The sequence below is a fragment of the Coregonus clupeaformis genome, chromosome 1 (assembly GCF_020615455.1).
Source record: "Coregonus clupeaformis isolate EN_2021a chromosome 1, ASM2061545v1, whole genome shotgun sequence".
NCBI classification, from domain to species: Eukaryota; Metazoa; Chordata; class Actinopteri; order Salmoniformes; family Salmonidae; genus Coregonus; species Coregonus clupeaformis.
Window position 1 is genome coordinate 50550890 of NC_059192.1, and position 111638 is coordinate 50662527.

Consider the following 111638-nt stretch of genomic DNA (forward strand, 5'->3'; position numbering starts at 1 on the left):
AATAGAACATCTTTGGAGGGAGCTGAAAGTCCGTATTGCCCAGCGACAGCCCCAAAACCTGAAGGATCTGGAGAAGGTCTGTATGGAGGAGTGGGCCAAAATCCCTGCTGCAGTGTGTGCAAACCTGGTCAAGACCTACAGGAAACGTATGATCTCTGTAATTGCAAAACAAAGGTTTCTATACCAAATATTAAGTTCTGCTTTTCTGATGTATCAAATACTTATGTCATGCAATAAAATGCAAATTAATTACTTAAAATCATACAATGTGATTTTCTAGATTTTTGTTTTAGATTCCATCTCTCACAGTTGAAGTGTACCTATGATAGAAATTACAGACCTCTACATGCTTTGTAAGTAGGAAAACCTGCAAATTCGGCAGTGTATCAAATACTTATTCTCCCACTGTATGTACAACACATACAGACACACACTTGGCTGGTAGCTGTCAGAAAGCATCAGCACTCAGGGCCCAGATGATGGCTGATGATGGAATCAGTGGGGCAGATGTTACAAACATTGCCTGGCGGAGCAGTCCGCACCACAGGCCTCCATCAGTAATTAAACCTAGATGGCTCGGTAATGGAAAAGGGCTAAATTTACCCCAGCGTCCATAAAGTTTCCTCTCCTCACACATATTGAGATTGGTGGAGGACACCAGAGGGGTTGGCCTGGGTATTATGTGATGGCAGGAAGGAGGTGGAAGGAAAGCGTGCACACTCTAGTCTCTACAATAGGACAGGGAAACACTTCTAAATCTAAATTGATATTACGAAAGCCAAGGAAAGTAAACCGTGCTATAACTCGATGTAGGTGAAGTATGGTCAAGGTGAGAGCTAAAAAGGAAGCAGATAGCTCAGTACGCTTTAGACTTTTCTAGGTTTTCAAATTAAATTCATTAAACCTTATCCAGGTTTACAATGATCTTACCAGTAATACTGAAATAATAAAATCACACTTTACTCTGAGCTACAACTGTGACCACACAAAACTACTAGTATGACTGATACCACCATTTTCTTTCTACAAACATTGCGAATACGATAGGTTATTCTAGAGCAGGCTTTGCAGCACTCTCCATTGGAAACTAGTGTTGTGCGTGTCTTTGTGTGAAACCACTACAGACAGCTGCAAATGGCTGTGAAAAACACTGTCAATAATATAATTTAAGAGCTTGAACCAACTCTCCGGGAAAAATGCTACTCTTGAGGGCAGGGCTGCTCACGATAACAGAGAGAGAGAGAGGGTCAAAGTAGTTAAATAGCATGAAAACCATGAATATCACATGTGCACACAGAGCCCAGTTCAGAGGAAAGTTGGGCCTCATCTCAGGCAATCATTCTTGGTAAAAAAATGCAAAGGAATATGCACAAGCGAGAGGGGGAGAGTGACCCTTTTTCAGATGGTATCGCCTTTAATCCTTAGCATGGAGTCCTTGGGACACAAGCTGGAAGAAGCCTGATGAAAACGGCCTAAATGCCACTTTGCATCTTCATCTCTAGGTTGCATATTAATGGCGAGCTGGCTACAGAACTCTGTCTGTAGAGGAGCCATTAGAGAGGGACACACGGGCTGGCCATACTGGGTCAATGTTGAACACTTACCTCAGCGGCTGTTAGAGGTTTTCCATTGGAAGAAATGTTGATGAAATTGTGTTGTAGCATGTCTTTGATTCATAGCTTTGACAAATGGCAACTGCCTTCAGCTATCACTTGCACCACTACACATACAGTGCGTTCAGAAAGTATTCAGACCCTTGACTTTTTTCCACATTTGTTACATTACAGCCTTAATCTGAAATTGATTATACACAATACCCCACTAATGACATGCTGAAAAAGCCCAGTTTAGACATTTTTGCAAATGTATAAAAAAAAAAAAACACCTTATCTACATAAGTATTCAGACCCTTTGCTATAGAGACTCAAATTGAGCTCAGTTGCATCCTGTTTCAATTGATCATCCTTGAGTTGTTTCTACAACTTGATTGGAGTCCACCTGTCGTGAAATTCAATTGATTGGACATGATTTGGAAAGGCACACACGCTGTCTATATAAGGTCCCACAGTTGACAATGCATGTCAGAGCAAAAACCAAGCAATGAGGTCGAAAGAATTGTCCGTAGAGCGCCAGGACAGGATTGTGTCGAGGGCGCAGATCTGGGGAAGGGTACCAAAAAAATGTCTGCAGCATTGAAGGACCCTCAAGAACACGGTGGCCTCCATCATTCTTAAACGGAATATGTTTCCAACCACGAAGACTCTTCCTGGAGCTGGCCACCCTGCCCAAACTCGAGCAATCGGGGATAAGGGGGCCTTGGTCAGGAAGGTGACCAAGAACCCGATGGTCACTGACAGAGCTCCAGAGTTCTTCTGTGGAGACGTGGAGAACCTTCCAGAAGGTCAACCATCTCTGTGCAGCACTCCACCAATCAGGCCTTTATGGTGAGAGTGACAGACGGAAGCCACTCCTCAGTAAAAGGCACACGACAACCCGCATGAGAGTTTTGCCAAAAGGCACCTAGAAGGACTCTGACCATGAGAAACAAGATTCTCTGGTCTGATGAAACCAAGATTGAACTCTTTGGCCTGAATGCCACAGCGTACGTCTGGGAGGAAACCTGGCACCATTCCTACGGTGAAGCATGGTGGTGGCAGCATCATGCTGTGGGGATTTTGTTCAGGAGCAGGGACTGTGAGACTAGTCAGGATCGAGGGAAAGATGAACGAGCAAAGTACAGATAGATCCTTGATGAAACCTGCTCCAGAGCGCTCAGGACCTCAGACTGGGGCGAGGTTCACCTTCCAAAAGGAAAACCACACAGCCAAGACAACGCAGGAGTGGCTTGGGACAAATCTCAATGTCCTTAGGTGGCTCCAGCCAGAGCCCGGACTTGAACCCGATCAAACATCTCTGGAGAGACCTGAAAACAGTTGTGCAGCGCGCTCCCATCCAACCTGACAGAGCTTGAGAGGATCTGCAGAGAAGAATGGGAGGAAACTCCCCAAATACAGGTGTGCCAAGCTTGTAGCGTCATACCTAAGAAGACTCAAGGCTGTAATCGCTGCGCCAAAGGTGCTTCAACAAAGTACTGAGTAAAGGGTCTGAATACTTATGTAAATGTAATATTTCAATTTTTTATTTTTAATACATTTGTCATTTCTAAAAACCTGTTTTTGCTTTGTCATTATGGGGTATTGTGTGTAGATTGATGAGGGGAAAAAACAATTTAATCAATTTTAGAATAAGGCTGTAACGTAACAAAATGTGGTAAAGGTCAACGGGTCTGAATACTTTCCGAATGCACTGTAGGCTACAGAGAAGAGGGGAAAAAACACTGAAGCCAAGGCGTGAAACTCAGACAACCTTAATACGGGAAAATGGAATGGTAGAGATAAAATTAGGTCTCACAAATTAATCTGGGTTAAAAATGATTTGAGATGTTCGTTGTCGCTCTCTTCAACACAAACATCAAGCACATAGCACGCACACACATACATCACGGCATGCTAGAAAGCATGGCTTACTGAGAGGATACTCAGTAAATAAGGATTATTGAGACATTTATTGGAAGCGATGTAGCGAAGGACAAATGTTAGTGGCATTGCCCCCTGCTGGACAGGATGGAAGCTGCTCCTTTAATTAAAATGAATATTAAAATCATAGTTCTGAGAAATTACCTCTTGAATGAAACTAAAATTAACTTTGAGCCAATGCAAATGCCAGTTATACACACAGAGAGAAGCAGCGTTGGGATGTGTGAGTGGTGGAGTCAGCAATAGCCTAGACTTGACATTTCAGTCTCAAATGGTGGGTTAGTCATTCGAACAACCTCCATGTGAAAATTGTAATATCACTGAAATGCTGCAATTAGTAAAGGTTTGCTCTAAGGCCTGATTTATTTGTTTTCTTTCAACATGTTACCAGGAAATTGACATCTCAGATTTGGGAAAATAAAACATTTGTATCAATAGATCAAGTCTTTCATGATTCTTCTCTAATGGCTATGGTCTCTATCATGTTAATATCTGTGAATAAAACTATATAAAACCAGTAAAAACAATAAATGTCACCATTAGGTATAGTTGTAATAGAGAAAATTAACGGTCACAAATGTACCTCATCTATAGGAGTTAAACACTATTGTCATAATGTGACAATTGATTGGGACCACAAAAATAACATGGAGCACCAATACGATACTATTTGTTATTCTTCTTAATGGAAAAGCTGAATCTCTGGCTCCCTAGTTGAACATGAGGGATCAAACGTGTCAGTAGCCTTCTGGCTCTTTGTCAGAAAAAAATAGGCATTCCACTCGGTGGTCTTTAAGAAAGATGACTGCTGTTTTACAAGGGTGGAGGGGAGGAACAGTATCTTAAAAGAAGCCCACCGTTTTTGATGGAGCTGCGCGCTCTTCTCTTTCCACTCATGGCTGCTCAGCTCAAAGTGTGCAGTGCACGTAGGTCTCTCTGTCATACGAGCCCAGGATAAAAAGCCTGAAGGAGAAATTATAAAAGAAAAAGCTAATATTAGACAGTACATCATTGCTGATTCTCCCTGTCTCCCTATGTATAGTCCATAGCCTACTGTATGTAAACCTATTGAGGCCACTGTAGACAAACCAAATTCTTTGGGCTGGGACAAGCATTTTCAGATGCTACTAGGACGCATCAGAGACCCCTGACCAATGGTTATAAGGATACTGAAGCAAATAAACACTGTCAAGGCTATTGCTGCCCCCTGGTGTAGTGATGAAAATACACAAGAAAAGCATAAACTACTGTAGTATAGCAGTAGTACCTGTGCATTTGAAGTGTTGTGCTATTTACACTCCCCTACGTATTTATTTTGGACGTTGAAGCTAAAACGTTTAATTTGTCTCTATACTCCAGCATTTTAGATTTGAGATAAAATGTTTCATATGAGGTGACAGTACATAATTTGTTTGAGGGTATTTTCATACATATCTGTTTCACAGCACTTCATGTACAGTTGAAGTCGGAAGTTTACATACACCTTAGCCAAATACATTTAAACTCAGTTTTTCACAATTCCTGACATTTAATCCTAGTAAAAATTCCCTTTCTTAGGTCAGTTAGGATCACCACTTTATTTTAAGAATGTGAAATGTCTTGGGTCAAACGTTTCGGGTAGCCTTCCACAAGCTTCCCACAATAAGTTGGGTGAATCTTGGCCCATTCCTCCTGACAGAGCTGGTGTAACTGAGTCAGGTTTGTAGACCTCCTTGCTCGCACATGCTTTTTCAGTTCTGCCCACACATTTTCAATAGGATTGAGGTCAGGGCTTTGTGATGGCCACACAATTTTCCTTCCTCATGATGCCATCTATTTTGTGAAGTGCACCAGTCCCTCCTGCAGCAAAAGCACCCCCACAACATGATGCTGCCACCCCGTGCTTCACGGTTGGGATGGTGTTCTTCGGCTTGCAAGGGACCCCCTTTTTCCTCCAAACAACGATGTGTAAAATGGCCAAACAGCTCTATTTTTTGTTTCATCAGACCAGAGGACATTTCTCCAAAAAAGTACAATCTTTATCCCCATGTGCAGTTGCAAACCGTAATCTGGCTTTTTTTATGGCGGTTTTGGAGCAGTGGCTTCTTCCTTGCTGAGCTGCCTTTCAGGTTATGTCGATATAGGACTCGTTTTACTGTGGATATAGATACTTTTGTACCTTTTTCCTCCAGCATTTTCACAAGGTCCTTTGCTGTTGTTCTGGGATTGATTTGCACTTTTTGCACCAAAGTACTTTAATCTCTAGGAGACAGAACGCGTCTCCTTCCTGAGCGTTATGACGGCTGCGTGGTCCCATGGTGTTTATACTTGCATACTATTGTTTGTAGAGATGAACGTGGTACCTTCAGGCATTTGGAAATTGCTCCCAAGGATGAACCATACTTATGGAGGTCTACAACTTTTTTTCTGAGGTCTTGGCTGATTTCTTTTGATTTTCCAATTATGTCAAGCAAAGAGGCACTGAGTTTGAAGGTAGGCCTTGAAATACATCCACAGGTACACCTCCAATTGACTCAAATGATGTCAATTAGCCTATCAGACGCTTCTAAAGCCATGACATAATTTTCTGTAATTTTCCAAGCTGTTTAAAGGCACAGTCAACTAAGTTTATGTATACTTCTGACTTCAACTGTATCCTAGTACCCCAATTTGAAGGTGTCACAAGTATTTCTACCAATTCACTATATGTGTATTAAAGTAGTCAGAATTGTAGTATTGCTCATATTCTAGCACACACTGACTACATCAAGCTTGTGACTCTCCATAAACTTGTGGATGCATTTGCAGTTTGTTTTAGTTGTGTTTCAGATTATGATGTGCCCAATAACAAATGAATGGTAAATAATGTATTGTGTCATTTTGGGTCTACTTTTTATTGTAAATAAGAATAGAAAGTGTTTCTGAACACGTCTACATTAATGTCATGCTTCCATCCTGAATACTGATGAGAAAGTTGGACGCACAAAGATCATACTAGCATTTTTATTTTTTATTTTTTTTGGGGGGGGGTATAATATTTATGCCTGTAACTGTCGCTCTTCATTATTTAAGATTCATTCATGATTATCCGTAATCAGGTAGCATCCACATTAATGTGTTCAGAAGCATATTCTATTCTTATTTACAATAAAAGTGACTTCAAAAGACATTACATTATTTTCCATTCATTTCTATTTAGGCACAACATAATCTGAAACACAACCAAAATAAACTGCAAATGCAGCCAACAAGTTTTTAGTCACAAGCTTGATGTAGTCAGTCGTTTAGCTAGAATATGGGACCAAATACTACACTTGACTACTTAAGACACCTTCAAATAGGGGGACTAGATACATAGTGCTTTCCTTACTAAACGGTAAAACAGATATATAAAAATACCCTCAAATAAAAAACGTGACATTCTCTACTGTTGCTCAAAATGAAACATTTTATCTCAAACCAAAATGCTGGAGTATATAGCCAAATTAAACGTTTTGCTTCACTGTCCAAATCAATACTTAGGGAGTCTTATTGTATATGGTGGGATTATTTTCTACAATATACAGTATGTGAGACCTATTTGAAATTGATCGTTTCAAAATACAGTGGGGAAAAAAAAGTATTTAGTCAGCCACCAATTGTGCAAGTTCTCCCACTTAAAAAGATGAGAGAGGCCTGTAATTTTCATCAGTAGGTACACGTCAACTATGACAGATAAAATTGAGAAAAAAATTCCAGAAAATCCCATTGTAGGATTTTTTAATGAATTTATTCTGCAAATTAGTGGTGGAAAAATAAGTATTTGGTCACCTACAAACAAGCAAGATTTCTGGCTCTCACAGACCTGTAACTTCTTCTTTAAGAGGCTCCTCTGTCCTCCACTCGTTTCCTGTAATGGCACCTGTTTGAACTTGTTATCAGTATAAAAGACACCTGTCCACAACCTCAAACAGTCACACTCCAAACTTCACAATGGCCAAGACCAAAGAGAGCTGTCAAAGGACACCAAAAACAAAATTGTGAGACCTGCACCAGGCTGGGGAAGACTGAATCTGCAATAGGTAAGCAGCTTGGTTTGAAGAAATCAACTGTGGGAGCAATTATTAGGAAATGGAAGACATACAAGACCACTGATAATCTCCCCTCGATCTGGGGCTCCACGCAAGATCTCACCCCGTGGGGTCAAAATGATCACAAGAACGGTGAGCAAAATCCCAGAACCACACGGGGGGGACCTAGTGAATGACCTGCAGAGAGCTGGGACCAAAGTAACAAAGCAACCATCAGTAACACACTACGCCGCCAGGGACTCAAATCCTGCAGTGCGAGACGTGTCCCCTGCTTAAGTCAGTACATGTCCAGGCCCGTCTGAAGTGCATTTGGATGATCCAGAAGAGGATTGGGAGAATGTCATATGGTCAGATGAAACCAAAATATAACTTTTTGGTAAAAACTCAACTCTCGTGTGTTTGGAGGACAAAGAATGCTGAGTTGCATCCAAAGAACACCATACTCTACTGTGAAGCATGGGGGTTGAAACATCATGCTTTGGGGCTGTTTTTCTGCAAAGGGACCAGGACGACTGATCCGTGTAAAGGAAAGAATGAATGGGGCCATGTATTGTGAGATTTTGAGTGAAACCCTCCTTCCATCAGCAAGGGCATTGAAGATGAAACGTGGCTGGGTCTTTCAGCATGACAATGATCCCAAACACACCGCCCGGGCAACGAAGGAGTGGCTTCGTGAAGAAGCATTTCAGGTCCTGAGTGGCCTAGCCAGTCTCCAGACTCTCAACCCCATAGAAAATCTTTGGAGGGAGTTGAAAGTCTGTGTTGCCCAGCGACAGCCCCCAAAACATCACTGCTCTAGAGGAGATCTGCATGGAGGAATGGGCCAAAATACCAGCAACAGTGTGTGTGAAAACCTTGTGAAGACTTACAGAAAACGTTTGACCTGTGTCATTGCCAACAAAGGGTATATAACAAAGTATTGAGAAACTTTTGTTATTGACCAAAATACTTATTTTCCACCATCATATGCCAATAAATTCATTAAAAATCCTACAATGTGATTTTCTGGATTTTTTTCTCATTTTGTCTGTCATAGTTGACGGTACCTATGATGAAAAATTACAGGCCTCTCATCTTTTTAAGTGGGAGAACATACACAATTGGTGGCTGACTAAATACTTTTTTTCCCCACTGTATTTATTTTTACTTAATTTGAAGGTCATAAAAATACAACTGACAAGTGTTTAAAAAAGCAAATAAAGAAACGGTAGTAACCTTTTTTTATTTGCCTCAATTAGACCACTGGATATAGCCATTACTTAAATCAATATAGTCCCCAATTACTGTATAAAACAAGCTCTATATTTATACAGGCTAATGGATGTGAGGATAATGGATTCTGGATGAACAATATACTGACTGTATGTCTCCATCTGGTGGTGGTAGAGAGCATATTTTACACAGACTTGATAAACCTAATCCTGCCAATGACTGATTATAAATCATTCAAGCTCCTTTCTAAATTTGGGTAAAAATAATAGTTTCTATAAAAAAATATATATATATATATATATATACATACATACATACACACACACACACAAACACACACACACACACAGTTGAAGTCGGAAGTTTACATACACTTAGGTGGGAGTCATTAAATATTGTTATTAAACCACTCCACAAATTTCTTGTTAACAAACTATAGTTTTGGCAAGTCGGTTAGGACATCTACTTTGTGCATGACACAAGTAATTTTTCCAACAATTGTTTACAGACAGATTATTTCACTTATAATTCACTGTAGCACAATTCCAGTGGGTCACTAGGTTGACTGTGCCTTTAAACAGCCTGGAAAATTCCAGAAAATGAGGTCATGGCTTTAGAAGCTTCTGATAGGCTAATTGACATCATTTGAGTCAATTGGAGGTGTACCTGTGGATGTATTTCAAGGCCTACCTTCAAACTCAGTGCCTCTTTGCTTGACATCATGGGAAAATCAAAAGAAATCAGCCAAGACCTCAGAAATTTTTTTGTAGACCTCCACAAGTCTGGTTCATCCTTGGGAGCAATTTCGAAAACGCCTGAAGGTACCACGTTCATCTGTACAAACAATAGTACGCAAGTAAACACCATGGGACCACGCAGCCGTCATAACGCTCAGGAAGGAGACGCGTTCGGTCTCCTAGAGATGAATGTACTTTGGTGTGAAAAGTGCAAATCAATCCCAGAACAACAGCAAAGGACCTTGTGAAGATGCTGAAGGAACCAGGTACAAAAGTATCTATATCCACAGTAAAAAAAAGTCCTATATCGACATAACCTGAAAGACCGCTCAGCAAGGAAGAAGCCACTGCTCCAAAACCACCATAAAAAAGCCAGACTACGGTTTGCAACTGCACATGGGGACAAAGATCGTACTTTTTGGAGAAATGTCCTCTGGTCTGATGAAACAAAAATAGAACTGTTTGGCCATAATGACCATCGTTATGTTTGGAGGAAAAAGGGGGTTCTTGCTAGCCGAAGAACACCATCCCAACCGTGAAGCACGTGGTGGCAGCATCATGCTCTGGGGGTGCTTTGCTGCAGGAGGGACTGGTGCACTTCACAAAATTGATGGCATAATGAGGAAGGAAAGTTATGTGGATATATTGAAGCAACATCTCAAGACATCAGTCAAGAAGTTAAAGCTTGGTCGCAAATGGGTCTTCCAAATGGACAATGACCCCAAGCATACTTCCAAAGTTGTGGCAATCACAGAGGTCAGACATTTCTTGTAGTTGGCCACCAGGTTTGCACACATCTCAGGAGGGATTTTGTTCCACTCCTCTTTGCAGATCTTCTCCAAGTCATTAAGGTTTCGAGTCTGACGTTTGGTAACTCGAACCTTCAGCTCCCTCCACAGATTTTCTATGGGATTAAGGTCTGGAGACTGGCTAGGCCACTCCAGGACCTTAATGTGCTTCTTCTTGAGCCACTCCTTTGTTGCCTTGGCCGTGTGTTTTGGATCATTGTCATGCTGTAATACCCATCCACAAACCATTTTTCAATGCCCTGGCTGAGGGAAGGAGGTTCTCACCCAAGATTTGACGGTACATGGCCCCGTCCATCGTCCCTTTGATGCAGTGAAGTTGTCCTGTCCCCTTAGCAGAAAAACACCCCCAAAGCATAATGTTTCCACCTCCATGTTTGATGGTGGGGATGGTGTTCTTGGGGTCATAGGCAGCATTCCTCCTCCTTCAAACACGGCGAGTTGAGTTGATGCCAAAGAGCTCCATTATGGTCTTATCTGACCACAACACTTTCACCCAGTTCTCCTCTGAATAATTCAGATGTTCATTGGCAAACTTCAGACTGGCCTGTATATGTGCTTTCTTGAGCAGGGGGACCTTGCGGGCGCTGCAGGATTTCAGTCATTCACGGCGCAGTGTGTTACCAATTGTTTTCTTGGTTACTATTGTCCCAGCTGCCTTGAGATCATTGACAAGATCCTCCCGTGTAGCTCTAGGCTGATTCCTCACTGTTCTCATGATCATTGCAACTCCACAAGGTGAGATCTTGCATGGAGACCCATGCCGAGGGAGATTGACAGGTTTTTTGTGTTTCTTCCATTTGCAAATAATCGCACCAACTGTTGTCACCTTCTCACCAAGCTGCTTGGCGATGGTCTTGTAGCCCATTCCAGCCTTGTGTAGGTCTACAATCTTGTCCCTGACATCCTTGGAGAGCTCTTTGTTCTTGGCCATGGTGGAGAGTTTGGAATCTGATTGATTGATTGCTTCTGTGGACAGGTGTCTTTTTATACAGGTAAAATGCTGAGATTAGGAGCACTCCCTTTAAGAGTGTGCTCCTAATCTCAGCTCGTTACCTGTATAAAAGACACCTGGGAGCCAGAAATCTTTCTGATTGAGCGGGGGTCAAATATGTATTTCCCTCATTAAAATGCAAATCAATTTATAACATTTTTTACATGTGTTTTTCTGGATTTTTTGTTGGTATTCTGTCTCTCACTGTTCAAATAAACCTACCATTAAAATTATAGACAGATCATTTCTTTGTCCGTGGGCAAACGTACAAAATCAGCAGGGGATCAACTACTTTTTTCCCCTCACTGTATGTATGTATGTATGTATGTATGTATGTATGTATGTATGTATGTATGTATGTATGTATGTATGTATGTATGTATGTATGTATGTATGTATGTATATATATATATATGTATATATATATATATATATATATATATATACATACACACACACACATATTTATATATATATATATATATACACACACAGTGGGGAGAACAAGTATTTGATACACTGCCGATTTTGCAGGTTTTCCTACTTACAAAGCATGTAGAGGTCTGTAATTTTGATCATAGGTACACTTCAACTGTGAGAGACGGAATCTAAAACAAAAATCCAGAAAATCACATTGTATGATTTAAGTAATTAATTTGCATTTTATTGCATGACATAAGTATTTGATCACCTACCAACCAGTAAGAATTCCGGCTCTCACAGACCTGTTAGTTTTTCTTTAAGAAGCCCTCCTGTTCTCCACTCATTACCTGTATTAACTGCACCTGTTTGAACTCGTTACCTGTATAAAAGACACCTGTACACACACTCAATCAAACAGACTCCAAACTCTCCACAATGGCCAAGACCAGAGAACTGTGTAAGGACATCAGGGATAAAATTGTAGACCTGCACAGGGCTGGGATGGGCTACAGGACAATAGGCAAGCAGCTTGGTTAGAAGGCAACAACTGTTGGCAAAATTATTAGAAAATGGAAGAAGTTCAAGATGACGTAGATGATATACAGTGGGGGGGAAAAGTATTTAGTCAGCCACCAATTGTGCAAGTTCTCCCACTTAAAAAGATGAGAGAGGCCTGTAATTTTTATCATAGGTACACGTCAACTATGACAGACAAATTGAGAAGAAAAAAATCCTGGAAATCACATTGTAGGATTTTTTATGAATTTATTTGCAAATTATGGTGGAAAATAAGTATTTGGTCACCTACAAAAAAGCAAGATTTCTGGCTCTCACAGACCTGTAACTTCTTCTTTAAGGGGCTCCTCTGTCCTCCACTCGTTACCTGTATTAATGGCACCTGTTTGAACTTGTTATCAGTATAAAAGACACCTGTCCACAACCTCAAACAGTCACACTCCAAACTGCACTATGGCCAAGACCAAAGAGCTGTCAAAGGACACCAGAAACAAAATGGTAGACCTGCACCAGGCTGGGAAGACTGAATCTGCAATAGGTAAGCAGCTTGGTTTGAAGAAATCAACTGTGGGAGCAATTATTAGGAAATGGAAGAGATACAAGACCACTGATAATCTCCCTCGATCTGGGGCTCCACGCAAGATCTCACCCCGTGGGGTCAAAATGATCACAAGAACGGTGAGCAAAAATCCCAGAACCACACGTGGGGGACCTAGTGAATGACCTGCAGAGAGCTGGGACCAAAGTAACAAAGCCTACCATCAGTAACACACTACGCCGCCAGGGACTCAAATCCTGCAGTGCCAGACGTGTCCCCCTGCTTAAGCCAGTACATGTCCAGGCCCGTCTGAAGTTTGCTAGAGTGCATTTGGATGATCCAGAAGAGGATTGGGAGAATGTCATATGGTCAGATGAAACCAAAATATAACTTTTTGGTAACTCAACTCGTCGTGTTTGGAGGACAAAGAATGCTGAGTTGCATCCGAAGAACACCATACCTACTGTGAAGCATGGGCGTGGAAACATCATGCTTTGGGGCCTTTTTTCTGCAAAGGGACCAGGACGACTGATCCGTGTAAAGGAGAGAATGGGGCCTCCTTCCATCAGCAAGGGCATTGAAGATGAAACGTGGCTGGGTCTTTCAGCATGACAATGATCCCAAACACACCGCCCGGGCAACGAAGGAGTGGCTTCGTAAGAAGCATTTCAAGGTCCTGGAGTGGCCTAGCCAGTCTCCAGATCTCAACCCCATAGAAAATCTTTGGAGGGAGTTGAAAGTCTGTGTTGCCCAGCGACAGCCCCAAAACATCACTGCTCTAGAGGAGATCTGCATGGAGGAATGGGCCAAAATACCAGCAACAGTGTGTGAAAACCTTGTGAAGACTTACAGAAAACGTTTGTCCTGTGTCATTGCCAACAAAGGGTATATAACAAAGTATTGAGAAACTTTTGTTATTGACCAAATACTTATTTTCCACCATAATTTGCTAATAAATTCATAAAAAATCCTACAATGTGATTTTCTGGATTTTTTTCTCATTTTGTCTGTCATAGTTGACGTGTACCATGATGAAAATTACAGGCCTCTCTCATCTTTTAAGTGGGAGAACTTGCACAATTGGTGGCTGACTAAATTATTTTTTCCCACTGTATGTATCTGTATGTATATGTATATGTATATGTAAAAAATATATATATATATATATATATATATATATATATATATATATATATATATATATATATATATATATATATATATATATATATATACACACAGTGAGGGAAAAAAGTATTTGATCCCCTGCTGATTTTGTACGTTTGCCCACTGATAAAGAAATGATCAGTCTATAATTTTATGGTAGGTTTATTTGAACAGTGAGAGACAGAATAACAACAAATAAATCCAGAAAAACGCATGTCAAAAAATGTTATAAATTGATTTGCATTTTAATGAGGGAAATAAGTATTTAACCCCTCTCAATCAGAAAGATTTCTGGCTCCCAGGTGTCTTTTATACAGGTAACGAGCTGAGATTAGGAGCACACTCTTAAAGGGAGTGCTCTCCCCTAATCTCATCTTGTTACCTATATAAAAGACACCTGTCCACAAAGCAATCAATCAATCAGATTCCAAACCTCTCCACCATGGCCAAGACCAAAGAAGCTCTCCAAGGATGTCAGGGACAAAATTGTAGACCTACACAAGGCTGGAATGGGCTACAAGACCATCGCCAAGCAGCTTGGTGAGAAGGTGACAACAGTTGGTGCGATTATTCGCAAATAGAAGAAACACAAAATAACTGTCAATCTCCCTCGGCCTGGGGCTCCATGCAAGATCTGACCTCGTGGAGTGACAATGATCATGAGAACGGTGAGGAATCAGCCCCAGAACTACACGGGGAGGATCTTGTCAATGATCTCAAGGCAGCTGGGACCATAGTCACCAAGAAAACAATTGGTAACACACTACGCCGTGAAGGACTGAAATCCGCAGCGCCCGCAAGGTCCCCCTGCTCAAGAAAGCACATATACATGCCCGTCTGAAGTTTGCCAATGAACATCTGAATGATCCAGAGGAGAACTGGGTGAAAGTGTTGTGGTCAGATGAGACCAAAAATCGAGCTCTTTGGCATCAATTCAACTCGCCGTGTTTGGAGGAGGAGGAATGCTGCCTATGACCCCAAGAACACCATCCCCACCGTCAAACATGGAGGTGGGAAACATTATGCTTTGGGGGTGTTTTTCTGCTAAGGGGACAAGACAACTTCACCGCATCAAAGGGACAATGGACGGGGCCAGTGACCGTCAAATCTTGGGTAGAGAACCTCCTTTCCTTAGCCAGGGTATTGAAAATGGGTCGTGGATGGGTATTCCAGCATGCCAATGACCCAAAACACATGGCCAAGGCAACAAAGGAGTGGCTCAAGAAGCACATTAAGGTCCTGGAGTGGCCTAGCCAGTCTCCAGACCTTAATCACATAGAAAATCTGTGGAGGGAGCTAAAGGTTCGAGTTGCCAAACGTCAGCCTCGAAACCTTAATGACTTGGAGAAGATCTGCAAAGTGGGACAAAATCCCTCCTGCAAACCTGGTGGCCAACTACAAGAAACGTCTGACCTCTGTGATTGCCAACAAGGGTTTTGCCACCAAGTACTAAGTCATGTTTTGCAGAGGGGTCAAATACTTATTTCCCTCATTAAAATGCAAATCAATGTATAACATTTTTGACATTAGTTTTTCTGGATTTTTGTTGTTGTTATTCTGTCTCTCACTGTTCAAATAAACCTACCATTAAATTTATAGACTGAAAATGTCTTTGTCAATGGGCAAACGTACAAAATCAGCAGGGGATCAAATACTTTTTTCCCCTCACTGTATATACACATACACAGTGGGGAGAACGAGTATTTGATACACTGCCAATTTTGCAGGTTTTCCTACTTACAAAGCATGTAGAGGTCTGTAATTTTTATCATAAGTACACTTCAACTGTGAGAGACAGAATCTAAAACAAAAATCCAGAAAATCACATTGTATGATTTAAGTAATTAATTTGCATTTTATTGCATGACATAAGTATTTGATACATCAGAAAAGCAGAACATAATATTTGGTACAGAAACCTTTGTTTGCAATTACAGAGATCATACGTTTCCTGTAGGTCTTGACCAGGTTTGCACACACTGCAGCAGGGATTATGGCCCACTCCTCCATAAAGACCTTCTCCAGATCCTTCAGGTTTCGGGGCTGTCGCTGGGCAATACGGACTTTCAGCTCCCTCCAAAGATTTTCTATTGGGTTCAGGTCTGGAGACTGGCTAGGCCACTCCAGAACCTTGAGATGCTTCTTACGGAGCCACTCCTTAGTTGCCCTGGCTGTGTGTTTCGGGTCGTTGTAATGCTGGAAGACCCAGCCACGACCCATCTTCAATAATGCTCTTACTGAGGGGGAAGGAGGTTGTTGGCCAAGATCTCACGACATGGCCCCATCCATCCTCCCCTCAATACGGTGCAGATCGTCTGTCCCCTTTGCAGAAAAGCATCCCCAAAGAATGATGTTTCCCACCTCCATACTCCACGGTTGGGATGGTGTTCTTGGGGTTGTACGCATCCCTTCTTCTTCCTCCAAACACGGCGAGTGGAGTTTAGACCAAAAAGCTCAATTTTTGTCTCATCAGACCACATGACCTTCTCCCATTCCTCCTCTGGATCATCCAGATGGTCATTGGCAAACTTCAGACGGGCCTGGACATGCGCTGGCTTGAGCAGGGGGACCTTGCGTGCGCTGCAGGATTTTAATCCATGACGACGTAGTGTTACTAATGGTTTTGTTTGAGACTGTGATCCCAGCTCTCTTCAGGTCATTGACCAGGTCTTGCCGTGTAGCTCTGGGCTGATCCCTCACCTTCCTCATGATCATTGATGCCCCACGAGGTGAGATCTTGCATGGAGCCCCAGACCGAGGGTGATTGACCGTCATCTTGAACTTCTTCCATTTTCTAATAATTGCGCCAACAGTTGTTGCCTTCTCACCAAGCTGCTTGCCTATTGTCCTGTAGCCCATCCCAGCCTTGTGCAGGTCTACAATTTTATCCCTGATGTCCTTACACATCTCTCTGGTCTTGGCCATTGTGGAGAGGTTGGAGTCTGTTTGATTGCGTGTGTGGACAGGTGTCTTTTATACAGGTAACGAGTTCAAACAGGTGCAGTTAATACAGGTAATGAGTGGAGAACAGGAGAGCTTCTTAAAGAAAAATGAACAGGTCTGTGAGAGCCGGAATTCTTACTGGTTGGTAGGTGGTCAAATACTTATGTCATGCAATAAAATGCAAATTAATTACTTAAAAATCATACAATGTGATTTTCTGGATTTTTGTTTTAGATTCAGTCTCTCACAGTTGAAGTGTACCTATGATAAAAAGTACAGACCTCTACATGCTTTGTAAGTAGGAAAACCTGCAAAATCGGCAGTGTATCAAATACTTGTTCTCCCCACTGTATGTATGTATGTATGTATGTATGTATGTATGTATGTATGTATGTATGTATGTATGTATGTATGTATGTATGTATGTATGTATGTATGTATGTATGTATGTATGTATGTATGTATGTATGTATGTATATAGTGCCTAGTGAAAGCCTACACATCCCTTGCACAGTCTTCACATTTTGATGCCTTACAATTACATTAAAAAAAATTGATTAACTTGGATTTTATTTCTACAGATCAACACAATCTACTCCACATTTTCAAAGTGAAAGAAAATTATAGAAAATGTTCCAAATTAAAGGTAGACTCAGAAAGGAAACAGCATAGCGGGACAATTTCCACAACAACTAAGAGCGTTGAAGCGCGAGGTTAAACTTTTCTGCTGTTTTGGTGCCCTGGCTACCACGCTCTAATAGCGTGAAAAGAAACCGTGCACATGCGTAGATACTGTGTGAGAGCAAAGTCTTACATCTCGCTCATGTCAATATCTGCAGTGCTGCTCATGGCAACGTCATTTCGCTGAGTTTACCTTTAAGGGCCTTGTTGCAATCAGAATGGATGATTTGGAGTGGATTGTTTAACACCAGCTTTCTTCTTCTCACTTTGTGAATGCAAAGTTGTTGATTCTCTGTATTTTCAAGTATTGTGGTGGCAGCATCATGTTATGGGTATCCTTGTCACAGGCAGGGACTGGGGAGTTGGTCAGGATTTAAATAAATATTAAAAGGAGCAAGCCCAGGTAAAAAGTTTGAGGAAAACCCACCGCAGTCTTCTGAATACCTAACCCTGGGATAGAGTTTTATTTTTCAGCGGGAGAATTACACACATTTTAACACCGAAGACACACCAGAATGGCTTTCCAATAGGTGTTGAGTGTGCCTGAATGGTCCAGTCTTAGTCCTGACTTAAATCTTCTTGTAAATCAGAGACAATGTTTGAATATTGCTGTCCATCAATGATTCCCAACCAAATTGACTGAGGTTGAGCAATTCTGACAAAAACTATGGATATAGTTGCCGTAAGAGTTGTGCAAAGTTGGCAGAATCTTATTCAAAATGAGTCACAAGTGAATGACTGCCAAAGCTGCTTCCACCAAGTATTAACTCTGGGGTGTGAAAATATACGCAGTCAAGACATTCACTTTGTATTAATTAAAAATAAATAAAATATAACTTTGAAATCCCTTTTTAGATTTAACTTTAGACTTTCACTAACAATGTATTTTGGATGCATGGTAGGCAAGAGAAAGCAAGCATGGTATCATCACAATTGAAGAGGTTTCTCACTGTCTGTTGGCAGTAACCAACAGACGGAAAGTAACCAATCAAAACTAAGATGAGAACATAAAGAACATGATACACAGTTTAAAGAGCTCCTGTTGCAATGTGCAATCTATCAAATATTCATCTGAACCAGTTCACTGTTCATTTCAGGCCTATGTAGAATATTATGATATTCCTCTGAATATCAACAACCTTTTATTCCTTAAAAATGCATTGCCTATTCCCCAAAAACGAAGACCTTCTCGCAGTTTGGTTGCATTTGGCTCCATCCCAATGGAATTCTGCAGAGACAAACCCAATATTGGGCACGGTAAGTTGAAGTGGATGGTTGACATTGTCAGACGTATCTGGCTGGCCCAGTGAGGTAAGAGGGTATCCATTTGCAGCAGCTGTGAGGACAGGAGTGCCAGCCAGCCAGCCAAAGTGTTGGCCTGGCCTCATAATGGGCAGGGACTGTGCATTATTAATGAGGAGCCTTTTCTGGATGTCCTACCATCTGCAGCCACTCCACAACAATACCAGACCTGGCATGTTTACATTTTCATTGGCCCAGAGTAGGGCTGTGGCGGTCATGACATTTTGTCAGCCGGTTATGGTCATGCAAAAGTCTGCCGGTCTCACGATAATTGACCTCTAACAAACACGTTTAGCATCTCAAGGCCTCCACGCATAAAAGCTGCATACAAGCCGCTGACGTGTGCCTTAGCAACATCTTCATTTAAAAAAGTACAATAAATTAATGTAATATACACCCTCACAATAAATCCATTATTTATTTTAGTCAGGTCTAAAGAAACAGTATGATGAAAATGTATTACAGATGAACAGAATATGAGTTGGCCTGCTGTATGTTATCTGGCTATGCTCCATGCCATAGGCTGTAGGCTTGTTCATTTAGCCTACAGACATGCTTATAAGTCCAATGCCATTATTTTATATTATATGATTTTATAGTAAGAGGAATATAACTGAACTTTGAAATTGAATAAAATAGAAAGGATATTTTTCCCATTCCGGAGCGAGTGCGCATATGAAGTGGCTATGTTGAGAATAAAAGTGATCATTTGAAACAGGTCTTACACACTAGATGTAGAGATATTTGGCAACTTTAGTTGTGAATGATTAAAACCTTAGAAATCAAAACTTATATGGGCTGCAAGATGCGACTATAGGCTATTGATGATTTGAGAAAGTCGCAAAAAATAAACGTGCACTCTGTTCCTTGCCTTAGGCTGCACAGCTGTTCTCTCAAGTCAACATATTTCACCCATAAAACTATTCTCAATTTAATCTGGTCTTTACTAATATGTACAATTATTTTCGATTTAGAATGGCCCATTATCAAATGGGCAGGAAGAGGGGCAGGGAAAAAAGACATGTCATCCGTATGCACTCGAATAGCGAATGGTGGCTGCGCACTTTCCTGCCGGTCCGTCTTTCAATGATGCTGGGTAGGCTACTTAGGTTTTATAGCGGAGCATGTGCTTAATATGAGCAGCTGAGAAATAAATATAAGAACACTTATTTCACTCCACTCATCAACCACTGTTTGAAGAGCATGCTTTCGCTGCCCGACAGGTGATATTCAGCCCAAACTCTGTATGCCATGGGCTCTCCATCCCTGTTCCTGCAGCTACCCAGTGCTTCATTTGGGAAACCAAGTGAAATCTGTTTGGAAACTTCGATATTAACGTTTCCGCAACTAAACATATTTCACTAAACTTCTGCTCAAAAGGAATAAAGGAGAAAGAAGAGGAGATGAAAACGCACAGTGGTGAGATATTCTGTATAGCTAAAGGTAATGTGTCACCAAATTAATGGTGAAAATATAACAAATCTCTATTACTAGGCTATTCAAAATCAAATACAAATTCACTAAAATTGTAGGCTACCTCTGTAAGCCACCCTGCACATTCAATGAACCAACATCATCACCTAGGGCTATTCGTTCTCTCCCAGATTGTGGATAAACATTTTGGAACGTAGCATATGGTAACCGGTATGAATAATAATACAGTCCACACTCAAAGGCGATTACTAAAATGTGTTTAATTTTAGAGAATAAGCTAGACCAATTATGTACCAAAGACATTTTAAATCAGTTTAGTTTTTTTGTTTTTCTGCCATGTGTAATATGCGGTACGTTATATATTGTATAATGGCACAATCATAATTGTAATTCAGGTTTTTATTTCATGCTTGGGCTCATAAGCCTATGCGGATAAATAAGCTCTAATATGCGTATGGCTGTTTTGAATTAATCATCACCTTAGAAAGCTCTGTGCATTTCATTGTTAGGCTGTGAAACAACATCCACGACGACCATGTTTAACACTCAGTTTCAACCTGCTGTTGAATTTCTTTCTTCAAATTGATCATCACAGTGAGGTGAGTTTTTAAAGCACAATACAGTTTTGATGATAAGTGTTTGATGTGGTTTTCGATTGCATTTATGTCAGAGTGATTAGAGGAACAATAGAGCCCTGAGTACCAGGCCATTAGGCCATTGATGGTCGTTAGCAAGTTGGGTACTACTAAAGCATGTCCAGAGTGCATAAGAGGAGATTACCGTGACTCAACGGTCACGTGGAATTTTACTGAGTTCATGACTCATGACTGTCGGTGAGGCGGTAATACAGTCACCGCAACAGCCCTAGCACAGTGCAGAAGTGGGCGTGTTTTAGGAAGGGAGAGGAGACTAGTGAAGGGATATATCACCTACCCCGAGAGAAAGGTCTGCTTTTTAAGTGCGTCATCTAACTGTGGTAGGCATCCTCTGTAGCTCAGCTGGTAGAGCACGGCGCTTGTAACGCCAAGGTAGTGGGTTCGATCCCCGGGACAACCCATACACACAACAAAAAAAAATGTATGCACGCATGACTGTAAGTCGCTTTGGATAAAAGCGTCTGCTAAATGGCATATTATTATTATTATTATTATTGTCACCCAAACGGATTACGTTAGTTTGAGCAGGCGGGAACTAAATTACCTGGTAAATGTGTAGCCTTGCTGGTTAAGTTGATTAGTGCTGCATTTCCTTTGTGTGGCCAGAGAATAAAAGGCCTTGAGCCTTTATGAAGAGCAGGCTTGGACACCTAGCACAGATACTAGTGACAAATGCAATGTCTAGATATAGTCCAGACATCTTAGGTCCTTTAAACACAGACGTAATACAAGTGGTTTAGATATAGCTTAACCTGCCAAGTAGCTCAAACTAGGCTGGAATATACACGGTGGGTGGCCTACCTAATGATTCTACTGAACTACTAATAATGATAAATAGCATTTCATTCTTATGGTCCCATAGGCCTGTTAAGATCATAACACTGTGCTCTGTACAGTAACTACATATAATACAGGAAGGGTTGACTTAGTGTGTGTATAATTATATTATTTAATATCTTCTCTGATAAAAGGGGGGATTGCTGTAATGCATAGGGAAATACCCCTCCCTCCCATATTACCAAGAATGAGTCATCCTACCTGCTGCAATCAATGAGGGTGACCCTAAGCCGACCCTCAACCAATCCTGAGTCCTGAACAGAGAGGTCCAAGTCACAGGCGGAGGATCCAATGGGAGGTTGCACTTGGAATGGGAAGAAGGGTTTGTATCTGGAAAAACACAAAGATAGACAATGATGAAATTAGACAATTATTATACATTTGTTGTATACTGCTAGCAATTTCAGTGTGACTATAACTGCTGAGGGATTCTACACTTGAAAACACTTGGGGCCTAAATGAAAACAAAAGTCGGATTTTAGCAGTGTTTGACCATCTAAGCATTGGCCTCTGGCTTTTCCATTGGGGGTACAAACGAACTGAGAGAACTTGTGATCACTTCCCTCAAATCATAAACACAAATCATACAGCAAGTTGATTCAGTGAGTTAGCATTGCTTTAAACACTTCTGCTGAGTTCTGCTTTTCCGCTCACCATGCTGTTGGAAAAGTTGAGAAACAAAGCGCAGAGGACATCCGGTGGTAACTCACTAACGTCTACATTTCAGATGATAATCTGCTGTTAGCCCACAGCAACAGATTAACAATCGTTTAGCATTTCTGCTTTGTCATCATCTTCAGGATTGTCTCTCTTGAGTGACTCAAATACAGGCTCAGTGATAAAGCTAGAGATAGAGACAACCAACTGACTAAAACACATGCTAAAGCTGCTATTGATGGCTTCTTCACGACACCTACACATAAACAAAGCCACACAGTTTAGGACTACAGATATAAAAGGCACAAAATAAAAAAATACACTGAATCAATATGTGTGTAATAATTGAGTGTGTATGTGTGTAATAAATAATGTGTAATAATAATAATAATAATAATAATAATAATATAATAAATGTTACACTGTGATGACAGGAATAATTACACAGTAATAAGGGCACTGTAATGTGTGTAACCAGACATTACATTATTACACAGACTTCCTTGCTCAGAGGATAAATGGGTTGGAAAAAGGAATGAAGAAGACAGTGAGAAGAAGAGATGAAGTAGAAATAGAGAAATAAGGAGAACATTTAAATGTAGGGAAATAAAGGAGAGATTGAGAGGATTTTGAGATGAAAAATGAAGGAGGGATGGATGATATCGAGATGAAGATGGTGAGATGAGAGGAAAAGTTGGGGAAAGATGGAGAACAGATACAGTGGCTTGCGAAAGTATTCACCCCCCTTGGCATTTTTCCTATTTTGTTGCGTTACAACCTGGAATTAAAATTGATTTTGGGGGGGTTTGTATCATTTCATTTACACAACATGCCTACCACTTTGAAGATGCAAAATATTTTTTATTGTGAAACAAACAAGAAATAAGACTAAAAAAGTCAATACTTTGTAGAGCCACCTTTTGCTGCAATTACAGCTGCAAGTCTCTTGGGGTATGTCTCTATAAGCTTGGCACATCTAGCCACTGGGATTTTTGCCCATTCAAGGCAAAACTGCTCCAGCTCCTACAAGTTGGATGGGTTCTGCTGGTGTACAGCAATCTTTATGTCATACCACCGATTCTCAATTGGATTGAGGTCTGGGCTTTGACTAGGCCATTCCAAGACATTTAAATGTTTCCCTTTAAACCACTCAAGTGTTGCTTTAGCAGTATGCTTAGGGTCATTGTCCTGCTGGAAGGTGAACATCCGTCCCAGTCTCAAATCTCTGTAACACAAACAAGTTTCCCTCAAGAATTTCCCTGTATTTAGTGCCATCCATCATTCCTTCAAGTCTGACCAGTTTCCCAGTCCCTGCCGATGAAAAACATCCCCACAGCATGATGCTGCCACCACCATGCTTCACTGTGGGGATGGTGTTCTCGGGTTGATGAGAGGTGTTGGGTTTGCGCCAGACATAGCGTTTTCCTTGATGCCCAAAAACCTCAATTTTAGTCTCATCTGACCAGAGTACCTTCTTCCATATGTTTGGGGAGTCTCCCACATGCCTTTTGCCAAACACCAAACATGTTTGCTTATTTTTTTCTTTAAGAAATTGCTTTTTTCTGGCCACTCTTCCATAATGCCCAGCTCTGTGGAGTGTACAGCTTAATGTGGTCCTATGGACAGATACTCCAATCTCCGCTGTGGAGCTTTGCAGCTCCTTCAGGGTTATCTTTGGTCTCTTTGTTGCCTCTCTGATTAATGCCATCCTTGCCTGGTCCGTGAGTTTTGGTGGGCGGCCCTCTCTTGGCAGGTTTGTTGTGGTGCCATATTCTTTCCATTTTTTAAATAATGGATTTAATGGTGCTCCGTGGGATGTTCAAAGTTTGATATTTTTTTATAACCCAACCCTGATCTGTACTTCTCCACAACTTTGTCCCTAACCTGTTTGGAGAGCTCCTTGGTCTTCATGGTGCCGCTTGCTTGGTGGTGCCCCTTGCTTAGTGGTGTTGCTGACTCTGGGGCCTTTCAGAACAGGTGTATATATAATGAGATCAGGTGACACTTAGATTGCACACAGGTGGACTTTATTTAACTAATTACAGTGGGGAGAACAAGTATTTGATACACTGACGATTTTGCAGGTTTTCCTACTTACAAAGCATGTAGCGGTCTGTAATTTTTATCATAGGTACACTTCAACTGTGAGAGACGGAATCTAAAACAAACATCCAGAAAATCACATTGTATGATTTTTAAGTAATTAATTTGCATTTTATTGCATGACATAAGTACTTCATCACCTACCAACCAGTATGAATTCCGGCTCTCACAGACCTGTTAGTTTTTCTTTAAGAAGCCCTCCTGTTCTCCACTCATTACCTGTATTAACTGCACCTGTTTGAACTCGTTACCTGTATAAAAGACACCTGTCCACACACTCAATCAAACAGACTCCAACCTCTCCACAATGGCCAAGATCAGAGAGCTGTGTAAGGACATCAGGGATAAAATTGTAGACCTGCACAAGGCTGGGATGGGCTACAGGACAATAGGCAAGCAGCTTGGTGAGAAGGCAACAACTGTTGGCACAATTATTAGAAAATGGAAGAAGTTCAAAATGACGGTCAGTCACCCTCGGTCTGGGGCTCCATGGAAGATCTCACCTCGTGGGGCATTAATGATCATGAGGAAGGTGAGGGATCAGCCCAGAACTACACAGCAGGACCTGGTCAATGACCTGAAGAGAGCTGGGACCACAGTCTCAAAGAAAACCATTAGTAGCACACCACGCCGTCATGGATTAAAATCCTGCAGCGCACGCAAGGTCCCCTTGCTCAAGCCAGTGCATGTCCAGGCCCGTCTGAAGTTTGCCAATGACCATCTGGATGATCCAGAGGAGGAATGGGAGAAGGTCATGTGGTCTGATGAGACAGAAATATAGCTTTTTGGTCTAAACTCCACTCGCCGTGTTTGGAGGAAGAAGAAGGATGAGTACAACCCCAAGAACACCATCCCAACCATGAAGCATGGAGGTGGAAACATCATTCTTTGGGGATGCTTTTCTGCAAAGGGGACAGGATGACTGCACCGTATTGAGGGGAGGATGGATGGGGCCATGTATCGCGAGATCTTGGCGAACAACCTCCTTCCCTCAGTAAGAGCATTGAAGATGGGTCGTGGCTGGGTCTTCCAGCATGACAACGACCCCAAAACACACAGCCAGGGCAACTAAGGAGTGGCTCCGTAAGAAGCATCTCGAAGGTCCTGGAGTGGCCAGCCAGTCTCCAGACCTGAACCCAATAGAAAATCTTTGGAGGGAGCTGAAAGTCCGAATTGCCCAGCGACAGCCCCCGAAACCTGAAGGATCTGGAGAAGGTCTGTATGGAGGAGTGGGCCAAAATCCCTGCTGCAGTGTGTGCAAACCTGGTCAAGACCTACAGGAAACGTGATGATCTCTGTAATTGCAAACAAAGGTTTCTGTACCAAATATTAAGTTCTGCTTTTCTGATGTATCAAATACTTATGTCATGCAATAAAATGCAAATTAATTACTTAAAAATCATACAATGTGATTTTCTGGATTTTTGATTTTAGATTCCGTCTCTCACAGTTGAAGTGTACCTATGATAAAAATTACAGACCTCTACATGCTTTGTAAGTAGGAAAACCTGCAAAATCGGCAGTGTATCAAATACTTGTTCTCCCCACTGTATGTGACTTCTGAAGGTAATTGGTTGCACCAGATCTTATTTAGGGGCTTCATAGCAAAGGGGGTGAATACATATGCACGCACCACTTTTCCGTTATTTATTTTTTCGAATTTTTTGAAACAAGTTATTTTTTAAATTTCACTTAACCAATTTGGACTAATTTGGACTATTTTGTCCATTACATGAAATCCAAATAAAAATCAATTTAAATTACAGGTTGTAATGCAACAAAATAAGAAAAACGCCAAGGGGGATGAATACTTTTGCAAGGCACTGTAGATGAGAAATGTTGGAGATGCTATAGGAGCGTCTACAGGAGCCCCACCGTTCCAGTTGGCAGGCAGGAAAGGCAGGAGGAAATCCCTGCCCTGCTGGGATCAGATTATCTAACAAACCCTGGTTGTTTCTCCACTGCAGGAAGATTGACCTCAACCAATGCAGGGCTGAGAAAGACATTCTCCCTCGCTCGCCCTAGCTCACACTCTTATACTCACACACTGACCCACTCTCTGAATATGATGTCCTCCTGCCTCTTTTGCTCGCTCACCCTCTCTCCCTGACCATACACACACACACACAAACACAAAATGTTTGGTGCCAGCATTGTGCCTTCCTCTATTGGGTGTGGTCATTGGCTAAAAGCAGCAGTAAGGCCAACGGTTAAACCATAAAGAAGGGGCTCATTATAATTACGTAATAAAAAGCATGAGCTGGCACGCACCCAAAAAAGTTCGTAGAGGTGCTGACTAACGGTGAGTAAACTGTAGGCTTTACTCAACTGTGCCTTCTACCCTGAAGGCACAGTGACGCAGAAACGTTGGTGGTTTACCCAATAAATTACTGGGAGCTTGTATATAGAGTGTGCAACTCTTTTTACTCATTGTAATTAAGATCATAATGTTGTTAGGGACCACACATATGCCATTATTTTTGGCCGCTGATACTATGTCTAGCCTGAAGCCCCTGGCATTCTAAACCAGAGAAGATTTTGTGTAACTGTTCATAATAATCTAACATGCAAGATGTGAGATAGATAGCCTAACCATAAAAATTGATTGAATAGCAATAAGTTTAACTCATTCTAGGTCTGTGAGCCTAACCTATCTCCAAAGATGACATTTGTTTTCAAGATGAAGTGTTTTTAAATTGATTCATCTCTACAACAGCTACCACTGTGATCGTTTCTTACCTAGCATTTTCCAAATTCAATATCTTGAAATCCCATTTATCTTCTGTTGACATTAGGGCTGACGCCATTTAGTTGACTGGTCGATAGGCTGTTGGTCGACTAAGATTATTTTAGTCGGAAAGTATTCAGACCCTTTGACTTTTTCCACATTTTGTTACGTTACAGCCATATTCTGAAATGGATTAACTAAAAACAATTCCTCAGCAATCTACACACAACACCCCATAATGACAAAGCGAACACAGGTTTTTAGGCATTTTTGCAAATGTATTAAAATAAAAAAACAGAAATACCTTATTTACATAAGTATTCGGACCCTTTGCTATGAGACTCGAAATTGAGCTCAGGTGCATCCTGTTTCCATTGATCATCCTTGAGATGTTTCTACAACTTAATTGGAGTCCACCTGTGGTAAATTCAATTGATTGGACATGATTTGGAAAGGCACACACCTGTCTATATAAAGGTCCCACAGTTGACAGTGCATTTCAGAACAAAAACCAAGCCATGAGGTCGAAGGAGTTGCCCTTGGAGCTCAGAGACAGGATTGTGTCGAGGCACAGCTCTGGGGAAGGATACCAAAAGATTTCTGCAGCATTGAAGGTCCCCAAGAACACAGTGGTCTCCATCATTCTTACATAGAAGAAGTTGTGAACCACCACGACTCTTCCTAGAGCTGGCCGCCCGGCCAAACTGAGCAATCGGGGAAGAAGGGCCTTGGTCAGGGAGGTGACCAAGAACTCGATGGTCACTCTGACAGAGCTCCAGAGTTCTTCTGTGGAGATGGTTGTCTTTCTGGAAGGTTCTCCCATTTCTGCAGCACTCCACCAATTAGGCCTTTATGGTAGAGTGGTCAGACGGAAGCCACTCCTCAGTAAAAGGCACATGACAGCCCGCTTGGAGTTTGCCAAAAGGCACCTAAAGATTCTCAGACCATGAGAAACAAGATTCTCTGGTCTGATGAAACCAAGATTGAACTCTTTGGCCTGAATGCCAAGCGTCACATCTGGAGGAAACCTGGTACCATCCCTACGGTGAAGCATGGTGGTGGCAGCATCATGCTGTGGGAATGTTTTTAAAACGGCAGGGACTGGGAGACTAGTCAGGATCGAGGCAAAGATGAACGGAGCAAAGTACAGAGAGATCCTTGATGAAAACCTGCTTTAGAGTGCTCTGGATGTCAGACTGGAGCGAAGGTTAATCTTCCAACAGGACAACGACCCTAAGCACACAGCCAAGACAACGCAGGAGTGGCTTCAGGACAAGTCTCTGAATGTCCTTGAGTAGCCCAGCCAGAGCCCGGACTTGAACCCGATCGAACATCTCTGGAGAGACCTGAAAACAGTTGTGCAGCGACGCTCCCCATCCAACCTGACAGAGCTTGAGAGGATCTGCAGAGAAGAATGGGAGAAACTCCCCAAATACAGGTGTGCCAAGCTTGTAGCATCCTACCCAAGAATACTCAAAGCTGTAATCGCTGCCAAAGGTGCTTCAACAAGGTACTGAGTTGATGATGGAAAAAAACACAATTTAAATTAATTTTAGAATAAGGCTGTAACCTAACAAAATGTGGAAAAGGTCAAGGGGTCTGAATACTTTCTGAAGGCATTGTGTATAAAAAGAAACTATGGCACACGAGACACCTGTTTGATTCACGCCTGTCTGAGTTGACTAATCCATTGTGGCGGCCGTGGGGATGGCACACCAGTATCACAAGTAGTACATATACCGTTAATTCCCATTATAGTTTGTTTGGTTATGGTAATTTCTGTTAATGCATTGAATAGTTTATTATTACAGTCCTACTGTTGTCATTGTAGGAGTGGACACGTTGTTTGCAGAGCGCACACCCTAGGCTACACTTGTGAGAAAAAAGTTTTGGTTTACTTCATTCCATTTACGAGTTGTCAATTTATTATTTTGTTTGGAGCACTCCTGTCAATCTTGAGTAAGGACGCACCTGATTACACATATAGAAGTAGGACTAGGCTACCTGGCCGGCGCGCAAATGTGGGCCTATAAGTGTGCCCATTTGGGGGATCTAATACTATTTTCTGATAGTCTTAACTCACCATCACTGTGGAGATTCTCAAATAAAAAAAATATTTGCCTCAAGCAGCAAGTAAACAAAATCTGTTTTTACATCCATTGAGAATGACAATAGTTCCTGAATTTAGCCTATTTGAAAAATATTTCCAGCTCTCTCCTTTCAATTATCACTCAGCATGAAAGGGGAAGAAATGTCATGCTCTGATCTGATGGAAACGTCATAAGATACTTTTTTGGCCATGTAGTGTATGTGGACACTTGCTTGTCGAACATGTCATTCTAAAATCATGGGCATTAATATGGAGTTGGTCCCTCCTTGCTGTTATAATAGCCTCCACTCTTCTAGGAAGGCTTTCCACTCGATGTTGGAACATTGCTGCGGGGATTGCTTCCATTCAGCCACAAGAGCATTAGTGAGGTCGGGCATGATGTTGGCCGATTAGGCCTGGCTCGCAGTCTGCGTTCCAAATCATCCCATAGGTGTCCGATGGGGTTGAGGTCAGGGCTCTGTTCAGGCCAGCAACGATCTCAACAAAACATTTCTGTATGGACCTCGCTTTGTGCACGGGGGCATTGTCATGCTGAAACAGGAAAGGTCCTTCCCCAAACTGTTGCCACAAAGTTGGAAGCACAGAATAGTCTAGAATATCATTGTATGCTGTAGCGTTGAGTTACCTTTAATGGAACTAAAGGGCCTAACCCGAACCATGAAAAACAGCCCCAGACCATTATTCCTCCTCCACCAAACTTTACAGTTGGCACTATGCATTTGGGCAAGTAGCGTTCTCCTGGCATCCGCCAAACACAGATTCCTCCGTCGGACTACTAGATGGAGAAGCGTGATTCATCACTCCAGAGAACGCGTTTCCCCAGCTCCAGAGTCCAATGGCGGCGAGCTTTGCACCACTCCAGCCGACGCTTGGCATTGCGCATGGTGATCTTAGGCTTGTGTGTTTCTGCTCGGCCATGGAAACCCATTTCATGAAGCTCCCAACTAACATTTCTTGTGCTGACGTTGCTTCCAGAGGCAGTTTGGAACTCAGCGGTGAGTGTTGCAACCGAGGACAGCCGATTTTTACGCATTGCGTGCTTCAGCACCCGGCGGTCCCGTTCTGTGAACGTGTGTGGCCTACCACTTCGCGGCTGAGCCTTTGTTGCTCCTAGACCAGGGGTGTCAAACGTCCGGCCCACGGGCCGGATCAGGCCCGCAAACGGGTTTAATCCGGCTCGCGAGATGATTTTGTAAAGTATAAAAATGAGCTGCAATTTTTCAATAAAATAAACTGCTGTTCCAATTGTGTCCACTGGATGGCGCAATAGCAATTGTGTTAAGCAAGCAAACTGTTTATACCGGGGCAGAGCAAATAGGTCAAGCAAGTGCAGCCAGTCCGGATGAGCTACTTTGTTTTGCCCGCGATATTTATTACGGCTTCTACTTTTAACATTATGTGCTTTGGCACCCTCATTGCCCCAATATGTCTCTGTCAAAAAGAGAAAAGTGGACGAGAGTGTTCCAAGAAAAATTGTCATCCTTCTATTTATTCACGGAATTGAATGGGAAAGCTGTATGTTTGGTGTGTTCACAGCATGTTGCAGTGCTGAAAGAATATAACCTTCGTGCCGCTACTATGTGAGTCTTCATGCCGACAAATATGACAACTTTCAAGGACAGCGGAGAAGAGAGAAGGTGAATGAACTGTTGGCGGGTCTGAAGAAACAGCAGTCTGTGTTTACTCACAGCCGAGACATCAGTGGCGCTGCAGGGAAAGCTAGCTACCTCATTGCTAATGAAATCGCAGTGGCTTCAAAACCATTTAGTGAGGGTGAATTTGTAAAAACATGCATGATGAAGGCAGCGGAGATTGTGTGCCCTGAAAAGCACCAGGCTTTTGCAAATATCAGCCTGACAAGAAACACAGTTGCAGACAGGATTTCCGATCTTTCAGTGGATTTGGACAGCCAGTTGAAGCAAAAAGTAAAGTCATTTATTGCGTTTTCGGTTGCAATTGATGAAAGCACGGACATTACAGATGTTGCACAACTGGCCATTTTCATCCGCAGAGTTGATGACACATTGACCGTCACCGAGGAGTTCGTGGAGTTGGTGCCGATGACAGATACAACGACAGCAGCTGATATTTTCACTGCACTCGTCAGCGCGCTGGACAGGGTCGGAGTGGACTGGTCCCGCGCTGTCAGCCTGGCTACAGATGGTGCGCCCTCAATGATCAGGAAAAAAGCAGGCGTTGTGACAAAGTTCAGAGAGAAAGTGCAATCTGCAAATGGAGGACGTGATTTTTGGACTTTTCACTGTATTTTGCACCAGGAGGCTTTGTGTTGCAAGTCATTAAAGATGGATAACGTCATGAAGGTGGTCATCCAAACTGTTAATTTAATCCGATCCAGAAGCCTGATTCAAACGTCAGTTTGACAGCCTTCTCAGAGAGAAAGACCACATCTATGGCCTGCCATACCACACTGAGGTAAGATGGTTAAGCCGAGGTGCTGTGCTGAGGCGTTTCTTTGATTTATGAGAAGAAATTGAACAGTTCATGGAAGAAAAGGGCAAACCAGTGTTAGAATTTCATTCCGCAGAATGGATGCAGGACCTTGCATTTATGGTGGATGTTACAGAGCACCTGAATAACTTGAACAAACAGCTGCAAGGGTGCAACAAAGTTGCCACGCAGTATTATGACAGCATACGTTCTTTCAAGTTGAAGCTGTCATTGTGGGAGACGCAACTCGCCGGTGGTGATGCAGCTCACTTCCCCTGTCTGAAAAATGTGTGCGCGACCCAACATGTGGCAGACATGAAGTGGTTCAAAGATAAAATAACGGGACTGTTAAGGGAGTTTGAGCAACGCTTTCAGATTTTTGGTGTACTGGAGAAAGACTTCAACGTTTTTTGTTCGCCATTAACCGTGAATCCCTCTGATCTGCCCGTCAGCATCCAACTTGAAATAATATACTTGTAGTGTGACTCGGATTTGAAGGGCAAATTTGCCGCAGCTGGCTTGGACACATTTTATCAGAATCTCTTGCCAGGTTACCCCAACTTGACAGCCCTCGCTGCAAAACGGTTGTGCATGTTTGGAACCACATATCTTTGTGAGCAAGTTCTCTGTAATGAGCATAAATAAAACAAAGCTGCGCTCAAGGCTCACGCACAAGCACTTGAATCACATCCTGAAGTTGGCTGCCACTCAGGATGTGACGCCTGATATTGATGCGCTGGTGAAAGCTAAAAGATGCCAGGTATCAGGAGTCAAATAAACTATGCAACCCCACTTAAAGTGCTGCATGAGACACCCTGATATAGTTCTGTGATATACTTCTGTGAATCACTGAGGCATTGTGTGTTTGTGTGTTGTTTGTCCTCAGAATTTCAAATAACTTGAGGTGTTTTATGATGAATAGTGATGTTGTGCTTTTGGACACACTGTCCTCAGGCTCCAGCTTTATGTTTATATGTTTTTATGTTAATGTGCTATTGTTTTTAATTGATTTTTTATTTTATTTGTATATTTAACCTATTCTTGACTCTGTGGTTCTTGCACTTGTTTGGGGAACAGGATTTCATTATTTGTATCTACATTTCTGCCTGAGAAATGACACCCTGATTTAGTTCTGTGATCTGTGAAACTGTTCTGTGAATCACTGAGGCATTGTGTGTTTGTGTGTTCTTTTTCTTTAGAATTTTCAAATAAACTTGAGGTGTTTTATGATTAATAGTGATGTTGTGCTTGTACTATTTTGGACACACTGTCCTCAGGCTCCAGCTTTATGTTTTATGTTGATAGTATTAAAACAAAGAAAACAATCTGAAGTTGTTGTTTTTAAGTTATATATACCATGATTTTACCGGTCCGGCCCACTTGGGAATAGATTTTCCTCCATGTGGCCCCTGAGCTAAAATGAGTTTGACACCCCTGTCCTAGACGTTTCCATTTCACAATAACAGCACTTACAGTTGACCGAGGCAGCTCTAGCAGGGCAGAAATTTGTCGAACTTACTTGTTTGAAAGGTGGCATATCCTATGCCGGTGCCACGTTTAAAGTCACTGAGCCCTTCAGTAAGGCCATTCTACTGCCAATGTTTCCTATGGAGATTGCATGGCTGTGTGTTTGATTTTATACACCTGTCAGCAACAGGTGTGGCTGAAATATCCGAATCCACTAATTTGAAGAGGTGTCCACATACCTTTGTATATATAGTGTAGGTCTACCTGATTACTCATTTTCCCTTGCGCAAAATAGCCTACAGCTGTGTCGGTCTGTCCGGAGCTCACTGGCCCTGGAAACTCTGAGGGTCCAGAATATTATATACAATTTTGCAATTTTGCTAGCACAAGCTTCGGGCCGGACCAAGTTAATACAATAATTGACACAATGTTTCAAGTTCCATGCGTAGCCAATGTGATTTATAGGATATTTATTTTTATCAGGATATTTTCTACCTGCGGGCTGCAATGTTTTTATTTATTGGCTTTATGTTGGCAATAGAAGTTATTTTTAGATTTGTATCATTTTCATTTAGATATAATTTTGATTAACCACATGACATACATTTTGAGATATGAAGACTTTATTATAAATGAATAAATGAACTGGCATGCAGATCAGTAGAAATGATATGATAACTTGGCACTCCAAATTGAAAAGGTTGCCGAACGCTGGTGTAGCTTATTACCGGCAACTTCAGGAGCGTAACGGCAGAATCTGCGAAGGCCAGCAGCAGCAGGCAGCGATAGGAGAACAGGTTTTTTTCTTCTGGTTAGGCTATATTGATTTCTGTGTCTTAATTTTTTTTAATCGCAGTGCTTAAAGCATCAGACAAGCTCAGTAGCCTACATATAGTTGATTTAATCAAACATAGGGCTTGCCTATATATGGAAAAATACACGTAAAAAAATGTCAACCAATCGATTCGTCTAAAGAACAGATGACTCTTGGTCGAGCAAGATTTTTTTTACTCGGGGACAGCCCTAGTTGACATACATATCAGCTTCTCTGTCATGCTTCAACAGGTTGTCCAGAGAGGTAAGACAACAAGATGTAAGAGAATGGTACCATATTCAGCAAGCAGCATCCCAGCCCTGTCTGTAGCCTCCAGGTTATTTGGGTACTGAACAAAAAAAGAACCATTAAATCAGTGTGGTTCTGAATAAGCCTCTGTGTTTTCAGGGCTCGGTTCCATTAGGCTCCTTTGTAGTTGTCAGCACACTGTCTCCAAGGCATTTCCACAGCGAGAAAATACAAGTCCAGAAGAGTGGAGAAGAATGTGACAGGTGAGACAAAGACATTCTGCAGGACTTAGCCAGCCAACTCCAGGGCAGTCTGTTTTAATCAGCAACATTCAAATCATGCTAAACTCCAATATGAGCAATGTTGGCTAAGCATGTGAGAAAGACTGAACAACACTTCATTAAACATTAAGTTTGATGAGAACTAGGCTATGATCTATAAAGGTAACTTCTTAAAAAGGACATTACACCTCAGAATCATAGTTTGTCAGATGTTTGGTGAGTGAATAATTATACTGTACTTTGTGCAACCTAATGTTCAAATCAGCAGCAAACCCTGTTCCAAAACCACAAAGGCCTACATTCTAAATCACATTGAACATTCCATCTATACTCCGAGACGATATTCACGTAATAAGGACTTCCCCTTGACCACGTCCACAAATTGGGGAAAACAATCATTCTTTCCCATTGACCCCAATTGTAAAAAAGCCAACTTCGTTGTCGATTTTTGGTTATGCTGATATACTAAAACATGCAGAAAAGTTGCCGTGTTGTTCAATGTACATGTAAACAGGTAAAAACACCCGACATTCAGTTCACAATGCTCCCACGTAGGGAAATAGAGCCTGCGAGAAGAGCCCTGTGGCTTTAGGCTATTCGGCATGGGAGAGTGGGAAATGTGGGGACCCGGTGTCCCAGTAGGTTACACGTAGCCATGTGTGTGAAAAACATTTAATCACAGTTAAGACATTTAACTTGTTTAGTATAGTTTGTTTGTTTGTTTGTTTGTTTGTTTGTTTGTAACTCCACTCACTACTTGTAGCTGTATAGTCCATTTGTTTGTGTTGTTGGTCTTGGCTAGCTTAATTTTCCAGTCAGTAGCTAGCTAGCACTCACATGGCTGCTAGCACCGTTGCGAAAAAAGGTGATGAGGGAAGTCGTAAAATATTATGTTTTCCTAAGTGAGAACGCTTGGGAGCAGGCAAATGTTGAAAAGTAATCCTTAGACATGTTGTACTTTTCTTAAATGTAGTTTTGTAATTGACTAAAACAACCACACCACAAGAAAATTGTGTTTTTGCTGTGAGCCAAATGGGGTAAACTAGGTCAAGTTGATCAAGTCATTTCAGATATGTGAGGCTAGCCTCACAATATCTCTCAATATTGGCTACCATTAATTGGATATTTGAGTGATATAAAATAAAAGTGAACTACAGGCTACCAGACAAGTATGGTTTAGGTTAATTTCCCATCCTTTGTGGGCTCTGCCTGTAAAGCAGCAGAAGGGCGCATTTGCCGATGTACTGTTAGCTGATAATGTTTACTTTGCAAGCTACCGGTAGAAACTTTGTACAGTTGGCTAAACATAGTGCTAAGTAGACCTAATGTACTTTTTTCTCCAACCAACGTAGGCCTGCCTAGCAAAGTCGGCTAACATTATCCCCTTTTCAACATTGATTTTAAGTGTTTAATCAAGATTGCTGCTGACAGACATGATAGGCTTGATTGATTGACCACGTAAAATTGGCTAGCTAGCTAATAACAGATCACGTCAATATAGCTAGTTAACAAGCTAACTTTCAGGGGATAAACTAGATGGCGATATCCAAATATTGTTTGATTTGCTTGGGGATGACAGTAGTCCAACTGACCACTTTACTAGGACGAGGACTTGCCGATGTCAAGCTTGTTCCAAAAGTTCAAGTTAAATGACACGTTGATTGCTTAGCTAACCAGCTAGCTACATGCGAAATGGATCTGGCTACCCTCACATATCTAAAAATACATGATCAATTGATGTTTACTGATCATGAAAAGCATGCAGTTACTTGCTGTATAACTCTGATGGAGCCAAATGTGGAATAATCGGAATTGTGTAGTTCTGACTATGCTATTCAAGAGGTGACGATATTAAAACCAAATAGTTATAACATTTAACTATCCCTTGAAAACGACACGGAGTTGTCAATGGTTTTAGCGAAGTTGGGGTCTCCTTGCCCCCTAGCAGCCAAATCGAACACTCCGCATCTTATTTTATTGTGACTTTTTATTGATAATGACCGATTGCACAGACAGTGCAGGTCAGCGTGGGAGGCGCAGCTCAGCTTTGTTACATTAGAGGGGCACTGATTAGAAGGACATCGCAGATTATTAGGCATGAGGGCTTGACAGCACTGTTCCACTAAAAATACATCTTAATTGGAAAATAAGTTTGTATTTTGCCTCAGTGCAAGTACAAGCGAGCCGACGTGGCCTATCACTTTCCAGACACCATTAGCAGCATCAAACAGCCTCCATATAAAATGCATAGGGCACATCCCTACCCCTTTGGCTTACCTGCATCTTGCATTAAGTCTCTTTATATTTATCCATTAGGCAGTCAAACACTGTACCCTGTCACAAAGAAAACACTAGCTAATTACTGAGATGATAACATGCATACTACAATGTAATATCATGAAATCAAACATGATTGTTGCTATAGATCTAGTCTATTATTTGATATTATCAATAATGCTTTCTTGTATCGAGGGATCTAAAGATTGCCTTATTCCTGGTTGTTGGGCTTTAGAGCCTTTAATAATTAAGTAGGACCAAAGTATGTTTCAATCACAATGGATGTTAAAGTAAAAATTAAATATCTTGTTTTGAGATGGACATACAATACAGTCCTTGAATAAGTTGGACAAAATATTCCTTGCATTCTGTGCTTGGCATCTCCCATTTCCAATAGACCCGATCCGCTTATGGTAAGTCAAAAACGTTGTGCTATTCCACGCCAGCATAGGCCAAAAATATTTTGGGTATCTCAGATTGTTCAGCACAATTCTCACATAGTAACTTCATTGCGAGGAAGAATGTTTGACACGCTTTTTGCATTTGTCTCAGTTTTTTGGGGGGAAAAATCATGAAAGTGGCCATTTTCAAATGTAAAAAGCTTCCTACCAGTGAAGTTTCTACGTGAGAATTGCCATAATCTGAAACCCAAAATATTTTCACACTACGCTGGCATGGAATCGCCCCTTTGTGAACAATGCTCTGGCCAGACATTCCTTTCAGTAAGGAAATGTGTCTATTTAATCAGAAAGCTTAGCTCTTTTTTCTGTGAAAAGGGTTTCTGCACTGCACACACAAGGAAAAGAGAAGGAATGTGATGTACTGTAGTCATCTGGATGCAATAGTATTGGTATCTTTCTTGAATATTCATGAAAGTGCATACAGGCTAACATAACTCTCAAAAGATGCGTATTTGTACAAGCCAATAAACATGTAACATGCAAATGAAAAGGACAGTCTTTACATAAATGCTGTTGGGAGCAATAAAAAACTAACATATACAGTGGGGGAAAAAAGTATTTAGTCAGCCACCAATTGTGCAAGTTCTCCCACTTAAAAAGATGAGAGAGGCCTGTAATTTTCATCATAGGTACACGTCAACTATGACAGACAAATTGAGGGGAAAAAATCCAGAAAATCACATTGTAGGATTTTTAATGAATTTATTTGCAAATTATGGTGGAAAATAAGTATTTGGTCACCTACAAACAAGCAAGATTTCTGGCTCTCACAGACCTGTAACTTCTTCTTTAAGAGGCTCCTCTGTCCTCCACTCGTTACCTGTATTAATGGCACCTGTTTGAACTTGTTATCAGTATAAAAGACACCTGTCCACAACCTCAAACAGTCACACTCCAAACTCCACTATGGCCAAGACCAAAGAGCTGTCAAAGGACACCAGAAACAAAATTGTAGACCTGCACCAGGCTGGGAAGACTGAATCTGAAATAGGTAAGCAGCTTGGTTTGAAGAAATCAACTGTGGGAGCAATTATTAGGAAATGGAAGAGATACAAGACCACTGATAATCTCCCTCGATCTGGCGCTCCACGCAAGATCTCACCCTGTGGGGTCAAAATGATCACAAGAACGGTGAGCAAAAATCCCAGAACCACACGGGGGGGACCTAGTGAATGACCTGCAGAGAGCTGGGACCAAAGTAACAAAGCCTACCATCAGTAACACACTACGCCGCCAGGGACTCAAATCCTGCAGTGCCAGACGTGTCCCCCTGCTTAAGCCAGTACATGTCCAGGCCCGTCTGAAGTTTGCTAGAGTGCATTTGGATGATCCAGAAGAGGATTGGGAGAATGTCATATGGTCAGATGAAACCAAAATAGAACTTTTTGGTAAAAACTCAACTTGTCGTGTTTGGAGGACAAAGAATGCTGATTTGCATCCAAAGAACACCATACCTACTGTGAAGCATGGGGGTGGAAATATCATGCTTTGGGTCTGTTTTTCTGCAAAGGGACCAGGACGACTGATCCGTGTAAAGGAAAGAATGAATGGGGCCATGTATCGTGAGATTTTGAGTGAAAACCTCCTTCCATCAGCAAGGGCATTGAAGATGAAACGTGGCTGGGTCTTTCAGCATGACAATGATCCCAAACACACCGCCCGGGCAACGAAGGAGTGGCTTCGTAAGAAGCATTTCAAGGTCCTGGAGTGGCCTAGCCAGTCTCCAGATCTCAACCCCATAGAAAATCTTTGGAGGGAGTTGAAAGTCCGTGTAGCCCAGCGACAGCCCCAAATCATCACTGCTCTAGAGGAGATCTGCATGGAGGAATGGGCCAAAATACCAGCAACAGTGTGTGAAAACGTTTGACCTGTGTCATTACCAACAAAGGGTATATAACAAAGTATTGAGAAACTTTTGTTATTGACCAAATACTTATTTTCCACCATAATTTGCAAATAAATTCATTAAAATTCCTACAATGTGATTTTCTGGATTTTTTTCCCTCATTTTGTCTGTCATAGTTGACGTGTACCTATGATGAAAATTACAGGCCTCTCTCATCTTTTTAAGTGGGAGAACTTGCACAATTGGTGGCTGACTAAATACTTTTTTTCCCCACTGTACATGTAGCTCTCTGCTGGGCTCAAAGCATTTAAAAAGGCTACATTAGACTATGGCCTCCATGCTATACATGAAACCACAGATGAACTGTCTTAATTAGATACCACAAATCATGACGTCAAACCAGGCCTAGCTTAAGTAACCCTTCTCCAAAACCTGATAGGGACAGCCTAGGTGTTCTGTCAGCAGATTTGATTTGCGATTATGTACCAACTGATTCTAGACTACAGGAAATGGAGGGATGAGCACGCCCCCATCCACATCGATGAGGCTGTAGTGGAGCGGGTCGAGAGCCGCAAGTTCCTTGGTGTCCACGTCAGTAAGGAATTAACATAGTCCACACACACCCACACAGTTGTGAAGAGGGCACAACAGCGCCTCTTCCCCCTCAGGAGGCTGGAAAGATTTGGCATGGGCCCTCAGATCCTCAAAAAGTTATACAGCTGAACCATTGAGAACATCTTGACTGGCTGCATCACCACTTGGTACGGTAACTGAAAGGCACCTGACCGCAAGGCCCTACAGAGGGGGTGAGTACGGCCCAGCACTTTTGTATTTGTATTTATTATGGATCCCAGCAGCTACTCTTCCTGGGGTCCAGCAAAATTAAGGCAGTTATACATTTTTAAAAAACATTACAATACATTCACAGATTTCCCAACACACTGTGTGCCCTCAGGCCCCTACTCCACCACTACCACATATCTACAATACAAAATCCATGTGTACGTGTGTGTATGCATGTGTCTATGTTTGTGTTGCTTCACAGTCCCCACTGTTCCATAAGGTGTATTTGTATCTGTTTTTTAAATCTAATTTTACTGCTAGCATCAGTTACTTGATGTGGAATAGAGTCCCATGTAGTCATGGCTCTATGTAGTATTGTGCGCCTCCCATAGTCTGTTCTGGACTTGGGGACTGTGACGAGACCTCGTGTGGCATGTCTTGTGGGGTTTGCATGGGTGTCCGAGCTGTGCGCCAGTAGTTCAAACAGACAGCTCGGTGCATTCAACATGTCAATACCTCTCACAAATTCAAGTAGTGATGAAGTCAATATCTCCTCCACTTTGAGCCAGGAGAGATTGACATGCATATTATTCATGTTAGCTCTCTGTGTACATCCAAGGGCCAGCCATGCTCTCCTGTTCTGTGCCAATTGCAATTTTCCTAAGTCCCTCTTTGTGGCAACTAGGGCCTGTAGGACCTGCCTTGTTGATAGTGCTGTTAAGAAGGTAGAGTTACGCTTTATTATGGACAGACTTCTCCCCATCTTAGCTACTGTTGTATCAACATGTTTTGACCATGACAGTTTACAATCCAGGGTTACTCCAAGCAGTTTAGTCATCTCTACTTGCTCAATTTCCACATTATTTTTTACAAGATTTAGTTGAGGTTTAGTGAATGATTTGTCCCAAATTCAATGCTTTTAGTTTTAGAAATATTTAGTACTAACTTATTCCTTGCCACCCACTCTGAAACTAACTGCAGCTCTTTGTTAAGTGTTGCAGTCATTTCAGTCGTTGTAGTAGCTGACGTGTATAGTGTTGAGTCATCCGCATACCATAGATACACTGGCTTTACTCAAAGACAGTGGCATGTCCTTAGTAAAGATTGAAAAAAGTAAGGGGCCTAGACAGCTGCCCTGGGGAATTCCTGATTCTACCTGGATTATGTTGGAGAGGCTTCCATTAAAGAACACCCTCTGTGTTCTGTTACACAGGTAACTCTTTATCCACAATATAGCAGGGGGTGTAAAGCCATAACACATACGTTTTTCCAGCAGCAGACTGATAGATAATGTCAAAAGCCGCACTGAAGTCTAACAAAACAGCCCCCACAATCTTTTCATCATTAATTTTTTTCAAACCAATCATCAGTCATTTGTGGAAGTGCTGTGCTTGTTGAATGTCCTTCCCTATAAGAGTGCTGAAAGCCTGCTGACAATTTGTTTACTGTAAAATAGCATTGTATCTGGTCAAACACCATTTTTTCCAAAAGTTTACTAAGGGTTGGCAACAGGTTGATTGGTTGGCTATTTGAGCCAGTAAAGGGGGCTTTACTATTCTTAGGTAGGGGAGTAACTTTTGCTTCCCTCCAGGCCTGGGGGCACACACTTTCTAGTAGGCTTAAATTGAAAATATGGCAAATAGGAGTGGCAATATCGTCTGCTATTATCCTCAGTGATTTTCCATCCAAGTTGTCAGACCCCGGTGGCTTGTCATTGTTGATAGACAACAATAATTTTGTCACCTCTTCCACACTCACTTTACAGAATTCAAAATTACAATGCTTGTCTTTCATAATTTGGTAAGATATACTTCGATGTGTAGTGTCAGCGTTTGTTGCTGGCATGTCAAAGTTTTCTAATCTTGCCAATGAAAAAATCATTAAAGTAGTTGGCAATATCAGTCAGTTTTGTGATGAATGCGTCATCTGATTAAATTAATGGTGGAGCCGAGTTTGCCTTTTTTCCCAAAATGTCATTGAAGGTGCTCCAAAGCGTTTTACTATCATTCTTTATGTCATTTATCTTTGTTTCATAGTGTAGTCACACGATTTCTCAATTTGCAATACGTTTGCCAATCAGTTGTGCAGCCAGACTTATTTGCCATTCCTTTTGCCTCATCCCATACGATTTTTCAATTCCTCATCAATCCACGGGGATTTAACCATTTTTACAATTATTTTCTTAATGAGTGCATGCTTATTAGTAATTTGAATAAGCAATTTCATAAATGTGTCAAGTGCAGCGTCTGTTTGCTCTTCATTACACACCATGGACCAACAAATATTATTTACATCAACAACATAGGAATCACTACAAAACATATTGTATGACCTATTATACACTATATTAGGCCCAGCCTTTGGAATTGTGGTTTTCCTAGATATGGCTACTATATTGTGATCACTACAACCGATGGATCTGGATAATGCTTTCAAGCAAATGTTTGCAGCATTAGTAAAGATGTGATCAATATATGTTGATGATTTCATTCCTGTGCTGTTTGTAACTACCCTGGTAGGTTGACTGATAACCTGAACCAGGTTGCAGGCACTGGTTACAGTTCAAAGCTTTTTCTTGAGTGGGCAGCTTGATGAAAGCCAGTCAATATTTAAAATCACCCAGAAAATATACCTCTGTTGATATCACATACATTATCAAGCATTTCACACGTTATCCAGATACTGACTGTTAGCACTTCGTCTAGAGTAGCTTCCCACAAGAATGGGCTTTAGGTGAGGCAGATGAACCTGTAGCCATATTACTTCAACAGTATTTAACATGAGATCCTCTCTAAGCTTTACAGGAATGTGGTTCTGAATATAAAAACAGCAACACTTCCACCATTGGCATTTCTGTCTTTTCTGTAAATGTTATAGCCTTGTATTGCTACCACTGTTTCAAAGTTATTATCTAAGTTTCAGAGATTGTCAGAATATGAATGTCATCTGTTACTAGCAAATTATTGATTTCATGAAACTTGTTTCTTATGCTACATTTTTAACGTGGGCGATTTAGAGCACTTCTGGGATGCTTGCTTGTTTTCATTGCTTTACTTGGAAGCTTAGCAGAAGTAGATATGCTCATGTTATTTATGTTACTGCAGGTTGAGCTGCACACAGTGGACTTCCTACTAGGGCACACCGCCTCAGTGCTAACAGTATAAATCTGGTTCATAGGCACATGATTACTGCATACAATTGCTGTAGGATCAGCAGAGGCATTCAGGGCAAGTACATCACTGGGGCAGAGCTCCCTGCCATCCAGGACTCAGATTTAAGCCGCATGTGGCAAGGACTACAGACCATCACAGACTACAAAGGCAAATCCAGCTGTGCGGTGCCCACCGAAGCCTCCCTCCCAGACGAGCTTAACATATTCTATGTTCGTTTCAAGGCAGACAATACCGAGCCATCCAGGAAGACTCTCGCTGCTCCGGACGACAAGGTGCTTTCACTGTCTGAAGCTGACGTGAGAAAAACTCTCAAAAGAGTCAATACTCACAAAGCCGCCGGCCCTGGACCCTTCCTCAGTGTGTGTGCTGACGTCTTCTCGCACATCTTCAATCTGTCCCTGTCCCAGGCTTTAGTCCGCACCTGCTTTAAGGAGACCACCATCGTCCCAGTGCCCAAGAAAAACAAGGTGACATGCCCAAATGACTATCGGCCCATCGCGTTCACCTCAACAATCATGAAGTGCTTTGAGAGGCTGGTCATGGCCCACAACAAGGCCAGCATGCCAGGCACACTGGACACATTCCAATTTGCCTACCGCTCCAACAGATCCACAGAAGATGCCATTTCCATCACTATTCACATGGCAGTAAAACATCTGGAATAGAAGAACATCTATGTGAGAATGCTGTTCATTGGCTACAGTTCAGCATTCAACACTATTGTTCTCTCCAAGCTCGACACCAAGCTCAGAGACTTGGGTCTGGACACCACCCTCTGCAACTGGATCCTGGACTTCCTGATGGGCAGACCACAGGCTGTGAGGTTTGGCAACAACATCTCCTCCACAGTGACTATTAACACAGGGGTCCCCCAGGGGTGTGCTGTACTCCCTGTTTACCCACAACTGCGTGGCTTTGCACAACACCAACTCCATCGTCAAGTTTGCTGACGACACCACGGTTGTAGGCCTGATAACCAACAGTGACGAGTCAGCCTATAGGGAGGAGGTAAGTGAACTGGCAACTCTCTCAATGTCAGCAAAACAAAGGAGTTGATTGTTGAATTCAGGAAGCAAAGGAGGGAACATGCCCCCATCCACATCAACGGGACAGCAGTAGAGAGTCACAAGTTTTAAGTTCCTCTGCGTCCAGATCACCGAGGACTTGTCATGGACCAACAACACCACCACCACTCTTGTCAAAAGCGCGCAACAGCGTCTCTACTTCCTAAGGCGGCTAAACGAATATGGCAAGCCGCCCCAGGTCCTTTGCAAATACTACCGCTGCACCATCGAGAGTGTCCTGACTGGTTGTATCACGGCCTGGTACGGGAATTGCTCCATCCACGACCACAAGGCCCTCCAGCGGGTGGTGAAGACAGCCCAGTACATCACTGGGACCATGCTCTCACCCATCCAGGATACTCGAAACAGTGCCTGAGGAAGGCACACAGCATCATCAAGGACCCCACACACACCAGCCACGAGCTGTTCTCTCTCTTACTATCAGGTAGACGTTATCGGAGCATGAGGTCTGATACTAACAGGCTCAGATACAGTTTCTATCTACAATCCATTAGACTGCTGAACACTTGAACTGGACTGACCACCTGCTCTGATTCTCCACACCTTAGCACACATCCACTCACTCATGCACACACCCACACAGACAGATACACACACACACACATCACAACTGCTGCTACCAGACTCTTATTATACTGCTCAATTTATACACTTGCCCCCATCCCCCCTTCCCCAATACGTGTGTAAACATTAGACTATAAATTGTACCTTCATGTATTATACTTATGCTAAAAAACAGTATATTCTACTGCCATTAACTTTGTTTGTATTCTTATCTTTTATTATTTCTTATTGTTGTTGCATTGTCGAGGAGGAACCTGCAAGTAAGCATTTTGTTGGACGATCTATACCATGCCTATCCCGTACATACAACTAATCAAAAACTTGAACTACACTGAACAAAACTCAACGCAACAATTTGAAAGACTTTACTGAGTTACAGTTCATATAAGGAAATCAGTCAATTTCACGACTGGGAATACAGATATGCAAAAAAAAAGTAGGGGCGTGGATCATTAAACCAGTCAGTATCTGGTGTGACCACCATTTGCCTCACGCAGCGCAACATTTCCTTCGCATAGAGTTAATCTGGTTGTTGATTGTGGCCTGTGGAATGTTGTCCCACTCCTCGTCAATGGCTGTGCGAAGTTGATGGATATTGGCAGGAACTGGAACACGCTGTCATACACGTCGATCTAGAGCATGACATGTAGGCCATGGAAGAACTGGGACATTTTCAGCTTCCAGGAATTGTGTACAGATCCTTGTGACATGGGGCTGTGCATTATCATGCTGAAACATTAGGTGATTGTGGCGGATGAATGGCACGACAATGGGCCTCAGGATCTCGTCGTGGTATCTCTGTGCATTCATATTGCCATTGATAAAATGCAATTGTGTTGGTTGTCTGTAGCTTATGCCTGTCCATACCATAAACCCACCGCCACAATAGGGCACTCTGTTCACAACGTTGACATCAGCAAGCCGCTCGCCCAGACAACGTCTGTCATCTGCCCGGTACAGTTGAAACCAGGATTCATCCATGAAGCGCACACTTCTCCAGCATGCCAGTGGCCATTGAAGGTGAGAATTTGCAAAATGAAGTCGGTTACGACGCTAAACTGAAGTCAGGTCAAGACCCTGGTGAGGACGACAAGCACACAGATGAGCTTCCCTGAGAAGGTTTCTGACAGTTTCTGCAGAAATTCTTTGGTTGTGCAAACCCACAGTTTCATCAGCTGTCCGGGTGGCTGGTCTCAGACGATCCCGCAGGTGAAGAAGCCTGATGTGGAGGCCCTGGGCTGGCGTGGTTACACTTGGTCTGCGGTTGTGAGGCCGGTTGGACGTACTGCCAAATTCTCTAAAATGACGTTGAAGGCGGCTTATGGTAGTGAAATTAACATTACATTCTCCGGCAACAGCTCTGGTGGACATTCCTGCAAGTCAGCATGCCAATTGCACCCTCCCTCAAAACTGCACATTTTAGAGTAGCCTTTTATTGTCCCCAGCACAAGATGCACCTGTGTAATGATCATGCTGTTTAATCAGCTTCTTGATATGCCACACCTGTCAGTTGGATGGATTATCTTGGCAATGGAAAAATGCTCACTAACAGGGATGTAAACAAATTTGTTCCCCAAATTGAGAGAAATAAGCTTTTTGTGCGTATGACACATTTCTGGGATCTTTCATTACAGCTCATGAAACATGGGACCAACCCTTTACGTGTTGCGTTTATATTTTTGTTCAGTTTTTAATCAACATTTTAAGCTAAATGTTCCCCAGTGGGCAAAACCTGGACCCTGAACAGCTTCTACCCCCAAGCCATATGACTTCTAAACAAGACTGCTAAATAGCTACCCGGACTACCTCCATTGATCATTTTTTGCACTAACTCTCTTGCACCGACTCTATGCACACACAGACTCTACCCACACACTCACACCACAACACACAGGACTCTACCCACACACACACTACATACACCCACACACATGCATACTGACACCACACACACTATGCGCTACTGCTATTGTCTATTATCTATCCTGTTGCCTAGTCACTTTAACCCTACCTATATGTACATAGCTACCTCAATTACCTCGTACCCCTGCACATCGACTTGGTACTGGTACTCCCTGTATATAGCCATGCTATTTTGACTCGTTATTGCTATTCGTTATTCATTGTGTATTTATTCCTTGTGTCACCATTTCTATTTTTGGTAACACTTTATTTGGATAGTCCATCTGTAGATGCTCTACAGACTATCCGTAACGTTTCAACAAACTATCTACTAACCCTTATCCTAACCCTAAACTTAACCCTTACCCTTATTCTAAACCTAACCCTAACTGTAATCTTAGCAAGCAGTTGCTTATCAACAGATAGCATGACCATGGAAAATCTGGACTATCCAAATAAAGTGACCCTATTTTTATAAAAACATTTATCTTATCTTTAAATCTGCATTGTTGGAAAAGGACCCATAAGTAAGCATTTCACAGTTTAAGAAGCATGTGACAAATCAAATTTCATTTGAACTGGCTGGGTTGCCCACTAAATATCTGCAAAACTCAGTTTAATCGTCCTGGTGTGATTGGTGAGGATTAAAGTCAGTCAGACTGATGTTTCAGGCAACAATCCTAAAATGACTGTATGAGGGATGCTAGGTGAGAAGGAAAGATAAGCAGAGGCGACCAGTAAAATGCAACAATCTGATGGAATAGCCAAACACATTGTGATTCTCCTAAATAATGTATGAAAACTACATTACCCAGCAAAGCAGACTGAAAATCCTTACTCTACCTAGGCTAAATTTTTTGTAAAGGTATCAGACTCAATATGAGAAGAAGCATATGTCTGTAAAAAGGGGTGATGGCCCATGTGGCAAAAGTAACAGCAATTATTTATGTTACGAAAATGGACTCAACACCACCTGTGCAACACCCCACTGCTCAATGCCCTAACAGGATCAGGGAGCACATGTGTGTCATCATAAACTTGTAGTGTGTGTGCTAAAGTGTGTAGCATAGCATTTTCTGCTACTTCACTCGGAATTGAACTGAAGTCATATGCATGCTCCTAAAATTATTACTGAACTCTGAAACAAATGTACTTTTTCCTGCTGTCGCCTTCCCTCAGCTACGAGGAAATTCTAGTACCATTTTTATGCCTGGTGCCCTAGCAACAGTGAAATCATAAGACGTTACCATATTTGGTATTTTATTAGGATCCCCACTTACGGATGCAAAAGCAGCAGCTACTCTTCCTCGTCCACACAAAACATGAAAACATGACATAATACAGAACATTAATAGACAAGAACAGTTCAAGGACAGAACTACATACATTATTTTTAAAGACACACGTAGCCTACATATCAATACATACACACAAACTATCTAGGTCAAATAGGGGAGAGGTGTTGTGCCGTGAGGTGTTGCTTTATCTGTTTTTTGAAACCAGGTTTGCTGTTTATTTGAGCAATATGAGATGGAACGAGTTCCATGCAATAATGGCTCTATATAATACTGTACGCTTTCTTGAATTTGTTCTGGATTTGGGGACTGTGAAAAGACCCCTGGTGGCATGTCTGATGGGGTAAGTGTGTGTGTCAGAGCTTTGTGTAAGTTGACTATGCAAACTATTTGGGATTTTCAACACATTGTTTCTTATAAAAAGAAGAAGTGATGCAGTCAGTCTCTCCTCAACTCTTAGAGAGACTGGCATGCATAGTATTTATATCAGCCCTCTGATTACAATGACATTTAAAAGTGCTTTCCTCTCCATCTTAAATAAGCATGCCCCATTAAAAAAATTCAGAACCAAGAACAGATATAGCCCCTGGTTCACCCCAGACATGACTGCCCTTGACCAGCACAAAAACATCCTGTGCCGTACTGCATTAGCATCGAACAGCCCCCGCGATATACCACTTTTCAGTGTGGTACATCGTCAGGAACCAGTCAGGAACCAATATACACAATCAGTTAGGAAAGCAAAGGCTAGCTTTTTCAAACAGAAATATGCATCTGTAGCACTAACTCCAAAAAGTTTTGGGACACTGTAAAGTCCATGGAGAATAAGAGCACCTCCTCCCAGCTGCCCACTGCACTGAGGCTAGGAAACACCGTCACCACCAATAAATCTACGATAATCGAGAATTTCAACAAGCATTTTTCTACGGCTGGCCATGCTTTCCACCTGGCTACCCCTACCCCGGCCACCAGCTCTGCACCCTCCGCTGCAACTTGCCCATGCAACTACAAATACCTAGGTGTCTGGTTAGACCGTAAACTCTCCTTCCAGACTCACATTAAGCATCTCTAATCCAAAGTTAAATCTAGAATCGACTTCTTATTTCGCAACAAAGCCTCCTTCACTCATGCTGCCAAACATGCCCTCGTAAAACTGACTATACTACCGATCCTTGACTTCAGCGATGTCATTTACAAAAAAGCTTCCAACACTCTCCTCAGCAAATTGGATGTAGTCTATCACAGTGCCATCCGTTTTGTCACCAAACCCCCATATACTACCCACCATTGTGACCTGTACGCTCTCGTTGGCTGGCCCTCACTACATATTCGTCGCCAAACCCACTGGCGCCAGGCCATCTATAAATCACTGCTAGGCAAATCCCTGCCTTATCTTAGATCATTGGTCACCATAGCAACACCCACCCGTAGTATGCGCTCCAGCAGGTATCTCTCACTGGTCATCCCCAAAGCCAACACCTCCTTTGGCCGCCATTGCTTCCAGTTCTCTGCTGCCAATGACTGGAACGAACTGCAAAAATCTCTGAAGCTGGAGACACTTATCTCCCTCACTAACTTTAAGCATCAGTTGTCAGAGCAGCTTACCGATCACTGCACCTGTACACAGCCCATCTGTAATTAGCCCACCCAACTACCTCATCCCCATATTGTTATTTACATTGTTAACTGCACCCCAGTATCTCTATTTGCACATCATCTTCTGCACATCTATCACTCCAGTGTTAATACTAAATTGTAATTATTTTGCACTATGGCCTATTTATTGCCTTACCTCCATAACGTACTACATTTGCACACACTGTATATAGATTTTCTATTGTGTTATTGACTGTACGTTTTGTTTATTCCATATGTAACTCTGCGTTGTTGTTGTTTTTAAATCGCACTGCTTTGCTTTATCTTGGCCAGGTCACAGTTGTAAATGAGAACTTGTTCTCAACTGGCCTACCTGGTTAAATAAAGGTTAAATAAAAATAATACAAATATTTTTTTAAAGAGCAAGACGTCCCGCTTTGTTTTGGCCCAGCTGCAGCTTAACTAGGTCTTTCCTTGCAGCACTGGACCACAGGACTGGACAATAACCAAGATTAGACAAAACTAGTGCCTGCAAAGTTGCAAGAGAGCATCTCTTTATTACAGACAGACCACTCCCCATCTTTACAACCATAGAATCTACAGTGGGGAAAAAAAGTATTTAGTCAGCCACCAATTGTGCAAGTTCTCCCACTTAAAAAGATGAGAGAGGCCTGTAATTTTCATCATAGGTACACGTCAACTATGACAGACAAAATGAGGAAAAAAAATCCAGAAAATCACATTGTAGGATTTTTAATGAATTTATTTGCAAATTATGGTGGAAAATAAGTATTTGGTCAATAAAAGTTTCTCAATACTTTGTTATATACCCTTTGTTGGCAATGACACAGGTCAAATGTTTTCTGTAAGTCTTCACAAGGTTTTCACACACTGTTGCTGGTATTTTGGCCCATTCCTCCATGCAGATCTCCTCTAGAGCAGTGATGTTATGGGGCTGTCGCTGGGCAACACAGACTTTCAACTCCCTCCAAAGATTTTTTATGGGGTTGAGATCTGGAGACTGGCTAGGCCACTCCAGGACCTTGAAATGCTTCTTACGAAGCCACTCCTTCGTTGCCCGGGCGGTGTGTTTGGGATCATTGTCATGCTGAAAGACCCAGCCACGTTTCAACTTCAATGCCCTTGCTGATGGAAGGAGGTTTTCACTCAAAATCTCACGATACATGGCCCCATTCATTCTTTCCTTTACACGGATCAGTCGTCCTGGTCCCTTTGCAGAAAAACAGCCCCAAAGCATGATGTTTCCACCCCCCATGCTTCACAGTAGGTATGGTGTTCTTTGGATGCAACTCAGCATTCTTTGTCCTCCAAACACGACGAGTTGAGTTTTTACCAAAAAGCTCTATTTTGGTTTCATCTGACCATATGACATTCTCCCAATCCTCTTCTGGATCATCCAAATGCACTCTAGCAAACTTCAGACGGGCCTGGACATGTACTGGCTTAAGCAGGGGGGACACGTCTGGCACTGCAGGATTTGAGTCCCTGGCGGCGTAGTGTGTTACTGATGGTAGGCTTTGTTACTTTGGTCCCAGCTCTCTGCAGGTCATTCACTAGGTCCCCCCGTGTGGTTCTGGGATTTTTGCTCACCGTTCTTGTGATCATTTTGACCCCACGGGGTGAGATCTTGCATGGAGCCCCAGATCGAGGGAGATTATCAGTGGTCTTGTATGTCTTCCATTTCCTAATAATTGCGCCCACAGTTGATTTCTTCAAACCAAGCTGCTTACCTATTGCAGATTCAGTCTTCCCAGCCTGGTGCAGGTCTACAATTTTGTTTCTGGTGTCCTTTGACAGCTCTTTGGTCTTGGCCATAGTGGAGTTTGGAGTGTGACTGTTTGAGGTTGTGGAGAGGTGTCTTTTATACTGATAACAAGTTCAAACAGGTGCCATTAATACAGGTAACGAGTGGAGGACAGAGGAGCCTCTTAAAGAAGAAGTTACAGGTCTGTGAGAGCCAGAAATCTTGCTTGTTTGTAGGTGACCAAATACTTATTTTCCACCACAATTTGCAAATAAATTCATTAAAAATCCTACAATGTAATTTTCTGGAAAAAAAATTGCTAAGAGCTGGCAGCAAGCTTATAGGTCTACTGTTAGAACCAGTAAAGGCCGCTTTACCATTCTTGGCCAGCGGAATTACTTTGGCTTCCCTCCAGACTTTCCTCTAGGCTCAGATTAAAGATATGACAGATAGGAGTGCCTATAGAGTCAGCTACCATCCTCAGTAGCTTTCCATCTAAATTGTCAATGCCAGGTTTGTCATTATTGATCGATAACAATCATTTTTCCACCTCTCCCACATTAACTTTACAAAATTCAAACTTGCAATGTTTTTCTTTCATTATTTTTTTTTTTTTTATGCATGAATACGATGGCTCACTGTTTATTGTTGGCATTTCCTGCCTAAGTTTGCCCACTTTGCCAATGAAGTAATCATTAAAATAATTGGCAACATCAAATGGTTTTGTGATGAATAAGCCATCTGATTCGATTAAAGATGGAGCTGAATTTGTCTTTCTACCCATAATTTCATTTAAAGTACTCCAAAGTTTTTTTCCATCATTCTTTATATCATTGATCTTGGCTTCATAATTCAGTTCCTTCTTTTTGTTGAGTTTCGTCACATAATTTCTCAATTTGCAGTAAGTCAACCAGTCAGATGTGCGGCCAGACTTATTAGCCACTCCTTTTGCCCCATCTCTTTCAACCATACAGTTTTTCAATCCCTTGTTATAACATCTTTGGTCTGACAGACGCTTACGTGACAACCAGAATGCATTGTATAATGTCAACAAACATGGCGCCACACATAGCCGGCAAATAGCTTAGCATTAGCTCATCATAATCAGTACAACATTCAAAAAAGTATTTTACACACATCATGTGTCCATTACAATCTATGCAAGAATCGGAATGCATGATTTGTCACCAGTACCAGAAAACATGTAAATAAAACAGTAAATACATTATGATCAATACATTCATACGCTGTGCTACAGCAGAAACGACAACACGATATACAGAAAATAAGCCACTTACTTTGATAGGAATGCACACATGTCCAAAGTCCAATTTGTAAGGAAAACAACCATGAAGGCAATGTGGGCGCCAGCCAGAAAATGTGCTGGGGGAAAACGTTTGTGCAAGGCCTGCTCTGACTAGGGATGTGCATTGTCTTCATACTTGATCTGGGGAAACACTAGGGAAGAGAGAAGTTGGTCCGGGCTCAGTAAAGCCTCAAACATAAATTGTCCGCAACATTGAAATTGGCTACTTCTTATGTGAATTAACGAGGAGGCGGAACACACCTCAATTCAAAATGTTAGAAAATAAAACTTGTTAGAAAATAATTTGAAAATTTGAAACATAGCATATAGATAATTAGCAGGCAGCGTGCCTTTGTTTTAGGGCAGCGTGGGTAACTGTCTTGTTGCGTAACAATTACATTTTGGAACAGTGAGAGCCTTCTGACATCACGCGCATGAAAAAAACTCACGCAAGGGCAACGGTTAGAGATATTTGGAACTCACGCGTGAAAAGGTTAATAGACAGTTAATAGACAGTGAGTTATCCATTACTACTGAAAACACTGCTACTCCTACTGCTCTCTCCTCGTCTGACCATGTGTTCTCGCATACCCCGAGAGCATCTGGTCAGCGGGGTGGTAGCACAGGAATCCTGATCTCTCCCAAATTGACATTCTCTCTATTTCCCCTGACCCATCTGTCTATCTCCTCATTTGAATTCCATGCTGTCACAGTCACTAGCACATTCAAGCTTAACATCCTTATCATTTATCGCCCTCCAGGTTCCCTTGGAGAGTTCATCAATGAGCTTGACGCCTTGATAAGTTCCTTTCCTGAGGATGGCTCACCCCTCACAGTTCTGGGTGACTTTAACCTCCCTACGTCTACCTTTGACTAATTTCTCTCTGCCTCCTTCTTTCCACTCCTCTCCTCTTTTGACCTCATCCTCTCACCGTCTCCCCCTACTCACAAGGCAGGCAATACGCTTGACCTCACCTTTACTAGATGCTGTTCTTCTACTAATCTCACTGCAACTCCCCTCCATGTCTCCGTCCACTACTTTGTATCCTTTTCTCTCTCGCTCTCCTCCAACACTACTCACTCTGCCTCTACTCAGATGGTAATGTGCCGTCGCAACCTTCGCTCTCTCTCTCCCGCTACTCTCTCCTCTTCCATCCTATCATCTCTTCCCTCTGCTCAATCCTTCTCCCTCCAATCTCCTGATTCTGCCTCCTCAACCCTCCTCTCCTCCCTTTCTGCATTCTTTGATTCTCTATGTCCCCTATCCTCCCGGCCGGCTCGGTCCTCCCCTCCTGCTCCGTGGCTTGACGACTCATTGCGAGCTCACAGAACAGGGCTCCGGGCAGCCGAGCGGAAATGGAGGAAAAATAGACTCCCTGTGGACCTGGCATCTTTTCACTCCCTCCTCTCTACATTTTCTTCCTGTTTCTGCTGCTAAAGCCACTTTCTACCACTCTAAATTCCAAGCATCTGCCTCTAACCCTAGGAAGCTCTTTGCCACCTTCTCCTCCCTGCTGAATCCTCCTCCCCCCTCTCTGTGGATGACTTCGTCAACCATTTTGAAAAGAAGGTTGATGACATCCGATCCTCATTTATTAAGTCAAATGACACCGCTGGTCCTGCTCACACTGCCCTACCCTATGCTTTGACTTCATTCTCCCCTCTCTCTCCAGATGAAATCTTGCGACTTGTGACGGCCGGCCGCCCAACAACCTGTCCGCTTGACCCTATCCCCTCCTCTCTTCTCCAGACCATTTCCGGAGACCTTCTCCCTTACCTCACCTCGCTCATCAACTCATCCTTGACCGCTGGCTATGTCCCTTCCGTCTTCAAGAGAGCGAGAGTTGCACCCCTTCTCAAAAAACCAACACTCGATCCCTCCGATGTCAACAACTACAGACCAGTATCCCTTCTTTCTTTTCTCTCCAAAACTCTTGAGCGTGCCGTCTTTAGCCAACTCTCTTGCTATCTCTCTCAGAATGACCTTCTTGATCCAAACCAGTCAGGTTTCAAGACTCGTCATTCAACTGAGACTGCTCTTCTCTGTGTCACGGAGGCTCTCCGCACTGCTAAAGCTAACTCTCTCTCCTCTGCTCTTGTCCTTCTAGACCGGTCTGCTGCCTTTGATACTGTGAACCATCAGATCCTCCTCTCCACCCTCTCCGAGTTGGGCATCTCCGGCGCGGCTCACTCTTGGATTGCGTCCTACCTGACAGGTCGCTCCTACCAATTGGCGTGGCGAGAATCTGTCTCCGCACCACGTGCTCTCACCACTGGTGTCCCCCAGGGCTCAGTTCTAGGCCCTCTCCTATTCTCGCTATACACCAAGTCACTTGGCTCTGTCATATCCTCACATGGCCTCTCCTATCATTGCTACGCAGACGACACACAACTAATATTCTCCTTTCCCCCTTCTGATAACCAGGTGGCGAATCGCATCTCTGCATGTCTGGCAGACATATCAGTGTGGATGACGGATCACCACCTCAAGCTGAACCTCGGCAAGACGGAGCTGCTCTTCCTCCCGGGGAAGGACTGCCTGTTCCATGATCTCGCTATCATGGTTGACAACTCTGTTGTGTCCTCCTCCCAGAGTGCAAAGAGCCTTGGCGTGATCCTGGACAACACCCTGTCGTTCTCCGCTAACATCAAGGCGGTGACCCGATCCTGTAGGTTCATGCTCTACAACATTCGGAGAATACGACCCTGCCTTACACAGGAAGCGGCACAGGTCCTAATCCAGGCACTTGTCATCTCCCGTCTGGGTTACTGCAACTCGCTGTTGGCTGGGCTCCCTGCCTGTGCCATTAAACCCCTACAACTCATCCAGAATGCCGCAGCCCGTCTGGTGTTCAACCTTCCCAAGTTCTCTCACGTCACCCCGCTCCTCCGCACACTCCACTGGCTTCCAGTTGAAGCTCACATCTGCTACAAGACCATGGTCCTTGCCTACGGAGCTGTGAGGGGAACGGCACCTCCGTACCTTCAGGCTCTGATCAGTCCCTACACCCAAACGAGGGCATTGCGTTCATCCACCTCTGGCCTGCGGAAGCACAATTCCCGCTCAGCCCAGTCAAAATTGTTCGCTGCTCTGGCACCCCAATGGTGGAACAAGCTCCCTCACGACGCCAGGACAGCGGAGTCACTCACCACCTTCCGGAGACACTTGAAACCCCACCTCTTTAAGGAATACCTGGGATAGGATAAAGTAATCCTTCTACCCCCCCCCCTTACCCCACCCCCAAAAAAAAAAAAAAAAAAACATATTGTAAAGTGGTTATCCCACTGGCTATAAGGTGAATGCACCAATTTGTAAGTCGCTCTGGATAAGAGCATCTGCTAAATGACGTAAATTTAAAAAAAAAAAAATGTCTGGCGTCTTGTAAAAAAAAAATCCACATTTCGAGCAAAGGAATCGATTCAGTTATTCATTATCAGGATGTCATGAACAACATCCATTGCAGTGGGCTTTGTGTGTATAACTACAGGGCTCCTTTTCAACACATTAGCAAACAAAACTTTCAAAAGTATTTTGATTAGAACCCTGACCTAGGGCTGGCACAATTACCGTATAACCGATGGTTATGGATGAAGACTAATGAAAATAACCGTCCATTTTTTTGTGGAATGAGCAACTGACTGAAGACGGGACGGCCGGGCATTCGTGCGGTTGTGTCCATTTCCGCGGTAACATGGACTCTTGACAACATGATTCAACTTTCTTGGTCCTTGCTGAAACAAGCAAGGTGTTGGTTTAAGGTTAGCAGTGTGGTTATGGTTTAGGGTTGAATTTTAAGAAGATAAATTGTAGAAAGGGGCAGGGTTCAGCCATAATTATGACTTTGTGGCTATGGAAGCTAATGATGACCCAGCGTGTTGGAGCAAAGGAGTCTTCGGTTGCCTAGGCAACACCCCCCACATTGCAGCTGCAGCACACATAGCACATGCAGTCAGGAGTAGAGAGGAGAAAACATACATAATTTTTGTGGCTGGCCAATTACCGTCATCCAAAATTCCATGACCTAGGGTGACCACATGTCCCGGATTGTGCAGGAAAGTCCTGCATTTTGGCCCTTCTGCCCACGTCCCGCAACCAAACAATTGTGTCCCGCATTTTATCAACAAATGAACACCACTAATTTACAAAAAAGGTTGATTTATCACATATTTCACTCAGACTTCCAATTCATTTGACGAAAATAGACATTCCAACCTGTATCTTTTGCAGTCACGTTGTGCTTATGACAAGATATATCATAAGGATGTGGTACTGATGTTAAACAATTCTCCAATCGTTGTTGAGATCTGATATTCTGCACAGCGCCATTGGCCTATCTCAACCAATCACATTTGTCAAATCCTTTTGGGCTAAATTTTATTTAAAACTTGGAGAAACTTGGACAGTTAACTACTTACAAAAAGCGTGCGTTTAACAAAGAGCTACAAAAGTATGTAAATTGCCGTATTAGACTGAAACATAAGGTAATTTCATCAAACTTGTGAGGCTGTCGATGCTCATTAGTTGCTCATTCAACATATTTGCTTCTCAATCCCGTTTTAAAAGTCTCATATTCCCTGAAACCAACCAGAAAATATTTTCAGAAAACAGCTAGACATGTGCATCGTTTTCTGCATCACCAAATTTGGCGTGAGACAAAAGAGTAGGCTAGGTGCACTTTAGTTAGCTCGCTGGGCGCAGCAGGAAGGGGATTTGTGTTTGATGGGGGGTGCTTCCCCCAAAAATTATTCATGTAGGCTACACTGTCCCGCAAAATACCGTTGTCCCTCATTTGGGTATTTTAAATGTGGTCACCCCACCTTGAGCACCAGTCACTAACACACACTTATGCAAGAGTATGCAATAGGTTGTTCTATTGACAGAGAGGTTGGACATAGGCGGAGATTGGTCCTTGCACACACGTTTTTCTGTATGACGTAAAAAAAGACAAGTGCATTATTGCACCAAAATGGTGGCTCTCTGGTTAGAGGCTGTAGTATTACTTACATTTTAGTCATTTTAGCAGACGCTCTTATCCAGAGCGACTTACAGTTAGTGAGTGCATACATTATTTTATTTTAATTTTTCATACTGGCCCCCCGTGGGAATCGAACCCACAACCCTGGCATTGCAAACGCCATGCTCTATCAACTGAGCTACATCCCTGCCGGCCATTCCCTCCCCTACCCTGGACGACGCTGGGCCAATTGTGCGCCGCCCCATGGGTCTCCCGGTCGCGGCCGGCTACGATAGAGCCTGGATTCGAACCAGGATGCCAGTGCCTTAGACCACTGCGCCACTCGGGAGGTTACTTCTAGCTTCATTGTTTTATAAACCTATTTTCTCCCTCTCTGGGATCCAATAGAACAGCTAAACAACAATGACAGCTCAATCAATGAAGTTTCTGACGTCCCAGGTTATCCAGAGTGGAGCTAAGAGGAGAAGTGGCTACCTACATGTAAAACTGTGCTGTGTCCAGCTGTGTCCCTCCCCCAGCATGTAGAGTCAAAGAGCACAGAGAGAGAGAGAGAGACAGAGAGAGACAGAGAGAGAGAAAGATAGAGGTTAAAGTGAAGGAATAACAGATGTCTGGAGAGCAATTATGTAAGAAACAACCCAGCTGACAGTGGATAAGTGAGGGATGGTGGGGATGGGGGGTGAGTTTGATGCCGTAATGGCTCCAACACCATGAGGCTTCACCCATTACTGATGATCCAGCACATCTCAAACTAAAATAATTTCAGGCAATCCAACAACCACCCAAAGTCATGACAATGAGAAAGGAATGACACACGGTAAACCCAAGCTTACAAAAAAATTATGCCAATCTGATCTGTCCTGTCCACTCTCAGATAAGGATGGGGACAGGGGTGAATGGCTTAGTGCATTTGACTCTGATCTGATCCACCAAGTGATTGGCCCCCTACCTGGCAGATCGGGAATGTGGTGAATGATGTGCCCAAGTCTAACACTGGTCCAGTGTCTAAGAATTCTTCTATTTTATGTTTAAATTCTCTGATCAAAAATGTCTTAAGAGCCTTAATACCATCTGAGGCTGAAATTCAGCATGGATCTGTCCACCACCCCCATCTATTATACTAAGAATACCTACCACTTGAACGTAACATTGGGTGTATTTGCAACGTATGTAAACAAGTAAGAACTCTCCAATCCACACCATGTGGGCTTGCAGAGGTTGCAGGATAATCAGGATTGCCTTAAGTGAAGATAGGAGCAAGTAAAAGGTTGAGTACTTAGCCATTTATCTCATGCTTTTTAACTGCAGCGTCTCCTATCTACTGAAAATTCCATTCAGAAACCAGGAAGACTCTGTCAGGTCTCACAAAGCTGTCAGGTTTGTAGAGTAGTGTACAGTAGAGAGAGAGGTCATAACTCCAATTCTCAACATAAATCTGGAACATAAAGAATGTTACCCTCTAAAACTTACTGCAGAGATAAATCTTTATTCTACGCTATAGAGGTGTCTCATTCCCCACCGTTTCAGTAACTGTATTCATATTGCTTTTGATCTGATTTGGCGTTGTAAAAGCCTGGATTACCTCCAGCCCCCCTCCCCTCCAGAGTCCTGCCATCTGTGACATTCAGCTAATCCTAATGTCCACTGCTCCATCCTCAAAGGCTTTTTAATATCACATCACCTCAGAACCCTCGCTTCCTCTGTCAGTCAGAGGCCTTATCATGGGCACCTCACACACATGCACCATTTTAGGCAACTCCTCCAGATTGGTGCATTTAGCCTACAATTAACAGTTAGCTCCCACACATGATCCGAACCGGATCTTTCACAAGAAGTGGCTATGCCATGCCAGTAGAGGTCTGTGGCCGCACAGAGGGACATTCATTAGCTACATTTAGTTGTTGTTCTAACAAAACAACCCAAACCATTGTTTGCCTGCTCTGCAGCCCACACAGTACATATGGTGGATAAAAGGAAAGTCTGTTCATTTTGTCAGACACAAGACAGCGTTTCATTGATTTTCAAGTGAAACAATGTGCCTTCTCACATTCTCTGGCATTTAAACAGCAATAAATGCCTGATTCCATTTATGCAATTAGGTGAGATTAACCTAAATCATTGAGAAATGCTGGTTTTGTAGGGACCGTTCGCTGCATTACTGTGTTAAAAATGATGATATCAAATAAAACATGTAAAAAGCAACAGCCAGGGGCCTCCCGAGTGGCGCAGCGGTCTAAGGCACTGCATCGCAGTGCTTGAGGTGTCACAGCCAGCCGTGACCGGGAGACCCATGAGGCGGCACACAATTGGCCCAGCGTCGTCCGGGTTAGGGGAGGGTTTGGCCGGCGGGGATTTCCTTGTCCCATCGCGCTCTAGCGACTCCTTGTGGCGGGCCGGGCGCCTGCAAGCTAACTTCGGTCGCCAGCTGGACAGTGTTTCCTCCACACATTGGTGCGGCTTCTGGGTTAAGCTAGAAGTATGTCAAGAAGCAGTGCGTCTTGGCAGGGTCGTGTTTCGGAGAACGCATGGCTCTCAAACTTCGCCTCTCCCGAGTCCGTAGGGGAGTTGCAGCGATGGGACAAGACTAACTACCAATTGGATATCACAAAATTGGGGAGATAACCAACAGCCAGGTAGAACAATGATAAACATTATTTGTAATGGACCAGAACATATTACAGTAGCATTACACAACCCTATAATGACAACTACGCATTCTGAAAAGGGCAATTCCACAGTAACACAGTGATGCGGAGACTCACTTTAAAATGTATGCCAATGATTGCAAAGTTAAACAAACCATACAACACCATGCACAAGGACGACTTTTAACAATTTCCACTGAATTTTACTAAAACACATTTCCTTGAAGATAGTGCTGAGCGATTAGTGCTTTTTGAGGACAGTTCAGTTTCGGTTCGATTATTTTTTTAAATATCAGGCATTTCGACTTCGATTATTTGGGTTGAATGCTGTAACAATACAGAATAAAACAATTAAAAGTCCCATGATGGTAGTGACTGGCCATTACTGCTTATCACTTATTAACATTGCTTTACTTTAATCAAATATTTCTGTTGTGTATATTACATTTGTTTTATTTCATTCCAAGTCAACACCTCATCTCTATAGAGCTGCTCCCTATGCTTTCTGACAAAAACACTATTTTGTAGTTCTTCAAAGCAAATAAAGGCATACTTTTAAGACTGCTGAATACCAACGATCAATCACTTAGATCATGTATTTTCAAGTAGAGATATCTCGCGAAGCAACAGCTGCTCTCTATATCCCCTCACGATCGTGCATTCTTCTGCCTCTTCTGTAGCAGGCATAAAAGAAGCACAGACCGGACAAGTAGATGTGCAATGGATTATGGTCATTGTAGTTAATTACCATGTTTTATGTGCTAAACTGTGTTGAATATTGGCCTGTTGGAAACTACAACTCCCTACTACATCGCAGTTTAGGCTTGATCTGATTTATCTCTAGAGAAACTGTGCAATGTATGCATTGAGCTCACAGAAAAAGAAAAAAAAATTGGAATTAAAATAATTGAAACAATGTCGGTCAATTAATTGTAAAAAAAATAAATAAAAAATAAACGGACTTTTCGGTTAATCGCTCAGCACTATAATAATAATAATAATAATAATAATAATAATAATAATAAGCCATTTAGCAGACGCTTTTATCCAAAGCGACTTAGTCATGCGTGCATACATTTTTGTGTATGGGTGGTCCCGGGGATCGAACCAACTACCTTGGCGTTACAAGCGCCGTGCTCTACCAGCTGAGCTACAGAGGACCACTACTTGAAGAACAGTGCAGATGCAAAGTTTGACTCTGATTTTTCACTTTAAAAATGTACACTACCGTTCAAACGTTTAGGGTCACTTAGAAATGTCCTTGTTTTCCATGAAAACATACATGAAATGAGTTTGAATAGGAAATATAGCAAAATGCAATTGACAAGGTTAGAAATAATGATTTTTTATATAAATAATTGTGTCATTCAAACTTTGCTTTCGTCAAAGAATCCTCCATTTGCAGCAATTACAGCCTTGCAGACCTTTGGCATTCTAGTTGTCAATTTGTTGAGGTAATCTGAAGAGATTTCACCCCATGCTTCCTGAAGCACCTCCCACAAGTTGGATTGATTTGATGGGCACTTCTTATGTACCATACAGTCAAGCTGCTCCCACAACAGCTCAATAGGATTGAGATCCGGTGACTGTGCTGGCCACTCCATCATAGACAGAATACCAGCTGACTGCTTCTTCCCTAAATAGTTATTGCATAGTTTGGAGCTGTGCTTTGGGTCATTGTCCTGTTGTAGGAGGAAATTGGCGCCAATCAAGCGCCGTCCACAGGGTATGGCATGGCGTTGCAAAATGGAGTGATAGCCTTCCTTCTTCAAGATCCCTTTTACCCTGTACAAATCTCCCACTTTACCACCACCAAAGCACCCCCAGACCATCACATTGCCTCCACCATGCTTGACAGATGGCATCCAGCACTCCTCCAGCATCTTTTTATTTGGCTAGCGTCACACAAATGTTCTTCTTTGTGATCCAAACACCTCAAACTTCGATTAGTCTGTCCATACCACTTTCTTCCAATCCTCCTCTGTCCAGTGTCTGTGTTCTTTTGCCCATCTTAATCTTTTCTTTTTATTGGCCAGTCTGAGATATGGCTTTTTCTTTGCAACTCTGCCTAGAAGGTCAACATCCCGGAGTCGCCTCTTCACTGACGTTGAGACTGGTGTTTTGCGGGTACTATTTAATGAAGCTGTTGAGGACCTGTGAGGCGTCTGTTTCTCAAACTAGACACTAATGTATTTGTCCTCTTGCTCAGTTGTGCACCGGGGCCTCCCAATCCTCTTTCTATTCTGGTTAGAGACAGTTTACGCTGTTCTGTGAAGGGAATAGTACACAGCGTTGTACGAGATCTTCAGTTTCTTGGCAATTTCTCGCATGGAATAGCCTTCATTTCTCAGAACAAGAATAGACTGACGAGTTTCAGAAGAAAGTTATTTGTTTCTGGCCATTTTGATCCTGTAATCGAACCCACAATTGCTGATGCTCCAGATACTCAACTAGTCTCAAGAAGGACAGTTTTATTGCTTCTTTAAATCAGCACAACAGTTTTCAGCTGTGCTAACATAATTGCAAAAGGGTTTTCTAATGATCAATTAGCCTTTTAAAATGATAAACTTGGATTAGCAAACACAACGTGCCATTGGAACACAGGACTGATGGTTGCTGATAATGGGCCTCAGTACGCCTATGTAGATATTCCATAAAAAATCAGCAGTTTCCAGCTACAATAGCCATTTACAACATTAACAATGTCTACACTGTATTTCTGATCAATTTGATGTAATTTCTTTCGAAAACAAGGACATTTCTAAGTGACCCCAAACTTTTGAACGGTAGTGTATGTCAAACAATAATAAATTATTGCAAAGTTCAACCAACCATACAACTCTATGCACAAGGACTACTTTTAACAATTTCCACAGAAGATTTAACAAAAACACATTTACTTGCAGAACAGTGCAGATGCAAAGTTTGGTAACAGACTTTGCAAGTTTGGCAACTGTTAGTGTGGATTTGCCCAAAAGCAAACAACTTTTTCTCACACGCAGAGACAACATCTTGGAATAAATCATAGTAGGCTAATAGCAAACTAAAAAAGTGATTTTGGCATGCTACATTCTAGCGAATCTCCAACGCACCTGCAAACAACCTACCCAGGATGTGTGAAGTGCATTTCACTTCAAAGGATAGAACAGGCAATAAGATAATATTTTGCTGGAATAGTGCTATTCTAACAATCAAAGCAAAGGAATGTGACAGGAATAATGTTAATCACGCTGTACAGGAGACTGAATGTATAGAGAAGTTTTGATGTTCCAATGCGGCAATCGCTGCAGTTCCAGCACACCAGTGTAACCCTTCCAAACAAAACACAGATAAGCCAGCTGCATGGGTCAGTGTGCCATGTAAGTGCAGTCACAGCATTTGTGATAAGCTGACGGAGCCAATAGAAGCACTTAGAAGAAGGTCAACCATAGCAACTTCTACAGGTGATAGGCTAAGGCCTACCTTTTCAGCATAATTCAATAGGTTAGTTTTCCGCATCTTTAAATAGCCTCGATTTATTCAACATTTAGGCCTAGTCTCGTTGAAAGGGAACACTTAACAAATTGCTCTTATACCTGAGAAGTTACACTGTACTCTGTAACAACATTACGGTAACATAATAGCCTAATTTAGTATGGAAATATATAATTAGTTCAACTTAAATTTAGGCTGTGACATACGTCTATAGAAAATCTGTAAACTTTCAGGCCTAGCTTAGTCTACATAGTTTTTTTACTTATGAGAATGCAACCAAATACAAGAGTGAAGGTGAACACTTCCAGTAAATAACCCATCTGCAAAATGGTGCCTGAATAAAGAGACTAAATAAATAGGAGAGGAGGTGAAAAGATGCTTCACATGCATTCATGTTACTAACAGGGAAGTACTAAAAAGCTTTAGTTTTTCAGTTTTACACAAGTGTTGGCTAAATGTTTAAGTGTCACTATTTCACACCAGGTTGTGATCATTTCAAAACTTTCTCAATGTAGTGACAGGAGGGCACTCCTCCGTCTCAAAAGGATGAACACTATCCTTTATCATTTCATAGGTCTGCAGCCATGATGTCCCTCAATGGCTTCCTTTGCAACAGGTGCCGTCCCATGTCTCAATACTTTATACTAATACTGACAGTGGGTATGCCATGGCTGGTTTGTTGTCATTAAACCTTTCAATAACATGGTGTCCCATTTTTTAAACTAAACATTTTTCTAAAAGGTTGCAGTAGGCTAAAAGGCCTAAACAGAGCCTTAAATTGAGCCAAATAGAAGGCTCTGGGCCTATGTATTATCACCAACTTGGGAGTCCAAATATGAATCTTACAGATCTTGGAACTATGGAAATAGAAGTGAGGCTGTTGGGGGCCACTTTCCATAGTCCTTAGGTTAGCTTGAAATGTTGATTATACACATTTTTGACCATCTCGGAAGGCCTACTGACTTGCATAGACCTAAACAAATATAAATGGTAGTTTCTGAGCAAGTTTTACCTGATTTTGTAATTTGGCAAGGTGTGTTTCTTCTTGATGACTCTTTTCAACTGGTTGACAATGATTGAGGTGAGCTGAGGCAAGGGCCTTCCCTCGAACTGTGACTTCACCTCGAAGTCTATCAATGGGTCCTCAAGGAACGTGAAGGACCAGTGCGTAAAAGGCACGCGAGTGAACTGCAGCTTCAGTCTTCCAACCACACGCGTCATCTTTACGAACAGGTAGGCTGACTTCCCAAAAACAAGGTCTACATCAATTGCTAGATGGAATCCCCCATTATATTCAAGGTCCACTTCGAAATTGAGTTCCTCGGGCATGCCGTCTTCATTTAAACGCACTGGATTAATAAGTTTGGCCGTTTTAAACACGGGCAAAGAATTACCCAAAGAGATATCCCTGAGACTGAGTCCCTCCAACAGCCGACCAGCTGTCTTGGTTTGTAATAGTTCCTCGAACTCCACCTTGATCTTTTTGGTCAACCAGTGCCTAACGACGGGAGTGTCGCGGAGTTCTCTGAATAGGAACAAAAAGATAGCATTTAGAAAATTGCACGTCTCCGGTTTGGAGGTGTGGATTGGCTCGCTTTGACAATGCGGTGGCGGTTGTTGTTTAGGGCTACTGCTTGTGACAGCCGCTTCCTGTTGCCTGGGAGAGATGGCCTCTTGCTGTTTGGATGCAGCAGATGCTGCGTTGTCTTGTTGTTGCTGGCCTGATTCGGCATGTTGGTTATTAAAGTAATCCTTCAAGGCGGGATCAGGCACTGCTTTTACATATTGCACTGTCCTGGCTATAGGCTCGGGGCTTCTCCGGTAAAGCAGTAAGAACTGTAATACCAATGTAATGAGTGCGCCAGATAATGCGGAAATGACTATCAAATAAATCATTTCGAGCAGTTGCCTCTTCCCGTTTCCGCGTTATAAAACAATCATATTCCGACGTTCAACCGTATTAACAAAGCAAGTTCCACCTGGTCGCTCACAAAGCTGCCATATCATCTGCCTTTTTCCTGGGGTTCAAGCTCCTTAGCTGATTGGGCGAACGTATTACGTAGTTGTGCGTAATGACGGATTTCACAAAAGTGTACACTTTCATACCAAAGATTATGGCTATTATCCCGCCTTCATGTGCTAGTCGGAACTAGGAAACTCGGAAATGTCCGACTTGGTAACTGATTGAACGCGGCAGGTGTATAACTACAACCAGTTAGCAAATCTGAAATTTCAGAGTTTGTCTAGCACTTGAACATGGCAATACTTGTCTCTCCGCCCTGACAACGCAAAGTGGCACAGAGGGCTGTCAAGCTCCCCAATATTCCTATCTTTGGATTGGTGGATACATCTCATTATTTGAACACATTTTTGAATATGCGATTAGGGTTGTTAACGTCAACCACCTGTATTCAATAATATGCTACGCTACTAGCCTCATGTCATGAATATGCATAGCCATCTCGCGACAACTCCGATATAAAGGTTTTTTCACAAAGTTGCCGGGATGTCACGTGTCCTACGTATATCCGTACACTCGTAACAACCTAACCATTACAACACGTATATTCGAACAAATAAACCTAATGTAGCAAATAAGCCATTACATTTTTGATTGACCAAATTCGACACGTTCTCCTTACAAAAACTCCTCGCTTGGTGAGCGAAAGAAACTAAACAACGTCACCTGCTGGAGAAGACAGATTTTCTAGGCAGAGTGGGGCCTCTCGCTTCGACTTTCCCTCTCTGACCATAAGCACCAACCGAGCCCAGGGAAACTGTTGGCGCTTTCAATGCCATGTTCAAAACAACTGGGAACTCGGAACTGGGATCTCGGAAACCTCAGACTTTAGCACATTCAAAACAACTGGGAACTCGGAACTGCGATCTCGGAAACCTCAGACTTTAGCAAGTTCAAAACAACTGGGAACTCTGAAAAAAAACGAGCTCCATCTGGGAACAATTTATTTGAATGGTCATCCAACGCGGAATTCCAACTCGGGAACAGGCCTCTTTCTAGTGCTCCGACTTTCCGACCTGAAAATCCTTGAGGTCATAATTTGACCTCGTATTTTTCAGATTTCCCAGTTGTTTTGAACGCAGCACAAGAACTCTGAAAAATATTAGATCAAATCATGACGTCAGTGATCTTCATTTCAGAAAATCTAAGCTCTAGATAGAGGCCTGAGTTTCCAAATTTGAATTTCGAGTTGGATGACTGTTCAAAACGACTTTCCCAGTCGGAGCTCGTTTTTTTCAGAGTTCCCAGTTGTCTTGAATGCACTGAAGTCGGAAGTTGGAGATTTCCGAGTTCCCAGTTGTTTTGAATGCGGCACAAGTTCCCAGTTGTTTTGAATGTGCCAGGAAGCTAAATTATGGGCAGTGTTTCAGTTCAGTGCTCAGACGTTGCTTGCATCAACCAATGCTATAAAATATGATGTGCTTAGCTGATACAGAAAATAAATATTCAGGCGTTGTTTGATCTGGCAACGCCTGGGCAGAGGAACATGCCCATTGGCTGTTTCAAAGTCACCTACCAGTTTTATGCAGTGAATCATATCTCACAAAGAATAATGCCAAATACAGTAATATCATTTTTGTAAATGGGAATTTCACCCTGGGGGAATCTGGGCTTGTTTTCATCGTGTCCGAGGCATTTCTAGGACAGTGAGATGTGTTTCAAACATAATTGCCCAGGAGGAAGGCAGGTCTGGGCTTCACGCACTGAATTATACACCCTATGATGGCTTCCGGTGTATCTACACGTTTTTGTGGGTGTAGATATGGTTGTCCTTGTTCGATAGAGCCATTGGACATCTTTCTGCGATGTTCCTATCTGCAGATTTATTGCTAAATATACAAGCAGACACATTTTTTCCAGTCTCTGAAAGACTACAACCACAGACATTTCTAAACCCAGAGACACAACATCGCGAGACTTCCGGCAACGCTTGTGAAGCAGACCTGTCCTGGGTTTGGGGTTTGAGAAGTCAATGAGAGAAGTGAAAAATTCTTCCTTAGTTATTCATTTTCTCGAAATCTAAAGGCACAACCTAGATTCAAGCCAATGTCTTAAGTAATTGAACATTTTGTTACTCCAACTTTGTGAAAGTGACAAACTGACACGTTTTTATTTTAGTCAATAACTACTTTATATTGAAGGAGTGCCTTTGATTTGATGGCCTGCACATGCACAGTTTGGCGCGAGACGACCGTTAGAACCGATTACGTGTTTTTGCGTATGGGCTTAGCTAGCCAATATCAATCGCCATGACATCGCCTACAAGTGTGATCTGGGATTTCTATTGGAGAAGCAGTTTTAGCCTATCTTCATACTGTACTGTCTTTGCTACAACTTGTGTTGGGCTGTGCTTTGTGCTCTAGCTAGCTAACTTTAGTTTATCTACTGAAATCCGTATGTGTATTGCTGGCTAACAAAGTACTGTGTTACAGTGGGGTGGAAATCAAATTCTTATCATCTGAAAATTCATCTTTACTTTTTTTTCATCGAAATTGCTCAATTTCAGACAGCCTACGCCTTCGCCCGAGCGGCAAATATATATATTTTTTAATTTTAGATTACTTTGACGTCTGTCCATTTAGAAGCCTGAGTCAGCTAGCTTTCTAGCCACTCTTTGCTAACGGTCCTTCTAGCTAGCTAGCTAAAGTGTCACGCTTGCAGGAGACAGGATTCTGAGGTAATTATTTTATAATCGCCTTCCCAATCACACTCACAGTGTTCTCAAGCTTTGAGTGAGGGTACCAGATGGATTCCTTCTGGTTTTTCTGGTTTTTAACCATTTGTTTCTCCTCAGGCCGAGGTGTCGTCACCTTCCAGGATAATACAGTGCATCAAGTGCATGTCGGAGAGGGACGGTCACGGAGAGTGCGCCCGATGCCTCGGAACATGTAGAGGTGGATCTTACGGACCCCTTCTTCTGTATCCACTACTCCGGCCTTCCTCTGCCTTCCCTCCGCCTATGGAGATCCTGGCTCAGATGAAGGGACTCAGAGTGAGGGTGACATAGAGGAGGAGGACAAGGAGGAGACGCCGGCTGCCCCTCCGATCTCTGACAAGGACCCTTACCACAAGGACTTAATGGAGGTCCTGGGCAGGGCCGTGACTAAGCTAGGCCCCTTCAAGGCTGTCATGCCCCGCAGTTCCCTGCCCCACGACCTCATCCCAACCTCGCGATCAATCCTTTCTGCCCTCAGCAGCAGCACGTTGCCCAGGCATACAGAGGGAAGAAACCGTGGCGGGCCTGATAGCCTTACTGGGAGGGACTTTGTGTTGTATCCTACAGTCAGAGAAATCCGCTCCATGCCTGGTAGCAACACGAAAGAGAAGACTAGCTACAAATTGCCCAATGCCAGCAAAAGCCGCCCGGTATATGTGCACATAAGACACAAACTTCCACACATCCCTCCAAAACACACTAAGCATCCGCCACTCGTTTTTACGAGCTTCATGGCCTTAGAGAAAGATTCCATGAGCCCAAGGCCAGACATAAGGCTGGGACAGTTAGGTTTCACCGAGACACACAGTTTAATTCCAGTCATGCAGCAGCCTCTGCCTGTGACTCAGCTAAACAGTCAAAATCAAAATCGTTAAACTGCACAGCAGCCTCTGCCTGTAGCCCAGTTAGATATTCTCAATCAAACGACAGCTCTGCCCTCTCTAATAGAATGAGCAGACCTGTCCAGCAGACTGAGTGTGTGGAAACACACATGCGCAGCTCCCCCTTGGGTACTGAATACAATTCGGAAGGGTTACATGTTGCAGTTCGCTCGCAGTCCGCAGGGGTTCACTGGTGTCACGCCCACGACAATTTCAGCTCAAGCGGCCCCTATTCTAGAACATGAAATAATCTCCCTTCAAGGAAAAGGAGCTATTCACCCAGTGAGGGAAGCATACATAAATACGGGTCATTATCAGAAATATTTTCTAGTGCCGAAAAAACAGAAGGTTGCATGAGACCGATGTAAGATTTGAGGGTGTTGAACAAATCATTACAAAAACTACCTTTTTGCATGTTAACACACCGCCGTCTATTCAAAGCAGTCAGACAGGCAGATTATTTCACCACGGTGGACCTGAAGGAAGCGTTCTTCCACAAACCTATTGTGGAAAGGCACAGGAAATGTCTAATGTTCTCATTTCAGAACAAAGAATACAAGTTTTCTGTCCTCCCATTCGGCCTAAGCTTAAACCCTTGCTGCTTCACCATTTGCGTGAATGCAGCTATCACCCCCAAATGATCACAGGGGATACGGATAATGTGCTATCAAGATGACTGGCTTATATGTGTCAAGTGTTTGTAGATGGAAGGAATATGTTATTGAAGAGTCTGTGAATGTAAAATGTTGCAACTGTGGTGGGGATCATATTTCAGAATTCCCAGAGTGCCCTGTTAGGGTGAAAGAGGTTGAGGTGTCAAGGATCAGGGCTGTACAGCAAATCTCCTATGTGTAGGCGGTGAAGAGCGTTGAAGGGGAAATAAGCCACAGTTCTGAAGAAAATATGGCGGTGGATGCACCATAACCAGTTGCCAATGTTATACGTCAATCAAGTGATCGGGATACACTTATTGTGAAGAAGGAGGGCCAGTTTGAAAGCCTCTATGGAGAACTGCACTGAACCGGGCGCAGACAGTGCTAGTGTACTGTAGCAGCCTGCAATGACCCCGTTGTGTGTACTGTGTGCTGTATAACACAGCCTTGAAGAGCAGTGGAAAGAGGAAAATGGAGTTAGAGAAAGTTGAAGATGGTCTTCCCACGTGGGGCCAGTATGAAAAATGTATGCACTCACTGTAAGTCGCTCTGGATAAGAGCGTCTGCTAAATGACTAAAATGTAAATGTAAGGTGTATTTTGTAGCATTTATAGCCACAGTTATTAATTGTACAGCACAAGTGTCCAAGAAGTCCAAGAAGTTGGACATCATTACATCTGCAGCCAATACGTTTTTGGGCCTCCAAGACTTAACGGCAGAAGCACTGCAAGGACTACTGTCGCCAGGAAATGTCCCGCAATTACAGGATCCTTCTGAGCCTGCGTAGGGACCTGATTAAAACAGAAAAGTAGGCTGATGTAGTTTAATTAACATTTTGTTACTGATAGTTTGTATGGAATTTTTATTTCTTTATTTTTTACCCCACGTTTTCCTTTTTGGATCCTTATTATCCACCTGTACAGTAGGTGGCAGAATGCACATACACTACCGGTCAAAGGTTTTAGAACACCTACTCATTCAAGGGTTTTTCTTTATTTTTACTATTTTCTACATTGTAGAATAATAGTGAAGACATCAAAACCATTATCCCAGAAACCCTAGACCCACTCCAATTTGCATACCGCCCCAACAGATCCACAGATGATGCAATCTCTATTGCACTCCACACTGCCCTTTCCCACCTGGACAAGAGGAACACCTATGTGAGAATGCTATTCATTGACTACAGCTCAGCATTCACCACCATAGTGCCCTCAAAGCTCATCACTAAGCTAAGGATCCTGGGACTAAACACCTCCCTCTGCAACTGGATCCTGGACTTCCTGACGGGCCACCCCCAGGTGGTAAGGGTAGGTAACAACACATCTGCCACGCTGATCCTCAACACAGGGGCCCCTCAGGGGTGCGTGCTCAGTCCCCTCCTGTACTCCCTGTTCACCCATGACTGCATGGCCAGGCACGACTCCAACACCATCATTAAGTTTTCCGACGACACAACAGTGGTAGGCCTGATCACCGACAATGATGAGACAGCCTTTAGGGAGGAGGTCAGAAACCTGGCCGTGTGGTGCCAGGATAACAACCTCTCCCTCAACGTGACCAAGACAAAGGAGATGATTGTGGACTACAGGAAAAAAAAGAGGACTGAGCACGCCCCCATTCTCATCGACGGGGCTGTAGTGGAACAGGTTGAGAGCTTCAAGTTCATTGGTGTCCACATCACCAACGAACTATCATGGTCCAAACACACCAAGACAGTCGTGAAGAGGGCACGACAAAGCCTATTCCCCCTCAGGAGACTGAAAAGATTCGGCATGGGTCCTCAGATCCTAAAAAAATTCTACAGCTGCACCATCGATAGCATCCTGACTGGTTGCATCACCGCCTGGTATGACAATTGCTTGGCCTCCGACCGCAAGGCACTACAGAGGGTAGTGTGTACGGCCCAGTACATCACTGGGGCCAAGCTTCCTGTCATCCAGGACCTCTATACCAGGCGGTGTCAGAGGAAGGCCCTCAAAATTGTCAAAGACTCCAGCCACCCTAGTCATAGACTGTTCTCTCTGCTACCGCACGGCAAGCGGTACCGGAGTGCCAAGTCTAGGTCCAAAAGACTTCTCAACAGCTTCTACCCCCAAGCCATAAGACTCCTGAACAGCTAATCATGGCTACCCGGACTATTTGCACTGCCCCCCCACCCCATCTTTTTACGCTGCTGATACTCTGTTAATTATTTATGCATAGTCACTTTAACTCTACCCACATGAACATATTACTTAAACTACCTCAACTAGCCGGTGCCCCCGCACATTGACTCTGCACCGGTACCTCGCTGTATATATAGCCTCCCTACTGTTATTTTATTTTACTTCTGCTCTTTTTTTCTCAACACTTTTTTGTTGTTGTTTTATTTTACTTTTTTATAAAAAAATTAATGCATTGTTGGTTAAGGGCTGTAAGTAAGCATTTCACTGTAATGTCTGCACCTGTTGTATTCGGCGCATGTGGCCAATAAAATTTGTTTTGATTTGATTTGATTTGAAACTATACAATAACATGTGGAAACATGTAACCAAAAAAGTGTTAAACAAACAAAATATATTTTATATTTGAGATTCTTCAAATAGCCACCCTTTGCCTTAATGACAGCTTTGCACACTCTTGGCATTCTCTCAACCAGCTTCACCTGGAATGCTTTTCCAACAGTCTTGAAGGAGTTCCCACATATGCTGAGCACTTGTTGCGGTCCGACTCATCCAAAACCATCTCAATTTGGTTGAGGTCGGGGGATTGTGGAGGCCAGGTCATCTGATGCAGCACTCTATCACTCTCCTTCTTGGTAAAATAGCCCTTACACAGCCTGGAGGTGTGATGGGTCATTGTCCTGTTGAAAAACAAATGATAGTCCCACTAAGCCCAAACCAGATGGGATGGTGTATTGCTGCAGAATGCTGTGGTAGCCATGCTGGTTAAGTGTGCCTTGAATTCTAAATAAATCACAGACAGTGTCACCAGCAAAGCACCCCCACACAATAACACCTCCTCCTCCATGCATTACGGTGGGAAATACATATGCAGAGATCATCCGTTCACCCACACCGCGTCTCACAAAGACTCTCCGGTTGGAACCAAAAAGCTCCAATTTGGACTCCACACCAAAGGACACATTTCCTCCGGTCTAATGGCCATTGCTCGTGTTTCTTGGCCCAAGCAAGTCTCTTCTTATTATTGGTGTCCTTTAGTAGTGGTATCTTTGCAGCAATTCGACCATGAATATCATGTCTACTCCCGTTGCTCCCCTCCGGCGCTCTGATTCGCCGGTCTACTGAGCCACCGGTCTAAGCGCAACACCTCGGCAACACCGGTATGGAAGCCTAACGCACCCTAATCACCTCCAGTGCACCTGCACCTCATCATCTCATCACCACCCCAATTTAGCCCTGGACTGTTCTGTATGATGTTGTGTGTGATTGTTTAGCTTCGTGTTCGTTTACTCTATCTTTGTTATTTCTCTTTCTCATTGTTAAGTAAACCTTGAACTTGTTAATTCCTGCATCTGCGACCTGCCTCTTCGTATACTCAGTACGCGTCACAATGAAGGCCTGATTCACACAGTCTTCTCTGAACAGTTAATGTTGAGATGTGTCTGTTACTTGAACTCTGTGAAGCATTTATTTGGGCTGCAATTTCTGAGGCTGGTAACTCTAATTAACTTATCCTCTGCAACAGAGTAACTCTGGGTCTTCCATTCCTGTGGCGGTCCTCATGAGTGCGTTTCATCATAGCGCTTGATGTTTTTTGTGACTGCACTTGAAAAATTTGACTGACCTTCATGTCTTAAAGTAATGATGGACTGTTGTTTCTCTTTGCTTATTTGAGGTGTTCTTGCGATAATATGGACTTGGTATTTTACCAAATAGGGTTATCTTCTGTATACCCCCAGCTATCTTCTGTGTACCCCCAACTGATTGGCTCAAACGCATTAAGAAGGAAAGAAACTCCACAAATTAACCTTTAAGAAGGCCCACCTGTTAATTGAAATGCATTCCAGGTGAATATCTCATGAAGCTGGTTGAGAGAATGCCAAGAGTGTGCAAAGCTGTCATCAAGGCAAAGGGTGGCTTTTTGAAGAATCTAAAATATATTTTGATTCCATGTGTTATTTCATAGTTTTGATGTCTTCACTATTATTCTACAATGTAAAAAAGAGTTTAAAAAAAAAGAACTGGTAGTGTATAATTGTTGTGAATGCCATTATACCAAAGAAGAAGAAGAAGTGCATGTCAGAGCAAAAACCAAGCCCTGAGGTCGAAAGAATTGTCCGTAGAGCTCAGAGACAGGATTGTGTCAAGGCACAGATCTGGGGAAGGGGTAGCAAAAAATGTCTGCAGCATTGAAGGTCCCCAAGAACACAGTGGCCTCCATCATTCTTAAATGGAAGAAGTTTTGAACCACCAAGACTCTTGTTAGATTACAGCCTCGAGTCTTCTTGGGTATGACGCTACAAGGTTGGTACACCTGTATTTGGGGGGTTTTCCCATTCTTCTCTGCAGATTCTCTCAAGCTCTGTCAGGTTGGATGGGGAGCGTCGCTGCACAGCTATTTTCAGGTCTTTCCAGAGATGTTAGATCGGGTTCAAATCCGGGCTCTGGCTGGGCCACTCAAGGACATTCAGAGACTTGTTTCCGAAGCCACTCCTGCGTTGTCTTGGCTGTGTGCTTAGGGACGTTGTCCTGTTGGAAGGTGAACCTTCGACCCAGTCTGATGTCCTGAGCGCTCTGGAGCAGGTTTTCATCAAGGACCTCTCTGCATTTTGCTCCATTCATCTTTCCCTTGATCCTGACTAGTGTCCAAGTCCCTGCCCCTGAAAAACATTCCCACAGCATGATGCTGCCACCACCATGCTTCACCGTAGGGATGGTGCCAGGTTTCCTCCAGACGTGACGCTTGGCATTCAGGCCAAAGAGTTCAATCTTGGTTTAATCAGACCAGAGAATCTTGTTTCTCATGGTCTGAGAGTCCTTTAGGTGCCTTTTGGCTAACTCCAAGTGGGCTGTCATGCCTTTAACTGAGGAGTGGCTTCCATCTGGCTACTCTACCATAAAGGCCTGATTGGTGGAGTGCTGCAGAGATGGTTGTCCTTCTGGAAGGTTCTCCCATCTCCACAGAGGAACTCTGGAGCTCTGTCTGAGTGACCATCGGGTTCTTGGTCACCTCCCTGACCCGATTGCTCAGTTTGGCCGGGTGGCCAGCTCTGGTTCCAATCTTCTTCCATTTGAGAATTATGGCGGCTTGGGGACCATCAATGTTGCAGACATTTTTTGGTACCTTTCCCCAGATCTGTGCCTTGACACAATCCTGTCTCTGAGCTCTACGGACAATTCCTTCGACCTCATGGCTTGGTTTTTGGTCTGACATGCACTGTCAACTGTGGGACCTTATATAGACAGGCGTGTGCCTTTCCAAATCATGTCCAATCAATTGAATTTACCCCAGGTGGACTCCAATCAAGTTGTAGAAACATCTCAATGGTAATGAATGGAAATAGGATGCACCTGAGCTCAATTTCGAGACTCACAGCAAATGGTCTGAATACTTATGTAAATAAGGTATTTCTGTTTTATATTTGTAAAACATTTGCAAACATTTCTAAAAACCTGTTTCCGCTTTGTCATTATGGGGTATTGTGTGTAGATTGAAGAGGACATTTATTTTTTACATCCATTTTAGAATAAGGCTGTAACGTAACAAAATGTGGAAAGGGGAATGGGTCTGAATACCTTCCGAATGCACTGTATTCCCTGAACTTTAGTACACTGATGATACTGTATTTTCTTACTGTATGTTTCTTTGTGGATGGCAATTTCATCATGACCACCAGTTTTTAGATACAGATTGTTACACCAGATAATGTGATTTAACCAAAGATGTATGGTATCCATTACTGGGAATTACAGGATAGGTACTGTTTGGTGTAGCACAGAGAATTTTCGACCAACCTTACCGATGCCGTCTTCGTCCTTGATTCGGGGAAACAGGAGTCTCATAAAATGTCTGTGTCCAGTTGCAGGGGGTCAGTTTGAATTTAGAAAATGCTCCTTTATTAAAATATATATTTTTGATGTAAGCCAACAATTTGTACACCGCCATCTTGTCTTTTTACATTTACGGAATTTAGCAGATGCTCTTATCCAGAGCGACTTACAAATTGGTGCATTCACCTTATAGCCAGTGGGATAACCACTTTACAATATGTTTTTTTTGGGGGGGGGTGGGGTGGGGTAAGGATTACTTTATCCTATCCCAGGTATTCCTTAAAGAGGTGGGGTTTCAAGCATCTCCGGAAGGTGGTGAGTGACTCCGCTGTCCTGGCGTCGTGAGGGAGCTTGTTCCACCATTGGGGTGCCAGAGCAGCGAACAGTTTTGACTGGGCTGAGCGGGAACTGTGATTCCACAGAGGTAGGGGGGCCAGCAGGCCAGAGGTGGATGAACGCAATGCCCTCGTTTGGGTGTAGGGACTGATCAGAGCCTGAAGGTACGGAGGTGCCGTTCCCCTCACAGCTCCGTAGGCAAGCACCATGGTCTTGTAGCAGATGCTAGCTTCAACTGGAAGCCAGTGGAGTGTGCGGAGGAGCGGGGTGACGTGAGAGAACTTGGGAAGGTTGAACACCAGACGGGCTGCGGCATTCTGGATGAGTTGTAGGGGTTTAATGGCACAGGCAGGGAGCCCAGCCAACAGCGAGTTGCAGTAATCCAGACGGGAGATGACAAGTGCCTGGATTAGGACCTGTGCCGCTTCCTGTGTAAGGCAGGGTCGTACTCTCCGAATGTTGTAGGGCATGAACCTACAGGATCGGGTCACCGCCTTGATGTTAGCGGAGAATGACAGGGTGTTGTCCAGGGTCACGCCAAGGCTCTTCGCACTCTGCGAGGAGGACACAACGGAGTTGTCAACCGTGATGGCGAGATCATGGAACGGGCAGTCCTTCCCCGGGAGGAAGAGCAGCTCCGTCTTGCCGAGGTTCAGCTTGAGGTGGTGATCCGTCATCCACACTGATATGTCTGCCAGACATGCAGAGATGCGATTCGCCACCTGGTTATCAGAAGGGGGAAAGGAGAAGATTAGTTGTGTGTCGTCTGCGTAGCAATGATAGGAGAGGCCATGTGAGGATATGACTGAGCCAAGTGACTTGGTGTATAGCGAGAATAGGAGAGGGCCTAGAACTGAGCCCTGGGGGACACCAGTGGTGAGAGCACGTGGTGCGGAGACAGATTCTCGCCACGCCACTTGGTAGGAGCGACCTGTCAGGTAGGACGCAATCCAAGAGTGAGCCGCGCCGGAGATGCCCAACTCGGAGAGGGTGGAGAGGAGGATCTGATGGTTCACAGTATCAAAGGCAGCAGACAGGTCTAGAAAGACAAGAGCAGAGGAGAGAGAGTTAGCTTTAGCAGTGCGGAGAGCCTCCGTGACACAGAGAAGAGCAGTCTCAGTTGAATGACCAGTCTTGAAACCTGACTGGTTTGGATCAAGAAGGTAATTCTGAGAGAGATAGCAAGAGAGTTGGCTAAAGACGGCACGCTCAAGAGTTTTGGAGAGAAAAGAAAGAAGGGATACTGGTCTGTAGTTGTTGACATCAGAGGGATCGAGTGTTGGTTTTTGAGTAGGGGGTGCAACTCTCGCTCTCTTGAAGACGGAAGGGACATAGCCAGCGGTCAAGGATGAGTTGATGAGCGAGGTGAGGTAAGGGAGAAGGTCACCGGAGATGGTCTGGAGAAGAGAGGAGGGGATAGGGTCAAGCGGGCAGGTTGTTGGGCGGCCGGCCGTCACAAGTTGCAAGATTTCATCTGGAGAGAGAGGGGAGAATGAAGTCAAAGCATAGGGTAGGGCAGTGTGAGCAGGACCAGCGGTGTCATTTGACTTAATAAATGAGGATCGGATGTCGTCAACCTTCTTTTCAAAATGGTTGAGAGAGAGCGAAGGTTGCGACGGCGCATTACCATCTGAGTAGAGGCAGAGTGAGTAGTGTTGGAGGAGAGCGAGAGAGAAAAGGATACAAAGTAGTGGTCGGAGACATGGAGGGGAGTTGCAGTGAGATTAGTAGAAGAACAGCATCTAGTAAAGGTGAGGTCAAGCGTATTGCCTGCCTTGTGAGTAGGGGGAGACGGTGAGAGGGTGAGGTCAAAAGAGGAGAGGAGTGGAAAGAAGGAGGCAGAGAGAAATTAGTCAAAGGTAGACGTAGGGAGGTTAAAGTCACCCAGAACTGTGAGGGGTGAGCCATCCTCAGGAAAGGAACTTATCAAGGCGTCAAGCTCATTGATGAACTCTCCAAGGGAACCTGGAGGGCGATAAATGACAAGGATGTTAAGCTTGAATGGGCTAGTGACTGTGACAGCATGGAATTCAAATGAGGAGATAGACAGATGGGTCAGGGGAAAAAGAGAGAATGTCCACTTGGGAGAGATGAGGATTCCTGTGCCACCACCCCGCTGACCAGATGCTCTCGGGTATGCGAGAACACATGGTCAGACGAGGAGAGAGCAGTAGGAGTAGCAGTGTTTTCAGTGGTAATCCATGTTTCCGTCAGCGCCAAGAAGTCGAGGGACTGGAGGGTAGCATAGGCTGAGATGAACTCTGCCTTGTTGGCTGCAGAACGGCAGTTCCAGAGGCTGCCGGAGACCTGGAACTCCACGTGGGTGGTGCGTGCAGGGACCACCAGGTTAGAGAGGCAGCAGCCACGCGGTGTGAGGCGTTTGTATAGCCTGTGCGGAGAGGAGAGAACAGGGATAGACGAGGCATAGTTGACAGGCTACAGAAAATGGCTACAATAATGCAAAGGAGATCGGAATGAAATGAACTAAACATCTGGGAAAGCGAGAGAGCGGGGCCTCTCTCACTTATGTTTCACTGAAACACCCAAATATAACTCTCCCAACTTCCACCTCAGAAACTATAATTGTTGTAAACTACAGCGGTTCAATGTTTTCTAGGAATAGACTAACTTAGTTTATTCAGCTAGCTAACTTGGTACAGTATTCTTCCGTGAAAACCGTCCAGGGCACCTAGTCATATGACGCCACAGACAACTAGCATGCCGGACTCCAACAACACGGTTTAGCACCAATACTCGGCCACAACAAACCACCAGTGTGTCAACACGCCAAGCAGATCATTTGTGTCTGTGTCTAACGTTGTGGGTTAGTCCCGACAGCTTGAGCGAGTCCGTCGTCAACTTATTCAGCCAGTTAGTTAGCTAGAATAGTTAGCATACTAGCTAGCCATTGCTTTCTGCCAACAAAGAAACCCCTTCTCCCACGGCACAAACACACAGAGAGAGCCAAGCTAACGTTAACTAGTCACCCATGTCCCGAATTCCCTTGAACGACTCTGGCTACCAGTATGTAAAAACAAAACACAAATGTAGGTTATAACTTACCCCTAGCAGCTACTGTTAGCTAGCCAAGTGCAAAGCTAGCCACTGAATTGACTCAGCCAGTTCGCGTCTGTTTGCTAGGTCGTTCCAGCTATTGTTTAGTAGCTATCCAGGTAGCAACAAGCTAGCTACATTTCAAGCACAGTAGCCACTTACTACCTGACGTTAACGCTTCAGACAATGAGGTTAGAAAAACAGCTAAATGGTAGGCATTATTGTATGTAATTATTGTAGGCAGCTAGCTGGCGTAATTACAGGTACTCTCAGGCGTGAAACAACTATCCACAGTTGCTAATAGTTACCAGTAGCTACCCGCTAGCTAGTCCAGGTAGTGGGTTAGCTAGCTTCGTGCTTCACCGGGCTCAGCCGAATACAATACTAACCTACAATAATTACATACAACAACCCACGATAACTACCTACAATACCTAACTACAATCTAAATACATAGTTTAAGCTTAACTCGACAAAGCCCAAACTATGTATATAAGCCATATAAGCCAAGCTTACCTCCCGCCAGAGAGAGACACAACCTCACCCGACGACCTTTACTCAGTACACTTTTTAAAGTCTTCTCTCATTAATCGAAACAGGTCTCGGTTATCATGCCATGCAGCACTTTGGGGTGGACACCCACCTGTCTCGATCAATGAGAGAAGACTTGAAATGAGATGTCTGCAAAAACCTTTGGGTAAATGACATTATCTGGTGTAACAATCTGTAGCTACAGTTCTCGGCACTTGTGTGTCTCTACACCTGAGAAACACTCGGACACACTGATTTTGACAAACAAAAATTTGTTGGACATCTGAATGTCTAGCATCTGTTCGATGCTACATATCCCTGTACAGCTCATATAAATATATTCTGTGAATCCATAAAGGCAGACAAATTTCAAAGATATTTTGATAGAAAATATCCATATTTATGGTGATTCTACATCAGGGCTCTACAACCCTTTTCCTGGAGAGCTACCGTCCTGTAGGTTTTCACTCAACCATAATCTAACACACCTGATTTTAATAATTAGCTGGTTGATAAGCTGAACCATGTTAGTTACAACTGGGGTTGGAGCGAAAACCTACAGGAGGGTAGCTCTCCAGGAACAGGGTTGGAGACCCCTGTTCTACATGGTCTTATGCTGAGCCACACTGGCTGCGTTTACAGAGGCAGCCCAATTCTGATATTTTTTCCACTAATTGGTCTTAATCACATATATTTTTCAGAACTGATCTGATTGGTCAAAAGAACAATTAGTGAAAAAAAGATCAGAATTGGGCCGACTGTGTAAACGCAGCCATAGTCCTTTATCCGGCTTCGGTACACTGGCAATGGTGTTCGCCATGGTGGGTTGGGGAAGCTGAGACTCTTTGACCTCATGGCGAATGGCCTTGTCCTGTCTGCGGTGAGTGGCCAGCTGGATAAGACTCTGCCGAAAGTGGTGTAGGGCTTCTTAACCACCAACTGTTTGGTCCTCTTGCAGAAGATTTGCTGGTACTGCACGTCTCCTGGAAAGACATGGTTGTGGTGTTAGCATTTTACACTTTTTTGGTAAAGGTATCAACCGAATGGGACCGGTTAGCGTATTGTTTAGGGACAATGAGGAGACATTGGGAGCTGCTTTTGAGAGGAAAGATCAGTCAAAAAAGTGAATGGGCTGGGGGGCCTAAAGAAGGTGTGAAAAGTCTTAGGATGGCAGTTCTTACACAGTATGAATAGTTGTGTATGGGAACCAAGCAGAACCAAAAAACCCTTACTCATCTCAAAGTACTGTCTGTAAACCTCCATTGACTTTGACAGATCATTCTTGTCAATAGTAGCCCTTTGCAGGGGATTTTTTGCCAACTTGCCTTCACCTTGTGCAGAGCTAGGGGTTGGAAGAGCATGTTGGTGGAATCAGATTCTGTACCACCTACAACAAAATACACAATTTAACCACCCCACTAATTGTATTGATGTCTATTAGACTGGCTAGCTTAGCATACATAACATGGACATTTCAATATTGTCAGCTTGTTGTTAGATAACTAGCATCACTAAATTGGCAGCAAGATTGCTAGCCAGCTGAGACTGGCTGGGAACCAACTAACCAACCATAGACGATTTATACACATTCATCATTGCTAACAACACACAAACAGAGAGTGAGTTAGCTATATCAACAATTCTATTTTTAGTAACTGAGTGTTATCCAGACAAGGGTGGAATAGATGGCTACCAGATTGAGCTACTCCTTTTGCTAACATTAGCTAGCTTACATTAGCTAACGTCAGTCAAAGATAGAATGGACAAACAAATATGTTTACTCTGCTGAAGGTAGCTACCAGTCTAGTAGTGACTACTAGCATGGCATAGGTGAAATTGATTGACAGTGTGTATACCAAAAAACATAGCTATATGATTTAGCTATGTCACGATCGTCAGAGTGAGTGGACCAAGGCGCAGCGTGATGAACGAACATACTACTTTATTTAATGAATGCACGAACAACAAAACAATAAACGATACCGTGACGTCCTATGTAAACCAAAAGGAACACACCGAAAGGAACAAGATCCCACAACTATTGTGGGAAAACAGCCTGTATAAATATGGCTCCCAATCAGAGACAACCAGCAACAGCTGACACTCGTTGCCTCTGATTGGGAACCACTCTGGCCAACACAGAAATACAACACATAGAATATCGACACAGAAACACAACACATAGAATATACACACCCTGGCTCAATATATAGAGTCCCAGAGCCAGGGTGTGACAAGCTAGGCTTTCAGAGTTCAAAACAGGACCGTAACATTATCTAGCTAGTTAACTTACCTAGCTAGTCCAGCTAGCGTCTTTCTTTTTCCATATAGCTATATTTTTTGAAATACACACTCAATCAATTTCACCTATACCATGCTAGTAGTCACTGAAAAATATTTCAGTCACTGATTAATAGCATTTGCCATATTTTTTATATGCCAGTGGCTAACCACTCCCCTTGAGCATTTTGCCTTTTATTGACAGTAGGAACTTCGAGGGGAACATCATTTTACTTCACATATGCTTTATTCACTTTGGGTGAGAACTATTTGCATACACTGAGTCAGACAACTTGTGATGTCTAATTTCTGATGGCCTTTTCCTTTTAGCATGTGAACAGTATGGGTGCTCAGAGCCACTGTTCTGGCCTTTTGTACCAGCCTTGGTGGAACGACAGGCAACAGCTGTAGGCTGACAGGGAATCATAGAGCCTGGTCGTCTGGCAGCACTTCGGAGTGCTGCTGCGCTGTTGGCCACTGGGCTGATGTGAGACTTCCCAAAGCAATGGATGGCTGACAAAAGCCTTGATGGATTGCCTTTAATTGCATTAAATTGCTTCGCCATTGCCACCAGCGCCTCACTAAAGTTGTCATCGATACTCAGCCTGTTGAGGTCATCCAGCATTCCAGCAACCAAGTCAGTTCATGATAATTCAGAGGATACAGTTGAAGTCGGAAGTTTACATACACTTAGGTTGGAGTCATTAAAACTTGTTTTTCAACCACTCCACACGTTTCTTATTAACAAACTATAGTTTTGGCAAGTCAGTTAGGACATCTACTTTGTGCATGACACAAGTAATTTTTCCAACAATTGTTTACAGACAGATTATTTCACTTATAATTCACTGTATCACAATTCCAGTGGGTCAGAAGTTTACATACACTAAGTTGACTGTGCATTTAAACAGCTTGGAAAATTCCTGAAAATCAATCAATCAATCAATCAATTTTATTTTATATAGCCCTTCTTACATCAGCTAATATCTCGAAGTGCTGTACAGAAACCCAGCCTAAAACCCCAAACAGCTAGTAATGCAGGTGTAGAAGCACGGTGGCTAGGAAAAACTCCCTAGAAAGGCGAAAACCTAGGAAGAAACCTAGAGAGGAACCAGGCTATGAGGGGTGGCCAGTCCTCTTCTGGCTGTGCCGGGTGACGATTATAACAGAACCATGCCAAGATGTTCAAAAATGTTCATAAGTGACAAGCATGGTCAAATAATAATCAGGAATAAATCTCAGTTGGCTTTTCATAGCCGATCATTAAGAGTTGAAAACAGCAGGTCTGGGACAGGTAGGGGGTTCCATAACCGCAGGCAGAACAGTTGAAACTGGAATAGCAGCAAGGCCAGGCGGACTGGGGACAGCAAGGAGTCACCACGGCCGGTAGTCCCGACGTATGGTCCTAGGGCTCAGGTCTCTCAGTTGGCTTTTCATAGCCGATCATTAAGAGTTGAAAACAGCAGGTCTGGGACAGGTAGGGGTTTCGTAACCGCAGGCAGAACAGTTGAAACTGGAATAGCAGCAAGGCCAGGCGGACTGGGGACAGCAAGGTGTCATCATGCCCGGTAGTCCTGACGTATGGTCCTAGGGCTCAGGTTCTCAGAGAGAAAGAGAGAACGAGAGAATTAGAGAGAGCATACTTAAATTCACACAGGACACTGGATAAGACAGGAGAAGTACTCCAGGTATAACCAACTAACCCCAGCCCCCGACACATAAACTACTGCAGCATAAATACTGGAGGCTGAGACAGGAGCGGTCCGGAGACACTGTGGCCCCATCCGAAGAAACCCCGGACAGGGCCAAACAGGAAGGATATAACCCCACCCACTCTGCCAAAGCACAGCCCCCGCACCACTAGAGGGATATCCTCAACCACCAACTTACAATCCTGAGACAAGGCCGAGTATAGCCCACAGAGGTCTCCACCACAGCACAAACCAAGGGGGGGGGGGCTTCTGATAGGCTAATTGACATCATTTGAGTCAATTGGAGGTGTGCCTGTGGATGTATTTCAAGGCCTACCTTCAAACTCAGTGCCTCTTTGCTTGACATCATGGGAAAATCTAAAGAAATCATCCAAGACCTCCGAAAAAAATTTGTAGACCTCCACAAGTCTGGTTCATCCTTGGGAGCAATTTCCAAACGCCTGAAGGTACCACGTTCATCTGTACAAACAATAGTACGCAAGTATAAACACCATGGGACCACGCAGCCGTCATACCACTCAGGAAGGAGACGCGTTCTGTCTCCTAGAGATGAACGTACTTTGGTGCGAAAAGTGCAAATCAATCCCAGAACAACAGCAAAGGACCTTGTGAAGATGCTGGAGGAAAAAGGTACAAAAGTATCTATATCCACAGTAAAACGAGTCCTATATCGAGATAACCTGAAAGGCCGCTCAGCAAGGAAGAAGCCACTGCTCCAAAACCACCATAAAAAAGCCAGATTACGGTTTGCAACTGCACATGGGGACAAAGATCGTACTTTTTGGAGAAATGTCCTCTGGTCTGATTAAACAAAAATAGAGCTGTTTGGCCATAATGACCATCGTTATGTTTGGAGGAAAAAGGGGGTCCCTTGCAAGCTGAAGAACACCATCGCAACCGTGAAGCACGGGGTGGCAGCATCATGCTGTGGGGGTGCTTTGCTGCAGGAGGGACTGGTGTACTTCACAAAATATATGGCATCATGAGGAAGGAAAAGTATGTGGCTATATTGAAGCAACATCTCAAGACATCAGTCAGGAAGTTAAAGCTTGGTCGCAAATTGGTCATCCAAATGGACAATGACCCCAAGCATACTTCCAAAGTTGTGGCAAAATGGCTTAAGGACAACAAAGTCAAGGTATTGGAGTGGCCATCACAAAGCCCTGACCTCAATCCTATTGAAAATGTGTGGGCAGAACTGAAAAAGCGTGTGCAAGCAAGGAGGCCTACAAACCTGACTCAGTTAAACCAGCTCTGTCAGGAGGAATGGGCCAAGATTCACCCAACTTATTGTGGGAAGCTTATGGAAGGCTACCCGAAACATTTGACCCAAGTTAAACAATTTAAAGGCAATGCTACCAAATACTAATTGAGTGTATGTAAACTTCTGACCCACTGGGAATGTGATGAAATAAATAAAAGCTGAAATAAATCATTCTCTCTACTATTATTTTGACATTTCACATTCTTAAAATAAAGTGGTGATCCTAACTGACCTAAGGAAGGGAATTTTTACTAGGATTAAATGTCAGGAATTGTGAAAAACTGAGTTTAAATGTATTTGGCTAAGGTGTATGTAAACTTCCGACTTCAACTGTATGTCTGTAAAATAAACAAACATATTTTTTTGTGCAATGTGAAAGTCTAGTAATTCATCCCATTGTTAGGGGACAGACAACTGAAATTACAGAAAATGTGTCACTGTCAAAATAATGTCAGTGCTGAATGTGAACTGTTTAGAAATACAATTCACTTACCCTCATCATTGTCACTGGACACAGGCTGTTGGTCAGGAGCACACTGTTTGTTCCTCCAAGCAGGTGGCCATGTCTGCAAGTTAACATGGAAACTACTAAGATACAACTACTAAGGTACAATACACAATGAAGGTTGTATATTTGGATGGTTCAACTGCACTCAATATGGATGACAACACCATATACCATTATTTGAAAACAACAGTGGAAAATGATAACCCAAACAGAATACAAGTTCCAGTCTAAATACTTTTCCTGTATTCATTCATGAAGTGCAGATGTACTGAACATTGATGTTTTAAGCTTCATACTTTTTACTGGTGAGCTTGGATCCCCAAGTTGTTGATTGGAATGAGCTGTAGGTAATAGTTAGAATCATGCTGGTAAATTATATGACAATCTAGTTCAGTGGTTGTAGTATGTCTGTGAAACAGTGTAAGTACTTGTTGAGTACAGGCATGTTACCTGTGTCTGACTTACCTCTTGGCTGATTTTTGTCCCTCAGGGGTTGCAGGAACTCCAGGGAAATGTTAGCTATAAACAGATATTCAAAGTACATACAATGAACACTGATGCATGTATTTATGTACACAGTACATTCATTTCATGTTGGGTTTTATAATGTTTTGTTGGCACTGTATTACCTCCTGATGTTATTTTAAAGTGCTCAGCCCGCATCTCAGGTGTTGTGGGAAGGAAGTTGCTGGAGAAGCATCCAAAGTTCTGCACCACTGCAGCCTGGTGCTTACATGGTGCTCCTGTATGGCCTACTGGGCAGGTACACAGCTCCACCTCCATATCAACTGTGTAGACAGTGCCTGGAGTGGTGCCCTTCACACTAGACTTCTTCTCTTCAATCTAGGATATTATATCAAAATGTATATAAGAAGATATCAATACAATTTGGTAAGATATGTATAAGGCCTGTGATAGTAATATGTTTTTATTTACCTGGTAGATGTCTGACTGTTGAAGATTGCTCTCCAAAGCAAGGAATCTAGACTTATGGAAAGCCTCCCAATGTCCAAGTGCCACATCTGTCACCTTGGCTTCATAGATATCTCCAAGCAGGATGTGAGGAGATCAAACAGCTGCGGCAGGTTGAAGGCTTTGGTCCTCTGGAGGATTTTGTCTTTCAGGACTCTCATGGCAGCTTCCACGTAGTTGTTGGTGTCATTCCCACGGGTAAGCATGTCCTCTCTGAAACTCAGGGCCCAACACTCGCTACGACCATAGAGTTTCTCCAGGTAAGCCAGGAATTTGCTGTACCTGCAATTGTTCAATGAACACACATAAAACAACTGACATGTATTGCCTCACTGTCAACATTTGTGCGGGTAAAACAATTCTGTTCTGTGAATACCAGTATTGAAGAGTTCACTTTCGGTACATCATGTGAGGAGGACAATTAAGGTCTTGTTCTTGTTATTCTACACTGAACACTGACATAACTTTACTCTACACCGACCTGACTGCAACTGGGTTGACAAGGGCCAGATGATGGAGTTGTTTCACCTTGTCCATATCCCTAGCATAAAGCATGTCCTTGATAATGCTAAAGAGGGCCTGCCTGTCCTTCATCTCATCTCAACGTCATGTTCTCTGCTCCACAGCCACCACCAGACTGCTTGGAGCAGGTGAAAAACACAGAGGAGGATGGTTGCCTCCGGGAAGGCCTGATGCTCCTCTCTCTGCCTTGCAGTCGTCGGATAGAAGAAGACGAGGCCCTGCCTGACCTCTGACCTCTCCCAGCAAATGCATCCTCCGCCAATATCTCCTTCAGGAGCTGAAGGCCCTCAAAAATGGTGGCCTCATCTTCTGAATGGGCGAAGATGATCCCAAGACGAAGACCACCTGCACATGTGTGCGTCAATAGTAAAAAATCAATGAAACATAGCTCCCCACTCTGTTTGAGCTGATGGACCCGCGTCATAAAGGGGGAGCATATGGCCATGAGAGGAGTTCCACCTGAAGATGTTGCTATCTTAGCACAGGTGTTGCTGCATTTTAGGATGTACTCCTCTCTCTGCCTCTCTAGTGCTGATATCATGGAAGGCCCACTCTGCTCTCCGTACTCTTTCCTAAAGACTTTCTGATACAATCTGTGCCAAATACATGGTGAAAATGTCAAATAAACCTATATTCTATATTCTCCCAAGATTTGCAATCTTACACTGTATATAATATGAAAATACACTGTTATAGCCACTTTCCTAAACACAGATAATATATGAGATGTATGTGGGTGAGACCAATGTATCTGAAACGTGTGTATCTTGCATGGCTTTAATAATTTCTCTAGGGAGCAGCATTTCTTACAAACTGGATCATTCCCTGTGAGTCCACAGCAACAACACTTACATTGGTCTCACTCACATATGCCTCATATAGTACTGTATATGTGTAAAAAAAAGTTACCACTGTCATAGCGTACACACAGGTCAATCTGAATTACCTTAAATATGTTTAAGAAAGAGAGAAGATGATGTTGGTGCTGGAAATAAGGCATACGTACCGGTAACAGAACTTCAGGTCTGGACAGAGAGCTCTATTTGCAGAGGCAAATATGTAATTCTCCCCATGTTCCATCTGCAGATCACCTTTTAGCACATCCAAAGCTGATGAAGGGGAGTGCCCAATCTCAAATAGCCTTGACAAGGTCTCTGTGGCTTTGGCCCCAACATCCCGGTGTTTAAGTGCATCAGCCTCAAAGAGATTGTGGTTGTGGACATTGGACACACGCACCATGGCTGGATACATAGGAAGATGTCTTCAGCTAAATCAAAGTTAGAGAACGATTAACCACAATGGGCAGGCTTGTATATGTAAATAAACCATTCACACACCTGCTCAGCTTCCCCTTTCTGGTGACACAGTGTGTCAAGGCGTGCTGAAGGTGGGTGTGGTGTATGAATCATGCGCAGGACGCAGAGGCTCAGTCCAAAGGCTTTAGTGCAATATACACTGCTCAAAAAAATAAAGGGAACACTTAAACAACACAATGTAACTCCAAGTCAATCACACTTCTGTGAAATCAAACTGTCCACTTAGGAAGCAACACTGATTGACAATACATTTCACATGCTGTTGTGCAAATGGAATAGACAACAGGTGGAAATTATAGGCAATTAGCAAGACACCCCCAATAAAGGACTGGTTTGCAGTTCCACTTTCTCAGTTCCTATGCTTCCTGGCTGATGTTTTGGTCACTTTTGAATGCTGGCGGTGCTTTCACTCTAGTGGTAGCATGAGACGGAGTCTACAACCCACACAAGTGGCTCAGGTAGTGCAGCTCATCCAGTATGGCACATCAATGCGAGCTGTGGCAAGAAGGTTTGCTGTGTCTGTCAGCGTAGTGTCCAGAGCATGGAGGCGCTACCAGGAGACAGGCCAGTACATCAGGAGACGTGGAGGAGGCCGTAGGAGGGCAACAACCCAGCAGCAGGACTGCTACCTCTGCCTTTGTGCAAGGAGGAGCAGGAGGAGCACTGCCAGAGCCCTGCAAAATTACCTCTAGCAGGCCGCAAATGTGCATGTGTCTGCTCAAACGGTCAGAAACAGACTCCATGAGGGTGGTATGAGGGCCCGACGTCCACAGGTGGGGGTTGTGCTTACAGCCCAACACCGTGCAGGACGTTTGGCATTTGCCAGAGAACACCAAGATTGGCAAATTCGCCACTGGCACCCTGTGCTCTTCACAGATGAAAGCATGTTCACACTGAGCACGTGACAGACGTGACAGAGTCTGGAGACGCCGTGGAGAACGTTCTGCTGCCTGCAACATCCTCCAGCATGACCAGTTTGGCGGTGGGTCAGTCATGGTGTGGGGTGGCATTTCTTTGGGGGGCCGCACAGCCCTCCATGTGCTCGCCAGAGGTAGCCTGACTGCCATTAGGTACCGAGATGAGATCCTCAGACCCCTTGTGAGACCATATGCTGGTGTGATTGGCGCTGGGTTCCTCCTAATGCAAGACAATGCTAGAGCTCATGTGGCTGGAGTTTGTCAGCAGTTCCTACAAGAGGAAGGCATTGATGCTATGGACTGGCCCGCCCGTTCCCCAGACCTGAATCCAATTGAGCACATCTGGGACATCATGTCTCGCTCCATCCACCAACGCCACGTTGCACCACAGACTGTCCAGGAGTTGGCGGATACTTTAGTCCAGATCTGAGAGGAGATCCCTCAGGAGACCATCCGCCACCTCATCAGGAGCATGCCCAGGCATTGTAGGGAGGTCATACAGGCACGTGGAGGCCACACACACTACTGAGCCTCATTTTGACTTGTTTTAAGGACATTACATCAAAGTTGGATCAGCCTGTAGTGTGGTTTTCCACTTTAATTTTGAGGGTGACTCCAAATCCAGACCTCCATGGGTTGATAAATTTGATTTCCATTGATAATTTTTGTGTGATTTTGTTGTCAGCACATTCAACTATGTAAAGAAAAAAATATTTTATAAGATTATTTCATTCATTCCGATCTAGGATGTGTTATTTCAGTGTTCCCTTTATTTTTTTGAGCAGTGTATATAAAAAGACAGAAGCACAATAAGCCCGAAGGCGAATACACGGCGCACACAGGCGACAAAACAAACGGCACACAAACATGTGCAAAATAACCTCTCCAAAACACTGGAGGGAAAATGTAGCTCCAAACACGAAACAGAAGCGCAATCACACACAACGACAAGCACACACAACGAGAACTAAATAGGACACTAACGAGGACTAACAAGACACAGGTGTACAACATCCAGACAAAACCAAACGAACATGAAACATAGATCGGTGGCAGCTAGTACTCGGGGACGACGACCGCCGAAGCCTGCCCGAACCAGGAGGAGGAGCAGCCTCGGCCGAAACCGTGACAGACCCCCCCTTGACGCGCGGCTCCAGCCGTGCGCCGACCCCGGCCTCGGGGGACGACCAGGAGGACGCGGAGCAGGGCGCGCGGGATGGTCCCGGTGGAACTCCGACAGGAGAGATGGGTCTAGGATGTCCCTCCGCGGCACCCAGCACCGCTCCTCCGGGCCGTACCCCTCCCACTCCACGAGATACTGGAGACCCCCATCCGGCGTCTAGAGTCCAAGATGGACCGAACGGTGTACGCCGGAGCCCCTCGATGTCCAGTGGGGGCGGAGGAGTCTCCCCTATCTCATTGTCCTGGAGTGGACCAGCTACCACCGGCCTGAGAAGAGACACATGGAACGAGGGGTTAATTTTCTTATACTCAACAGGTAGATGTAACCTATAACACACCTTGTTCAATCTTCTCAGGACTTTAAAGGGCCCCACAAACCGCCGACCCCGCTTCCGGCAGGACAGGCGGAGGGGTAGGTTTCTGGTAGAGAGCCAGACTCGATCTCCGGGTGCGTACACCGGCCCCTCACTGCGGTGGAGATCGGCGCTCGCCTTGTGACGAAGGACGGCCCGCTGCAGGTGGACGTGGGCAGCATTCCACGTCTCTTCCGAGCGCCTCATCCAATCATCCACCGCAGGGGCCTCGATCTGGCTCTGCTGCCAAGGTGCCAGAACCGGCTGGTAACCTAACACACATTGGAAGGGGGTTAGGTTAGTAGAGGAGTGGCGGAGAGAGTTCTGGGCCATCTCGGCCCAGGGAATGTACCGTGCCCACTCCTCCGGCCGGTCCTGGCAATACGACCTCAGAAACCTACCCACATCCTGGTTGACACGTTCTACCTGCCCGTTACTCTCCGGGTGGTACCCTGAGGTAAGGCTAACCGAGACCCCCAAAAGCTCCATGAACGCTCTCCAAACACGAGAGGTAAACTGGGGACCTCGATCAGACACTATATCCTCGGGTACCCCGTAATGCCGGAAGACGTGGGTAAATAGGGCCTCAGCGGTCTGTAGGGCAGTAGGAAGACCCGACATAGGGAGAAGACGACAGGCCTTAGAGAACCGGTCCACAACGACCAGGATGGTGGTATTCCCCTGAGAGAGGGGAAGGTCTGTCACAAAATCCACCGAGAGGTGGGACCATGGTCGTTGTGGAACGGGCAGGGGTTGTAACTTACCCCTGGGCAGATGTCGGGGCGCCTTACACTGGGCACACACCGAGCAGGAGGAGACATAAACCCTCACATCCCTAGCCAAAGTGGGCCACCAGTATTTAGTGCTAAGGCAATGCACCGTCCGGCCGATACCCGGATGTCCAGAGGAGGGTGACGTGTGAGCCCAGTAAATGAGTCGATCCCGAATCTCGAGCGGAACGTACTTCCGACCCTCAGGACACTGTGGAGGGCTGGGGTCGTGCACGCAACGCTCGCTCGATTTCGGCATCGACCTCCCACACCACCGGTGCCACAAGGCAAGACTCCGGTAGTATGGGAGTGGGCTCAACGGACCTCTCCTCCGTGTCATACCGCCGGGACAGCGCATCCGCCTTACCATTCTGGGACCCAGGGATGTACGTGATTTTAAATACGAACCTGGTGAGAAACATACTCCATCGAGCCTGGCGAGGGTTCAGTCTCCTCGCTGCCCGGATGTACTCCAGGTTCCGATGGTCAGTCAAAATGAGGAAAGGGTGTTGAGCCCCCTCAAGCCAATGCCTCCACACCTTAAGGGCTTGAACTACAGCTAACAGCTCCCTGTCCCCAACGTCATAGTTACGCTCCGCCGGGCTGAGCTTCTTTGAGTAAAAAGCACAGGGGCGGAGTTTAGGTGGCGTGCCGGACCGTTGAGAGAGAACGGCCCCTATACCAGCCTCAGATGCGTCTACCTCGACCTGAAAGGGTAATGCGGGATCCGGATGCGCCAGCACCGGAGCCGACGTAAACAGGTCCTTCAGTCTCCTAAAGGCCCTGTCCGCATCGGCTGACCACTGCAGGCGCACCGGACCCCCCTTCAGAAGGGACGTGATGGGAGCTGCCACCTGTCCAAAACCCCAGATAAACCTCCGGTAGTAATTCGCAAAGCCCAAAAACTGCTGCACCTCTTTTACAGTAGTTGGGGTTTGCCAATTACGCACAGCGGACACACGATCCACCTCCATTCTCACCCCTGACGCGGACAACCGATAACCCAAAAAGGAGACCGACTCCTGGAAAAACAGACATTTCTCTGCCTTGACATATAGGTCGTGCTCCAACAGCCTCCTCAATACACGACGCACCAGGGTTATATGCTCGGCTCGGGTAGACGAGTACACCAGAATGTCATCAATGTACACGACCACCCCTTGTCCCTGCATATCCCGGAAAATGTCATCTACGAAGGATTGGAAGACTGATGGAGCATTCATCAACCCATATGGCATGACGAGATATTCGAAATGACCTGACGTGGTACTAAACGCTGTCTTCCATTCGTCACCCTCCCTAATGTGCACCAAGTTATACGCGCTCCTGAGATCCAGTTTTGTGAAAAACCGCGCTCCATGCAATGACTCCGTCATGGTCGCAATCAGAGGGAGTGGATAACTGTATTTCACAGTAATCTGATTGAGACCACGGTAATCAATGCACGGGCGCAACCCTCCATCTCTCTTTTTCACAAAAAAGAAGCTCGAGGAGGCGGGAGAAGTGGAGGGCCGAATGTATCCCTGTCTCAAAGATTCGGCTATGTAAGTCTCCATAGCTTTTCTCTCCTCTTGAGACAAAGGATACACATGGCTCCGTGGGAGCGCTGCTCCTGCCTGGAGATCAATCGCACAATCCCCCTGTCTATGAGGAGGCAACTGCGTCGCCCTAGATTTGCTAAACACGAGAGCTAAATCCCCATATTCAGGCGGAATGTGCAGTGCGGGCACTTGGTTTGGACTTTCCACCGAAGTCGCCCCCACGGAAACACCCAGACATCGCCCCTCGCACTGAGCAGACCACCCATCGAGAGCCCTCTGTTGCCACGAAATAGCAGGGTTATGGGTGCTTAACCAGGGAATCCCCAGCACCACTGGGTACGCAGGAGAGTCGATCAGATACAGCTGTATAGTCTCCTCATGACCCCCTGCGCACACATCCGAAGTGGCGCTGTGATCTCCCTGATCAACCCCGACCCCAACGGGCGGCTATCTAAGGCATGAACGGGAAAAGGTTTGTCAACAGGTAGGAGAGGGATCCCTAACTCAAAACAAAACTTCCGATCAACAAAATTCCCAGCTGCGCCTGAATCTACTAGCGCCTTATGCTGGGAATGAGGTGCAACCTGTGGAAAACAAACAGGTATACAAAAGTGCGCAACAGAAAGCTCTGGGTAAGTGGGACGTCTACTCACCTGGGAGGCCCCCCCAGTGCATGGCCTGTTGTCTTCTCCCCCGGAGAACCCTCCCCAGCACCTGGCCGCAGTGTGCCCTCCACGACCGCACTTGGTGCAGGAGACAGGCCCCCTCGGGCTCCTCCTCCTCCGTTCTCTAGCGCCGGCACCCCCGAGCTCCATAGGGCTCGGCTCGGAGGTGCCGGAGCAGGGTGTCCAGACAGATGGACATATCGACCAACTGGTCGAAGGTAAGATGGGTATCCCTGCAGGCCAACTCACGTTGAACGTCCTCTCGTAGGCTACATCGAAAATGGTCGATGAGAGCCCGTTCATTCCACCCTGCATCCGCCGCTAGAGTCCGGTACTCTAGAGCGAACACCTGAGCGCTCCTCTTCCCCTGTCTCAAATGGACTAGACGCTCCCCCGCCGCGGCGTAGGTGATGGTGTTGGCGTCCATCTTCCTCCACTCGGCGTTAGCCCACTCCAACGCCTTGCCCGTGAGACAGGAGATGAGGGCGGAAACGCTCTCGTATCCCGAGGGCACCGGGTGTACAGTGGCCAGGTAGAGCTCCACCTGCAGGAGGAACCCCTGACACCCGGCAGCTGTTCCGTCATACGCCCTCGGGAGCGAGAGCCGAATCCCCCTGGGTTCCGAACCTGGGACTGGTGGACCGACCGATGGGGTGGGCAGGGTAGGTGGAGGTGTGGGTACCCTGCTGGCCTCCCATCGGTGCAAGGTGTGTGATTCTGTCAAGGCGTGCTGAAGGTGGGTGTGGTGTATGAATCATGCGCAGGACGCAGAGGCTCAGTCCAAAGGCTTTAGTGCAATATATATAAAAGACAGAAGCACAATAAGCCCGAAGGCGAATACACGGCGCACACAGGCGACAAAACAAACGGCGCCCAAACATGTGCAAAATAACCTCTCCAAAACACTGGAGGGAAAATTTAGCTCCAAACACGAAACAGAAGCGCAATCACACACAACGACAAGCACACACAACGAGAACTAAATAGGACACTAACGAGGACTAACAAGACACAGGTGTACAACATCCAGACAAAACCAAACGAACATGAAACATAGATCGGTGGCAGCTAGTACTCCGGGGACGACGACCGCCGAAGCCTGCCCGAACCAGGAGGAGGAGCAGCCTCGGCCGAAACCGTGACACAGTGTATCAGAGTGATACTCATTTTGGATGGACAGCAAGTGTTTTTTTATGTTCTCTTGTTGTCCACAGTGGGGGATCTACTATAAATATTGTGTTGGCACCTGTAACCAGCCTAAACAGAAGGTGCATTGTATTTATTATCTGAATGTCTGCATGCCTTTCATTTGCTCTATCCCAACAACGAAATATCATTTTACCCACTTCAATAATTACCTTGAAAATAATTGTATGTCCTTTCCTGGGTCTTGTTACGCTGACCCTCCATATCACTCCAGTGTCTCTAAGTCTTTAGAAGCCACTCTTGTAACTCAACAGAATTCACCCCTCCTGCGTAGGCTCATTTCAAAAGTTGAGTGGTCTCTCTAGGTAGGTCTCGCCACAAGTGAACAAATATGATATTTGTACCCAGGGGGTAGCCAACTCTAAATAGGAAAACAATGTAATGATGTGTTGTGTGCTATAGTCAGAGCAACTTATGAATAATAAGCATATGTTTTTACCTGATAATAGACTACTAATTGTCACAGGTGTAGAGAGGAGTAGGCAGGAGGCAGTCGCAGGTTTAGAACTACTGAATTTATTTAAGCACCATAGATCAAAGTGGGACAAAACCCAAACACTGTTGTGCTCAAAATATATCTTCATAAACAAAAAGGCACAGGGCGCACCCAAAGTGCAAAATATAAAGTACTCAGGAAATAGTAGGAGAGATTCCTCTCAGGAAAACAAGTAACGTATACAATGACCGACAAAGACAAATGGAGTATATGTACAGTAATAGAGTGGGGATTGGAACCAGGTGTGTGTGTAATAATGACGAGACAAGTCTGGGGTTGATGAGTGAAAGGCGTTTTCCAGCAGTAGGTTCGGCAGCAGCTAGAAGGCTGGCGACGCCGAACGCCTGAGCTGGACAGGAGGGGGAGCCAAAGCGAAGGCTGGTGTGACACTAATGATAATATAACAACTTTAAATACAGAGCTAGTAACGTTAAGAGGTTAACTTAGCTGACCTTCAATTGAGGGAATTCAGCAGAGTTCTCTGAGACATTTTTACAACTTATTGAAACTCTGAAAATAAAGACATGGGCAAATGTTACCAAACATGTTAATAATAGGCCTACATTACCGTAGTCAGCTAATTGTTAAATTACACTTTCCATCCTTACCTTGGAAGGTCACTGTCTCTCAGGGGTGTGTGTTCATCCATGTCTCTCAACAGGCTGTGAGGCAACAGCTGTCGCGAGCCAACAAACGCTAGCCAATGGGAGCATTGTAGAACGCCCCTCTGAATAACGGGGCGTGGTTTTGGCTTAACTCATTGGGAAAAAGAAAGATGCAGTCCAGCTAGGCTAGCAAGCTAGCTAACGTTAGGTTACCTCTAATCGAAAATCTTCAGTTTTATTGTGAAGGGAAAAAATCTATGGTATCGCATCACTTCTCAGCTGTCCTCGAAATGGATTCCCCATCAGTTCAGCCTGAAAGTCCCTCTGATAATCTTGGTCACTGTAAGCCGCATCATTCTTGATAGCCACAAGCCACTGGTAGCATGAGGGTAAATCTCTGGTAGGTAGAATGCGCTTGTTTGTAATTAGCACAGCCAGGGACAGAACACCACACAGGCATGATGACAAACGTAAGTGAAAAACAAAATGTGTCAAGAAAAATCTTGCCTACAGAAGTTCTGAGATTTCTGTGTGTTGTTCGTTCGAAGTACACAATGCCATCATCCAAGTTTGTGGGCACGCCCCATCTACCTTAGGGGGCGGTATCTGCATTAGCTATGAATGCCAGACTTTTTGGTTCACTATGAGCATACACAGGAAGTCGAAACTTCCCGATTCTCCCAGTGAAATTAAAATGTGTTAGTTCTAGCATGTGGTTTGGATAATTGTGATGTTTATGATAAAAATGTAATGTTGTTAATATAGTAATGACTATATGCCGTGGCAGACACAGGGTGAAATTCCTCTTTAAACTTGATGTAGGCTTAGGCTCCAACTGTAACGATCCCGGCAGTCTGAGTCGGGTCCTGTCTGTGGACTAGTTTTTCTGCTCGGGATCTCCAGTTTCCCGAGGGTTCTGGAACGCTCCGGGGAGCTCTCTTGATTTCCGCACCTGCATCCCATCTGCAATCTGCACACCTGGTCCTGATCATCACCCTTCTTAGGCTCTGGCCTAACATCCATTCCCTGCCGGATCGTTAGCCATGAACAGTAGGTTTACCAGAGTATCAGTCTTAGAGCCTCTAGCGGTAGTTTTGTTGTTTTTGCACCTTGTTGGTTTGTTGTTTACTTACCTCCGTTTTGTTCCATCTGCAGTCACTCGTCCGGAGCCTTCATCCAACCTCTGCCTGGTGGTCGGCGGCTGCCGAGCCATGACGGGATCAACCACTGCACCCCCAACAACTAATCAACGCCGCCCGCTCTGTTCCCTGGATTATTCAGCATCACTCTTGAATTTGTAAATAAACACTCACCTTCGTTTCAACTTACCTTGTCCTGGTCTGCTTCTGGGTTCTGGCTTTGTAACTCGTGACAGAACGATCCGGCCAGTAATGAACCCAGCGGACCTGGACTCTGTTCGCCATGCCATTACCCATCAGGAGAAGATGTTGGGCCATCATAGCACGGTACTACAGGAGATCGCGTTGTCAGTTCGGAACCTTTCTACCGGTCTGACGGAGGTCCAGAACCAACGCAAGAGTCCGGTGGAGGATCCACTACCGGTTTCACCCATCTCGCCTGCCGCTTCTGGAGCTGTGTCCTTCCGTGAGCCCAAGGTTCCGACGCCGGATAAATATGAGGGGGAGCTGGGAAGATGCCGTTCCTTCCTTATGCAGTGTGGATTAGTGTTCGATCTACAGCCCTACTCTTATGCCACAGACAAGGCTAGGATAGCCTTTGTGATTGAGTTGCTGCGTGGTCGAGCGCTGGAGTGGGCTTCAGCCGTTTGGGAACGACAGGATCCCTGCATGGCTTCATACCAGGGGTTCACGGCCGAGATGAGGAAGCTCTTCGACCATTCCGTCCGAGGGAGGGACGCAGCTAGGCGCCTGTTTTCGCTTCGCCAAGGAACTCGCAGCGTGGCCGACTTCGTGATCGAGTTCAAGACATTGGCTGTGGAGAGTGGGTGGAATGAGGAGTCTCTGCAAGCGGCCTTTTACCAGGGTCTGTCGGAGCAGCTCAAGGATGAGTTGATCTCCTATCCGGAGCCTAGTGACCTGGACAGCTTGGTAGCCTTGTCTATTCGGGTGGATAATCGAGTCCGAGAGCGAAGGAGGGAGAAGCAATGGGCTCCGTCCAACCGATCAGCTTCTCAGGTTCCAGTCGGGTCGGGTGGTGGACCAGAACACGTCGATCATGCTCCACCACAAAGGATTAGTGGAGAGGTCCTCTCTCTCGATTCTGAACCCATGCAAGTGGGGCGGCACGGGTTAACCAAGGAGGAGCGTCAACATAGACGTAAGACCAACTGCTGCCTCTACTGTGGTAGCTCGGGACATTACATCTCCACTTGTTCCCGGCGGTCGTCAAACTGCCCGGCTCGCTAAAGTTGGGAGGACTTTTAGCGAGCCAGTTTCAACCTCTCAGTACCTCTGTCAGACCCCGTTTCCCGGCTACCCTTGTGAACAGGAATCAGAGCTTAGCGATTAACGCTTTTATCGATTCAGGTGCCGATGGAAGCTTTCTTGATGCCGAGTTGGTGGAACAGCTGGGGCTTTCCAAGGAGCAATTGCCGGAAGCCATTGAAGCGACCACTCTGAACGGCAGTAGTCTGGCACGTATCACGATGAGGACTGAACCGGTTAAGATGCTGTTGTCGGGGAATCATTCGGAGATGATTTCATTCTTCATTCTGCCGTCTTCCCATGTTCCTCTGGTCCTTGGATACCCCTGGCTGAAGGAACACAATCCCACGTTCGATTGGGTGACGGGCAAGGTAACGAGTTGGAGCCTTGATTGTCATGCTAACTGTCTCAAGACTGCCTGTCCCCATTCGGTTCCCAGTCAGGTGATTGAGGCTAAACCCCCAGATTTGTCCCTGGTTCCCGAGACATATCACGATTTGGGGAAGTGTTCAGTAAGCAGAAGGCTCTGTCACTCCCTCCCCACCGACCATATGATTGTGCCATCAACCTGTTCCCTGGAGCTGTCTACCCCAAGGGAAGGTTATACAGTATCTCCCGCCCTGAACGTGAGGCTTTGGAGACCTACATCAAGGAGTCCCTAGCTGCTGGTCTCGTTCGTCCCTCGTCATCACCCCTGGGGGCAGGATTCTTCTTTGTGGGTAAGAAGGATGGCTCTCTTCGACCGTGTATTGATTATCGGGGGTTGAATGACATCACGGTCAAGAACAAGTATCCCCTGCCCTTGATGAGTTCTGCCTTCGACTCCTTACAGGGTGCTACGGTGTTCACCAAGCTAGACCTACGCAATGCGTATCACATGGTCCGGATCAGAGAGGGAGACGAGTGGTTGACGGGTTTCAATACACCGATGGGTCACTTCGAGTATCAGGTGATGCCGTTTGGACTGACCAATGCTCCAGCGGTATTCCAGAGTATGGTGAACGACGTCCTGAGAGATATGATCGGTCTCTTTGTGTTTGTTTACCTGGATGACATTCTGATCTTCTCGAAGGAACCTTCCGACCACGTCCAGCATGTCCGGCAGGTTCTGCAGCGATTGTTGGAGAATCGCCTGTTCGTGAAGGCCGAGAAGTGCGAGTTTCACGCCCACACGACATCCTTTCTCGGGTACATCATCTCCAGGGGAGAGATTAGGATGGACCAGGAGAAGGTTAGAGCGGTTCTGGAATGGGCCCAGCCCGGTACGAGATTGCAGCTCCAGAGATTTTTGGGGTTTGCGAATTTCTACCGCAGATTCATCCGGGATTACAGCCGTGTGGCCGCTCCGTTAACTGCCTTGACTTCCAGTATCAGGAGCTTCAAGTGGAATCCGGAGGCGGATCGAGCGTTTCTGGATTTGAAGAGGCGATTCACCAACGCACCGATTCTCTCTCAACCGGACACGGCCCGTCAGTTCGTCGTTGAAGTGGACGCGTCTGATGTGGGAGTTGGCGCCATCCTGTCGCAGCGATGCTCCACGGACAGTAAACTCCATCCCTGCGCCTACTACTCGTCGCCTTTCGCCTGCGGAGAGGAATTACGATGTGGGTAACCGGGAGCTTCTCGCGGTGAAACTTGCCTTGGAGGAGTGGCGCCACTGGTTGGAGGGGGCGGAGCAACCGTTTATTGTCTGGACGGACCACAAGAATCTTGCTTACGTGCAATCGGCTAGACGTCTCAACTCCCGTCAGGCCAGGTGGTCGTTGTTTTTTGGACGATTCAATTTTTCCCTGACGTTCCGACCTGGATCTAAGAACGGCAAGGCGGACGCCTTGTCTCGGATGTTCTCCAAGACGGAGGAGAGTGGGTCCAAGACCGAGACAATTCTCCCCCGGAACTGCGTCGTGGGAGCTGTTAGGTGGAAGATTGAGGAGGAGGTGATGGCGGCTCTTCGGACGCAGCCCGGTCCCGGTAACGGTCCACCCGGTCGGTTGTTTGTGCCTGAGTCGGTTCGTCCTGCGGTCCTCAAATGGTCCCACGCCAGCAAGATGGCTTGTCACCCTGGCGTGGCTCGGACGATGGCGTTTCTTCGCAGACGTTTTGGTGGTCTGCCATGGCCGAGGATACTCGGGGTTATGTTGCTGCCTGTCCAGTGTGTGCGCAGAATAAGGGTACCAATCGGCCCAGCTCTGGACTACTTCACCCCCTTCCTATTCCCCGGCGACCATGGTCGCATCTGGCCCTGGACTTTGTCACTGGGTTGCCCGCTTCTGGGGGAACACGGTCGTTCTGACTATCGTGGACAGATTCAGCAAGTTCGCCCACTTTGTGCCAATTGCCAAGCTTCCCTCTGCCTCGGAGACGTCCGAGATCCTGGTTAGGGAGGTTTTCAGGGTCCACGGGTTGCCCAGTGATATCGTTTCCGACCGTGGCCCTCAGTTTACCTCTGCTGTCTGGAAGTCCTTCTGTTTGGCCATTGGAGCTACAGTCAGTCTCACATCTGGTTTTCACCCCCAATCTAATGGTCAGGCGGAGAGAGCCAACCAGAAGATGGAATCCACGCTACGCTGCCTGGCCTCTTCCAACCCCACCTCCTGGGTCTCTCAGTTGCCTTGGGTTGAGTATGCCCACAATACTCTCCCCTACATCTGCCACTGGGATGTCTCCCTTCCAGTGCCTGTATGGCTACCAACCTCCCTTGTTCCCTTCTCAGGAGAAGGAGCTCTCAGTGCCTTCTGTTCAGGCCCATATTCGTCGTTGCCACCGGACCTGGCATCGGGCCAGAAGGGCACTCCTTAGAGTTTCGGACCGGTATCAGCTCCAGGCGAATCGTCGCCGGATCCCCGCTCCCACCTACACCATCGGAGATAGGGTCTGGTTGGCCACACGGGATCTTCCTTTACGGACTGAGTCTAGGAAGTTGTTACCGAAGTTCATTGGTCCGTTTGTGGTGGAGAAGGTGATCAATCCGGTGGCAGTTCGACTCAAACTCCCGAGGACGCTCAGAGTCCATCCCACCTTTCATGTCTCCTGCCTCAAGCCTGTTTTCCTCAGTCCTCTGTTGCCTCCTCCGCCTCCTCCTCCTCCTACTCGGATGATCGGAGGTGGTCCTGCCTACACGGTGCGACGCATCATGGATTCCAGACGGCGGGGCCGGGGTTTCCAGTATCTCGTGGACTGGGAGGGGTATGGTCCTGAAGAGAGGAGTTGGATTCCGCGGCGACAGATCCTAGATGCTGACCTCATCCGTGACTTCTACCGCCTCCATCCTGGCGCTCCGGGGAGTCCGCCCGGTGGCGTTCGTCGGAGGGGGGTACTGTAACGATCCCGGCAGTCTGAGTCGGGTCCTGTCTGTGGACTAGTTTTTCTGCTCGGGATCTCCAGTTTCCCGAGGGTTCTGGAACGCTCCGGGGAGCTCTCTTGATTTCCGCACCTGCATCCCATCTGCAATCTGCACACCTGGTCCTGATCATCACCCTTCTTAGGCTCTGGCCTAACATCCATTCCCTGCCGGATCGTTAGCCATGAACAGTAGGTTTACCAGAGTATCAGTCTTAGAGCCTCTAGCGGTAGTTTTGTTGTTTTTGCACCTTGTTGGTTTGTTGTTTACTTACCTCCGTTTTGTTCCATCTGCAGTCACTCGTCCGGAGCCTTCATCCAACCTCTGCCTGGTGGTCGGCGGCTGCCGAGCCATGACGGGATCAACCACTGCACCCCCAACAACTAATCAACGCCGCCCGCTCTGTTCCCTGGATTATTCAGCATCACTCTTGAATTTGTAAATAAACACTCACCTTCGTTTCAACTTACCTTGTCCTGGTCTGCTTCTGGGTTCTGGCTTTGTAACTCGTGACACCAACACCATTTAGGGCTAGGCGTAGAACATTAGGGGCGCGTTCCTGTGCTTAGACATGGCTAACGCCTGCAGATCTTACAACTCCTGGATAAGTATTTTAAGTATCAGCTAACCAGATCATATGTTATAGCAATTTTCTGGTCGATGACGTGTCACGCAACCATTGGTTGTTCCATCGCCTCACCTTAGCTGTGGAACACGCCCAATATTGCGCATCAATTCAGGCCTAGGCTAGACCAACAGATGTTATTTTATAAACAATACAAAACATACACATACAAACGACAACATCATACAAACATCAACTAATCACACCTGCCCAGACCCACTAGCACACACCCCCATCTCCAGCGCCCACATCACTTTCTGCCACATGGCCTGAAACTGCACCATTTGTTTCTCTCCGTAGCCCACGCACTTTCAAAATGTAGATAATAAATCATTTGATTTTTTTTCTATTGTGCTAATGATGGCGGATTGATTAATTTCCACATTTTTTGTATACAGTTTTTTCAAGATGAACCCATCAGGTATCTCACTACACCCCATATGCCATGTCTTGAAATATGCAGACAGACGGATTAAAAGTAAATTTACATTGTAATACTTCTAGACAGCCAACTTTCTAGCTCCGCTCACAACTTCCGGACTTTATAGCGTTCCCAGAAAGCATGGATTATTGAGTCATTATTATTTTACACTTAAAACATGACCAGGGCCGGCGTTATGGGAGGGCCTTGGGGCCGGCGTTATGGGAGGGCCTTAGGAAGCCTCCTTGCCCCTCCAAATAAAATATTGAAATATTGGTAATTTATTTGACCGACAGAAAGACTTTATGGCCATTTTTATTTTTTTATTTTTTATTCACCTTTATTTAACCAGGTAAACCAGTTGAGAACAAGTTCTCATTTACAACTGCGACCTGGCCAAGATAAAGCAAAGCAGTGTGATAAAAACAACAACACAGAGTTACATATGGGGTAAAACAAAACAAAGTCAAAAAATACAACAGAAATACATATATATACAGTGTGTGCAAATTTAGCAAGTTATGGAGGTAAGGCAATAAAATAGGCTATAGTGCAAAATAATTACAATTAGTATTAACACTGGAATGATAGATGTGCAAGAGATGATGTGCAAATAGAGATACTGGGGTACAAATGAGCAAAATAAATAACAATATAGGGATGAGGTAGTTGGGCGGGCTAATTTCAGATGGGCTGTGTACAGGTGCAGTGATCGGTAAGGTGCTCTGACAACTGATGCTTAAAGTTAGTGAGGGAGATAAGTGTCTCCAGCTTCAGAGATTTTTGCAATTTGTTCCAGTCATTGGCAGCAGAGAACTGGAAGGAATTGCGGCCAAAGGAGGTGTTGGCTTTGGGGATGACCAGTGAGATATACCCGCTGGAGCGCAGACTACGGGTGGGTGTTGCTATGGTGACCAATGAGCTAAGATAAGGCGGGGATTTGCCTAGCAGTGATTTATAGATGGCCTGGAGCCAGTGGGTTTGGCGACGAATATGTAGTGAGGACCAGCCAACAAGAGCGTACAGGTCACAGTGGTGGGTATTATATGGGGCTTTGGAGACAAAACGGATGGCACTGTGATAGACTACATCCAATTTGCTGAGTAGAGTGTTGGAGGCTATTTTGTAAATGACATCGCCGAAGTCAAGGATCGGTAGGATAGTCAGTTTTACGAGGGCATGTTTGGCAGCATGAGTGAAGGAGGCTTTGTTGCGAAATAGGAAACCGATTCTAGATTTAACTTTGGATTGGAGATTCTTAATGTGAGTCTGGAAGGAGAGTTTACAGTCTAACCAGACACCTAGATATTTGTAGTTGTCCACATACTCTAGGTCAGACCCGTCGAGTGTAGTGATTCTAGTCGGGTGGGCGGGTGCAAGCAGCGTTCGGTTGAAGAGCATGCATTTAGTTTTACTAGTGTTTAAGAGCAGTTGGAGGCTACTGAAGGAGTGTTGTATGGAATTGAAGCTCGTTTGGAGGTTTGTTAACACAGTGTCCAATGAAGGGCCAGATGTATACAAAATGGTGTCGTCTGCGTAGAGGTGGATCTGAGAGTCACCAGCAGCAAGAGCGACGTCATTGATATACACAGAGAAAAGAGTCGGCCCAAGAATTGAACCCTGTGGCACCCCCATAGAGACTGCCATAGGTCCAGACAACAGGCCCTCCGATTTGACACATTGAACTCTATCTGAGAAATAGTTGGTGAACCAGGCGAGCAGTGGCGGCTCCTGAAAAAATTCTCAGGGGGGGCAATTTTTCTGATGATTTAGGTGACCTACACACATTTTAAAAAAGATATGTCCAGCAACAACATGAAGACAGGGGCAGCATATAAGTCAATACTGATATACACATTACTTGCTTCAAAAAGGCCTCATGGTTGAATTGGAAATATGTGCACCTGAGCATAATTCACAACAAGCAAGCAGGAGCTTTTGATAGAGGCTACTGAAAACATTGATGCAAGTTATTGGTAATAAGAAATTTTTATAGACTTCCATATTCTGCCCTCTTGTATAGATTTGTGAAAATGAACAGTGATAGACATTTTGCCTGAAAACAGAATTTGAAAATAATTTATAGAAAAGGTAAACACAGCTATCTGTATGGCTTTGTAAGAATGAACAACCATATTCTGGCCAATTGTATAGATTTGTAAATATGAACAACCATATTCTGGCCAATTGTATAGATTTGTAAAAATGAACATGAACAGATTTTTTTTTTTTTTACTTTTTTTAAAATGAAAAATAACTATTTTAAACAACATCAACTGTGAACTGATTTGGGCGTGTGTGTGTTAAAGAGACAGACAGGGAGGGACAAAGAGAGAGAGAGGCTACATTACTTGTACTGAAACTGTTCTAGCTTGCTGCATGATCAAATTCAGCTGATGCGCATAGCAATGCACGTAATGGGCATTCTTGAAATGCTCACGCACCTTTTGCTGCACACCAGCCTTCTCTCACCTCATCACACTGGCTCCATCGTAAGCTTGCGCAATGAGTTTGACTTTCTCGTCGTCGGCAAAAAGACCGTTCAGTCTCTCCAAAAGCACACTGGCGATTGAGACTGAGGTTGATTCCGAGATGGGAAGGAACTAAAAAAAGCGCTCCTGCACTTTGTGGTTGCTATCTATGTACCTCAGCACAAGCACCAGCTGTGTCTGTGTAGAAACGTCCGTGGTCTCGTCAGCTTGGATAGCTACGAAGTTCGCCGACTTCACCTCCTCCACAATATGTTCCCTCATGACCGCTAGCATACACTCCAGTAGCTCGTTTTGAATGGTCTTTGATGTGCCCTTGAAAACTTTAGCATTTTTAAGATGGTCATCAAACACCTCATCTAATTGTGCCACAAAGTTGACAAGTCCAAGAAAAATACCAGGGTTGGTGGAGCCCTCAGTTTCATCTTTGCCTCACAAAGCTAGCCATCTTGACAGTTGTACGTGAATTGATTGACGCTGCTACCCGCTCTTTTCTTAGTTATGTTCATGGTTACTTATGTTACGTATGACGAAAGCGCGTAAGTGCAAGCACTCCCGGAACCCATAGAGATTGTATTGAAAGCTCTGATATTTGAAAAAAAAAATATTTTACATGATAGTCTATGAGAGACTCCTGGGTGATTTTCAACCTGACTGAAATCGCCCCAAAAGGGGCGGGGCCATTTGAAGCACGACTTTAGCCTGATTGGACATTTAGTGGCAGATCAGACGTCTAGATTAGAACACTGAAAACTACTGTTGCCGTGATATAATTGATTAGAAAAAAAATCCCTTCCTTTTCCCGTTTGGCAGTGCGTCGCCCATATCGCCCTAATGAACACACCGCCCCTGCAGGCGAGGCAGTCATTTGAGAAACCAAGGCTATTTAGTCTGCCAATAAGAATGCGGTGGTTGACAGAGTCGAAAGCCTTGGCCAGGTCAATGAAAACGGCTGCACAGTACTGTCTATTATCGATCGCGGTTATAATATCGTTTAGGACCTTGAGCGTGGCTGAAGTGCACCCATGACCAGCTCGGAAACCGGATTGCATAGCGGAGAAGGTACGGTGGGATTCGAAATGGTCGGTGATCTGTTTGTTGACTTGGCTTTCAAAAACTTTTGAAAGGCAGGGCAGGATGGATATGGGTCTGTAACAGTTTGGATCTAGAGTGTCACCCCCTTTGAAGAGGGGGGATGACCGCGGCAGCTTTCCAATCTCTGGGGATCTCAGACGTTACGAAAGAGAGGTTGAACAGGCTAGTAATAGGGGTTGCGACAATTTCGGCGGCTAGTTTTAGAAAGAAAGGGTCCAGATTGTCTAGCCCAGATGATTTGTAGGGGTCCAGATTTTGCAGCTCTTTTAGAACATCAGCTGTCTGGATTTGTGTGAAGGAGAAGCGGGGGGGGCATGGGCAAGTTGCAGCGGAGGGTGCAGAGCTGGTGGCCGGGGTAGTGGTAGCCAGGTGGAAAGCATGGCCAGCCGTAGCAAAATGCTTGTTGAAATTCTCGATTATTGTAGATTTATCAGTGGTGATAGTGTTTCCTAGCCTCAGTGCAGTGGGCAGCTGGGAGGAAGTGCTCTTATTTTCCATGGACTTTACAGTGTCCCAAAACTTTTTGGAGTTAGTGCAACAGGATGCAAATTTCTGTTTGAAAAAGTTAGCCTTTGCTTTCCTAACTGCTTGTGTATATTGGTTCCTAACTTCCCTGAAAAGTTGCATATCGCGGGGGCTATTTGATGCTAATGCAGTACGCCACAGGATGTTTTTGTGCTGGTCAAGGGCAGTCAAGTCTGAGGAGAACCAGGGGCTATATCTGTTCTTAGTTCTGTATTTTTTGAATGGGGCATGTCTATTTAAGATTGAGAGGAAATTACTTTTAAAGAACAACCAGGCATCCTCTACTGACGGAATGAGATCTATATCCATCCAGGATACCTGGGCCAGGTCAATTAGGAAGGCCTGCTCGCTGAAGTGTTTTTGGGAGCGTTTGACAGTGATGAGGGGTGGTCGTTTGACCGCGGACCCGTTACGGACGCAGGCAATAAGGCAGTGATCGCTGAGATCCTGGTTGAAGACAGCGGAGGTGTATTTAGAGGGTAAGTTAGTCAGGATGATATCTATGAGGGTACCCATGTTTACGGATTTAGGGTTGTACCTGGTAGGTTCGTTGATAATTTGTGTGAGATTGAGGGCATCTAGTTTAGATTGTAGGATGGCCGGGGTGTTAAGCATATCCCAATTTAGGTCACCAAGCAGTACGAACTCTGAGGATAGATGGGGGGCAATCAATTCACATATGGTGTCCAGGGCACAGCTGGGGGCTGAGGGAGGTCTGTAGCAAGCGGCAACAGTGAGAGATTTATTTCTGGAAAGGTGGATTTTTAGAAGATCCTAAGCCTTCCTGCCTTTGGGACAAGGACTCCCATTGTCAGGGCGGAGACATAAGCATCTCATCATTATATACAGATCTCTGGTTTCAGCCAGTTGCAAATTGGAAAGGAAAGCTCGCGATTGCACAGTGCACTGTCCGGACGCTGGCTTCCCCTAAAGTAAATGTATGTTTTGCCACAATTATATAATTACTCAAGTCTTAATCAAATAATTCTAAATACTTCACTTCATTGAAACTGATGAACTGTCTATGGTCTTTCCCATAACACTCATAGAAAAATTGGAGGTCCCTTGAAAGAACGTGCCTGCCTATGGAAATCAAAGGCCCGTCCAACTAATTTGTTCTGTGGCAAGACCTGGACATAACTCATTATAAGCCATTATACTGTAGAATTTGTGAATTTTGTCGCTTGTATAATACATTCTATACATTATCTTATACTGGATTAATCGTACATTTTCGTTAACTGTAATTTCGTTAGCTATGCTCCAACTTTCCCTCCATATTGTGCCAACATCAGTTCTTTTTAAGTCTTGGTTCCAATAGTTTATATTTTTTTCTAAGAGATTGTCAGTTGAATATGCTCACTGCAAGTTTTTGTATATCTTACCTATCATATGAACATCCTTTTCTGACTCAAGTAAGATTCCCTCAAGGTTGCTCTGATGTCCAAAATATTTATAATTGAAATGTTGTGATATGTAACTTTTAAGTTGCATGTATTTTAGACTATCTACATTGGTCAGTCCAAAATCTCTGTCATGGAAATAAATGTATTTTCAGTTATCAAGTAATTTACGGTTTATATGCCTTTAGTTCGCCATATGGAACAATTTATTGGTGAATTCTGAAAAGCTATGCAAGGATTGTTCCATAAGGTTATGTTTTTAGGAAGTGATATTGGTTCTTGTAGAATACGTTTCATTTTCTTCCATTTTGTTATGGTGTTCTGAACTATGAAGTTGTTAATGTTCTTAGCTTCAGCCTTTGGAAACAGACACTTACAAATATTTTGAGAATGAGCATGCAGATCTTCAACGTGTACACATTGTTCCTCCTTAGTGCATTTAACTGTATGTCGCAAGTAAAAGCCTTGGGTAGCAAGTTGATACAATTCCATTCTGGAAGGTTAAAACCACCCTCAGACATAGGAAGATTTAAAACTTTCCTTTTTATTCTATGAATTGTATTTGTTATGACCAGTGGCGATTTTAGCATGTAAATCTTGGTGAGGCAAAAAAATTATTGTGGGATGCATGCCAGCAAAGCCACTACACATTAATTGCACTACAACGGTGACAAACGGTGGCCACAAACTGTTAGGGACTACATTTTTAAAAACATTTTTGTCATTTTAGCAGACGCTCTTATCCAGAGCGACTTACAGTTGGCCCCCCGTGGGAAACGAACCCACAACCCTGGCGTTGCAAGCGCCATGCTCTACCAACTGAGCTACAGGGGACTACATAAAGCCGTCCCAACAGCAGAGTCCCAACAGCAGTTCCAACACCTTACCACTGCTACACCTGGCTATCAGCGGAGCCTTGTCTGGCAGCGAAACAGTTCATTCAGCCTCATTTACTGCCTTTAACATTTGCATTTACATTTTAGTCATTTAGCAGACGCTCTTATCCAGAGCGACTTACAGGAGCAATTAGGGTTAAGTGCCTTGCTCAAGGGCACATCGACAGATTTTTCACCTAGTCAGCTCGGGGATTAGAACCAGCGACCTTTCGGTTAATGGCACTAAGCTCTTAACCACTAAGCTACCTGAAAAACATAGCGGATATGGCTGACTTGCTTAAACAAATATGGTTTCTACTGACAATTGAGATGTACAAACTATAGCATTAAGGGACGACAAGCGGATAAGAGGCAATCCGTAATTTCGATTAAGACATTAATGAAAGAGCTACGACAGACGTAGTCAATATAACTATTTGTTCAGCACTTTTGAAATGTACAGCGACAGAATTCAGAACATGGACCGTTCTTACAGTGTTCTCCCTGTACACCAAGTCAGAACGTAGGTTAAATAAAGGGGGCATATAAGCAGACAATGAAAGCTCTTACAATATTCGATGATTACATTTGTCTAAAACAGGTTATAGGCTACATGTGCACCACCAAGTTAGAACAGTAAAATGAAAATACACCAACTTTTTAGGGTGAGGCACATGGGCTACTAACAGCTTACTACACAACATACACTTAGTATTCCTTTCTTAGCTACAGTATATATATCTCCCTAGCATATTACATCATTTATGCAGCAGCATACAATACATTTTTGGACTCACCTTGTTGTGCTGTGCTCACTTAAACAGGAAGGTGGCGCAGTGGTCCTTAGTGGGCAAATTTTGAAGAAAAAAAATTTGCGTTAATTTGATAGGTTACTTTCTAAATTTAATCAGTTACAGTTACTAGTTACCTGTCAAATTGTAATCAGTAACATAACTTTTGGATTACTCAAACTCAGTAACGTAATCTGATTAATTTTATTGGATTACCTTCCCCTTAAACGTCATTAGAAGAAGACAAAAAGGATCCATCAAACACATTTGGTGTGTCGTTATAGTGGTCTCTGCCTTGTGGTCAGACTCGCTCAGATGGAACAAACTTAAACTTGCGCCTTTTTTCAATACTGAATTGAATGTCATTGAGAAAACAGAAAGGTGTCATAATTTATTTTTTCGCAAACATTCTTTCTGATTTAAAAGTAATCTGTATCTGTAATCTGATACAATATTTTAGCTGGTAACGTAACTGATTACTGTTCGTTTTTTGTAATTACTTACTCCCCAACCCTGCCCAAGAGAACACTCTTAAATCTTAATAAATGCCTAGGCATAAAAGTATGTGTTGCATGGAATTTCTAAGAGAAACTGTGTTTTGTCCACATTGTGCAGGACATACCCATACAGTACAGCAGATGGCAGCAACTTTACATTCGAATCCTCAAAAGACTATAAATGGAGAATATCTTGTGCAGTGCAAGTAAACTGTTACATTAACAATGCATCCTGGTCTCATAGAGTAGACGTAACATAGTAAATATAAATTCAGAACCCTCAAATTAATATGTATGTTATGTTTGGTATGGTTACATTAGACAGAAGATTACTTAAGGCAATAACGTGAATGTCTAGCAACCCAAAGGTTGCATGTTTGAATGTCATCACAGACAACTTTAAAATTTTAGCTAATTAGCAACTTTGCAAATACTTACTACTTTTTAGCTACTTTGCAACTACTTAGCATGTTAGCTAACCCTTCCCCTAACCCTTTAACCTAACTCCTAACCTTAACCCTAACCCCTAGCCTAGCTAACATTAGCCACTTAGCTAACGTTAGCGGCAACAAATTGGAATTCGTACCATATCATACGTTTTGGAAATTCATAACATATTGTATGGATTGCAATTCGTAACATATTGTACGAATTGCAATTTGTAAAATATCATACGACTAGTAATTCGTAACATATATATTTACATTTTTACATTTTATTCATTTAGCAGACGCTCTTATCCAGAGGGACTTACAGTTAGTGAGTGCATACATTTTCATACTCAGTGTATATATTCACAAAATATTAAATGGAAGATGGTCATCCACAAATTAATAGGCT

The 111638-nt window shown here is 44.1% G+C and overlaps 1 protein-coding gene across 1 annotated transcript; it reads right to left on the bottom strand.

Moving 5' to 3' along the window:
• Positions 1-4415: 4415 nt before the first annotated feature.
• LOC123492347 (PDZ domain-containing protein 8-like) lies at positions 4416-65967 on the bottom strand. The gene is made up of 3 exons (XM_045224626.1): positions 64849-65967; positions 22033-22161; positions 4416-4499 (listed from the first exon to the last, which is right to left on the bottom strand). The coding sequence occupies exons 1-3, from the start codon at positions 65730-65732 to the stop codon at positions 4445-4447; spliced, it is 1068 nt and encodes a 355-aa protein (XP_045080561.1). The 5' UTR covers positions 65733-65967; the 3' UTR covers positions 4416-4444.
• Between the last annotated feature and the right edge of the window lie 45671 nt (positions 65968-111638).

What these genes read in the sequence shown, in the direction of transcription:
- LOC123492347 (XM_045224626.1), bottom strand. Translation starts at nt 65,732, where the DNA reads ATGATTTATTTGATAGTCATTTCCGCATTATCTGGCGCACTCATTACA. An exon ending in TTGCCAAATTACAAAATCAG is followed by an intron (nt 22,162 to 64,848) that starts GTAAAACTTGCT and finishes GTGTTTTTCCAG; the next exon opens with ATACAAACCCTTCTTCCCAT. An exon ending in ACCCTCATTGATTGCAGCAG is followed by an intron (nt 4,500 to 22,032) that starts GTAGGATGACTC and finishes TTTCTCCTTCAG; the next exon opens with GCTTTTTATCCTGGGCTCGT.